Source organism: Diadema antillarum, unplaced genomic scaffold, assembly GCF_040938485.1.
Source record: "Diadema antillarum isolate AM-2024a unplaced genomic scaffold, OU_Dant_1.0 seq00000684_RagTag, whole genome shotgun sequence".
Classification (NCBI taxonomy): domain Eukaryota; kingdom Metazoa; phylum Echinodermata; class Echinoidea; order Diadematoida; family Diadematidae; genus Diadema; species Diadema antillarum.
In genome coordinates, this window is record NW_027271589.1 from 287,929 (window position 1) to 415,775 (window position 127,847).

Genomic DNA, 127,847 nt, shown 5'->3' on the forward strand with positions numbered 1-127,847 from the left:
TGCAGCTGAGGGTTTATGACGTAACAAAGGCTTCTATATTGGGATTCGGGCGGCTCTGCACACAGTGCAGTACGTATGGGTGGAAATAATAGAAGAACAAGATCAGTGGTGGAAATGAGCTGCATGCTTGGCGGAGATCTGCGCTCTCAGAGTGCTTTTCTAGTTGTGATTTGTTATAAATTTTGAAAACACTCCTATTCCTCATCCCAATCACTACAAATTCTGAAACTTACTACCCAGTACAACTAATTTATAGCTATCCATATACTGAAAATCGTCCGGAGGTCTCCTTTAATGTTGAATGATTCTTTTGTTTTAGAAGAAAAGCGGAAGCATCTCTTCGTAAAGTTTTGATTAACTTTTGGTGTTGTAGAGCAGGTGTATTGTCGATGGAAATATAATTTCATTAATTATTCTTTTGTTCACTTGCCTTGTCAGCCATTCATTTTATTGGACGTGAATATTGTAAGTCTTTAATCCATTAACTAACCTCTTTCAACAGATTTGGTATCCCTGACCGTTGGTCTCTGCTTGTGCTGGATACATTTCTGAAATTGATTTTTAGTTATTAATGACTCTTGTTTCACTTGATCACTGAAAAGAGTAGAGCGTTGGGTCATCAGAACGACCGTTTCCATGACAACACTCAATTGATGAGACACAGACAGAATAAAAAAAAACACACACACAACCGACTTCATCAGATTGTAAGGTGGTACACTGTATATCTCTACCTGCTAATCACACGCTCTCATTGTTGGACGGGGCGTGTAACCCCATCTTCTATCACGTGTATACTATACTGTTTTATGTTGTTGCTGTTGTTGTTGTTGTTTTAGTTTAAAGGCGTGTATCATTCAGTTATGAATAGTTACTTGTATTGAGCACTAGTCTGGCTTCCAGACCCTCTGCTCGTATTATTTTGCTATACAGGATGTTGACGCCCTCAACGTCGAAAACTAGAGTAGGTTTAGGTGGATTTGTTGCCGCGGAGTGAGTCCAGTTGGCAAAGGGTTTGGAAACCAGACTAATTGAACACTCACAAGGATCCATGAAGACAGATTTATGTTGAATTCATGTGCTAAGATATAACAGAAATTAAGGGATCACAATGATCAGCTAGTATTCACTGCTGTGTGCGTTTAACGAGACCTTCACCCCCTTGCTTCAACACTTTCTCATCTGACACACAGTCACACAAACCACACAGTCGCACACACACACACACACACAGACATACACACAATATATGTATTTGCAATGTAAATTATGTATATATATATATATATATGCGTGTGTGTGTGTGTGTGTGTGTGTGTGTGTGTTTATCTATATATTCATTTCTTTATTTGCCGGTTATTCAGCACAGATTATTACCACATCAGTGTTTATTGGCATATAGTGCATCTTAATCTTGACAAGTATAGGGCTTAGTACTAGAGTAAAGCCACCTTTGGATAAACTTTGTCTTGACTGGGCTATCTGGCCATCAAAAATTGACAATAGACTGAAATTCGTTCTGTGGCGAGGGAGATTTAGGAAACCAGATAGCAGCAATATTTGAGAATGGATTTGATCGTAAACATCCTAAATAAACAAGTAGTTTGGCCGCCAGCGGTATTACACGACCGTCGTGATTCGATAAAATGCACTGCATGGCGTGACATCCGGAAATTACTTTTCGGCCAGTTCGGACGAAGGTGCCCATTAAAACCTATCTATTATATATTATTAACAAATATTGCCACAGGTTGTTGGGTTCTTTTCTCTTCTCTGTTCCTATCGATCACTTCGCTAAATGAATTTATGGAAGCAGAAACAACAGCAGGAGCATTACAGCAGCAGAAGCAGCAGCAGCAACAACAACAACTACAAGAACCCAAACACGGAGCTAATCCGCATATAATTAGCCTATATTCAAGAACAAACTGGCCATGCTCTCTTCTCGTAGCAATCTAGCAGTGTTTTCATTTATCCATGGAGCTACATAGGAGATCTTGTAGCTCCGTGATTTAGGCTATAGAATAGAGGGTGTTAAGTACATCTCATTTTGGTTTTTTTTTCTGATGGTAAATCAGCGTCATAATGAGAACGATAAAAGGCTGTAGATACATGCTGTCAAGCTTAACCTTCAGCTCAGCTCAGCTCAGCTCAGTTTTTCTTCTTCATTCCACTGTCAATGCAGTATTAAGAATTTAACAATTTTGAGTACACTGTCTCATATCAAATATGTTCGTTTTGTTTTTGGTTCTGATTATACACACTTTGTAAAATATGTTGACACGGGGCTCCCTTGCAAGAGTACGCCTTTGTGGCTCTTACTGGAACTACCCTACTTATAAAGAATACATAGATAAATACACATTTTAAATCGTCGACATGATTTTATGGATTATATGTATCAATGTGCATAATACGTATACAGTGTGTGCAATGCAATTATTATACATGTAGTTTATAGTGCTAGAAAAAAGCATGAAAAGTACACGAAGTAAAGATATAAAGCAATTTCAGATTGAAGGTACGCTATTCGAGGAAATACAATGTACTTCGACTAAAGTTTCTGAGAAAATGATTTGAAATGCAATGGAAATTGTTAATAACCATATGAGCTTGACTAGGAGGGTGCCTAATAAGTAATTTTGCACATAATCTATTAAAAAGTAGGCCTACATTTGTAAGTTTTGCCACTCACTGAGTCAACAGAGAGAGGGTATGCGATTTAGTGATGTGTGCGTTGTGCCCCGATGATGTTGATCTGTATATTAAAGGACAAGTCCACCGTCTTATACATGTGGATTGTATGGGTGAATGCAGCAATACTAGTAGAACACACCAAAGAGTGATAGCTTGGAGAAAAATCACACAAACCGTTCAAATTAGTTAGGAATTTTTTAAGTATTTGCATGGGCAGTCACTGATGGATGAGAAGACCAATACAGTGTATGATATCACATGCGTGTATAGAACGATATAAAGAAAATAAATAGAGGATTTCACAAAATTTTATTTTTTGAAAAAAGTGTTCATTTCTTTGAACTGTCACTGACGCATGTAAGGGTAATATTGTCCCCTTATACCTTCTGAAAGAGGCAAGTTAAGTGTTCTTTATTATGCGAGAAAAGTGGAAATATGTTGAATTTTCTTTATATTTTCTTTATATCATTCTACACATGTGATATCACAAGCCGTAGTATAGTCTCCTCATCCAGCAGTGACTGAGTAGAAACTTCAAAAATTCATAACTTTGGAACGAATGTCCAATTTTCCTCAGACTTTCTCTGATGTATTCTATTGCTGCATTCACTCAATCCACATGTCTATGAAGGTGAACTTATCCTTTAACATCAAGTTCAATCGTAATGGTTAAATAGCTCTTGGATGCCCAGAAGCTACAAAATTTTGTATGCACAACACCAGACCGGTCCGGAAATTTCTTCTCACAACATTACTCATTGTACATCAATTCAAATTTGAGAAGTTATTAGACATTTCATTATTATGAGTCTTCGAGGCAGTAAACAGTGGGCCAATAGCAAATGCATTGGTCACTTATACGTTATCAGCTCCGTCTGATAAAAAGCTCTATCAACAAAATGAGATATTTCGTGCTATTCAAACAAGAAAAAAAAAAGAAGACATCCTTGAATTGGGTTCCGAACAACATGAAAACGATCACACTAACAAACAAACAACTGCATCACTCCATGACTCTACTTCTGCATGCATTCAGTCTTTGACTTTGCTTAATCTCGCATTGCATTTTACACACTTGTCCTGCACCATTATAGCGCCCTCTGAAATGGAACAAATTATCTTTTTGCCCATTAATAGTGAGTAAGGTTAAGACGCCATTGATAGTTCTCTATGCCGCTACTTCAGGGACAAATAAAACGTAAGAAATGAAAAATAAGTAATTTGCAAGAAGAATTACAGAGTGCAAGCACAACAACTAATATTTTCATCAAAATCGGATTAAAGTATAAAAGTTTTGAAATGCTGAAGATGGATTTTTTTTTTGATACATAAGAAGAAAAAAATCGCTTGCCTGGACAACTATATGCTCCGGATCTCTTAAAACATTGAGATCGTAATAATTTCTTTCCACTGCACATTAAATCATCTTCTTTCATATCCCATGAATGAAGTTGAAATTGCTGCTAATGATCATGAAATTGTAAGTGACACGTTAGCTGTATCTGAATTGTGAATGAATAATACATAACGTTTGGCCAACTCTGCTCCGGTGGTTCCCAATATGACGTTATCATGCTTTGTTAGGTAAGCATTCAAAAAGAATATATATTATGTTGTACCCCACTGAAACCAAGTCAGTCATATTCTTGCGCATGCATGGATCTGGCACTTCTAATATTTTGGGACTACCAATTAAGGTATAGCATTTACTAAGGCTCTGCTGTACTGCGCCCTCTATTTCCCACAGCGAGCGTCGCTTGACAAGTCATGCAAAAGAAAAGTGCAAGAATCTGATGGGATAGGAGGACTCACATGACCATAGCAGGCTGCTCGTCGCCTTGACGACAGCACATCTGCTATTGAAATAATGATTGCATCTGATTATTTAAACACCATTCACTTCATTAAGGCAGGTCGCTCATTTCTTCGGGAAACCTTTTAGCCCTTACTGTCAAATGGTAACCGTATATCAGAGTTTATGCTTAGGTAGCTCTCTTTATAAACAGGCGTAACGCTTGATATAGTGTATGAATATTTTTTTTTTCTGCCCTGCCGATTTTTTTGAACCAGAGCAGACTCCAGGCCATCTCTTGAAGGAGGACCACCCATTAATTCTGTCAGTTACAAGAAAAAAACAAGAACTATATGATATTCATATGAACACTGTATATAGTATTTTTTTTTCTTTGACACAATGATACAGTTATAGTAATGTTCCCTATTCTGTAATTTTACATCAGTGTGTGTGCGTTTTATTTAAATACTTCATATCATTTTGGGTTGACCTCTGATATTAGTAAGTGTGTGCGTGGTTGGAGATGTATGTGTGTAAGTATATGTGCACATGGGTGAGTTAATGTGCGGTACACGCGCGCGTGTATTTTGAGTTTGCTTAACTAAAGAATTTGAGGTATTCATAAATATATGAGCTCCCTCATGGAGACCTAATTAGCTCCTTTGTGGAGACAATATGAGCTCCCCCGTGGAGACTTAATGAGCTCCTTTGTGGAGACAATAATATGAGCTCCCTCGTGGAGACGATATGAGCTTTCTCGCGGAGACTTGGTACATACATATATATTTGATAATCTTGTTTATATTTTTCTAAGATTTATAATGTCTGTTTTATGTTAAGTGCTGTCTGGGGCAAATTATTTGTATAGGGCCCCATTTTTCTCTCTCTTTTTTCTTTCTATAAAACAACAACAACAACAACTATACAGGGGACAGTCACTCAAGTCAAGGGAGACAGTATGCAGACTAGCAGTATAAGTTTCCACAAAACAGTTCACATTTTGAAAATCTCCGGATGCTTTTTGCACTGAGCGGGAAAGATTATTACACATGTTTCAATTTACCTCTTAGTAAGAGAAAGGGCATGATGATAACAACTTCTGTTGTTGACTTTGCTTTGTCCCATTATAGTAGCGATAATGTGGATATCGATTCTGGTGTCGTGTTCTTGCTTTTGTTTTCGCCCTTTGTTGGAGGGGGAGCGAGGAGGGAGATACAATGGGATGGGGAAGAATGCTTCCATGTAAGGTCGATAATCATTAATTTAGACCTTCATTCTGTCTCTATACTCCCTGATCACAACATGCGTAACAAGGTTGTACGACACCGGCTGTAACTTTGCTGGGTGGCCCCTCTGTCGTTAGCTAAGCGTTTCTTTTAACTGCTATATATCCTGTATTCTGCTCATCTCTTTTACTGTACACGTGATATAGTGCACACGTTTTAGGGCCCTATAAAGTCTCAAATTTCATCATCATTCGTCAATTGTTCGTGTAAAAGTAACCATAGTACACAGTCATGTGTCTTGAAATTAACTTTTATATCCCCTCATGATTTTAACGATGCTTGTATTATGTTTTATTATGTCTGGCTTGTGTTTTATTCGTTGTTATATCCGAAGAAACTGCATATATATATATATATATATATGTGCAGTTTTTTCGGGTATAACAACGAATATATATATATATATATATATATATATATAATCATTAAAATGAGTTCGAATCAAACTAGGTTATGAACAAAGGGGGTGGTGGTGGGGCAGGTGGCTTCAATTCTATTTTGAATAACTCTTGAATTTCAGACTTAAGTGGTTGTTCTTGGAGTATATGACAACATATCAAGACATTGATGGGCATAATGAATATTATTTTATAGTCTCTGCATGGGATTGAAAAACAATACACTTCGAGCGAATATAATATACATGTACATGTACTTCACAACAGCAAGACGTAGTATTCTGGCTCATCCTTTATACCTCCGTGCATGTAGATAACGATGAAGGGGGGGGGGGGGGGCTGGCTTTAGATACCTCTGTCCCTTAGGCCATGCAGCAAATTTTCAGCCTAACGTGAATTTCACCCACCCATAACACCAGCAGAGTCAAATTCGTGTAGAAGGTCGTTCTTGACCTTTGGAGATGTCCAAGTATAGTCTCACGCCATAGACTATCATATAAATCCATTGATGCGTGCAACGTACTTGATTGAAATGACCGCTGAGTGTCCAGAAAACAGGTGCATGGACACAACTTTGATTTCCATCAATTTACCTAAAGACAACAGTCTTTGGTCTGCCTCAATTCACCTAGATCATAAAACCTATCCTCGTCCAATAATTTATATATTACCGGGGCAGCCTCTATTTCCTTGTATTGTTATGTTTTGATTTGTTTTAGTGTTATTTGGCAGGGTCCGTTTGCCAACACAAGATGTACTCCAGGCGTATTAATATCCGATTCGTCAATATTGCATGTATTTTGCGCGTATTGCTATGGGCGGGTCATTCCAGACACGCTTGGACAACGAACGCAGAGTTATCGTCTGGATATGAACACAGACCTATTAATTTTCATTACGACTGATTGGAGATATGGACTTGATTCGTGACCTGTCGCTACTGGTTATACATTCTATTCAAGCGGACTGTTGTTCAGTCATTTTTTTACTCTGCCAAATCTGAACAAACTCTTGTACGAATTGCACGAAGAACACCTACAGTCCAGTTTCGGTGTTGTAATATGTCTTACACATTTTTACTTCTTCGTAGCACAAGGCAGTTTTATCAGACCGGATTGAAACATTCTCTGTAGTTCATTATACATGTATTTCGTTTAAAATCAAATCAGTAACATCCACTTGAATGAGTCTATATTTACATCGATTGTCCACCCTTACTGCCCCCTCAAACAATTACAAAACCACAACACCCTTAACAAGTAATTGGCATTATTACACAGAGGTAATATCTCAGAAGTGTGCACGTGACTTATTCTTCATTGTACAGCCATGGCCATGACCACGTCTCAATAGTTTTCAGACATTATGTTTATATTACGTGGACTCCATTTCCAGAGCTTAGTGTAAGTGGCATCAAGAAAGCTTACTGAAGGTCAGTCAAAAATATCTATAAACTTATAAATATTATTATGAATGTATAAGGTGCATTCGCGGAATAGACGCTGCACGCAGTCGAGGATGATGAATTCCTAGGTTATTGAATTAAACAAAAGGTATAAATATGCACGTATTCCGAAATTGAAAGTGAAGTTTTGAGCCTGGCCCAAATGTTGTTTTCTTTGAGGCTTTTTCAGCCCATACAACTGGCAGTTGTTTTAAGTCTCTTCGTAGGATATTGAGGATGACTAAATCAATATACAGGAATCGTACGGTGCTGGATCATGAAAACAAAGAAAATATTGTTTTCTTCTGGATTGCGATGGTGATATTTTCGTTCTTTCTGTTAAAGGTCAAACGGTATTTGTTTCTTAACTATGTGCACTGGGTCCATGACCGTAACAAGCTACTGGTTGTGTGTGTGTGTGTGTGTGTGTGTGTGTGTGTGTGTGTGTGTCTGTGTGTGTGTGTGCGTGTGTGTATATGTCTGAGTAGGTACCCTATGTGTCTGTGTGTGTCTGTTTGCTAATCCTGAGGAAGCGTTCGTTATATACACATCATTATTTCATTTTTGAACTCAGATTTAAGAACTTTACATAATTATCATCTAAAATGTCCATTGTTACAACCTGCATTTTAATGAGTCCGAATACCACGCAGGATATGTTATTTTGTGCTATTTTCTGAGTTTCTGTCTATTGTGTGCGGCTGAATTCTACGAGTTCCGGTCCATTTGTGATTGTGATTCCACCACTATCATTTGTAGGTGCGATAATATGTAGGACCAATGGTATTTTTCTTTTTGTTATACCTGACAATTTGCCTGATGAGGAAATAAATTCAATTCGATTCAATTCAACTTCTGGCAACTCCAATTATGATGCAGGTAAAGTGTAATTTGACATTTTTACAACCATTTCCAATATATGTCACTGTGCGAAATTCAGTCAAACAATGCATAAGCAAAGTCTTTTGATGTAGATCTCGCGAACACACTGTTTCCATGTACAAAATGACCAATGTCAACACAAGGATTTACAGTGTACACATACAATTCTTACCTTTGGTATGGAGGGCATTATGTAAAAGAATCATTGAGAGTTCTTTGCATTGTATACGTCCCCTTTGACACGTGGCATCCCTTGTATCGAACTCGAAACCAAGGATCCACGTGTATAGTTGTTGTTTGTTTGTTTTTATTTTCGTCTTGTGCAGATGTGAACTCATTATTTTCATACAACGCTTCACACAGTGTGTTTAGTCCACACTGAGATCAGTGACGTATGTTACCTCCTTACCTGCTGGGATGGGACCGCAATACACCGCGTTTTAATAACACAATGGTGTCGTTATACACAGTGTATTATGACATAATGGCGTGTCATTATACACCGTGTATAATGACATAACGGTATATCATGATCATGAAATGCGAAGAGACTATTTTTACAGGCTGGCACTCATTTTTTTTTTTCCATTCAAGATTGTATTGTAAATGACCACACTCTCCACTTTGACGTGTTCTTTGCAGTTCGAGCATTAGATATAGACCAAAATACAAACAAGCAAACAAACAAACACGCAAAAGAAAAAAAGAAAAACACCTTAACCTGACGTGCCGGATCAGCCTGTCCACTCAGGATGTCTAAAATGCATATTCAATCCATATGCAATAAGTGAATGACCATAAACTGGAGAAAACCGGAAAACGCAATCAAATTTCTCGGTACTCCTCCACTCAGGTAAGTCAATTGCGATGACCTTGTCAGGTAAACCTTCACGTAAACCTGACCCTAATGCCGATGCCCCATTGATATAGGCCCTATCAATTAGCCATTAGCCGCGTTTATCGAATCAACCAGTTACGTTTGCGTTCTTGACATGCTTTGTTCGGGGCATTTTAGAAAGGGGAGTGTATAGCGCATTTAAAGATAGATTGATTGAGGTTTATTCAGCACTTCCATAAAAATCAACAAAACAGAAACAGACAGCATCACAAACAATAAAGACATATAAAGATTAGAGGTACAACAACATTTGTGAGAAATACAAGAAAACAAAATAATTTGAGAAGACACAGCCTTATATGTTTAAGTCTGTCTCCGAAAAACAACTTTTTTTTATCATGAATCATGTAATTGAAATATCGTTTATATAAGAAACATAAAACATCTCAAATTCAGCAAATTAAAACAAGATTATACACACCTATATACCCTACATACACATGCATACACATAGATACAAAAACCTACACATAAACAACCTTACAATCACAAAATTCATTGTATCAATCTAAAAGGTATGACTTGTATCTCCTTCGAAATAATCGTAAAAATTTGCTTCTTCGAATATCTGGATGAATTCCGTTCTATACTTTGTAGGTCCGATGACAAAAATTGATTTTGGGACGGCAAGGTTCTGGAAAAAGGAAAAGCATAACCATTTCAAATATTTCATATACAATGACTATATAACTTGAAATGATACACTCTTAAAACATCTGAGTCAGAACTGACCCGGAACTGGGTCCGTTGGGGTCACACACCTTTCCAGGTCAGATATGACCCATTCAGAGTCATAAATTGGGTCAGGGTGACCCCATTTGGGGTCTTCATGACCAATTTCCGAGTCATTTTTTACTCAGAACGGTGTGTAACCCCAACGGACCCAGTTCCGGGTCAGTTCTGACTCGAATGTTTTAAGAGTGTATAATAAACTGTTAAGAATCACGTTGCTAAAACAAAAATTCACAAATAATGCACACTGGTAAATGTAAATATCTGGAAAGCTCAAAAGTTTAAAGTGGTAAAATATTGGAGAAGTGCGGACATAATAAACATTGTCACACTGTGTGTAATCGAACGAATAACCTTTTTCCCCCTAAAGCAGCAATACTCTATTTGCATTTCACATACTATAGAATTAGACCATATTACAGAACAATAATTCAATAATGAAAGCATTCCTTCTTTTTGGCAGGGGAGGGGTCAAATTCAGTTTGTTAAAAACTCCACTCTTTTTGGCTAATTTGTTGCAAATGACACGGTTGTGCTTATTTAAATTCAGCTTATTGTGACTCCAAGAAAGGGAAAGTCTTTTCCATTTCGAATGTTATCGTTCTCCCCCTAAATGTTAATGCGTGAAAAGTGTTTGTTTTCAACAATTTGACATCCATAACATGTCAACGTGAATACTACCTTACCACCCAACCAGCATAGGGGTGATAGTTTGAACCGCACAGATACACTGCTTTGTTATACTCCAGGAAATACAGGTGTATGTGCAAGACAGCGTATATTGGAGACTAATAAAGTTGTGGCATCGTCAACTCAATCGTTTCAACCCCCCCAAAAAAAAATAACAACAAAAACAACCAAAAACAAACTATTTTAGGACACCCTAATATACAATAACTGCATGACTTGCTTAACATCCGGTTATGAATAGTTAAATGAATCTTAATCGAATGATTGGCTGAGAACAGTCACGTGAGCAGTCTTTTATTTTTACCTGACATGCCCAGCGGGCGTAAGTTTTTACCATATAGACCACGTACTAATGATCGCTCAGAGATACGCGTGTGACTGGCTTGCCGTATACTAGCAATCACACTAAATGACGTCATGATTGCTTAGTTTAGTAATGGGCCCTCACTCAGGTAGAAACTCACACACAATCACCTATTTGTATGAACCGTAAAACAAGTTTGTGTTCAGTACCAGTGGTGTGTTTGGAATGGTTCCATGACACTTGCTCCTGCGACGCTTGCTCCCATGAAATAGCTGCACGCTAATCCAAACACAAATTCTACACTGACCCGCAAGCATAACCCTAACCCTCATCCTAATCCTCACATCAAACTTAACATAAAATCCTATCACAGCCCTAACCATTAATAACCCTAGGACCTTGGAAAAATAGACCGGAGCATTGTCGCGGGAGCAAATGCCGTGTCAAAGTTTGGAATACTATCTTCCGACATCTTAGCTTTTTCAAAAGACTGAAGTTGTATACGTAGCTGACTGGTATATACCCATGAAGGTAAATAGAGATAATTCATAGAACCTTTTTATAAAGCAAATTAAGCACAGGTTTAAGTTTGGGACGCTAGTGGAGATGCACCTCACTCTCGGGTATTCAAAATTTTGTGGAACGTGCACTCGGCTGCTCCTCATGAATGCACGTTACACCATTGTAAAATACCCGCCCGTGCCCTACGTCTAGACTCACATGACTAGCGCCATTTTGCCAATGCGTTATTTGCATAATTTCGCGTAAAGCGTAGTACTCTCTCTATTACAATAAATTGTATTTCCACGTCAACGTGACTATGAAGGACACTTCCTTTTGAATAATCTAGGTAAAACATGAATGATTACTCATTGACATTCATTATGACCTTCATCGATCACTCTCTTTACTTGAATAATCAAATATTATGATTATATATCATGAATCTAGTTGTTTTAGCGAGCATTTTGAACATCCGGCAAGGTTGCAATTCACCATTGACACGCAAAGTGGGGGGTGGGGGGGGGGGAGCCCCTCTTATGTGAATGAGTGAGTGGCGATGAATGTGTGCGTGAGTGAAGGTACGTGTGTGTGTATGTGTGTGTGTGTGTGTGTGTGTGTGTGTGTTTGTGTGTGTGTTCTCCATTGCACACGCATGGTACAGCGCACATTCTGCATGCATAATCATCTAAGAGCAATTTTACGGAAAGTGGTATATCTGGTAATGTTCTCTTTTCCCTACTCCCCTGATACTGTTCAAAGAAGTGAGTCAGGATGTTGAGTCGATGGGAGAAGAATATTATCACATCACTTCGTTTTATTTTCATTAGGTGGGGAGTAGCGGTTTTCTTTCAATGATAATAATAATAACGATTAACTATTATAATAATAATGATAATAACAAATATATTCATACAACATTTTTTTTTCTATACAGACTCAAAGCAATTCAACAGTTTTAACAAAATACAATAAATGAACAATATTTACATAACAAAACAAAGGAAGGACAAAACAATAAATAAACAATGATTTTGTTCTTGTCAGATCACTATTATAGCAGTAGAATAAAGTATAAGAGCTATAAAGAGGTATGACTTTTGGAACAAATAGGTTTTCAACATTTTTTAAAATGATCTGTGTTAACTGCTAAATCGTATCATGTTATTACTCAGTGGTTTCACAAGAAAGGCCATTAGGCTTTCGAGGTCACGTGACTTCAAATGACGTAATGTTGTCATCGTTTCCATGTCATTGCTTTCCACACAAACCTGCACATTTTTTTTTAATCTTGACCTTGAATGACTTCACAGAGTTTCTATATTGTCAGATATCTTGAACCATCATCACCAATATGAGAATTATGAAGCGCTGATACTTCCTTCATTATTAGGTTAAAACGTGTCTTTGAATGATGTCGACAGGTAGAAAGTGTCACGAAAAAAGAAAGATGTATGACTCTATAGACGTTGCTATAGAATTTCAGGTTTTTTTCCCGACCTCTTTAAACTTGAAAGGTTAAGCCTTTGCTTCACATGAAACGATTATTCTTTTTAATCTAAATGAACTTTAAAATGTCAAGTTAATTCTCATAGATTCACAATCACAATAACGTTGTCTTTTATTTCGTCTTCATTTATCTTTATTTATCATGATTATGTGTACGTTACAATGTATTATACACGCAAAAAATATGTACCGTGCCCTTGAGCGCAGTTAGTATAGTAAAGAGCACTACTCTGTAACTGTCTCTCAAAATTAGGCAAGGATTTCTCCTTAACACAAAAAAAAAGATATCAAGCAGAAAATCATAAGAAGATACAAATGCGCTTACCGAGGTTTTGTTTGTTTGTTTGTTTGCTTGTTTGCTTTTTTCTCCTCATGGTAGCTCCTGGTCTATTGAGCAATGTTTATGATAATACATTTTTTGTACGTTTTATACTGTACCAACTTTTGTGACATAAAACCGAGCGTAAACACATTGGACTATCAACAGACTGATCATTTATTTCTTATCTTCCACCATTAAGAGGAGGGGTGGGATGGAAGCGTTGTTTCTTCGTATTGTCTGTCCCACTGTCAGTCCGTCTGTTAGTCCTTCTATCATTGTGCCTTATTATCTCTCAATATCGCGATTTGAGCAAATACATTGGTTAGATTTTGTTAGTGTGGTATTGTCACAAAGTTTAGTTACATATTTTTGCTGCTGTGATTATAGTTCAGGGCTAATCTGATCGAGGATGATCTGGGCCCCAGCATTTCGTAGAAGATTTCATAAAAAATGGGCTACCCCCCCCCCCCCGTCTGTTTTTTTCTTTTCTTGACCTTTATGTATGGGATATGTTGATCTTTAGTACGGAAATAAAACAAACAAACAAACAATGTAAGGATGGCAACTCTTGCTAGAATGGCAATTCCCCATAGCAACAGCCAATCAGGATCAGGAAGCTGGATTCTTGTCGTTGCCATGACGATTGTCATTCCACTCAACATGCTCAATCATTGGAATAAGACTGGAATAAGACTGGAATAACAGCGCATATCTTTCTCATGTCACCAAATTCTCTTCAAAGTATATATCATCTAAAATACACCATCAGTATAGGTATTGGTGTCTTTTCAACCTGCAGGCTTTGATTTTGTTTTCTTATAATTTCATAGAGTGCCCTGTTCATCATTCATCTCCTTTGACATGTTTGATTAAATGGCTGCCCAAAATTTATGGTATCGTGTTAGATTTAAATTAGAGTGAGTGCATTAAGCTCATCATTCTGTTGATTCTGCACGGAAGCTGGGAGTGTGGTTTGATTCTCGCCTAGCTTTTGACAGACATATCTCTGAAGTATGTAAAAATTCATATTATCATTTGTTTAATATTGCACATATTCGGAAGCATTTGACACGGGAAGTACTGAAAAAATCATCCATGCGTTTGTCACAAGCAGATTGGATTATTGTAACAGTTTATTTTATGGCTTACCTGATAATCAATTAGGTAAACTACAAAGGGTGCAAAATGCATGTGTTAGATTAGTTTGTAATTCTCCTCGTTTTTCTCATTGTAGTTCATTACTACGTGCATTACATTGGTTGCCTGTAAAGCAGAGAATCATATTTAAACTCTGCTAATTGTATATAGAGCTATTCATGGTACAGCACCAGTGTACATACAGGAACTTGTAGAGTTAAAAACATCATTTCAAATATTTATCATCTTCGAAGTTCACGGGATCGAACATTATTGAAATATCCATCGGGGAAATCAAAAGTTACTCTTGGTGACAGGGCATTTTTGTACGCTGCACCATAATTATGGAATAATATCCCTTTGTTTGTAAGACAAGCAGTTACAATTAATGAGTTTAAGGCCAGGTTAAAAAGTCATCTCTTGAAGTAATGTATTTTCTGTTTGAATCTCTTGTATGCATGTCATTTTGTAATGCGCAGTAGAATATATTATTGTAGTAGCTGCGCAACATAAATGTACTTTATTATTATTATTATTATCATGCCTATAGATACCATCGCATTGCCTTTATTCTTTATGGCAGGAACAAAAATGAAACAGACTGATAGAACAATAGAAATACATGGACACTGACAAACCCATAATCACAGATATAGTCATATATGATTTATAGACACACAAGAGCACACGCACACGTACACGCACACGCACACACACACATACACACACACACACACACACACACACACACACATATATATATATATATATATATATATATATATGTTCATCTTGGAATTTTCCACGTGTTGGACTTCGAATGTTATAATTATAAGAAGAATGAGTCTCAAATACGCCATCTGTAGATCCAACAAGAAGGATTTTATTCACAAAATGTTCAACCCGCCTCGGGCCTTTGTCAGTGTAGTGTATACTAGGACTAAATACTAGATCTTGTTGGATCTGCAGATGGCGTATTTGAGACTCATTCTTGTATATACGATATGTCATAATCATACAGTGTATAAGGTAAAAACCTAAAATGCTATAAAAAAGCTTCATCCTACTGGGGAAGCGCAAGTATAAGTAATATGTATATTCATAATGTGTGTGTGTGTGTGTGTGTGTGTGCGTCTGTGTGTGTGCGTCTGTGTGTGTGGATGGATGGGAGTGTGTGTATGGATGTGTGGTGTGTGTGTGTTTGTGTGTAATGTGTGCATTCGTATGACTGGTGGGTGAATGTAACAGTCAAACATGTGGGTCCACTCACGCATATTGGCCAAATGCCACAACACACATCGACACACACACGAATACACATTGGTTACATACAGTGTAACATCATCATCAACAACAACAATCAATCAATCAATCAATTAGCTGTTCCAGAAACAACCAGCTCGTATTTAAGAATGTCTCTTTTGAACGGTTTTCAATCTCAATTATTGGGGCAAGTGATTCGGCTCAGTCGGTAGCGCGTCTGCATGCTCCTATAAATCAGTGACTCGGGCCTATTCCTGCTGAGTCTATAGCTGAGAAATATTGTATAAAATAATGTCGTCCCGTTTAGTAAACGGGAAAAACATACTGTCTCTCAGATATTATAGGGTATTTAATGGAGGTCCCGAGTTTGAGCTATACTCACGACCCATACACTTAAATGATATCCCACTTCATCCATTCATCGTATACAAAAAGCAATATTGCTAAACCGGTGCAGTGATCCAGCTACGTGCCCTCCCCCCCCCCCCCTTACCCGAGGGAAAACTGGAGAATGATGCTGACCCATCGTGCGTCACCCCATAGGTGACTGAAAATAAAGTCAGCAAAACGGCATCAACCAGGCATATTATTATGCGTTACGAAGACTTGAACTAATCAATTATTGTCAAGATTTTTTAAGCGTTGTTACTGTATCATGATAGACTTATCATCGGCATTGTTGTTTTCAAAGCAAACAATAAGTATATATATTTGTGTGTGTATATGTATATATATATATGTATATAATTATCTATATTTTTGTATACAAACATACATTAGATACTCTACAGTAATCACAGAATAGAGCAGACGTACTCTCTAAAAAAAATCGAGTGAAAATACTCACTCTTAAAAGAGTGAATACAAAAAAGAGTGAATTTAGAGTGAAATTGGAGTGAATTTTGAGTGAAAATGTTCATTTTCAGTCATTTTGGAGTGACCTCAGGGATCACTCGAAGATTTTGGAGTGATCCCTGAGGTCACTCCAAAACGAGTGAAAATGAACATTTTCACTCTAAATTCACTCCAATTTCACTCTAAATGCACTCTTTTTTTTTGTATTCACTCTTTTAAGAGTGAATATTTTCACTCGATTTTTTTAGAGAGTAGAGACTCATTATTCCTAATTTTTCAATTTCATTTCATTTCAATTTATTTTCATATTTCTCACATACAGAGACTCCAACTCTCCCGTTTTCGACGGGAGATCTCCCGCCGCAAACCCATTTTTGCAAAATCTCCCGTTCTCCCGCTTGAGATGCAATTTCTCCCGCCCTGGCTCTTTGTCTCCCGTTGGAAAGGATTTCTTACTTATTTCTATCGTATGTTGAAAAAATAAACCTTAGATAGCATCAGAAAGCATCTAGAACCCTAGGAACTTCGCGCTTCGCACACATCAAGTTGGAGTCTCCCGTTTGCTAGGGGTTTCAGGCGGGAGAATCTCCAGATCAGAAGGTGCTTTGGGTTGGAGTCTCTGCACATATATCACAATATAAAGTAAATTGATACGAAATCTATACAGAACATAATTCAAAATAGAACTTCACCGGAATGTTCAAAAGTTTTTCTTGGTATACACAAGGTCTGTATACATGCGAGTTAAACTGAGATCATAATGCGAAAAATATGATGGGGCCTGCGTAAAAGCAAGCTTGTATAGAGCCGCAGGTCCCGTGGTAATATCAGATTAGGGGAAGCATAAGTACAGATATTTTTAGACCATACTATAATTGGGGGATCCGATTAAAACGAACAAGATCAAATAAAATGTTGCTATATAAAATACAGAATAAAACACTGAAAGGTCACATGTTGCAACTATAACCTACTACAAGTAATAGTCTGGGTGCCAAAGCCACTTTTTGGGCCTTACCTTGTTTTACCGTCCACCCAATGTTTTTTGATGATTTTACCCTATTTCGGGGGTGCTGAATCCGAATCTGGATGATGCAACTCTTGCATCCTTGAGGGTTTTCAGATATTCAAGATGGTCGCCAAAATGGCCGCCAAAACCGGAAATTCCCACGTATTTCCTTGTAAATGGTGAGATATTGAAAACATTTGATGGATTTACCCTATTTCGAGGGTGCTGAATCCGAATCCGGATGATGCAACTCTTGCATCCTTTAGAATTTTGAGATATTCAAGATGGCCGCCAAAATGGCCACCAAAACCGAAAATTCCCACGTATTTCCTTCTAAATGGTGTGAAATTGAAAATAATTGATGATTCTCCCTATTTGTAAGGTGCTGAATCCGAATCTGGATGATGCAACTCATGCATCCATGAAGTTTTTGAGATATTCAAGATGGCCGCCAAAATGGCTGTCAAAATGGCCGCCAATTAAAACCGGGAATTCCCATGTATTTCCTTCTGAATGGTGAGAAATTGAAAACAATTGATGGATTTACCCTATTTCTATGGTGTTGAATCCGAGTTTGGATGATGCAAACCTTGCATCCTTGTGGGTATTGAGATATTCAAGATGGTCGCCAAAATGGCCGCCAAAATGGCCGCCGATCAAAACCGGAAATTTCTATGTATTAGCTTTTAAATGGTGAGAAATAGAAAACAGTTGATGGTTTTACCCTATTTCGAGAGTGCTGAATCCGAATCTGCATGATGCACCTCGAGATAGTCAAGATGGCCGCCAAAATGGCCGCCGAAACGGAAACTCCAATGTATTTCCTTCTTATAAATGGTGAGAAATTGATAACAATTGGTGGTTTTCGTCATACACAGTGAAACCAGCTCTACTGGATATTTTTGAGTTGGTACGATACAAGTGTGCCAGAAATTAACCCTTCAAGACTACAGATGCGGTTGAATAATTGCAAGATTACACTGTTTCCTCTACATAATGGATAAGTTTTGAACACTAACAATTAATGGACAAGACATGTTCATCTAAATCATATTGTGATAGTGATGTAGAGAAGTGTACTGAAATTACCCAACATTACCTGCCTTAATCCATGAGCAGTTTTAATCTCTTTATCCATGAACACTCAAATTGGTTATTCGGTGGTCTTGATGACATTGTTGAAGACACGAGTGGGACATTTTTATTGTTATGCTTTAATTTTTTCTTCAATATGATGTAACATTATGTATGTGTATATGTATATATGTACATATAATCTATTACAAACACACACGAGGGGACGGACAAATTACAGGTAACGCGCCGTGAAAAAAAAAAACTAAATAAAAATCAAACGACAACATGGAAGGTAATAGTTGATAATCCAGTATTTACGAATATCATAATCGCGCAGAGTGTTTTTGAAATTACCCTTATTGATATCTACTATAGTGGTCGTGGATGCAACCATTTCCAATGACCTAATCAGAATATGCGACAAGTTTCACAAGAATACGAGGCGAGACTCGTCAGAATACAAGACAAGTTTCAACACCAAATACCAACATGCCATTATTTGATTTTACTCTATTGGTAGCCGAAAAGGATTAACTTTACATCTATGGAGCCATATTATTGGCGACCACAAGCATTATTTCATAACAATTATGCATAAAGACATTTTCAGTCGTATCTTTCTTTGCGTTAGTACGTTTCAGTATGATGTAAATATCACTTCTTTTTTTCCCAGTAGGTGTTAAAGTTCCGTTTGAAACATATCGGAATATCTCAGTATATTACAATACCATTGTGACAGTCATTTTGACTGTCAATAAATTTTAGCTGATTTGACAAATTCGCTCAACTGAGTTGAATTGAAGAATACGAATTATTGCTTTTCACCCTGCATGGGTTTAATCTCCCGCTTCGCGTTGGAGCACAATACTTGTTAAGGACAAAACATGTTAAGGAGTTTCCGTTCATACAGGACATTTATAGATGTCCGAAAACCTTCAAAGACCTTCAGCACCCTCGAAATAGGGTAAGACCATCAATCTAGTTTAAAATTTTTACCATTACGAAAAAAATATATTAACATTGGAATTTCTGCCACTTATTTTGGCTGTCATCTTGGACGTCTAAAAACCCTAAAAAATGGACGAATTTCAACAACCAAGTTTCGAGGGTGCTGAATAGGGCCTAAAATTTTCCAATTTTTGACAGTTATTTTGGCGGTCATCTTGGACATCTCAAAACCCTTAAAAAAGAACACGAAAGTTGCATCAACCAGGTTCGGATTCAGCTCCCTCGAAATAGAGTAAAACCGCAAATTGTTTTTAATTTTACACCATTTAGAAGGTAATATAGGGCTTACATGGAAATTTTCGTTTTTGACGGCCATTCAGGGGCCATTCTGGCTGCCATCTTTATTATCTCAAAACCCTCAAGGAAGTAAGAGCTGTATACTGGAGCTTCAAATTCAGCAAACTCAAAATAGTGTAAAGGCACCAACTGTTTTATATTTTACACCATTTAAAAGGAAATAGGGGGTGTACATATGAATTTCCGTTTTTCGCGGTCATTTTTGGCGACCATCTTTATTATCTCAAAACCCTTAAGGATGCAAGAGTTGTATCCTGAGCTTCGGATTCAGCACACTCAAAATAAGATAAAAACCACCAATTGCTTTCAAATTGTCACCATTTAGAAGGAAATACATGGGAACTTCCGTTTTGGGCGGCCATTTTAACGGCCATATTGAATATCTCAAAATCTTCAACAATGCAGGAGTTGCACCATCTAGATTCTGATTCAGCACCCTCGAAATAGGGTAAAACCATCAATTGTTTTCAATTTCTCACCGTTTAGAAGGAAATACGTGGGAATTTTCGGTTTTGGTGGCCATTTTGGCGGCCATATTAAACATCTCAAAATCTTCAAGGATGCAAGAGTTGCATCATCCAGATTCGGATTCAGCACCCTCGAAATAGGGTAAAACCATCAATTGTTTTCAACATCTCACCATTTAGAAGAAAATACGTGGGAATTTCCGGTTTTAATTGGCGGCCATTTTGGCGGCCATCTTGTATATCTCTAAAACTTCATGGATGCAAGAGTTGCATCATCCAGATTCGAATTCAGCACCCTCGAAAAAGGGTAAAACCATCAATTGTTTTCAACATCTCACCATTTAGAAGAAAATACGTGGGAATTTCAGGTTTTAATTGGCGGCCATTTTGGCGGCCATCTTGAATATCTCTAAAACTTCATGGATGCAAGAGTTGCATCATCCAGATTCGGATTCAGCACCCTCGAATAGGGTAGAACCATCAATTGTTTTTAATTTCTCAACATTTAGAAGGAAATACATGGGAATTTCCGGTTTTAATTGGCGGCCATTTTGGCGGCCATCTTAAATATCTCAAAAACTTCATGGATGCAAGAGTTGCATCATCCAGATTCGGATTCAGCACCTTCCAAATAGGGAGAATCATCAATTCTTTTCAATTTCACACCATTTAGAAAGAAATACGTGGGAATTTTCGGTTTTGGCGGCCATTTTGGCAGCCATCTTGAATATCTCAAAACCCTCAAGGATGCAAGAGTTGCATCATCCGGATTCGGATTCAGCACCCTCGAAATAGGGTAAAACCATCACTTGTTTTCAATATCTCACCATTTAGAAGGAAATACGTGGGAATTTCCGATTTTGGCGGCCATTTTGGCGGCCATCTTGAATATCTCAAAACCCTCAAGGATGCAAGAGTTGCATCATCCGGATTCGGATTCAGCACCCCCGAAATAGGGTAAAACCATCAAAAAACATTGGGTGGACGGTAAAACAAGGTTCAGCCTCTGGCACCCAGACTATAAGGACATTGAGAGAACAACGACTGAGATTGTAAGGATTTAAGTGGGTGTGGAGGTATAGATGATGACGTAACAGTTTGGCATAAATACATAAATGAAAGGTGGGCTAAAAGAATTTTGTCGTGAATATAAAATATACACACAAGGACAATGGAGCTCAGGTGTCAAATTCCAGCGGGGTCCTAAACCATGCAGGCCGTGTGACCATGGTAACAGACAGCTGCCACGCGCAAGAATTCCAACAATCGAGTGTAACAATAAAAACTTAGAGAGCGCAACAGGCAGACTGATCGAAGAATAATAATGTACATGGTTAGGATCCCGTCGGACTACTACTAGAAGATAAATAAGATAGACAAGGGAGGAAATACTGAGCAACAAGTACTATACAATATGCATGCCGTAGCTGCTCAAAAGATATTGCTTTAATTTTCGTTTGAATGAGGTTAAAGTGGTGCAGCTTGTAAGTTCCGTGGGGAGTTCATTCCAGTACTTAGGTCCAGTGAACATGATAGTTTTTTTCGCAAAAATTGTTCGGGTACGTGGAAGGTGATACGCATAACGTTGGCGGGTTGGATAATCATGAACTGTATAGTTTCTTGTGAACATTTTGGAAAATGCATCTGGTAATTGGCCAGTTGAGAATTGAAACATAAACAGGCAAACGTTGTAAGAAAATAACTCAGGAATTTTCAAAATTTTATTGCTCATAAAAAGTTCATTCGTATGCGATAAGTATCCAGCGTGGTTTACAATTCTAATAGCGCGTTTTTGCACAATAAATAACAAATCGATAAGATTTTTAGAAGCATTTCCCCACGCCAGAATCCAATAATTAAGATAGGGAGATATCAAAGTTGAATATATACTCTGTAGAATATTATATGGAAAATAATAACTAATAATTTCTTTTCTCTCTCCACACTTTTCTACCCAGGTCACTCAGGTTACCTTTCCTTCCTTCCGTGTTCTTCTATACCCCCCACCCCCTTTCTCTTTTTTTATCTTTTCAAATAACTTTCAAGATGTCTGTTCAGGTGTCCAGTTGCATTTCAATACTGAGATTTATTCCGTGCACCGACGTCTTTTTTATTTACTTGTATTTTCGACTAATAATCCTTACCCCCACTCCACCGCATCAGACTAATCCGCAACGGAATTCTAACATTTTGTAACCTTGGGATTTGTTCTGTCAAGTACGGATTAAATTTGCGGATATCGCAAGCCATGCGTGCTAGAAAAAAACATACCTTGAATGATACAATGACAGGAGGGACGGAGGACACTCCAAACAATCTCAACCCATTGGTTGAGGCGAGGTCTTGTCATCTGCCTATTCATTTTGTAGGCTAAAAATGCCTCAGGATATCTGCGGTCCCATACACCTTTATTGATTTTCTTCTGTCTTGCATGTGAGGGATACTAGCTGTGCCATGTAAGTTTGTTTGTTATACGACATGATGTCAACGTGTGTCCCAGCTATGTAACAACACTGTAATCCCTAGCTCCTCCCCTATATGAACTTTGCGTAGACTGAAAAATATTTTTTGTAGTAAATTTGGTATTCTTTGTCCCCTATACTCCAATTAGGCATTATGAGTGCTTTAAAAAATCAGTATATGTATGTATGTATATGTATAATATATATATATATATGCATATGTGTGTGTTCATATATTTATTTGTTGAGATAGTAATGCGCACGTACACCATGTGCATGTTTATTTTACAGCATATGGGACCTACGCTCGACAAGCTTGCTTTTAGGTAGGTTCCTTCATATTCATTAAGCATTCATTTTCAGATTCCAACTTTCATAGATCGACCACCATGTTTTATGATATCATGTTTGCAATATTCTATGTAGGTATGTCTCCTTGCTTGATATCATGTATTATTTGATTTAGTTGTATTTGGTGTATTTATTCATCGAAAAATATGAAAATAAAATTGAAATTGAAATATGGTGACGTATGTAATGATTCTTTTTACATTGTTTGTTTTGACACTGCTGCTGGTATTTGTGTACGTGGACGTAATCAAACGTATTAAATTCTACTCCGCAATAGTATTTCTTATTCACTATTAGACAAGCTTGTAAAACATATTTGAGCAACAAGTACAACCTACATTAGGAAGATGAATTATATAGGTCTGTTGATACGGTTAACTTTGCAGAACTTTCAAACATGGCATTGTGTCGCACCAGGAAGATTTGACAAAAGGATGTAGTGAGTTTTTAATCCTTTACACTGGTGCCTAAAGGTTACGAATGGCATTATGCGCTGGCGGTCGATTGCAAAAAACAGTGACGTAGACAGTGATTGGTGTCAGTCTTTCATACATAGCCACAACAAAGCGCCATCTCTGTTGGCCTTCACGCTCGAGGTCCACGAATCAGTGCACAATTTGAAAGGGTTCACCAGCAGCCCGCAGCGAGCAGCACGCGCCACGCCGGGAAGTCCGTCAGTATTCTCGTCAATCTCTGGAAGTATGTATCGGGGTCGCGCGCTTTCTTCAACCACATTTGGAAAGAAGTGCGTCTGCTAAGTGGTGGTAGTGGAGTGGTACGCGTGACTACCCATTACAGACAGAGTCATGTATCGGCAGGGATTTGTTTACTACTGTTTACTACTTGTTGGGTCTCTCACCCTGTGTGCTTTTCGCCATGGCGCTGGACAATCCACCCCAGCTAACACGAGTGAGTATAAACAGTGCAACTGCTGTTAATTATTTTGAAGGATTAACGTTAATCACCAGCATGGATATCAGACAATTCTTCGATGCTGTCTCTATGACTCATTTGATTTTCAAATCACGATCTCAGCTTGTTAAACTTGCACCGGAAGAAAAAACAAAAAACAAAAACACACACATTGTGCTTTTTTGATATTTCGATGCTCTTTGGAGAGTTCCAGACATATCCGACCCCATATCTATTTCGCGGTGCCCCTGCTTTTTGAAATTTCTGTGCGATCCGCAGTATTGAAGTGCGTGCATGAAACTTTACTTTACTTTTTCATGAACTTCATCTGTGCTTTGCTAGAATGTGTTCACAAGATAGTACACCTGATATCCATATACCACATTGGGGTAACGAAGAATTTGTAAGCTGCTTGGTCAATTTTGGTGTGATCAAAGTGCACTGAAGTGAAACCCCCCCCCCCAAAAAAAAAACAAAAAAACCAAAAAAAAAACCAAAAAAAAAACCAAAAAAAAAAAACCAAATAAATGTGTAGGAGGAACTAAACCTGGAAATCATAAAGAATAACAAGCAAGAAAGAAGGCGTTGTCTTTGTGTATATACGTATATGACGAATAGCATAAAAAAGAGAAATACGGAGACGAAATTACAAGTCTGCGTTGAAACAAAAATGACATTTAGATTTCGATATCATTCCTAAAACGGTTTGATATGCAGCTGAATTCTACTATAGCGATAGAGGTGAACGAACTCCAGGGAGTTACGGCGATTCAAGTATTTCAGCTTGAAACAAACAAACAAATAAACAAACAAACACACGAAATGAAAGCTTCTGGGATATCTATAGTTGCAGCTTAAGTAAACGTTCCTTTTAAAAATTGATCAATGTCCCATTCAGCGTTAGAGAATCTTTGGATGTGCAGCAAAAGGAAAAAAAGGGACACGATTTCTGGTTAAGTTTTCATATTCTTCAACTTAATAATTATACGCATGCACACATAAACACACGCATTCATAGATACTATATACGTGTATATATATATATATATATAATATATATATATATTTATATATTATATACATGTATGCATATATTTAAATGTACTTATGATATCATATGAGTATTGAAAAATATGCTGAGAGTTATTACTTTTTAGGGGTCCAAATAAATCTTGACCTTGTCCAAACCATCGTACCTCCTAAAAGGCACATGATTGTCCTTGTTTTCTTTGGTGATGTTCAGCAGTGTGCTATCATAGCTTCATGCAAGTTCACCTATTATGTCTCTCTCTCTCTCTGCCTAATGCCTCCCAGAGAGGTATACTCTCTAAAAAAGAAAGAGTGAAAATGTTCACTCTTGAAGGAGTGAATTACAGAAAAGAGTGAGTTTTGAGTGAAATTGGAGTGAATTTTGAGTGAAAATATGTATCTATTTATTATTACTCGAAAATCTTGGAGTGATCCCTGAGGTCACTCCAAAATGAGTGAAAATGAACATTTTCAGTCCAAAATCACTCTAATTTCACTTGAAACTCACTCTTTTCTGTTATTCACTTCTTCAAGAGTGAACATTTTCACTCGTTCTTTTTTAGAGAGTATGTGGTAGTACTCACAGGAAGAGAAAAAAAAGAGAGAAAGAGAAAGAGATAGAAGAAAGGAATTGCAATGTCCGGTCTACTTCCGCACCACGGACTCGCGTGTAGTTATGGAGTTTAATTTAGTATAGTTCAGTTTTGTTTTGTTTTGTTTTATTTGGCGTTGATTTGGCTGGCCTCGTTTTGGTGGGAGTTTAAAACAATACAAAAATCTTTGTCCAAGAGAACTCGAATTAAATGGTCAATGTCTAAGGGAGAGACAGACTCGTTATTCCAAGAAAATACGGTTAGCATCCCAAGACAGTTCGATCAAATATTTACGTTTTTTAGTCAACATTGATAAAAAAAGAATAGCCATTTTTTTTTTTTTTGCGGGGGGGGGGTGGTCGAAACAATCATACAAAGACCATAAAAAAACAGCTGCCATCAATGACAACAGTATTTAAGGAATAACCTATTACATAAAAAACGTAGTATAAGCTTTAACCTTTACTACATTAGATATTGTGAGCCTCAATAAAGGTCATAATTTCATGATATCAGGCTTGAATGTGTGGTCGGAATCGGGGTCGAGGGTCGGGTTTATGTGTGTCAAAGCAGATTCACAACCACTCCCACGTATAATGGTTGTCTGCCCTAGCACAAAAATGGTTTGGTAATTACAAACTGAATTTGGCCCCGAGTTTGCTTTTGCTTTGAAAAGGGTCCACATTGTCAAGGTGCATCGAACCTTGAATAAGATAATAAGAAAGTATGCGTATCAGAGTCTCATTGTTTACAACGCAGTTCGACACGCCTAAATTACTTTAGGTCGTATTTGTGTGTTTGTTTTCAAATAAGGACGTACAAGCGGTGGCGCGTCTGCCTCCAGATCCAAAGGACCTGGGTTCGATTCCGGAGTCTTACTGAGCAATGCTGGGTGTAACCATACCGTCAGCTCTATAATAGTAAGAGGCAAAAACACTCTGTCTCAAAATGGACACAAAATGGAGTTCCCGTGTGTAAGAGAGTCACAACTCATGCACGTAAAAGATTCCACTTAATTCATTCATCGTAAAGGGCAGGGTGCTAACCCTTAAAGTGCATGACCACCAACCTATACCTATACCCACACAAAAATAATTCGTCTATCTTAAAGTATAAAGACTGCACTTTAACGGAAGAAGAAGAACCAATCAGAACCCAGCATTACTTTCCTGTGGTGAAGTGCTGTATCCGTTTACTGTAATTTCCTTTACAATATTCATTTCTAGTGTCTCACTCATGAGGAAGAGGGAAAAAAGTCTTTCCTTGAACCTTTTTATTGTTGTTGTTGTTATATAGCGGTTTGTTGTGACAGAATTTTCAAAATCCTCTAACTCTTTGACTGATTCGTAAATTGGAAACTCATTTTAGAAGATTAAAGTTCGTGTTTCGATCTCAGATTGAAATAAAATGTCCTTCTGGTTTTGTGCAGGGGCCCGTTACATAAATAGTGATCGTGAAATTTATCATGTGATTGACGCTATCCCCAAAACTTACGCTCAATCTGCTATCAAATCTATGTTTTAAATCAAGCGTAGGAATCTTTATGAAACAGACTTGCGATCAGTATTGATCTTACGCTCGATATACTGAGTTACGCTCAATAAATCGAGCGTAAGATCAATCGTAAGTTTTTGTCAAACAGGCCCCGGATTTTATAAAGTGAACTATTTCTATTATCTATGTGCAGTGAAATTAAGAATTTCCAATTGAATGAAGACAGGATAATGATTTCCGAAGAGCTATATGTCCTAAGTTTGTTTAGGACCGTTTGCACCTGTAGTAGTAATAGGATGCCAACCACGAGCATTAGGTTTATCCTGCCAGTGTTAAAAGAAAATAAGAACAGAAAGACCAAAAAAAAGTACCAAGGTAAAGAAAAAGATTGGAAATGGGGAAGGAAGAAGAAACCACGTCCCTTGAGTTTCTGTCCAGGTGTTATTAATATGCGTGCCTCGACAATGATGCAGGTACAACTTCCTTTAAAAAGGCTGTGCGTGTCTTCCTGTAGCAACGCACAGGTTACGGTCCAAATCTGGCACAAAGATTTAGTACTACGTTCTGCCCCTGATAAAGTCGTTATACCTGTGCAGCGGGAAAGAATCTAAACAGCATTAACCCCTCCCCCCCCCCTAAAAAAAAGGCAAAAGAAAAAAAATCAACAAAACAACAATCTCAGATCTTTTAGATCGTGAAAGGTTACCCAGACAGTTCATTTAATGTGGTTGCGTTCTTGTCTGCCATGTCTGCAGACAGTAATATAAAAAGATAGCCCTCTGAGTTCTCGGTATAGCCTTATACATCAGTATAGAAAATATACATTTTGAAGGTCGCTGCTATGATTATGATTTGTGCACATCCAATGGGACGCGCTTTGCTTTGTACGCGTAATGAACCCACAAGATTTCTTTGTCCCGTTGTCACTGCCTTACGAAAGATCAAATTACGGAAACTCAACCTCAACATTTAATATACAAGTGTCATAGATAATACCAGCATGTATACCAGCATATAGTGTCGAGATAACCACCTGAAGAAAGTACGACCGCGATCTCCCCTAATGTGCGCTTACAGTGTGTATATCATGGGTTCAACAACTTTGCTAACCTTTAAGGGGTATACGAGTTTGATTGAGTGTTCGGCATTAATCTTAATGTAAAGGTAAGCTGCGTGCACCTATCAATTTGATCTACTCGGGACGCGCAAGATTTATAATTATGTTTATTTATTTATTTGAAAGTCAAAACAAAATATAATTACATTGTTATAAAGATCAAACAAACCACAACTAAAAGCCAGAAGCCATCCCCTGATCACATGTACTACCACAACATAATTGTTATAAGATATTTATGGTTGAATAAATCATAAAAAGCAGTAGGCCTTCATGCTATTTTAGAATCAACTGGCCCGCCTAAAATTTACACTATTCATAGTGGTGGGCCGAAGTCGGTGCTGTTGCGGCTGGGCTCAAAGATAATAATGATGTTGAATTCGGCAATAAACCCTGTAATATACGCTATACTGTTCATGCAGTCTTTCATGTCGTGTAGTTTCCATGGAAGGTGAAATAAGTTTGATACCCATAAGGACGTTTTATCGTGTATTCTTTGAACTTTGCTTCTTTCAGTAACGTGAATATATACATAGTTCTATTTGTGTGAATAACTTTTAAAAAGTGGAACACGTTTACTCGCTGTCTTTACTCCGTAAACACGTAACAGTAAAACGTGTCAGGGAAATGCTGTCTAGATATATATTGTCAGGTTTCATTGCTGTTTGATTTTACAAATGTTTGATTTGTCTGTCTGTATATATATATATATATATATGTATATATATTATATCACTTACAAAATAACCCCCGGATAAGATGGTATCGATTGTATCTTAAACTATATTTGAAATGTTTTGTTATGAAATATAGTCTTGAAAGCACGGTGATCATTTCTTCAAAAACTTGCTGAAAATCTAGATCACACTATAACTAGCCTCAAGGAGTGTGAAAGAAGAGTAGTGTAGCCGGGGGGGGGGGGGGGGGGGGGGGGTCGGGGTGCGGTGAATGGTTACCCCCCCCCTTGCAGCCCCAACCCTGTAACGCTGAGTAGGTGAGTAAGATGGTTGGTTCCCGTTAAAAAAAGTTGGCGTCCAAGCAGGACATACCGACTTTAATATAGCTCAATTGTAGTCAAATATACGTACATCAAAAAAAAAAAAAGGCCTGTTTTATTTGAACCATAGGTCGGTCATATACCTTTGTTATAAAATGAAAAAAAAAACACAACTTGTTCAAATAGATCAATATATTTGCATTTGATCCTTAACTTGGAGGCACATAATTATTAGATGATTACAGCTAAAGATTTCCCCCACTAAAAAGGCAAAATTTTGTTTTTTCTGATTTTGTGGAGATTTGAATTCTATTATCAAGTCATATTAAACAATAGGCAGTAAAGCTTTTATTTGGCTCTTTACTTAGGACATGATGATGACAATTTTTGTAGAAAATCACACGAGAACTTGATAGGAAGGATAGCTGGGGACGGTTGACATTTGACCCTGCAAGGGGCATGAAAAGGGACATTCCCCGTGGGTCGGTCAGCCAACCGCCCCCCCCCCCCCGCAATTATAATCATAATAATACATTTCGTTCCTCGGCTCCTGCAGTATAGAGAATTCATAGCACAGGCTGGATTCCTTTAATGAGCGTTTACATGAGACAAAACGTAATAATGGGAATAGAAGACAAAACACAAGCATTGTGTTGGCAAAAATCTAAGCTATCCAAACAGTATAATTTTGTTATTCTTTCTTTTTTATGTGTATAGAATGAGATCACATATTGACTACCAATTTAGCGCACTTATGAAAATAAGGAAGAGAAACATACGGAGATGAAGTAGAATTAATCAATCTGTCGTTCTCGTGACAACAGCGTTTAATTTCAAACCTGTTTACAATGATCCTGTCGACAGAGAGACTTGACATCGCATCAGTCAGTGTCAAAGTTTTGACGCTTTTAGGCTTTCATCCCCTGTTTGGTCACAGCCTCGTGTAAAGTCAAGAAGTCGTCAGACTTTTCTCTGAAGATGTTTACATCCATGTCCCGATCTGATGTATGGAATGTCTACAAAGCCCTCACGATTAAATCTTCCGCCCCAGATCCCGTTTTGGGGCCTTCTTTGAACTCCATAAACTGCCTGATTCGTCCACTTATGAACATCATCTGTCCGTCTGAGTAGATCTGTATCTTTCCTTTATCTCATAGACTTGGGGGCATATTTTCATCTGGTGTTTTGTCAGATGATTTTTTTTTTCTGACAAGCTATTTTGAGCTATTGAAATCTTTGTATGTGATTTTGCGAAGAGCAAATTTGTCAGAGTGAGAGAGAGAGATAAAAAACCTCTGATAAAACGCTTGATGGAATACCCCCTCCTCCAACTGATCTAGATCAAATGACGATTCAGAATTTGCTCCTGAAATAACGAAACGTAAAGAAATCAAGTGATTAATTACGACCTCAAATTGTTACTGTTTTCATGAAAATGACCTTTGAATTAATTCTATCTAAAGTTATACTTTTACAGGCCACGCTGGTTATCTCTGTTGAAAAAAAGAACAACAACAAACAAACTAAACAGCAACACCGGTGTCAACTACTACAGTTTCATCCAAAACAATGACACAGAAAAGATGTTGTTATTATCGATTGGTAATTTTACTGTGTGATTACCCTTTTGCCATATTGATTTCTCGATCCAAGAGGTGACCGTGAACTAATGAAAGGGAGACACGTCTTTTAATTCTTTTCATCTCTCCTTCATATCTTAAGATAGAATGTGACGCTGAATTCAATTAAAAGAAGAATATGTAAATCTCATGTCCGCATTAGCTGTGCTCACGTTAGCGTATTCCCAATATTGAAATGATGACTCGATTGCTCTTAATACCCTAATTACCAATATGTCGTCATTATGCTAACTATTATTTTATTTGTGATTAAGTTTACTACAATGATAGCGCAACCTAATTGACCCCATCAACATGATCAAGGCAAATGTATGAAAATACCAGTCAAACGTTTTGACTTCCCCTTGAATAAAAGAGAATATGGCTTTAAGAAATTCTCGCGTATGAGCTCCGACATGAACTTTTAAAAATATATAGATCACGTTCCTGTTTGTGTGCCAATCAGCCAATAGGCAGCGATACTATCAATCCAACCTGGGGTGTTTTTTCATAAAGCTGTTCGTAAAGTTACGAACAACTTACGAGCGACTGGTGATCAGTTGTGATGTGCCATACTTACCAGAATGTCAATAATTCAGCTCAAGAACTGATCACCAGTCGCTCGTAAGTCGTTCGTAACTTTACGAACAGCTTTACGAAACAGGGCCCTGGTATCCCAGAATATGTAAGGCGAATCCCTGCCGGAAAGAGAACAGGGTCCCACAGTGTGAAACACAGTGTGAAATCTCTTCATACTATTGAATTCGAGTGTTTTAACATTGAAACACATTGTAAATCATCGATTTCACTGTGTGACATATGAACTGTTCCTTATCGTACATTTTGCATTCAATCTGGCATTGTTGTATATTATTTACTCCCCATATGTATTCTTTTTACAATCGTATCCCAAATTATGCATTAATGCGATGGAATCGTTCATATGATTCGTGGTATATGGCCAAATTTTGTTTTACATTGCATTTAAAACGGAATGCAGAAATAAACTGAACTGATCTCTGAACTGAAACTGAACATAACTACGTATGTGAACAGTATTTGTGACAAACCACACCACAGTGTGAAATCATCTTCATTTCATACTGTTAAACTCGAGCGTATTCGCCGTATTTACACAGCCGACTATGTGACACACTGTGAGTGAACACACTGTGGGACATTGTGGTCTTTCCAGCAGGGATAATATTCGTCTGAGAAGGATCTTTATCAAGATTTCGGTCTGATAATCTATTCTAAAACTTAATCATTTACTTAATTTCGCAAAGTTTACAAATTAAAAAAGGAAATTATTTTGTACTAATCTGGCCATGACAACTTCCGCTGTCGCCCCGCCCAAAAAGAATATGATAACATTGAAAGTTCTCACTATGTGCCAAAAACAAAGCTGGAGGTCATTAATCAAAATCATGCAACCGGCAGAGAAATTTTTATGGCAAACGCAATTAAGCTGAGGTGCATTATTGCCACCGCGAAATCGTAATTTGCCTCCCGTATTATAGGCACATTTTTTTCTTTTTCTTTAACGAAGAATTTTAGTTCGATTTTATCGCTCTATCCTCGTGAATCTTGCAAAGACAGTTTAGCCTTGTGAATAGAGGAAGAGGCTAGAGAAAAGTAATTTGCTGAAGGAGAAATAATTAATACCCTTCACCGAAGACTTATAGGATATCCTCGTATTATAATCAGTTAATAGGGCTCTCCGCAGTCACCCGACTGGAGCGGACATATTATTACACTGGCTGCAACACAAGAGCTGAAAAGAAATAAAGATATAATCCGAGCCGACAATATCACAGTTTTTTTTTTCTTGACTTTCAATAGTGTATGGAATAGATTGATTCTATCACTTTGTGTCTGCGAGGGAGCGGGCGGGGTTTTTGGAAGATGGAGTGAGTTGCAACTTTAATACATCAATCTACTGATAACCATAATGGCATAAAGATGAAAGTAAAAGTGAAAATGATAGTTGTGATAATTATGACAATATCTCGTGTATATTGGTTATCACGAACACAGTGATAACTTTTTATTTAGGCTAATAACAGTATGATATTCTTTACCAAAGTAGCCTCTTTAAAGTGATCGCTGTTTAACCCAGATATCTCCGCCCATTTTAAGTGTATACCACCAACACCTATCCGCCTGCGTGGGTCAAAAGGGACACAGCGGCCAATTGTTTGTTGATTTAAAGAAAGGAAGAAGAGAATGAGAGAGAAAATATCCTGCCTGTGGATATATAGGATTGGTAATCTCAGGGCAGGACTCGAATCCGCAGTTTCTTATGTGTGTGCCCAGTTCAGAGGCTCATCCAAACTACAAAGCAGTTCTTCTGTAGTTATGAGAAACAAACCATTCCGTGAAGTTGTGACACTTCGTATCTGCAGTAAATCTGGAGGCTGTTTCTCAAAGAATTTAAATCAATCTTAAATTACTAGTTTAAAAACAACTTAGAATTATGGTATGCCATTGGTTTTCCTATTTGGTCTAATTTAACATTTTCATGATTCACTTCAAATTGTGCTAAAAATTTACAGAAAAAATGCTTTGTTCTTGATTTTATTTTGTACACCTATACCTGCATGACAAAGTTTCCACAACTTTCGTCTTCATTTGGAAGTTAGAAATAATTGAAGTCACACACAGCATACCATAATTTAAGTCGATCTTAGAATTTCAACTTAAATTCTTCGTGAAACATGCACTCTCCTGAGTATATTCTTCATGCTTCGTCTTTGATCATCCACGATCTGGGCTATAGTATTATGCTTCTTCCCTTCCCCCTCCTTATTTATTTTTTAATTTTTTAACTATGTTCCTTTTTTTTTGTCAAGGCCCATCATGGAACGGGTATGAAGCAACCTCTCTTCCCTTACATATATACACTGTACTGCTGTTTATACTTTGCTTACCTATAGTATGTTGTATACTTACGTGATATATATATATATATATATATATATATATATATATACATATATATGAGTGTGTGTGTGTGTGTGTGTGTGTGTTATGTGTGCATAATCTGGCTAATATCGTATTAGTTAGGTTCATATTTTAACTATATAGTTTATCTGCAAGTCTGCTTGAATTACGCTAACTGCAAGCCCAAGTGAACTTAAACTTTGAAGGCATTAATTACCATTTGCAGATGAAACAAACACTCTGCTTTAGTGATTTAAAATAGTTCTAAAAATGTGAGTTAGGAATAGAAACAACCAATGGAAAAATTTGAATCTGTATAATAGAGGCTAGATATTGTTGAATGTACAAAATGTGAACAATTACAGTTAAAAAAAAATGTTAGAATAAACCGTCTATACAGTTATGGTTTATTGAGGAAAATAGTGACATCTCCTTATATCTTGGGCTTTATTGCAAAATTTTTATATGGTAGGATGTTTGCGCTACAACTGACCTATATACACATATGCATCAACAACTAATGTGATATCTCGAACATTTTTGTAAATCACTGCGCTCTCAATGGTAATAAGTACCTTTAATCGTTTGGGTCCGTGCAAATGCCAAAGTAGTTGCTACTGAGTTACCAATGAATTTTACTCGACGCTTTCGACCACAAGATTTCACGTAGTAAAGTCGTGGGTAGACCGACGGTACATTTCCAGAGCGTCATATAGTTAACAAAATGTGAAGGCAGTTATCGAAGAAGGAACATATCATTTTGCATAATAATGTAATGCGAAACGTACAAGAGACAAAAACACAGTCTTGACTGCAAGAGGTTATCTTTTGGGGCAAACTCCACTTGAAAGTGGATACTTTTTTTCTTTAAAGGGATTGTATAGTTTTGGTTGAGACCTAATATCAGGTTTCTAATATTTTTGGTGAGATAATGAGAAACCTCTTATAAAATATGAAAGAGCATGTAATTCCATGAGGAATTCAACGTTGCAACTGATTGACAAATTGCCCTACATCGACGTAAATAAGCACTGAATTGATCAGTGTTATAGTAGTAGCCATGATGAAAAAATCATGGGCGTACATACTCGAGGAGGATTCGAACCTACGACCTCCTGATTCGAATCCTGTTCGAGTATGTACGCCCATGATTTTTTATCATGGCTACTACTATAACACTGATCAATTCAGTGCTTATTTACGTCGATGTAGGGCAATTTGTCAATCAGTTGCAATGAAGACATCTCGACGGAAGAATTTGTTGAATTTGAAGAATTCAACGTTTATTTGATGAAAACTGGTTTTGAAATGGCTATAGATATCAAAAACAGAGCGATTCTAATAAGGTGTGGGACCCTCCTTTTATTACGATCGCTTTGTTTTACTTTGTTTTTGGATTTTTCAGTCATTCCAAACGCGATTTTCATCACGTAAACTTTGAATACCTCTTAAAATGGTATGCTCTGTACTATTTCATAAGTGTTTTCTTGGTATCTCGCCAAAAGTTAAAGGTCCTATTCTCATCTCCACCAATACTGTACCACCCCTTTAAAGGCAATGGTCTTCTTATAGTTTTTATGGGTTTCTTCACTTAAGCCACGTTGCATATTTTAATGGTAAACAACATAAGGCTGATTTTTCCCCTATCACTTCACTCCCTAACTACCAGCGACGTAAATTGAACAAACAAACAAATCGTTGCTATACATAAAAGCGATACATTTTTGGCAAAAGTTTTCGTTCAACACTGAAAGGAAAGTATATATGTACCCGCTATGGGATTATCCCTAATTACCTAGTAGTCCCCTTTACGGATAGAATGATTTCTAAAGATCACAAATTGATGTGCTTTTTCAGTCGCGTTATAATCATGGACCACTGTTATTGTTACATGAACAGAGTTAGTTACGCGTTGCATCAATTTACATTTCCGGTGGCTACTCACGCAAGTGTAATTTATTGTTCTCGAAATTGGTGGTAATAATCAATATTGGTCGATGACATTTTGGGAAAAGGTGACTCCGACAGAGCGGAATATTTAACTAATGGTCAGGGAGACAAAGGAACCGCATTTAATGGTCACTTCGGTGTGTGTTTGTTGGGGGGGGGGGGGTGAGGGAGGGTTGTACGTAGTGTCGACTGCGCGCACTTAAAATCGCTCCATTAAACTGCTTCTGTACGCCATCGTTAATAGGGTATACATTTCATGTCGCCGCGTAGATACCAGGCTAACGACAAAGGGAAGTTAGTGTATCCTTTTACATCGAAGCTTCATCTCGTGAACTCCTTCACTCGCCGCCCTGGATTCAGTTGTAGCTACTGATACCAGTAGAGAGCCGCACGAGTACCACTTGTGTCGTGCAAGGCATCTTTGTCGGTTAGATCCGGTCACACTCGCTATTTTTTTTTTCTAATATGAGAATTTCCGCACGTACTCAAAAACAGAAATATTGATAAAAGTATTCATGGAACAGGCATGTGTTAAAGAAGCACCGTAATGCTTGTAGAAAAATGGTCCATGTATTTTAGTGCCTGCTTAGTTGGTGCTAGTGATTTCAGCACTTATTTCATCATAGATGCTCATCATTATGTAAGAACGATCCTATGACATAATAGTTATTATTATAGTAACTAATGGGAATTAGGTCAAATGTGATCGCGCATCATAAACCATAAAGTCACCAGACATAGATTTTTAGTAAATGGTTTATTCTGAAAGAGCAGAGTCTAAGCTTTAAAAGGACATATAATTCAATGACAAGTGGACTTTCCAAACACATGTCAATAACGGAAAGAAAGTTATACACACACTGGAAAAGTGTGTTCTTAAGGCCCCCATCTCACTAGGAAGGCGACCATGGCGACCATGGCGATCTGTGACGATTTAACAAATCGTGGCGCGATCGCCGTCCGTCTCAATGTTTTGGCCTCCGAGGCGATTACACTACAGTTTCTCCACGCTCAACCTGCGCTGTATATAGGCGATAGCACCACGATGATAATACGACTCTGCCACGTTGTTGCCGCATTTCCAGGCCGACGAGACTCGCTGCTTCTGCAATCGAACCGACTGTGTTTCGACATTCGTACGCTTATCAAGACCTCGCTACAACAGTGATACGATCGGAGCGACAGTGATACGTTTACGTCGGGCTCATGCTACGATCTCAAGCGATCGGGGTATAAAATGGATTTCATGATTGAATTCCTTCAGGCAGATGTCAGTGTCAAACCAACATCGATATGCAGAATATGGTTTTACCCTTGTATCTTAGCATTCTAGAACACACCAGTTAGAACCTGATGTGAAATTGCACTATCAGTTAAGTCATCCATTCAATTAAAAGGGTAAAATGAGTATAATATTAAAGAACCGGCTTACGAGCAAACTACAAAACGTATCCTACAATGAGACAATTTTATGAAGATATATTTCAAAATATTACGATTGATTCTTACTTTCATTGACTTGCAATGGTATATGACAAACAAACAATTTAATAAACAAAGTGGATAAGTACTGAGTGTACGTTGAAAAATTAATTCTATACGTTTTTCTCCATGTCCACCTTCCTGGTCTGTGCATCACTTTCTGTCGTTCATGGTTGGTTCCTGTTTCGTAATACTGTAAAAAGTGGTAATTTTCATGGGCGATGGGAGCCGCTTTTGATGCGCTTGAGTTACGCTTTGCGCGATGCTTCCCCGTCAAAGCTACGAATGTGGCACTTTTAATGCGCTCGTGAGGCGATGGTGATACGCTCTAAAACCACGGCGATCGGTCGCGACCTCGCTACAGAAGTTTTGGACATGTTCAAAGCTTCCGTAGCGAGGTTGCCGACCATGGCGATGGTGGCGATCCTCCTCGCTTCTGAACCGCTCAAGATACGATGGAGAAGATTTAAAAGCGATCAAGCCACGATCCACCGCGCTTTGTCGATTTTTGATGATCGTAGCGGAATCGCCGTCTATAGATGGGGGTATAAGCTACGGTCACAAAGGTTCGTACGAACGATGCGTTCGTACGAATGTCACTGTTCATGCGAATACTGGAGTTCGGAGAGATTCGTAGATGGGGCACAGATTCTTACGGCCTCTTTACGAATTTCGTACGAACGCTATTTAATTCGCAAGAACAACTCAAAGGTATTAGCCCACATTTGTAAACCTGCAGCAATTGGTCTCATAGTTAGCATGGAGTTTGGGTATGATTGCAGTAACACCTGTGCAAAATTTCGTTCCAATTAGTCCATTACTTTCATAAAAATAAATGAAAATGCACCGTATGCATGCGTATAACGCTCGCTAGCTCCGGTCCACGTACGTACTACATGCATGCGATACATGTGTAAGTTACATGTACGTAGCTAGCCCGCGCTCGTAATTCGATTTTGGGTCGGGTTGACCCGGTTTGAAAATTGATTTGAAAACGATGATTTTCTCTCTTTTATCGAATGGTATAGACAAAGAGCAACAGGTGAGGTATGTTACTGTTATAACTTGTACTTGGAGTCATATTGGACCTGTTTTATGCAGTTTTGATTTTCGTGGGTTTGCAAATGTGGGCTAGTACCTTTAAGACCTTTCAGAGAAACAAAATGATTGTCAGGTATACAATGACCCTAGACTTCGTACGTTTTTCGTAAGAAAGCCTTAAGTTATTCTTTCGTCAGACTTACGGCTATCTTACGATTTCTTTTTGTCGCAAGATGGTCTTACGTGCAACTCACGGCACTCTCAAGTCATTCATAAGAAGATGATATCTTTTTGGTATGTTTTGTAGGGTTGTTAAAAAGACGCTGCCGTGACCTGTCGAAAATTATGTAACAGTTGAAAGTTTTATACTTCAAGATGGCAGTAGTGCCAAGGAGACTACAACTGCAGCTGCAGCTGCAAGTAGCTTTTCCGCTCTATCACTCCTTCCTCCTCATCTCCCTCCTTTCTATTCTTCCCCTTCCCCCTTTTCCCTTTGCTTGCCTTCCCTTTTGGTCCCATGTTTAACAGAGGTGCTTTCTGGTCGAACACCGAGAACAGATTGAGGATTTGAACTTCTCGTGTTTGGCTTTATAGTCCCTAAACTCAACAGTTGCACAAAATTGTATACCTACGCCTTACGAGTCCCTTACGAACGCCTTGCAAACTCGAAGAGTTGATGTTAGTAAGAATGGCGTTCGAATCTCCCTTCGTAAAGCATTCTTACGAAAGACGTAAGAGCCCTCTATAAACGACTTACAATCATCGTAAGAATTTAAGGCTTCTAGAATTGTCTCTCAAACCTACAAATTCTGGCGTTGTTCTTACCATGTTCGCACGACGTTCGTACGGACGCCTTACGAAGAGAGGGTTTCGTACGAAGTTAAAAAAAAATATTGGACAAGACCATTGACCAGGCTACGAACTACGAACGCTGGTTTCGTATGGCCTTCTCAAGAAGATCTTACGAAATTGTCTAAATCGTTCGTACAGCGTTTGTAGCAGTTCTAAATGGTATTTGTGATCAGGCCATAAGAAAAGAGGCTTTAACGTTTAGGGTCCAGTCAAGTACGTAACTTCACCACGCTGTGCTGATATAAATCTCCATGGCTATACCACTGTGAAGAGAATTTATTATTAGACTAAACTGAAAGTTTGCACCTCATTCTATCCGTGACCGATACTATAACTTCCAACTCAATAGCATCGTCTTTGCAGAAGACATTAGAGGTGAAAGTAAAGAGTGTTTGAAGGGTTTCATTGCTCCGAATTCTTAAGCCTGATAAGAATGCCTACGTCAGAAAGAAATAAGTTTTTCTGAAAAAAAAAACGTAAAAAAGAACGTTTCCATTCGTTTTGTCAATGATCCCAAACTTTTGCCTGCGACCATAGGGGCCTATTACACTTTCCACAGTAAGGAAACATAAAATTGGTGATACTAGTGAAAAATGCAGCATCCTTTAAGTTTAAACACACGTTCTTCTTTACTAGTATTCCCATCTGTAGCGATTTTCTCTGTCTTTGCTGGGTAGTCTCTAGGTTCATGCTTTTTACGTTTCCGTTGTTGTGACATCCCGACATCAGGCTCGATATGACGGTGGGTTCACGCGGGTAGTGATCTGGGTAGGCGGACCTTACACTTAAACAATGACCTCTCTCCACCTGATATTCGCAATGCGTCCGGATCATTCTTCCGCAGCGGTTGTATAATAGCGAGCTTTAGATCTGTGACGCGACGCGAACGCTAAGACGACGCATCTTCCCGGGTTAGACAATGGAAACAGCTGTCTCGCGCATGTGCACAATGTCTTTTCTTAGCCAAATAGCGTCGTCTTAGCATTCGATTTGCTAAAGCTCGCTATTGTTCTGGCGTATCGTCCAGCCGTAATTTCGTAATCAAATGTGATGGACACTCATTTTGTTATGTTTATCTTCGTAAGTATTTTCCCGCTTCATATATGTCGTCATTCTTTAACAATTGTAAATTTCATGTAAGCATTCCTCTTGTATTAACTTCTGCTGGGAATCTCTGAAAATCTCAATTATTGGAAATGCTTCTTTGAAATTTTTTTCTTATCTCACATGTATTTGTTGTAGCCGACAATAAATAAGTATTATTGACGCATTCAGTTCTTGATGTTCATGATTTTACTTGTAAAATGTGGAATATAGAACAGTAAAACCATTGAATAAACAAACAAACAAACCAGGTGTCTTACCCCGGCTTCAAAGTTGCCATGTGGACACAATTATTCTAACAACGTATGAAGTAACTCTGGACATCATGTGCTTTGTGGTTTATATGTACTAAAATACCGACCACTTAAAAAAAAAAAATCTGGGATAAGGCAGGAAACCAACAGGAAACCGATTGATCGGACGCACGAAATTATCACCGCAGGCTTGAGGTGTTTACTGGGATGCGTGAAATTTTGGCTGAGCGCATTAACAGAAGTTTGGTTGGGAAAAATAAAGCCACTGCTCAAACTGATTTCCCTCCTGACAAATAATCTCGCTGGGAGTATCTTTGTAGCTTTACTTGTTAAATACAATACAGACGTATAGGTTGTCATGGGCGACCACTCCAAATGATTTAATTCCTAGAGCAGCTCGCACGTAACTCGGACAGGTTCTTATCGTGACTGTACTATTATTACTTTTCAAGCAGGTGGGGGCTTAGACTTAGCAAAGGAATTAGTCAGTAATGCTGTGATATTCTTCTGGTGCGAGTATTCCCCAATAAACCGAATTAAAAGCGATAGGCGCTTCATAATAGTGCGTAGATTTTGATAATCCCAACGTTAATTATGCATGTGTAATTCCCTTACTTTTATGGCATTCCATCCAAAGAGCGTATTCCGTCTGTCTATTTATAATGATTAAATTTCTTGCGCAATTCGCGTACCGGCATATGCTAGTCAGACTCCTTTCCTTATTAAAGATAAGGGCACCAGGCCACAAAGGTTTTCACGCAGCTCTGGCTTGTTTATAGGTTGTTAAAAGATTGAGACAGAGATTATAGTATACGCGCTTCTGTCGCGGAGTATACTGTAGCGCATGATATACATAATCTTGCTTTTAAATCCACAGAATCGACATGAGCGAAGCGTGCGTTTATAGGGCTTGCTAGCTGTAAAGGCAAACCCAAATACATTTTGAATTTCACGTGCAGAGCTCGCTCTCACAATACGATGTACCAACTCTTATTTTGCAAATTACCCAGCGCACCGTGAGATGTGCAGAGTAAACAAATAAGCATTGTGACATGATGACGAAGTTCAATGCCTCATATAGACAGCGTGGTCACAATCTCCAATATTAAATGCGTTAGTCAAATACCGGTTAGTGATTGGCTAAACACAGTCACGTGATGGAGGCACATTGGTTATGTTCGCCCATGGGCAGAACATTTTTGTAATGTTCTCCCATGGGAAAACATTTTCACGTAACAAATGACAAACGATAGCACACGATTGAACGATCATAGTTTTTCACGCAATCGATAGGATAAATTTGCCTATTCCATACAATGTGAAAAAGCAGATGACCGATTATTGTAATGCGTACGATTTGACTAACCCATAAATATTATGATATAACACAGATGATGACTTTTGTTGTCGGGAACATGTACCAAACGTTCCACCATCAGGGTTTGAAATACTATTTCGGGAGGCTATAAGTCCCTCAATTACATTTCAAACCCTCCGGGTGGAACATTCAGTATTTTCCCTCCCCCGCCAGTCATCATCTATTATATTGTGAAATGGGTACAACACAAATCAAATAATGATTCTATGACTGTCGCTGTTACGTGTCACCGCATGGGTTGAATAGTTCACACACACACACACACACACGCAAACACACACACACACACACACACACACACACACACAAAAATCGTCTGTACCCTTATTCCTTTGCCGATCTCATCGGTCCATTGAGTTGCGGACAAACAGACTTTTGAAAATGTCAGTTCTTGCCTAGCACTGTGTCATAGTTAGGTGATCCGAGAATCCTCTCGGATCACCTTCTGTATCTGTACTGATTCTTTGTTCTTCTTCTTCTTCTTCTTCTTCTTCTTTATTTCTCCGCAAAAGTTGTGTAGAGACTAGCTCAGAAAGTGCATTGCCTATGAATGTCAAACTTATACCATATGTGTATCATGTCCCAAAGACGACATGTCAAGTAAAATCGTAGTGATCAGTCGACCGTGACGTCACTATGACGTCATTATATGAAAACACATTTTCAATCATATCTCATTAATGGAGTGGAATTTCTCAATGAAATTTACGTCACATAAATTTCAATTCAAGGGAATTCTACCCATATTTTCAGAATTCCTCGCATCGTAAAGACGTGCGCGTACGCGCGCGTTGAAATATTTGTATGCTCCAATCAAGCTCAAATTTTTTTTGCATACGTTTCAGACCATTTGGAGCATTTTTTGAAAAATTGAAAAAATTGGACGGACGCGTACGCGCGCGCACATATACGCACGTACAGCTCATATGCAACAGAAATTTCCCGATTTTTTACATTTATCGGATGTCTGAAAAGTCAAGGAATATTTCTAGCAAGTTTCAAGTCAATCCGACTCAATATGACGTCATACGGGACTGTCAAAGTTGAAATTCCGCGCGCGCGTCAATGGCGATATACAGTACAACAATGCCCCAAAACCGCCAATTTTAAATCCGATTTTACTCGTCAGGATGGACGGTGACCCCCAATTTTCTTTACATATTCTGAAAGCTGATGAGTTGTACATGTCAGTTTATGGGTTGGCGATACTGAAAAAGTGATTCAAAGATATCAAATTTCTTAATAAAGTAAAAAAAGTAAATTTTCAAAATGACGTCATCAATTTTCAAGTTTACTTGGGCGTATCTCACTTATCCTTTGCCAATTTTCACCCAGATTTCAGTATGTTGTAGCTTATTAAATGTTCTTTCATTAATATAATTACAACATTTTGATTGGATGGCGGCATCACCTCGTAAAAATGGATTAAATGTAATCTTGTCAAATTTGACCAGTTTACGTGTTATCTCTATGGGAGAGCAGTTTTTCTGGCAGTGAAAATTGACATGACTATCTTTTTCGAGCATTAGCTCACTTATGCTTCGGTGAATTTTTCCCAGATTTTAGTATGTTGTAGCTGAGACTTTGGGCTATCGTTAATGTGCCCTCCATTTTTTCATACGAGGCCGGCATCACGTCGAAAAACTTGGTTGAAAATGGCACGTGGCTTCGATGCAGCGTCATTTTGCTTAATACACAGGGCCTATGGAGCATGAAATAGGTCATTGCATAGCGCATCCGACTCGTAATCCTAAGGTCCCTGGTTCGAGCCTCACCCTTGCCAATATTTTTTTTTTCAAACTCTTTTTTTCTTCTTTTTCTTTATTTAGTCTTAATCTCCCTTCCTATTTTTATCTTTTTCTGATTTTTTAATGCTTCTCCTTCAAATTTCTATAAAATAACATAATTTTTTCTTTATTTTTCTTTCTTTCTACTACATTCTGTGCAATAGATGAAGAACAACAATGGTTATCAATCCCATATTTTGCACATGTTTAGTTCATGTCACCTACATTATTTCATAAAATAACAACTTCTTGATCAGACACCATCTTGGGTATGTAAATTAGGGTCAAAGGTCATAAATGTTTCATCCTGTATCTTGGTGAATACATGTCCTATCTTTCCAATATTTTGCACACACAAAGATCACGTTACCAGGATCATTTCACAAAATAACCATTTCTTTCTCAGATGCCATCTTGGCTGTGCAAAGTGGGGTCAATGGTCAAATATACTTTATTCTGTATCTTCGTTATAGTGTATACGGAATATGGTACCAAAGATGGCAAACCCGACTCCCTTTTTTTTAAATGAGAATCCAAACATCACACGGCCAATGTCCATAACCACAGATGAACCTTTACGGTCATGCCTATTGGGATCAGGACTCAAATCATTGACTTTCGAAGAGATCGGATCACCTAATTTGTCAGTGTTGACAAATTCCGAGTCTAGTTCCAATATGTTGTTGCTTCAAGTGCAGCTTTCAAGTTATTGTAAACAGTATTGTCATTTGCCACTTTGGTTGAGATTTGAGGGAGCATCAACATGGACCAATTCTGTGCCCGTAGTCGAGAGAGCATAGTGCATGACTTGAGTTTTTAGTTATAAATGATCTGCACAATTGGGCATACTGAATTGTGGAAATACCGTTGATGGTGGAATGCGGAAACCTATCCCGCAACTTCTGTTGCAGACCGCACAGTTATGATTTTGAATGCCCTTTCTTTTTACGTCATGGATCTTACGTCAAATTGGTCTTTGCTGTAAGCAACAGCAACAACAATAAACAGTCAAACAAAACGCTCCAGGTGTTTTAGTGTGTGAGTGTGTGTGTTGTGTGTGTGTGGGTGTGTGTGTGCGTGATTGTCTGTGTGTGTCTGTTGTGTGCCCTGCTAACCAATGACGTCTAAAATTAACTTGGATGAGGCGCTATACATCACCGAATCCTTGCAGACTTTAAAGGAGAACTCCGGGTGATTCTCAGATTTTTACATTTGTACAAATATAAATTAGTTATACTGAGGACAGAGTTTCAGAATTTGTGATAATTGGGAAGAAGAATAAGAATATTTTCAAAAAATAGAACAAATTGCAATGAACAGGGATGATGACATGGCAGAGTCACCATAAGAATGCATGAGTTGGGGCTCAAGGAAGCAGAACAAAAGAAGAAGGCATGCATAGATTATAGACAGGTGAACTCGCAAGCAAGCGGTAGTGTTATGGAATATTACACTGCTATCATTTCTGAAATATGTGAACCTTCTATGTCATCATCCTTGTTCAGTGTAATTTGTTTAAGGTTTTTCAAAGTATTGTTTCTCTGCTCTAGAACCACAATAAATTCCACCAATCTATACAGGGAGTTGTCGATATAATTTGTACTACATGATGTGAAATTATGAAAATCGTCTTGAATGTCCCTTTAATTCACTTGAAATGGATCAGTGTATGTAGCCACGCGTTTACAGCCAGTCAGAAGGCTTTTTAAAAGCTACATGTCGATGTAGCAGCAAATTGTGCAAACTGGACTGAAACTGCTAAAATGCTGGATGTGAGCGTAAAGTGAGTCGACCATTTTATTCTCATAATATTCGAATTTCATGCGTAACAGCGATTGCTTCCGACAACTGGAAAGTTACTTCAACCTTGCCAGAGAACTCACACATGCAAACTATTATACAGGTCTCCAATATGAATGTAGGAAGAACAATATTGTTCTATAAAATGGACTGTGTAGACACGCACAATTTGTTACCTTGTATAACATGCACGAGATAAGAATTACTGTCAATGATTTATGTGGGATTGCGCAAGATAGCTACTTGCATTAAATTTGCAGATTATTATGCATCGTCAATTTTCAATGCACTACAGTGACTGTATGTTGATAACAACCACCAAAGCCCCACGCCAGCAATTATAGTCAGCAGGACGGATTGAGGCCCACAGAATCGGGAGTATAGGGCTATCGGATTCTGTGCTGCAGAGAAAATAGCTTATGTAATATTCAATCGTGTTTTTCCAGCAACCATAGTGATGACACCGTCTAAATTCTTTATGGAAGTAATAATTCGCAGTGGTATGTGCACTGTGATTTATACGGCACAAGCCTCCTAGCCGGAAGAATTTGAATTCGCATCTTGTCGAGGCGAACATGTATTGGACAAAATGTTTTTGCCAACATCCCCCTCCCCCCCCCCCCAAAAAAAAAAAAAAAAAATCCGTCATGCCCCATGTACGGTGTGTAGTTATCAGAAAAGGCTAGAGCATTAAAGATGACAGGGATCTCTATGTTTTAAGAGAACGAGATGTATTATTATTCTCTCCATTGTTGTCATTATTATCATAATCATTGTTACAACTATTACCTTTATTATGTCATAAGTCCAATTATTGTCATTATAATTATTATTATTATTATCATCATCATCATCATTATCGTCGTTACTTATCATAATTATCATAATTGCAATGAAATTATTTTCATTGCAATGTTTATCATCTCTGGTGCTACAATAATCAACACAGAGGTAATGATTTGATTATTGTGATGGAAAAGATCTGAGATTGTATAGTACGAATAGGAGCTTTACCTGAGACATGAACATAACCCATCGTATGCTGATGGATGCCAAATTCGGTAGAAGTACATTTAGATAGCTTGGGGCGAGGGGTAATTAAAGCAGCTTTTAAGCACTAAAAATATTTGTATCTTTTAAACAATCTTGATGAATCCATTTAATGACCTCCTAAAAGACCCCAACGAGACTATAATATTCTTTCTTGTTTTTTTCTTTCGTCAGAGTATTAAGTGCCTCTTAGGTTTTGAAACAGGTAGTATCAAGAAGCGTACTCGTGACAAGTGTCATTTTCGTGCCCTTATTTGACCGAATGAATACATAAATGTTTCGATAAAAAAAGACCCAAATATGTCACGTTAGCTGTATAAGTATAGTCACAATTTCTGTACATGATATATAAAATGATAATGTCGCATTTGTGCTTGATCCCCCACAAGCAATGACAAGAAAGTTTCCTAGTATAAAGTTCGTTTAGATGAGTGCACCCAAGGATTCATATATGTCAGAGTTGTGATGGTGTGTTTTTTTATATACATCTACCTCCGTCTTTCTTTGTATCACTGTTTTCAACGAAGTTACAGCCTTTAACAGAGGAAATATCTAAAAGTTTACGCTCAGCTTTACCGTTGTATTGAGAGTTTGACACTTATTTTCACTATTTGAGTCTCATTTTGTTTACAGACGTCTCGGGTATAGAAACACAACAACAATCGAATGAGAATGAGAGCAACGAACTGACTATGTAAAGTTGTTCCTTCATCTGTCCTTTGCAATTAAAAAGTGCTTTATTGAAAGCTGTTCAAGTTCGTTTTGAATCAAATGGAATGATTCCGGTCATACAAAATTCTGTCTTGCCAAAAGATTCATAGTAAGGGCTTGATTTCTATATCAGTGCCAACTCGATATTTCGCACTTGAAACATTTCTCTGCCATTTTACTCCAAATTCGGCCACACCATACTGCTTTATATTTCATAAATGAATGTGTCAATATTGACGTTTTAAACCTCTCTGATCGCAAAAAGAATAATATATAGGCCTAGCTGTCATGTCACAGCCCCAGTTGTCGTACAACGCCAAAATCACCTTGGTCACACCGGTCAAAAAAGTGCTTTATTGAATGATTCCAGTGATACTAACTTCTGTCTTGCAAAAAGAGTTAGAGTAATGTCACTGCCAACTCGATATTTTGAATGAAAGTATTTTACTTTAAATCAATCGACATCTGACACGGTCACCCGATGCATTTTCTCCCCTTTTTACTCAGAATTCAGCCACACGATTCTGCTTATACAATATTATAGAAATTAGTCAACGTTGACTTTTAAAACCTCTCCGCTCGCAAAAGAAAATAGTCGTCGTGTCACAATCACAGAGTTGTCATTTACAGCCCCAAGTCGCACTGGAAATGATCTTTTAATGCTTTTCTGGTATGGCGTGTTTATATGCACGTTCTTTACAAACTTACATGACGCGTATTAATATCCTTGATCGAGATACGTGCTCGGTCAGCACTCAATGACCGTAGCAACGCGGTGCTCCTATCCATCAGAGTTCGTTATGAATTTTTTCTCCTCCATGTGGAACTCTGTAAACTCTCAGTTTGGCCATGTACGTTCTTCCAATATCTTCATATGCTTTTTGACACTCATCGATTTGAGCCCACAAAATAAACAGCATGAATAACTAAATTATATTGCTATGATAATCGCAAATAAGGAAGAATCATTTTAAGTGTTTTCATATCATATCGTTATGCCCTTCAGCAAATGTGGGGATTAAGCTGGTAATTCATGTATTGACATAAAATCCCCACTCGATCTTCAAATATGCCGTCTGTTCAATTTACAATATCTCTTAGAAATTATATAAGAAATGATACCAAAATATTATTACGTGGATTGAGTGAATGCAGGAATATCAGTAGAACGCATCAGTGAAGTTTGAGGAAAATAGAATAATCCGTTCAAAAGTTATAAGTTTTTGTATTTTCGATCCCATCACCACCCGATGAGAAGATTGCGAAGTTCTTGCAGTCACCGCATGAATACACTCTTGAGAAAAATATAAAGAGAATTCAACAAAACTTAATTCTTCAATCAAGTCAGTAACGTAATGAAAGAGCGATTAACTTACTCCTTTAAGAAAACAGGAAGAATGATGTTACTCATAACATGATTATGATATATGAGTAACAAGCAGAGGTAATTTGAAAGAGAGAGAGAGAGAGAGAGAGAGAGAGAGAAACGAAAGTGGAATTTTCTTACATTTTCTTTACATCAAGCCCTTTGAAAAATTTTGTTTTTTCTACCAAAGCATGGTAGCAACATTTGGTAAATGTACGGCAAAATGTAATAGCCTTGCGATTTACAATCTGGCACACTTAGGTACATACAACATACAACACAAACACACACACACACACACACACACACACACACAAACAAGCACACTTATACGCAAATACGCACACAAACACCGACAGACCGAAGATGGAAGGTTTCATTTTAGAAAAAAAAAAAATAATTTCACAATCAAACAGTTTGATAAATCGCAGTTTGATTATTAGAGAGATGATTGCTCATTATGTCAGTTCCGTGTTCTTTGATTTTTTTTTTTTATGTCTGAAAATTGTCTTGATGAGGTTTTCACTTTCATTGTGTTTGCACTGTTTCTGAGTCTTTGACGTTTGCCCTTGTGGTATAATAGTTGCGTCTTTTCGAATAAAGAGGCGGGATTGATTACCGGTATGCATGTGACCACCAAGACTCTAACTGTTGACTCTAACTGTTGACAAAGTGGCTCTGGGGAATTTTAAGAGAGTACGATTTTTCAAATTTGTTGACATCTCGTAGCATAGGCGCTCCAGGACCAACGAAAGAGAGACGAGGGTACCGCAGCGTCGTGTTTTGACGGGGTCATGATTGACTGGCAGCCTGTTTGATGGCTTACATATAGTTGACATTATATCCTGTAACCGCTTAATGTTTGCTGTTATGTGCGTGCGGGAAAGTCGATGTACAATGTCAATCCTATACATGAAAACAGCTTTCATTGCTGTAGATTCCTTCAGAAATCTTTGAAACAAGCAGGAAACGGTCATCTAATATATTTAGGTATAGATGATGCGAAACTGATGTAAAATGATGCGAACTGGTGTCGTCATAGACGTTTTTGTCGGTCCATGAATACTTGATAACGGACCGAAGGAAACTTTTAATGGTATGCAGAAATCACAATCGTTAATGACAATCGCAATGAATAATAATATTATGAAGACTTTTTTTGATCACTGAACAGTGACTCCACAGAAAAATGACCTTGCCACCTTCACTTGTTGCTGGTTCTAACTGCTACATGCACGTGCAGTCCACATCTGAATTAAAAAACAAAAAAACATGAAGACAGAAGTGAAATACGTAGCATTGTCTTGCAGTGGTAACCACCGTGTGCAATAAGTACTCTGGAGAAGAAATATTATTTTAATCCACGTTTCAAGCACCCATTCTTATGTATGAAACGGAAACTGTTATTCAAACAGACTGTATACACTAGACTAGAATTCATGAAATTTTGGATTACAGGTAACATTGCGATCGCCCTGAAATCAAACGAAACAATGAATAGCCCTAACCCCCCCCCCCCAAAAAAAAAAAAATAATAATAAAAATAAATAATAAATAAATAAATAAAAAATAAATAAAAAAATAAAAAATAAAAATAAATAAATAAATAAACAAATATGTTCCTCATTGATCATTACCCATTCATTTCTTCCTTACAGCTGACGTAATGCAGATGACGTCAACAATCCCGGAGCGCGCCGCTACATGCACCTCTAGCGACCTTTCATATGGACCAAACGATCTGTGTGATGGTACCCGTACCTGCCCGCATGGAGATGACGAATTCCTATGCGGTGAGTTAAGCTCCATTTGATATAGTTTCAACTAATGAAGAGCGAAAGTGCCCTAATCGAAGGGCAGAACTGTAAAGAGCCCTGCTAGACTGATGTAATCAACACTGGCGGATCCAGAGGGGGTGCACCAGGCGCGCGCCCCCTCTTTATTTTTGTTAAAACATAATGAATAAAAAGAAAAAAATGTGGGGGGGGGGATGGGTTTGCGCCCCCTTTAATTTTGTTAAGGCGCCTCTCCTTTCTGGCGAAATTCCTGGGTCTGCCCCTGATCAATTACCACGGATCCTGCTATGATAACGCCATCATCGCTCCATACTCCACTCTAACGTTATGTCAAGGATATTATCACCATCTCATTCGTGAGGCGAACTTTGCTTGTTATTGACCTGCTGATTTTGAATCATTAATTAATCTGATATTAGTCTGCATTTTACGGGGGGAAATCACTGCAGAAAAGATTTATTGTGTATGATAAGATATTGAACTTTGATACGGGAACTATCTTCAGTCCTTTGTCATCTGACAAAATGCAAAGTTACAAATTGAGGTGTAAGTATCATATGAACGTTATTCGGAAATTTCTCGTTACAGAACATGACAGATAGCCACAGATATTTACTTATCCAATCATGGAAACATGTCATATTTACATTTTGAATAGAAAATTTAGTCTATGATGGAATCTCTGTCGATGTAAATGGAAAACTCTGATGCTGAAATACCCCTGCATCAGCAACCAAGAATTGTACCTTCCTCGCCACTGATCCCTATAAGCACAGCGAATTAATTCTCTCCATGCTTCATTTGAAACTGGTCTCCATAATCACATAACATACGATTGACAAGGGATAATATGGGAAGCAGGGGCGTCACCAGCTTTTTTCAAGGGGGGGTGCGTTTTGACACTAAATGTTTACGAGATTTTTTGGACAGACATTTGAAATATAGGAAGCTCTCAATCCCATAACTTTTACTGTTTTTTGAGGGAAAAACAAGCGGGGAAAGGGCACCGGCGCGCCGGTAGCTAGGATTTCATCTTTGGGGGGGGGGGGGGGGGGGGGGGGGGGGTAGTATGCGAGCGAGCGGAACGAGCGAGCTTGAAAATTTTGACATTTTACAGTCCAAAAACTGCCGTTTGTATCCATATTTTTTTGCGTTGTAAATTAAGGGGGGGGGGGCGCACCGGGTGCAACTGCTGGCAATTACTGGCAGCAACATCAGGTGAATGGCATAATAATTAAATGCGAGCGAGCAAAGAGAGCGAGCTTGGAAATTTTGACATTTTACAGTCCAAAAACTGCCATTTGGAGCCATATCTTTTCGCTTTGGAAATAAAGGAGGGGTGGGGGCGCAACGGGCGCAACTGCCAGTAATTACTGGCAGCAACATCAGGAGAATTGCATAACAATTAAATGCGAGCGAGCGAGCGAGCGAGCTTGAAAATTTTGACATTTTACATCAGTCCCCAAACTGCCGTTTGTAGCCATATTTTTTTGCTTTGGAAATTAAGGGGGGGGGGGCGCACCGGGCCCAACTGCTGGCAATTACTGGCAGCAACATCAGGTGAATGGCATAACGATTAAATGCGAGCGAGCGGAGAGAGCTAGCTTGAAAATTTTGACATTTTACAGTCCCAAAACTGCCATTTGGAGCCATATTTTTTCGCTTTGAAAATAAAGGAGGTGGGGGGGGGGCACCGGGCGCAACTGCCGGCAATTACTGGCAGCAACATCAGGAAAATTGCGTAACAATTAAATGCGAGCAAGCGAGCTTGAAAATTTTGACATTTTACAGTAAAAAACAAACAAACTGCCGTTTGTAGCTATATTTCTTCGCTTTAGAATTTAAGGGGGCGCATCGGGCGCAACTGCTGGCAAATACTGGCAGCAATATCAGGAGAGCATAATGATTACATTCGAGCGAGCGGAACGAGCGAGCTTGAAAATATTACATTTTACAGTCCAAAACTGCCGTTCTTTTCTTAGCCATATTTTTTCGCTTTGGAAATTAAGGGGGGGGGGGGGCACCGGGCGGAACTGCTGACAATTACTGGCAGCAACATCAGGTGAATTGTATAACGATTAAATGCGAGCGAGCGAAGAGAGCGAGCTTGAAAATTTTACATTTTACAGTCCCCAAACTGCCGTTCTTAGCCATATTTTTTCGCTTTGGAAATTAAGGGGGGGGGGGCGCACCGGGCGCAACTGTAGGCAATTACTGGCAGCAACATCAGAAGAATTGCATAAAGATTGAATGCGAGCGAACGGAGCGAGCGAGCTTGAAAATTTTGACATTTTGCAGTCCCCAAATTGCCGTTTGTAGCTATATTTTCTTGCTTTGGAATTTAAAGGGGGGGGGGGGTGGCGCACCAGGCGCAACTGCTGGCAATTACTGGCAGCAACTTCATGAGAATGGCATTACGACTAAATGCGAGCGAGAGGAGCGAGCGAGCTTGAAAATTTTGACATTTTACTGTCCAAAAACTGCTATTTGAAGCTATATTATTTTGGGTTTTTTTTCCGCTGTGGAAATTAAAGGGGGGGGGGGGGGACGCCCGGTGCGCCCGGTGCGCCCGGTGCGCCCCTCTCCCTGGATCCGCCACTGGTAGTCAAGGGTGTGGGTTTATGTTCATGACTGGGGGAGGTATGACCAGCGAGGTGACGTCGAAGTGACCAAGCAGATTTTGGACCAAGCGGGGAAAGGATGTCCAAAATCTGCACTTTAGAGCATCCCCTAAACTAATTGTGCGTGTTTGTGTGTATGTGTGTGTACTATATGTACATGGAAAAGTTAGGAATTAGCCCAGGTCAAGTCTTTTTATTGGCAATGCAAGACATTTTTACATAGACTAGTATGTAAAGCAACACTGCAAAATCAATGATCTAGCTTTGATACAACGAAGCGTAAGGTACAAAGGTGTACATTCTACATCACAAAAGTCATTGCGCAACATTGTAGCGACTCTTCGTTCGGATGTACTGAGTACACTGCGCACATCCTGCTTATATGCAGAATGCAAACCAGGAATCACGCTGAATCACAATCTTTTGTCCGGTCCGGGCTTTTTGAACAATGTTTCACACTATATACCTATCTAATTATGGTTAAAAGAAATCATAAGATAGAAAAATATCTTATTTCTTGATCACCCTTTCATTCAAAAGCAGTTTACTAACACTTGAATTACTATTTCGGTAAGTCTTTTTTTTTTTACCAGCGGATTGGGAGGGGGCGCACCCCCCCCCCCCTCCGTATAGTAACGCCACTGCTTTTGGGTGAAATAATTGGACAGATTTCATGAATTCTAACAAAAAAGCAAGAAAATCTTCTCATTTTGGTAATTATTAATTATGGGTGGTGCAAAATGAAAATATGCTTGCCCCTCCAATATTTTTATGGGGGTAACTTTTTGTTTTTCTGTCAAAAAAAAAGATAAGAAAATCTTTTCGTCTCTGGAATTATGGAGGGGGGGGGGGGGATGGGCAAAATGATATGCTAGCCCCTCCATTTTTTTTCAGCTTTTTTTAATGAGGCTAAGGCTCGCTCTTGGGCTGGCAATATGGATTGGTCAGAAGTAACGTACATAGACCCTACATACTTGTAAGTATATAGCACACGTACATGCAAACGTGTATAAGTGCTCTGTATCGTACGGATGTACAGTACGGTCGATAAATAGTAAACACTGTAGAATACTAATAGATATGTATAAAATCAGTGCTGCCAGAACCAGGGGTGCGAATTGATTTTGTGTGTGTGTGTGTTAGTGTGTTAGTGTGTGTGTGTGTGTGTGTGTGTGTGTGTGTCCCTGGTGCAAAATACCAAAAAAAAAAAATATAGAAAAGAGTAATTATTTAGCGTCCGGCGTTGAGGTCGCTCGCAGACTGATTTTTTTTTTTTTTTTTTTTAAGGATCTGAAGGGGGGTGCGTTCGCACCCAACGCACCCCCCCTGGTGACGCCCATGGGGAAGTCACATGGTTTTGAGCAGTGCATTTTAAAGGATGTAAGGTAACGAAATATATGAAAAATTGTATATTGAATGCATGTTAAGTGTGTGATGAGCAGTAATTGCACATTGTGCAATCTAATATTATCACTTTATAAAAAGAGAGTGGTGTCCAGAAAATCGAGTGAAATCAACTTCAAGACATAAAGATTGACTCTCTTATCTTGGTGTTTATTTATGTTGATGAAGGGCAATTTGTCAACCAGTTGCAATAAAAGAAAACAGCTCGACTCAAGACATCAATTTCAATAATTTACTTGCGCAATATCCGCAATATGCTATAAGGATGAGAGTCAGGACGAGTTGTTGAACGGAAGCCCGGTGGTCCAGTGGACACGAAGCCTGTCCGGTGATCAGGAGATCCTTAGTTCGAATCCAGCAAGAATATGATTGTATGGCCATGATTTTTTTTTTTTGTTATCATGGCTACTAGTAAAACGCCGATTTGTCGGTGCTTATTTACGTCGTCAATCACTTTCAATATCAAAAGATTAAGTCTTTCTCTTAGAAAAAAGTCTTAAAAATTGTCAAGACGTAGAATATGTAAGAATAAACTTTACTACTGGTTCTTCATGTTCTTTAGTTTCGAAAGCTAGCACTAAAAGGGAGACTTCATGTGATACAGTTTGTAGGGGCGTCAACCTTGTTCAACATACCCAACCAAAACATGTAAAAGCAACAAAATGAATCAAATAAAATCGCTTGCATGATTGAAGCTAGACAGGGTCCAATGAAAAATTTAGCAAAAAAATAAAAAATAAAAAATGAGGCGACTGTAATGAAGGGTGGCATATATATACACGTATATATATTTAGTATATACATACATGTCTGTATCTATTCATTTATTTATCTATCGTAGAGTGACTTCACGTTGATTCGAGGTCAGGCAATTCTAACCACAAAAGCACAAAAGTTTATTGGCTGAACCCACACGTTCGGCTGTGGCTGACCGATTATAGAAGGCCAAATCAAATTAAAGACCTGAAAATGTCAGTTACCGCGTTTTGCGATTGACAGTCGTGCAGAAAGGAAACCATACATCCGGCTCAATCTCTTATTGAAGAGTGACAGCCCCTTTGATTATATATATATTTTTTGTGTGGGTCACGAAGGCAGAACTCTGCCCAAGTGCACACTTTTGGGGATTAATAACCGGAAAATGAATACGCATAACTTCAACAATTATGACGCGCTGATTTCGTGAAATTATGACAATGACAAATTCATTGACCGATTGACACGTCACTTAACCAATAGTAACCAAAATGTTACCGGCGAATATCAGCTTGAATTTAATTGATTTTTTTTTAATGAATGCAGTTGCTGTTGGCCAAAGTACTTTTAGATATCATATGTACACAAAATGTTGCAAAAGAGGGTAGCTATTTGCATACCAAAATAAATGATGAAAACAAGATACTTTGCTTAGTCCCTGTAAATGATTATTCAAACATTTATTCATCACACATATTTCAATTAACATATTTTATGATAAAAGGTGTACATTTTCAAGAATGCCTCAGATGAAATTCCAAAGCATTTTACTCAGCACGGTAACAGCCGAAAGAAACATTAATGGTGTGCAGCTGTAAAATGATAATGATGAAAAATCTTATAAACATGAAATCTGTATCTGGTGCGATCCAATACTATCGCCTATATTGTCAATGTTTTAAATATTGTACCTATCTTCCCTCCGAAAATTACATTTCCCAAAAGTTAACGTCGATGTGAAATATTGAAATCAGCCTAGTTCTACTGACATTCAGACTGACTATGAATCCATTCATGTTTATAGTTTGAATAACAGTCAAGACTGAGACTGTCCCTGTATATCTTTTGCGCTAAAGGAACTAAAATAAAGCAATTTTAATTATGAAATTAGTAACAGGTAAAAAGGTCATGCATTTCATCGTGTAAAGTCAAAACGGCACTTTTAGTATCTCGCCTGTTTGAGGAAGGAAATAGGAAGAACCGATTAAGTAATCTGAAAATATCATCTTTACCATCAGCCGCTTAGGATTTGAAGTGAAGAAGCGCTATTCGTATATGACATTATAAAGGAGATAGTGTAGGTGTTATTAAACATCAAAATGTAAGTGTGCAACGTAAAAAAAAAAAGTGTGTTGTTTGCAATATCCCAAGCAACACTGACATTTTGGGGAAACGGGTTGTAAATCTTTCTATCAAATACATTTCTGTTCTGAGTTTTATCTTAAAAAAATGGAAGAATTGAAATTTCATAACATCATCACTTCAGCTAATATTCCCATATCATGTGGTTTCGAACAATATCGCTAGTTTGCATAGAAACGTAAGTTTTTATAATTCCATAACTTTCTAGTTTAATATTCTACTTTGACAAATCTTCCACCATTTTTAAAGCTAATCTAATTCTATAAGTGACTAAACTTAATGTGAACTTGTGTGGAATTGCATATTGAGACATAATTCCACCAGCACAAATGCAAACAAATGTCAGTCCTAATGATGACGTAATCTGTAGTTACATATTTGTAATTACAAGTGTTTTTTTTTCTTCTCATTTGCTTTCCCCAGATGATAAAGGGACCTGTAAAACACCAGACAATGGTCGTTGTTTGAACACAACGGGGACATGTTTTCCTCTGTCTTCACTCTGTGATGGGACTGCCGAATGTGCCGACTCAACTGATCAGCGATTTTGTGGTGAGTAGGATCAGTGTTCCCTACATCGTACAGTGTGCCTTGAGTTTGACATCGTTTGATTTTTTTTCTTTTTTTCCCTTTATAATCATTATAATTCATTACATATCATTGTCAATTTTTTGTTATATATTGTCCTGAAAACGGATTGCAGGAAAAAAACTGGAACTGAAATGAATTCAACAGCATTACATATGTGTTTGCAAACATATTCATAATTGTATTCATTCCATGGTATCAAGATCCATTGTAAACCCATTTATATATATATAGATATGTACGTATATATATATATATATATGTATATATATATATATATACATATATATATATATATACATATAATATATATATATATATATATATAATATATATATATTTGCAAACTTATTCATCTATTCATCCTTATAGATTATCAATATCCATGGTCAGCCCAATTTTGACACTGCTGTATATTTCTGTATCTATGCAGCAGAGCAAGCAAAACACAAAACAAACGAAAAATCAATCAAATAATTAACAGCAACAAACGTAGGGCAGCGTGATGTCCAATTGAATAAATCCCATGAATAAAACGAAAAGAATGTTCCTCAAGTCAAACGCTCTAAAATCTGACTTAAGTACATTTAATTGTACCTCATCAAAGCCGTGACTCTGTGCAAGCAAAGCTTGAGTAAGAGTTCGATTAATATATTGTTACTATTATCATTATCATTATCATTATCATCATTATTATTATTATGATTATCTATATTACTATTATTTTGCTCTCTCTTTCTGAAAGAACTGGGAAAATGCGACGATTCCTGCACTCCTTGCTGGGCGAGTGGCGCCGTGTGTGATATCGGGACGCGGGACAACTCGAGGGTACTGCAGCTACCATCAACCGTGCGATTTTTGTACGTATACTTCTTTGTTTATTCATAACTCTAAAGAATCCAAACCCGATAGTGACACATATTCCATCTCGTAATCACACAATTCTTATCGTTTATGTCACATTTCTGGGGAGAATATTTTTAAATGCGTGTGTATGAGTGATCCCCGATGATGGATTAATGACGGTGTGTGACTTGAACGCCTAAGTCTGATAGAGATAAAGGGCTCCGAACAAACGCTATCAAGTTGAAGATATTTGAGGTAAACACCTAACCACTTTGCAAAATAAATCATCGACCCCGGGAACTCATTAGTGCATTTTCTTACTATACATAGCCTTAGATATTTCAACTATAAGAAGCCTCACAGTCTTTTTTTTTACATTTCTCATTAAAAGGTCCTGTCGAATTTGATTGATTTCGCGCTAATGGGTCGATCAAGACAAGCAGAAAGATTAAATCATAGCCATCGCTTAATGTTATCTGAATATCAATCGTAATACTTCTCCGAGCACTAGTCAGTTCGAGTATTTGCATTTCGAAGATCACGTGTGCTATCTGTAGAGCTCGCTAAGTAGAAGTTATCTCTTATCTGTAGAGTAAACGGTTAGTCGGCATTTTATGATAATATACCAGTCGCTATACATAATTCTTTACGTCCAAATGAGTTGCGTATAATAAACACACATGACATGTATCTATATATTCAGCTAAAGTTACATATATACATATATACATATATATATATAAATATATATAAGTATATATATATATACAAATATATATATTTGTATGTGTGTGTGTGTGTGTGTTTGTACATGTACATGTACATATCATAAACGTGTCTTGTGTTGTTTAAAACACAACATCTTCATAAGATGTGGAAGTAGTAATTGTAATGGGACTTTACACCCGCTTGCACCACTTTGTGTATACTACAATGAAACATTGAATATAAGGGTGTGTGTAAAACCAAAATAAGCGTGTAACTTCCCTCACATGGGATTTCTACAGTTGTCATATACGATACTGATATTTCTTTTGCTTATATTTCATAATCCAGGAAGCTGTTTAACGCAAAAAACCTTTCTGCAGGCATGCCAGCTTCTTCGCACGCGTGTCAGTTCCTGTCTAGGCTGTGAGTATATTTTCATTTACCTTTTCCCTCTTTTTTGTTGGGGTGGGATTTGGTGTGTTCCTCTCGCATTCCAAGTCCATTTACAAACAGGGTGCAAAGTATCCAAATATAATAAAAGACATCTAAAATGTAGAATTGCAAATCCTTGAACAGCTCATGGCAGATGTCACGTGAAAGGCAGCAGCATGTTATACACTGATCACGTGTTCTGCGAACGTGTGTTTGTGTGTGTGTGTGTGTGTGTGTTTGTTTGTTTGTGTGTGTGTGTGTGTGTGTGGAGGAGGGGGGGGGGGGGGGAACTTAACACAAATGTAAACTCACCGGCCACGCGTCTGGCTGCCCAGCGCTTCATTAAATATCAAATTCATCGTATAAATTGAACTCGAATAATTCATAGTGTCAGTCCTCCAAATGTGGTGTGTACTAATGCGAAACTAGCATAGTGCCGTTATGATTTTGATTTTTGTTCTTTTATGTTAATTGCTCATGGCTTGTGTCAATACATGTACATTTGAAACATATGGGTGTGTATTTATGGGTGAACTGGCATTTTAAATAGTAATCAACGTGAAAATAAATTGAGAGTGATAGCATTACCATTTCGAGATTTGACAGAATAATAATGATAATGATAATAATAATAATAAGGGCTTAATAATACCTAGGGTATGGCCTTTTCTGTGTTGACACCGCTCTACCAGAGGGAATGCCATTATCATTGCCAGGTACCCATTAGTACACCTGGGTAGAGAGGGACATGGTGGGTTAAAAACATCTCTTCTAAGGACGTATAAACGCTGGGCGGGATTTGAACTCAGGTCCTCCGATCGGGAGTCGAGAGTCTTATCCAGCACTATGCCAAAGCGCCCATATAAACAAACATAGCTTGTTAGAACGAACAATAGTGCCATGAATTAGTGTTTGTTTTAGGCTGCAAAAAAGACGGAGAAAGAATTTAAAAAAAAAAATACGTTGACTGCAAGTCACAAAGAGGCCAACCCAAGAGTACAGATCAGACCAAAGGGATAGAACAGTTTTTAGTTGCAATGGGGTTTCAAGTTACCAACGTTTTTTGATGATATTTTTTTTCTTTAGATAATGAGATACCTTTTATGAAATATTGAAAAGCATATAATTCCTAGAGGAATTAAAAGTTTATTTGAGGAAATGTGGTTTTGAAATGGCTGAGATATCCCAAACAAAGTGATCCTAATATAGAAGGTGTGACCCATCTTTTATTATAGGATCGCTTTGTTTTGCTCTGTCTAAAAATATCTCAGCCATTTCAAAACTGATTTTTATCAAATAAACTTAAGTTCCCTTAGAATTGTACGCTTTTTAACGTTTCGCAAAAAAAGGCTGAATCCTCACCTCAGCCAATACTCTGCCACCCTTTAAGGCATTGAAACATATGTGTTTTTATTCGTTAATTTGTTCAATTAAATGTGCCAACTTGGAATTATGCTGCATTATGTACCATTCTCTTTTCAATCAAGAAAAAGTTATCTGTCAAATCTGTCTAGTTTCAGCTGAGCTTTTTCTGTAGTTTTCTGCACTCTAAGCAACATCAAATGGCATTTCATGTATACATAATTTGCAATATCGCGGAGGGTTAAACCGGATCGAAATTACCGAGACTACAAAGTTACCGCCTTACACGGCAGCCTCTGTAGAAAAGATGGACGCGAACGCCCATGCTCGTCACAGTCTCCCCTTTTTTGTTCTGTCTTTCCATCTGAATAATCGAATGAACTTTTTGGATCATCTGCTGTTGTGTCATAAATGTCCGCATGTAGGCTGTAATCAGAATCTCTTCTTAAGTTAATCAAATCGCAATAATAACGTGAAATCGTTGTTCACTCACATCCACCCAACTTCAATATTGGTTTTTATACAAGCATTAGGCAGAGTATATAGTAGTATATCAACAGTTTATTGTCGGTTTCATTATGTGGGTATTAAAACCAAAATGCACTTTCCATGAATATGATTGGAACAAAATGTGTTTGTATTTTGTATTTTGTGTTTTTTACATGTTTCAGTGAGATTGACTTTTCATTACAAACCTTGGAACAAAGTCATAAACTTGGTGGAGTTTCATTTTAAATAACAAGCCTCCGCGTCATGCCTAATCGGTAACATTGGCGGATAGTCACATCCAACTTAATAATAATCCGTGCCATCCATCGCAGCTCTAACAATGTCTGGCAGCCTCAGAAAAAGAAATAAATTAGCTGATATTCGGTATTAAATTTTGATATTTCGATCGTTGTCTCAATAGAGAACACATTTCTGAGAGGCCATTTTGTCGCGATGTGTGTGATAAAAAGAAAGAAAAGAAAAAGCAAAAGCGGACTGAGAACAATGCTTATAATTTGTTTCAGTGGTAATTCCAAAGGAAAATTCTCGCATTTGAAAGCTTTTATAATATTGCACTACCATGATTTACATTTTGACTTTAAGCAGTTTTTGCCCATTTATTGTGTGTATGTGTGTATGTGTGTGTGTGTGTGTGTGTGTGTTTGTGTGTGTGTGCGTGCGTGTGTGTGTGCGCCCTCGGTGGAAATGCAAATATTTATCAAGGGAAAGAGTCCTGCGTCCCGTGCTCTTTGCTCAACAAGTGCTGATGGGGATGGAAGTGAGAATGTCACGAAACCACCACAATTGCTGGACGAACAAATTGTCTTAATTATTCACACCATAAGCTGCGACCTTCAGCTCCCTAATTGCCTTCTAAACAAAAGTGGTGATAATATCTTTTTATTTTCTTAAAGTGTTTCCGGTTGCCAAAGGCAAATCCATTTTCATCAACTCCTTACGACAAAGACCTATCATGTGCAGTCGTTTTCCATTGCATTCGTTGGCGTGACATCGTTTTACTTATAAAGTTCTATAATATCGCGAGTTCGTTTTATATCACATTTTGATTTTGTTTCATTTGTTTGATTCTATGTCTTTCCCCGTGTATAATATCTTTACAGACTGCTGTCATCTAATAACATTTCTGACGTGGGATTATTCACCTTCATCAATTTGACTTCCCTACGAACTCTGTAAGCTCAATACTTTGTTATCGATGTGTTTTTCATACTTATGAATGTAAATACTTCAACTTGCACGGACATATTGTAGTTGCTTTTGCTACTGTTGTTCTGTAATTTTGCTCCACAAGGAAGATCATTTGTGCCATATAAGCAAGTACAAAAAAAAATGCTATTTACCAATGCTATGTACATATGAGTGTATAAGTATTTGTAATTTGATGAAATTGCACGCAACATATCCGATTGATATCTAATATCACACCCCTCCTTAAATCGCCACCTCCTGTAGGAATTTTGGTTTAAGAAATGTCGTCCTTTCATCAGAAGATTCATATCTCTGGATTTCACTGTATGCACATGTCTCGCGCTGGAGAAAGGTGGAACTCGTTAGCTTCATTCCGTCTGCAAGGTTTCAGAAAGAACGTGAGAAAGAGTTAGGAACTTTTATCCTCTACAATGTGTTGCCAATTTAGGAATGAGGTGAAAATGTTGCAATTTAGAGGCTTAAGAAATCGAAGAAAGAGAGAGAGAGATAGAGAGAGAGAGAGAGAGAAAGAGAGAGAAAACCCATTTGTTAAGAGAAATTCTTCCTTCTAAACATAACCAAGAAGTAGTAAATAATTCTGAGAATTGAAGCACCAAACCGCTGGAATCATTTCCTGGAGCTAGATGGTTTGATAAGCTTATCTTCATGTATAAGAATGTAGCAATCTCAAAGTCTGTTAATGAAAGACCCCCCCCCCAAAAAAAAAAAAAAAAAATGAAATGAAATGAAATGCATTTCATTGCGTCATGAATAATAAGAATAGCTCGATCACGACTTGAGCAATCGCATAACCTTGAAATGCCTGTTTGTCAAGCCAGCCAAATGTCCCCACATTAATACTCGAAAACATAATTTTATGAACGAGTCTTGAACTAACTGATATCCGATTTGTCCCAGATACGCTCCACGTGGGAGATAAGATCTTATACATCTCATTTTGTATATATCACTTGGAGTCAGTCACTGTTGTTTGGGATGGTTATAGACATTATTATGATCAATGAAAGTTATATAAGTAGAGAAAGTATGATGCGCTTTTAAGTATTTCTTTTAAAAAGTACATTGAGTATGATGATATCGACGCATAGAGACCTGTACTTACGACTGCATTGGAGGGAGCGATAGAAATCTGACCAATAGCGCCATAATAGAAAACCACTTCAAAGATTGACAAGATATCTTTCAGATAGTATGAGGAGACGCGAATGAGATGAAGGCTTGAGATAAACCAGGAAAATATCAGAAACATAAAATTTTTAATGATGATTAATATAAGGAAAAGAAAACACAATTCTCTGTGATCAACTCAGGACTCTATACATTTTAAGAAGTAGTAGAATAGATGTTATCAAGAAAGTAACTGCATGCCGCCACGAAATGAAAACAAAATCGCATGGTTTGTGTGTATAAGCGCACATCTTCATGTAAATCTTGTGCAAATTTACAGTACCTTCTTAATTGGCCGAGTCCCCGGTCAAATTAATACTACAGCTTCGTCTGTACACACAAACGTACAGATTCCTGTCCCAGCGTTTTGTGCGTATTGTCATGTGTTGCTAGAGACATTATCGTTTTTGCATACTTTATTTCTTTCACAGGGATTTGTCCTACAATCGCATCAATCGAATCGAACGTGACAGCTTTGCTGGGCTTGGAAACCTGCTCAGACTGTGAGTGAAAAAGAAGCGAAGTTGCTTGACATCAATTCAAGATGAGAAGTTGCTTGATATCAATTCAAGATTGCTTTTTGAAATATTTAAACACAATAGAATACTGTCCAGGAGCCCCATTAACTTTTCAAATGAATAGAATTATAACGTCTTTAGGTTGATTCTTTTTTTATTTGCTTCTGGCGGTATTTTTCCCCACTATAGGCACGATAGGACTGAGAAGAATTTATTTTCAATGGAGATTGTCCATTAGGCACTCGACATTGTTCGACAAAGTTTCCTTCACATTCTAAAGTCTTCCTCTTTAGACTTAATTTCAATTAAAATCATAAATAGAACTGTCATAATATACACAATTCTCCATTTCCCGAGACTGATATAGATTTTTTTTTTTAGATATATGAATTACTTTTTACACGAAGGCTTAATGACGTGAAATCATCATCGTCAATTATCCTCGGACAAGTGAAAAATCACTTAAGGGGTTTTTCCTCCAGCCAATTTTCTGCCTCAAAAACCCTTCTCTGCATTGATTGTAGAGGTCGGTATTGTGATCTTATGACTCTTTTCAGTTTTTTCAGATTTCACTGTTTTTTTTGTTTTTTTGCTAGTTCTCACAAATCGTACTTCTAGTATAGCTATGCATTCATCGATGGAAAGTTTGAGTTTGTCAGTTTGAATAACATATATGAAGTTAGACATCTATATCGTTTTTTAATATATTATGAGACCTTCTGATTTAGTTTTAAGGTATAACTAGAGAAGAGCATATGAACAGACAATAATGGTGTTTTCGCCATAAAATGTATTCAGATATTTCTTCCTGGGAATGACTTTTGATTTCAATTCATTTTTAAGGTTAATATTTGCGCTCTCATTTAACATTATCATTGGTTGATTGGGGGAGGGGGGATTTTATTCCACTTTTGCTCTATTACTCTTCTGGTGCTCAAAGAATCTACGTTATTTTTGTACTCAAAAGAATATGTACATTATTAAACTTGATAAAATGAATTCACAGCAACAATATCAAATGTAGATAACGAGATATTGTTGAAGACGCTTTCTCTGAATAGTTCGAGAGTTTTGCTTCCCTTTTCTATTTCCAGGGCACTATCGTACAACGATATATACACGCTTCCAGAGAAAGTATTTTTGCATTTGACTTCGCTCCGGAACTTGTAAGTTCAGTAAAAAAAAAGTGTTTGTGTATATATATATATATATATATATATATATACATATATATTCTGTTTTCTGTTTTCTGTATTTTTATTTAGTGACATATATTTAATTGGATTTTTTGTTTTGTTTGTTTAAATCGGTTTCCTCAGATATAGTTGGTCTTAAAAAACATCCGTACTTTAAACTTCCCCTAATCTGATTACTCACGGGACCTGTGGCTGTACAAGCTAATGCTTTTACGCAGGCCCCATCATATTTTTTCGCATTCGATGACTAGTTTAATTCGCATGCATACAGACCTCGTGTTTATACCAAATCAAACTTTTGTACATTCTGATGAAGTCTCATCTAAATTATGTTTTGTATAATTTTCGTATTTATATACTTTATTGTGATATATGTGAGATATATGTGAAAATAAATTGAAATGAAATGAAATGAAAATGAAATATATATATATATATATATATATATACATGTACAAGTAATATGTGTAAAGTTTGTATACTATAATTTGTAAAAGCATACCAATGAATATGAAAGGTTCCTCATACATTTCTTATTTCATGAATTCGTGATTGCACAAAATATACTGCTTGTATTTATTGTATGCAATGTAATGTTGAGTATTTCTGTAATGCGGTGCGAATTTGAGCACGAAAGGTTACCTTATAATGATTACTTTTTTAATGTTTAGACGCGGAATAAATACAATTTAGTAAACAATGGTGTGTTTTTACGTAACACAAACATTGTCGCGTCACAACTAGTCCTGGCGAAATAGTCAAGTACTCAAATAGTAAATAACGTGATGAATGCCAACTAATCGATGCTTAAATGTATACATCATGACATCGTGGTGGCAGTAAATTTCTGGTATGGAATAGATTCCTTACTTTTATTTTTTTTTTGTTAACACAATGTAAACAACGCTAACTACATAATGTAGGCCTACCTGGAAACCTTGGAACCCTATCTTAAGAGGAAGAATTCAATTTATTTACTTTAAATACATATGCATGTATATATTCATATATACAATAATTCTTTCTTTGGCTGAGACCGACGTGGTTAACAATGACGAAGAGTCTTAGGATGTGAAACTATTCAGTCAACAAGCTAATTGCTTGGCACCAAGAACAAAAGTTCAACAGTTTATCCATTTCCCTGAGATTTTTACAACAATTGTGGATGGAGGCTTGTTTGAGACTTTAGGGATAGAGTATATTTGGTATAGTACCCCACTATATACTCTAAAGCTACATTTTGTATCATATTAATTATTATTAATGATTATATTACTATAAACATATCATACAAGAGGTTTACTACTTGTTACTGTACAGTTGGACCGCTTGAATTTCAAACTCTTAAGAGGAAAACAAAGCGCTGTTTAACTTTATCTATGTTTGTTATGTTATTCTATCTCTTTCTTTGCAGAGATTTGAACAACAATCACCTAACAGCAGTTCAGGCCCATGTGTACACCGCTCTGCCAAGATTACAAATTTTGTAAGCGTTTCATATTATATGCACAGACACCGTCCATCAAGACAGAGGATAACTTGTTAGAAATATGGTACATGGGGACGTTAGCGTTGTTTTTGAAATAAAATTACATTGCAAATTTCTTCCATCAGGTGAGAAATTTTACCAGAGAGATTGTAACTTTTCTATTTGATTTTACAATTTTCCCATTAACTGTTTGAGGTGTGAATCACTGTACGTACAGTATGTTCCATGCTTCATGTTCCTTAGTATCTATATCTCTAATACATAGTATATGCATACTTCTATTTACACTGAATACTAGCTGAATGATTTGCTGCTATTGAGTACATAGCTTCGAATAGTAAGCTGACACGTTATACCACATGAATGAACACTTCCCGGCATATATATACCACCCTCGTCGCATGCTATGCATGTGAGACACAAACAAACAAACAAACAAAACAAAAGATCAAAAAACAAAAACAAAGATCGATTCACAGTTGCAATAAAGTAAGCATCGATTGTTTCCTATTAGGACCCTTAAACGCAACTACATCGCTGCCATAGAGCCGGGTGCCCTGAACGGATTGCACGAACTAGCAGAACTGTAAGTAAAGTTAAATGGTCGGTATATCAAAATCCATCAAATGCATGTCTCAGGTCAAGTTACATTAGATAAGTGAAATATATATCTTTGTGATGCTGTTCAAGTATTTCGCGTAGATTTCATGCTACTGAATGAAAGTTTGATAGAGAAGACTGACAATATCTTAGCTTCTCATGAGAAACCGTTTCTGTGCAGTGATTAGATTCGATCTACATTTTGCTATTAAAATGTACCGCCTGTTTGACATGTGTGCTTTCCTTGTTTTGTACAACTTCCCTAGATAGTATACCAATTTGTGTAACAAATATCTACTGACATCTTAACGTTAGATAGCTCTGGTATTTGGTAGAACATTTTTGTTTGATTTACCATACAACATTCTTGTCTTTACGATGTACGAAATATATCATTCATCATTTGTATTCATCTCTATCTCTTTCATGAACTGCCTTCATACCTTGCATATATACAACAAAAAAAAAAATGAATGAAACCAATTATCTTTCTTCCAGAGGGTGAGCACTTATGCTGCATATTGATTTATGTTTTTGTTTATTTTTTCTGGTTTTGAAACGATGGAAAAAAAATTATTTCATTAATGGCCTGCATATTCAGTCCTTTAACTTTACTGCATCCATTTTTCTTCCTTTAAAATTTCATTCGGGGTTTATCTGTTTCTCTGATTAGAGTGTCCTCTCGTATCACTTCCTGTTTCTGTTTTTAGATATTTGGACTTTAATATCATCGAAGATGTGAACAGACCTATGTTCTCCGATTTGCCCAATCTCGTGTGGCTGTAAGTTTGGACCTTCACTTTGAGCGCACATTATATGACATCACGTTTTAGACATGGTGACACTGAATTGCACTCTCTTAATATACGCCGGTCATTGCCTAGCGCTGATATATAGTAATTACGTTCGGCTGTCAAATTAGCATGCTGGCATATAGCGAGGTCTCGGCTCATTCATGAACATTAGTCATGTGACTCATGTCTGATATTAAACATCGCGAAAGGATACCCCATAGTTAACAAACACACACACATACACACACACACACACACACACACACACACACACACACAAGCACTTAAACAAACGCAACCTCACATAGATGACTGTTGATCATCCCTATACTTTACTAATTTTGAATGCTTTTCATTCTAAGTGGTCGGTTATTTGACAAAACCCTGCCAGGCAATATTCCATCAGCCGCAGCTCAGCAAGACAATATACGTTTAAATCACCACTAGTCGGAGGCTTATGCTGAAATGAAATTCATTCTTCAGTGAGCATGTAATCAGATATTGACCACCATATTAAGCTGCTGCCGAGCCTAATTTAAATTGAAATGGCACGTTTGCATTGATCACTCTCATAGGGCTTCCTTTTGTCCACACCTTAAAACAAATTTGTAAAGACGTTGACTGCTGAAGTTAATTGATACCTTTACTTTTTGTTGTTTAAGTCTCTTTCTCTAGTTCCGGATTATACCATTTTGTATATAACATATATAGAATGCATGAAGACTTCATACTGCATGTTTTACCCCTGCCATAATGGACCATTGCTTATAGACATGATAAGACGTTTAGATGTTGTTTAGAATGTTAGCTGTCATCATTGTCGTCAACGTTATGATTGTCAGCAATATTACTTTTTTCCCCGTGGTAAGTACAGTGACTTGTTGATAAAATTACTCTCGTTTCAGTTAGACATTCTGAATAGCTTTTATTATCTATAATCACAAATTTCACTCTTTGCTATAGGCGAATTTGTGTTCAAAATTGTTTTGTGATGCATATGGAAAGTAAAATGCATGCGAAAATTGATTGGGGAAATAAATAAATGTATAGATTGAATTTTAAAGTGGGTCCTATACAATGGTTGATGTATAACATAGGAAATTTCTTGCTCTGTTGATGTGTGTAATGCGTTATGTATATATATATATATATATATATATATATATATATATATCCTATAATTAGTAGATCGATGGCATGCTTATACTTTAATTTGCTATACCTCTGCTGTCGATAGGAGCTTAACGTTTTCCACCTTCGATAGGAGGTATAGGATTCTATAGCTCTACAAGGACAAGTATAGACTCTTTTTTTTTTCGTTCTTGAGCAACACTTCAGCGCCATATCACTTCAACGTGCCCAACCGGTCCTTATCTTATGAAGAGATGTAATCAGACATAAGGCAGGTATCGACCAATCAGAATTGAGCATTCACAGACTTATGTTTGATTTTTTTTTTACTTATGTTTGATCTCGACATTTTTGCGATAGGGCCCAGATGTGTACAAGAGCACCATTTTATATAGGCATTTGAATAAAGACAGCGTACATTGTATAATTGTGGGGACTTCACATGGGCGGAATGCTCCCCAGAAAAGGAGCGCCAGTGCACAGCTGGTGTATAGCTGTTCCCTCCCATTTAGTTATTCTTTTGTTTGTTTTTGTTTTTATTTCATGCGCTATCTTATAGGGGCCTTGATTCCAACAACATTGAGATCCTTCGGAATGGAACCTTTCAGGACCTGATAAGCCTAACTGATCTGTAAGTAAATGGAAAGAGAGGAAATATAATACTGACGATAAGTTAATGATTGAGGGATATCTTTCGGTTCCAAAACACGCGACAAGATCTTTCTGCTATTCACATGTAACTTGACGTCAAAAGTGTCACCCATTTAGAATTTTTGCTAAACATATTACTAACAACAACAACCACCACAACAAAAACAACAACAGCAGCAACAACAACAAAGAAACAGTATACTTCATTTGAATCAATGGCTGTGAAAGCATACTCCAAATTTACAATTTCAAGTATTGTATGTATACGTAAGCCCCCCCCCCCCCCCCCCCATACTGGAAAAAAATCCACCGTGCCCTACAGTGTAATAACAGTGTATTCACAGTGTGTTTATATAGTCGACCATGTGAAAACGCTCGAATTTAAGTGTGAAGATGATCTCATACTGTGGTGTGGTTTAATTTCACAGAGTGTTCACATAGTAATGCTTTGTTTCACACTGTGAATTGATGACTCACATAGTGTTCACTGTTAAAACGCTCAAATTTAATGGTGTGAAGAGATTTCACACTGTGTTCACATTGTGTTTCACACTGTGCTTCTGACAATGTGGGACACTGTGTTCTGTCCAATAGCCCCCCCCCCCCAAAAAAAAATATATATATATATATACACACAACACAAAACAATAAGGACAGTTAAAAATGTGAGATCACGTAATTTTAGAAAAGACAACAAAAACTTGAAGCTAGAGAATGTGACTATACATGCTGGAAAGAACACAGTGTGAGAAACACATTGTGATCACTCTGTGAAATCTCTTCACACTGTTAAATTCGAGCGTTTTAACAGTGTGAAACAAAGTTTTACTATGTGAACACTCTGTGACAACCACACCACAGTGTGAATTCATCTTCACATTGTTAAATTCGAGCGTTTTCACACAGTCGACTATGTGAACACACTGTGAGACACTGTGTTGTTTCCAGCAGGGCAGATAGCATAGCACACATTATTTGTCGCAAGTAATGAAGAGTTTGTTTGCAAAAACCGATAGGTCCATTTTTGAAGATTTTGAAGTACGGTCTCTGTCATGAAGTACAAAATAATACCTTTTAAATGATATATTGGTTACTACATATAAAGGTACATTTTTGAAGTTATGGTCAAAAGAAGCAAAAAATGATGTTATTATTCTCTTTATTTTTCTTGACCTTTAATCGCAAATATCTCCATTTGGCAAATATGGACTTATCGGTTTTTGCAAACAAACTCTTGTATCATAGTTATTGTAAGTTGAACACAATGTCTGTTCTGTGAGTGCAAAAAGAAAGCAGCAGGTATTATTGTATACAGAAACTTGAATATTTTATAACAGTAAATTGATGATGGGTATTGGCCTGTATCATTTCGCGGCAACAAAACATTGATGATGTTGGTGTTTGTAATACTGATGGTAGAATAGATAACAATTATCAGTTGTATCGTGGTATAAGTAATTAGTATCGCCCGATACAAATTAGATATTACCAGTGAAAGTAGAGCCTAGTTCCAGAAAATGTAGTTCCGGGATAGGTGTTACATTTTTTTTTATATCTTTATTCTTTTCTGTGTTATAATGTTCAATAACAAATAACGTAGAATAAACAATATCTTTAATTCATTTGGGCCCTTTTACGTTCATACGAATCGTTTTCGCTTTGGTTGCAGAATTTCTAAAAGCCTCAAAAGCGTTAAAACATCAACTGGACATTTTTGCAATTTTCCACTAATAAATTGTATTCATTTCTGGTCAGTTTTCTTTTGTTTACGTTGAAATCACTAACTGATTTGAAATTGGCAACACGTTAAAGAAGGCCGATGTTTTTGTTTGTATCTCAAAGCGTGATGCTTTTTTTTTAAACTCTCCATTTGTACATGTGTACTAAGGTTTCTTGTTATCTCTCTCCAATAATATTCATAGGCAGTACATTGCAGGGCGGATCTAGGAATTCCGTAAAGGAAGGGGGGGGGGGGGGAGAGGCGCAGACAATATTCTGGTGGTGCTTCCGGGTTTCATCACATTTTCTTTTTGTTTCTTTTGTTTTAACAACAAATAAAGAGTTGGCGCGCGCCCGGTGAACTCCCTTCTGGATCCGCCACTGCATTGAAATCAGAGGTGCCATGTCATGGTGACAAATAAATTCTGCATTTTCTAATAACTTCTCCAGGATGATGATGGGTCACAGTTTGACATTTCTGCAGCACTTTGGAATGAAACACAATTCTACCTCTTATTTTTTCCATATAGAATCCTTCGAAGGAACCGCATTAGTCACATCGAGGCTGGAGCAATGCGAGGGCTAGACAAGATAATAGGGGTGTAAGTATTAATGCTCTGTGGTATCTTTTTTCCCTTTGATATTTTACATCACATATTTTATTCTCACAGTCACCAAGAAGTTTAACTATATGTGACAAACACTCCTTGAGCTTCATTGGCTGCCTGTGCAACGCAGAGTGCAGTGTAAAATCTTCCTGCTTACTTATAAGGCTCTCCATAACTTGTCTCCTGGCTACGTGTCTGCACTTACCAGTGTACGACAGCGATGACCAGGACTACGTTGTACATGGACTGACTCTCCATGTTCCCAATACCCGCCTAAAAATGTATTGGGATAGAGCCTTCTCTTCTGTTGCGCCACGTCTGTGGAACTCTCTGCCAGTTCCGTTTCGGAATTGCAACAGCCTCAATACCTTCAAATCTGAACTGAAGACATTTTTTTTTTCCAAACAACTTTGTAAATGATGTGTGACACATTGTTAAAGCCGGGCGCCTTTTATTTTTCTTTTTTTGTATAGATAAATGGCGCCATGTAAATGCTGTTCTATCATCATCATCATCGTCATCATCATCATCATTTTTTCATACTCTGTTTCATGGGTACTTACGTGAATTGCAATAAGTAGCAGTAGTTTATGCAAGGCATATATCGAAGTTGAATACTCATTTGACCTTCAACGTCACTGGACCTGTCATCACAGAAATTTTCTTTAAACGTTTTGCCTGTAAACATGACCTGTCTATACGCTCAAAGAGATATCACACACCTGTGTGACGCTTCCTTGGTATGCCTTTATATGCATCAGTTCAAAAATTTTAACTTGATAGGTAATGCACGTCGAATCTTTGTGAAATACATCGTGTGTCTGTACTTAACTTTTTAGAGCTTGCGAGTAGACGCGACTTGTTACACATGGTGAGCAAGTATGTTTCCTCGAAAATGTTGAGATACATTTTTCCTGCAATTACAGTTATATCAGTGTCCGCTCTTTAAGGTGAAATTTTATATGGGGATGACACACGATGTTCGAAAGTCGCATACTACTGGTAAGCCTGAGTATGCCAACAGACGTGAGTTTTCATTATTGTACCACCGAATGGAGTGAATAATAAAACCCAAACCATTAAATCATTCCGACGCTAATGTCCTTTTAAAGTAGGCCCGCATAAAGAATCGCCCTCTCTCGGACAACTCGGGGCAGGCACCAGACACGGAGCGAGTCGATCTGGAAAAGGCTGTGAATGTGACGTCACCGTATCGAGCCTGCACGCGCACGCTGCAGCTAGCTAGCTGCATGCATGTGATATGCATTGCTATACTGTAGATCTATGTTTTTCTGCTCGCGATCGCCTCATCGTCAGGAAACTCGGAAGTTTAGTAAAATCAAATCTGTCACTGTAAAGTTCTGATTTAAAACTACGGGATTATCAAAGTAATATAACATTTCCGTGGAAATTCAAGCTTTTTGATATCAGTAAGTCATTATTTTTTAGTTCGAAACCGTTGAACGATCGACGATTGTTTACTACAAGTTGCACGCACTCTGACTCGGACGCAATTCGGCGAGCTGATGATCAAGTTGGAATGTTAGGCTACTTTTCTTCGTGCCAGTGAAGCTTGGAATCTAATTCTTTGCCTTTGGGCATTGTTTACTACTGAATACTAAGTATAATAACCTTCGTTTTAAATATGTAAACGATGTTTATTAGCTGGGCCATTTTGTTGGAGAGTGACCGTGAATAGTCGATACAACTCTGGGTCTCTTGGGTCTCTTGGAAGGTTGCGAAAATCCTTCCCCATACAGCCATGGCCCATACTTTAGTTTTAGCCTAGATATAATATCTGCAGCGCAGCCCCGGCGCCGCCCCGACTGGTCGCGACCGTACCCGCGCCCAGGCCCAGCGCCGGCGGAATACATGTAAGTTTGAGTCTAGTAGATCTACCTGGTCAATGCAATGAGCCTAGTAGTGAAAACTCTCGGTGACGGGCGAAACCGGCCTATACTATCTGTAAGATTTTTATTCTCTAGTGTCGATTCGCCTAATTCTTCTTCCCGATTCTTTCAAAGATATTCAAGAATTGTCTAGTTTTTGTGCAAAAAAAGTTGAGCACTTTGTGATATGATATGATTTCAATGACCAGAAAAAAAGAAACCAAAGAAAAGAAATCAAATAACGGAGGTCAGCAAGTGTGTAATCTCTAATTTACAGAGACTGGAGTCCACTCCTGGTTGGCGGGGGCGGTTCTTCGTTGTTTTTACCATAGAATTCTAGACTAGGTGGCAATCTCATCAATTAAGACACCAGGGACCAATTTTTGTTAGGGTCAGTATTAGGGTTTAATACTTAGTATAACCCTAATACTGACCCTAACAAATCAAAAATGCATTTTGAGGCCGGATATCTTGATTCAACAACAAAACTACCTTTGCTAATTTCCCCATTTTGGCATAGTCTAAAAAGTTAGGCCCTAGCTCAGACAAAGTCATGCTAATTGAATTGCTAACAGTTAGGCCCTTGCTCTCATTCCAAACTCAAAATCTCACAATCGAACTTCTTGAATCTTGTTCTAGTTCTATTGAACTGAAACTGAAAGGTCTCTATACTCTGATACTTTCCCAAATTCATGTTGATGGCCTGTGGCTGGGCTAATACATACTCACATTTCACATTATTCAATTTGATATGAAATCTGCTACAAATGGTGCTAAAACTTACCAATTTTGAACATTAGCTGGGTCAAGTCTACTGCGGAGATCGATTTCACCCGCGCCTTCGTCGCCATCTCTCTCCCGCTCCACTACCCGGCCAGCCACGGCGGGATTGCGAGGAAGAGGCTCGTTTTGTTACGGTACAGGCTGGCGTTCAACTGCACCTGCACTGCCTGATGATCCTTCGACGTCACTTTCATCTTCGTCGTACTCGCCTATCTCCCCATGGTCGTTATCGTAAGAGTCCGAATCATCAAACGAATCCTCCGAATCTGGATCACATTCCAAAATGAGGTCCTCGATATCCAAGTCAGAGGTACCTTTTGCCATTTTCAACAAGAAAGTCTAGTCGGCTTCGCATCCTACACGTATTAGCTTGGCTTTGTATACAGCTAGCTATACGCTAGCTAGCGCTAGCTCGCGCTCGCTCTCTCGAATAAGATCGAGGCCTCATCACGGTGACGTCATCTCCCCGCTGAGAGTACAAACGAGCTGTTCTCTGGCTTTATTAAAACTAGTTATTCGTTTTATTGAGAAGGGCCTATCATTGGTAAGCGTTTCTAGGTGAATTCGAAACATGGTTAGGTGGAATCTATGGTACTTTCTCGTTATAAGGAGGTCGACCCTGGTTTATGCATAATTTAGATTTCTATGCGGGCCTACTTTAACTATATATCTAATTGACTTGCAGCCAGTTATAAACTCACAGCGTGCACTTATGGCCCAAAAGGGTACGTGAACCGGCAATAATCGTTACAATTCAAAATGTTTAATGAAAGTGGTTTTCACTGTAACAATATATAAGGGTAACGATCTTGAGCTTTAATATCTTCGGAATATTTTCGCGAGTCATGTGAAAAGATGTGTATGCGTCGCAGTGGAGGCAATTTTATTTAACGAAGACAGGGGTAGGGGGACGGTAATACCGTATAATAGGCGAAACGATTATACCCTCGCGGGTGAAAATAGCGCCCGAAGCTTCACATGTTTGCATTTATGGTCGTATACATAGTCATATTTATTTTTCCGTGTCAGCGGGTGGGGGAGACACAAGCGAGAGAGTGCAATGACCGAGCGAGGGTATAGAGTGAGGGGGTATCTCTAAGCCGCACGAAGAAGCTTCCACATTATCTTTTGAATAAGATCTCAGGGCCCACTTGAAAATAAAAGAAGAAAAAAAAAACAGTGTTAATGGCTAAACCGTAAAATCCGTTACCTTTTGGTCTGCGTGTGCATCTTCTCTGTGTACTAGTAGCTTGTGGTTTGTCGAGCAGAGGGGGATGATGTGGAGCATAATATGGAAATTTTCCAGTCGAAAAGTAAAGAAAAAAATACTAAGGGACGATTTGAATGGTTAAATCGTGGTATCTGTCATCTGTTGTTTTGCGGGCGGGGGGGGGGGGGGGGGGGGAGGGGATGATGTTCTTCTGTTTTTCTGTATATTCTAGACCTGAAATTCAACGACCTGGTGCACACCTTCGGTGTACTACATGGACATTTTTCAATTAACAAAAAAAAAAGATCAACCACATTTGTTGAGTAGATTCGTGGGATTGGGGACACATCCCTGTAACGCCCCCTCTCACCACCCCCGCCCCCCATCGCCGCTAATGTCTACACTAATGACTCGTAGACAGAAAACAATATTTCAGATGGATGTCATTAGCCATGATTGTGAACTTTTGCTCGATGTGAAAATTTTCCTTTAAACCGTTATTTTTCCTGCAGTTCTTTCACCGGGAATGCGATCACTGAACTCCGTAGAGGCATGCTCGACGGACTGTCGGCAGTTGCCTGGATGTAAGCACAACGTATGAATTAGTGTGTGTATGTGTGTGTGGGCGTCTCTGTGTGTGCTTGTTACAGTAATGTATAACTTGATTCTAAACGAATATGAAATGAATGTTCATAATTATACACACACAAGCACTTTTTGTCACTAGTCATTCAATTGCTATACTCTCTTGAGGAGTCTGCGCCATTGAATGTTTCTACTACAAATTTTATGGCGCTATAAAAATGCTGTGGATCATCGTTATCATGACAAACACACAAACACACACACACACACACACACATACATATATGAATAAATATATGCATATTTACATATATGTGCATATAGTTATCTGTTAAGAGTTAAGTTTAAAAACTGACATATCTATTTTTATCAACTTGGGATATTTGAGATTGAAATCGCTAAAGAAATGTTTAGAATATAAATGTGATAATCTTTGATAATTCAAATTATTTCTGTTACAGAGCGAGTGAAGTATCATCGAAAAGATGTAATTTTCAGTATATTTGGCGACCATTCTTCAAAACTTTGAAAACGGGGTTGTACGTATCTCTTTTGTTCGTTTTTTTTTTTTGCGTTCAAAGTCTTTATGTGTGTTTATATCTTACTGTAAATGTATATTTGTTTATATAGACATATATATGTATATATTATATTATATTATATATGTATATGATTATTGATATACTTACATACATAATATACGCTTTATTTTATGAGAGCTTGTGTCAGTGGATAAAGCGGGAGTGCAGTAAACCATCAGTGTATTGTTTTTGCCATGCATGCTTGTGTATTATGTTAACAACATGATGGTTATACGCTATACAGTCAGTATGCTTGGTTAGCTGAATTTAAAGAAAAAAAAGAGAAAGTTTGATATACTTGAATGTTGATCGATGGTTAACCGAGTAATAAAATAATAAGGAGAAACACGGAATGCAACACTGCCACTGTAAAACAGAAGAGAGAAATACACATGGTGAAAAAGGTCCAGTGTCAGTTTAATGCAAGTCAATGAAACATTTTCTCTTGTCTGTTCAATAGTTCATTCCAGAGGAATCCACTCTCCTACATCGAGCCGGGGACCTTCGATAATACACCGGAAATAACACACCTGTAAGTTCTGTCGGAGCACATGACTGAACAACTTTGTGAATTCATTTAAGGGAATTTGTCTGTAGAACTGTGTTTAGCAGGATAATAATATATAAAAAACAACAACAACAACAGGTAGCTAGAATACATTGATTATGTTAAAGGCACTATACTATGGAAGACAAACAAAACGGGACATTGATAGTTTGGAAACAAAAAAGAGTTTTTGTTTTGTTTTTGTTTTTTTTTAAATTGCCGGTGAACTTCTCAGAAAAACAATTACAAAAGAAACAGTATTTTCCCGGAAGGCAGCGTGACTATGGGCATATCATATCAGCAATTAAACTTTTGCGCCTAAGCACATTATAAATCCGGAGATGTTATTGATGCTTTTAGTATTTTATAGCCCTTTTCTCATCCAAAGATCTACAGATCATTGTTTGTGCAATATTTTTGATATCAATTGGCCTATCGTTAATCTACGCTAAGTTCCACTAATCTTTCTCGACGGCAACAGAATACATTGTTTGCAGACTTTTTGTTTCTACAACACATAAAAATCTGAGCCGAGCTACAGCATTATTTGCTCCGGGTTCTTTATAAATCATGAGAAGACGTTGACAATGTGCTTGATTTGTAATGTGGTTGAATATGATTCTCTCACATGACTGTTCACTCGCGTTTGGCCTCTAAAGCATGCAGGGAATGACATTAACCCGTTAGCAACTGAAGATTGTAAACATAACGGCCTTTTGTTCCCTGGAAGGTTCAGCAAAATAATTACTCTCATTTCGTCATCTTTCTAAATTATGCAAAATAGATCACTGCGTTTTTACTTTTGTCTATTATAAGTGCTGTTTACTTGAAAGCCTTTTAAGACTTTACCAAGAGAATTGTGTTTCACAGAAATAATTCTGATCTACTTTTGATGATCTTTGACCACTTTAAAATCATGTAATTATGATTATCTTATATGAAAACAATGAAAATGCAAATGCATTAAAAAAAAAGCGGACAAGCGGTTTCGGGCGGTTCAGTTACGAATGGGTTAAGCCCCTGTTGCCTTGAACCACGATAATCAATGCGTGACTATACCGTATGTCCAAAAAAAAAAAATACAACGGAATCCTCCGCGATGATAACTTTAAAATGAAGTGAATCAATCCAAGTATGATTTTAGTGTGTGAAACTATAACTCATTGCCCACATCATACAGAAAACCCAATCCGATTTGCTTCAGTGGTCGAAGAGAAATGAAGTATTTGTAGAGCGTGTCAGGAATCTCTTCCCTCGAAATTCCGGCTGCTGTGTTCACACATTAACATGCAGTTCCAAGAGCATCCAAGTGCTAAACTTGGAAGAATCAGACTAATGACATGCTTTACAACAATCAACATTTCTCTGTGACTGGATGGGGTTTTCTGCAAAATAGAGCTAAGATGTTATGTTTGAAGACGCTGAAGTAGCATTTAGACAGTTTAAGTCATATTGGGAGTTATTAATGCGAAAATCCCATTGTATTTTTGGGACATACTATACATCACGTGACTCTCTTGTTATTCCTCACTCCAGGAGTCTGATCGAGACGGAGTTGGACCACCTGGAACCCGACATGTTCAGAGGAATAACAAAACTCAAAACGCTGTGAGCACAATCTTTTCTTCTTTTTTCTTTGCCTCAGTAGTTCAGAGCCGATCAGAGGATGTACGACTTACCAAAATGAGAGTGTGAGGTGCTTGCAGTTAATAATCTCCAAAGCACTAAAATAAAGGTAAAATGACACATTGAGTGTGAGGAGAAGGACAAAAGAAGATGCCAGTGAAGGAATATACAAATCGGGCGAGTATTAATGACCTATGTTCAAAAGAAGAAGACAGTGTTGTCTACCTTGTCACTCATAAATCAAAATAGTTATGTGTATATTCGGGTCACTTCATTCATTCTAATGATTAGCTTTCCCCTTTCTTTCTTTACGTTTATCTGTCTGTCTTTCAGTCTCCCTCCCCCTCCCCCTCTCTTTGTTTGAATAATGTGCGAGACATTTCAGATATAAGCAACTTGTTATCAATTCTTGAGTCTACTATGAAAATGGATGATAAATGTAATATTGCTCCTATTTGACAGTCTATTACAATCATTGGAGTTGGAAAAATCTGAACCGAAAATATTCGAGTTACATCTCAAAACTTTACATATTAGTCTTAATTTTTTGCAAGATTCAATGATGACAAATATCCAGTTCCTGCTGTCGAAAGTCCACACTCAGCACTGCTCAGGACTTGCTTTTACAGAGTCAGTGGCAATTTATTTGTTCTTTTCCCAAATAAAGTTGAAGGGAATTGCATGCTTTGTCACAATCACCGAACCAGAGCAACAAACGAAGCGCCCTCTCTGCTTCATACAACACAGGTCGACAGACGACTACCGTCTTTGCTGCCTATTCAGTAACACCACCAAGTGCTCTGCCGGGAGCCGTTCGGCCCTGGATTCCTGCCACAGGCTCATGCCCAACACTGTCTTACGGATTGCTATGTGGATACTGGGTTTTAGCGCCCTCATTGGTAACTCGATGGTGCTATTCATCAGATGCAACAACAGAAGAGATAAACGGCAGCACGAGCAGCCGTTCTTCATCACAAACCTCGCCATTGCCGATTGGATGATGGGTGTCTTCATGATCATTGTAGCTTCAGCTGACTTGTACTACGGACACTACTATTACCTCGGGGCTACGGCATGGCGAGAGTCCGGTCTCTGTGCATTCGCCAGCTTTTTGGCAGTCCTGTCGAGCGAGAGTTCCGTGTTCCTGCTCGCAATAATCACCTTCGACCGGTTTGTTAGTGTCGTCTTTCCCTTTGGAAGACTTAGATTCCACGGTTCGTCAGCTCGCGTGTGCGTCACCGTCACGTGGGTAATCACCCTCATTCTCAGCACAGTGCCAATCATTGTAGGGGTCTTTCTCCCGAACTTCTACGGCTTGTCGGATGTCTGCATCGGACTGCCACTCAGTACCGACGAATCTCGGGAAGGGACTTTGGTGTGGTCACGTGAACAAGGCCTCACCATCTACGTGCCTTCTGAGGGAGGGAGCATGCAACCAGCGTGGATCTACTCCATTGTTCTATTCCTTGGGATCAACCTTATCCTGTTCCTCTTCATCCTGGTGTGTTACATCATCATATTCGTCAACGTCCGTAGATCTACCAAGGCCATGGGCACCTCGCGTCACGCGAGTTCCGCGCGGGATCAGGAGATCAAACTGGCGGCAAAGATGGCCGTGATCGTCGGGACGGACTTCTGTTGCTGGATGCCGGTCATCATCATGGGGATCCTAAGCCAGACTAGCCTCGTCGAGTTGCCTGTCTCCCTCTACGCCTGGTGCGCCGTCTTTATCCTCCCAATCAACGCCTCTTTGAATCCTTACCTCTACACTTTCGTGGAATACTTTGGAAAGAACAAGTCGAAGACGCAGCAGTCGTCGATTACCACCTGTTCAACCATCGACCATGAGACGCGGCACTACAAAAGTACAAAAATGTGAAGACTGTATGAAGGGGATCCGGTGATGACTAAACTTCACTTAGTATTTTTAACCACTTCACCAAGATATCCTAACTTTTCTCACTACCCCCTCCCCTCCCTTTACAAAACAAACAAAACAAAACGAATACAAAAGAGATAGGCACTGCTAATGCCTTGTGTATATCTTTTTAGCAAATGATAACCTTGTACAGGAAATCTAGGAGTATGAAAAGACCGAGAAGGCCGAAGTTCTGACCCTTTGAAGACTTTCAAGCACTTGTTATTAAATTGTAAAAGTGTCCTCATAAGCAATTTATTACATCCGTCCTTTTATTGAATGCATTACAACTAACAAACGCCTTGAAACAAGATGAATAACATAAATGTGATACGTAGCTTATAGTGCCCAAACACTTTTCTTTTTCCTGGCTGTGATAAAATGACTATATCCAGATAGGATGGAAAGGGAGCGTTACTTCTGGCTTTTAGGATATACATTCCGATTCTCAAACAGAGAGAAAACACACTTTAAATCATCTAGGCTTTATAGTGGCTTATTTTATGTGTTATTGCAACTAATTAACAAATTGTCCTACACCAAGGTCAATGTTGGTCAATTCGTCAATCAGTTGCAATAAAACCCACTGCACGTAAGAATTTCATTGATTTGAATAAGTTATATTTTGTTTGATTGTAAATGCATTTCCTCTGAAACATCAGTATACTGTTACGAAGTTCTTTCTGAATATTCCGATTGATTGGTGTTTGATGTATGGAAAATGTCTTATGTTCTCAACCTGTTTATTACATCATGCTTGACTGATGCATCGTGGACTCTACTTCGTTATTTCCCTATAAAACTAACTGCAGTTGCAGGGACTGAGAGAGTATGTCCATTTGGTAATATTTAAAGAAATCATTTCACGTCCGAATAAATATAGTTTTCGATCCATCGCTGCATTATGCCCTTACAAATTATGTAAAGTGTGCTGTATATTATGTGTGTATGATCCTAACAATACCTGTGTATAGCCACAACTTATCTTTGTATGTAGGTGCAAAGTATATTATCTCTTAACGGGTTAAATGTATAATAACAGATGAAAGGATATTGTAATGTGGCCTTGAGGTAGTTTGCACGAAAGCTACACTGATGAAATGATGTGCAATGTCGCTGTTCCTCACACTTTTTTTTTTCAATAAAACTCCAAATTGATCGATTATTTTGTGCGATGGTTTGAGGTGAATATACAGAGATGGCTTGCAACTACAGCGTATATAAATAGATTAATATGATGTCGATGATCATCAATTCATAATACCGGCAGATCCTGTTGGAGACAGCTCAAAACTTCTTGGGCACTAAATATACTGGTTAAAAATATTAGTCTTGCTTGAAAACCTCTATAATGTTTCATCAAATCAATATTGTGCACAAATCAAATTGAGCTCTCTTGCTGTATGCTAAGGAATACGTTTTTGCGTTTATTCGTTAATCATCATTTTATGCAAGTGTGTTAACCACCTTGCACAAATCTAGGGTCTTGTTTCATTACGCGGTTTAGAAGAACTTCGACTTTCAATGATTACAGTTTTAAAAACCATCAGCCATCAGACATATACAATTTGTTCAGATGTTACTGTGGAAAACTGTAAGTATTGTAAATTGTATTGTCTGCAAACCTTTGACTGCTGCATCGGGTGTGCAGCAACATACCACGTTATTGTGTCACGTGATCGTGGAAAATGTATGCATTATATATTGCATGAATTTATCAGTAAAGAATTGGGCACTGATCCACTCTTGTAATGCTCCTCATTTCCATGTCTGGCCTAAGAGTGTATGCTACCATATGTAAGCTTTTATACGTGTACGTGTGGATGTGTGTGTGTGCGTGTGTGTGTGCGTGAGTTCTTAAAGTTGATAGTTTGTCGCTCATGAGAGTAACGTTACAGCCACAGGAACTCAAACTGATAAAAAAAAACCAAGCATGATAAAATCTAATGTGATCTCATTTACACATTCGAAGATGTACAAGCTTCAATCTGGAGTCATAGACTGTCATGCGCATGCGTAGTGTCACTCTTATTCTTGGCTCAATATGTAAAGCCAAATTAAAGACAAATTGTGTCGTGTATTTCATTGTGGTCATTACCTCTCCTCCTTCAAAAACATAGGAAATTTGCTAATATTTCTCTTTGCTGCAATTCGTTGTAAAGTACGTAATAAAAGTCCTTTCACACTTATGGTACGTGCTGTAGTGGTGGTCAAAAATTCTGGAGTGACACCACCGTAGATGATGACAGTTACATGATTCATCCAATCTTAACACCACCAGAGCTACAAATCAGAGTACAAGTATCAGAGCCGTATTTTACATTGATTTAGAGAGCGTTTAATTCAGAGAGTAGTTTCTTATTTTGACAACATGAGCATGTAATATAACACAGTGCTGCTCTGCCAATACAGTAGCCAAGACTATACAACGAAAAATGGAAGTTCACCATACTGCAGATGACTACTTATTTACAAGTGCGAAAAATACAGAAAGTGTATATATGTTCAGACGCATCATCATCACAAACTAAATCATAAAGAGTGCTGCTTGCAAGCAACTAATTAGAAAAAAGAATACGCTTACGATATGAACCGTTTGCCATAGCAATACATGTTATCTCTTCTGTCAGTGTTCAACATCTTGAAGTATGAATACGAGTATCAATGGCAATTATACAAAATGGGGGATATATACGTTCAGAGTATTGCATCCATTGTAATCATACAGAACCCATCAAGCTTAGCAGAGAGAGTATGTTTAGCTGAAAACAGAGACTAATCAGTCATTATGGTGCATATAGCAGGAATATAAAATTAGCTGTGTTCAATTAACCATCAACAATAATTTTTGAAAGATAAGTGAAACATGAAGACATTTTGAACTTAATGAGAAAGACAGAAAAAAAGATGACATCAAAGCAAAAATATGTACACATGCTGGTTATTCTACTTTATCCATATACAGTACTTTGTTTCAATATTTCTTATAACATTTACAACGATTTTTTTTTTCATTTGTACATTACATACAACATGCTAAGAACACATCTTCGAAAGTCCTTACTGAAATGAAACTTGCAAGACTTGATATCATGTCAAACTGAAAATTCCCTGTGTAATTGCATGGGCATCCAAAAAGTTCTCCTTGCATACACACCGTGTATTCGGCATTGTGGTTGGCTAGCAAGGTATATACGGTCAAAATCAAAAGAGGACTGAATCATGCTTGTGCAGGCCCTTGTGAATTTTTCCCAAGCTCGAAATAGTAGCTGACAAGTTGCATTCGGCATTCATGCCTCGACGTTAAACATAAAGGAAACCACGTGTCAGTTTAGTGATGGCAAATGCACAACTCTTTTTTTAATACCACCACACTATCGTAAATGATATGCATTTGCTATAAGTGCATCTTATTTTAAGATAATATTTAAGTACATCTTTTATTTATTTTTTTTTTTTTTTACAGGGAGCAACTGCTATTCGATCCACTCCAATACCTTACAAATGTGGGCTTACGTCTCAATCAAGTCGCAGACAGTTTTTTTTTCGCACATTGCCTCTGTTTTTGTTTGTTCACAACACTTACCCACTTGGAGCTTTGCCCATTGATATCGTATGAGACACACTGTACTGTATATCAATTCAATGCAAAGTAGAATTATAGCATGGAGGGACGCCATAATTCATTAGCCAGAAATGACACATATGTTTACTTCTGCAGAGAAATATCGCTATAGATTGCTTTTTTTTAAAACATAAGTAGATACTCTACAGAGCGATTCATGACAAATTATAGAAAGACCTTCTTGTGCATTCCAATATAGTGGATTTCAATATATGTGGCGTCCACAGATTCTGCATATGTGTAAAAGTCATAAAAACGACACCGGTACACGTATCATAAAATGCACTTTTTGGAAAAAGGTATAGATAGGAAGCACTTAACCAATTCCTTCACCAGGTATTATGCTAAACGACAAAAATCTGTCAAATAGATGCAAACCACTTAATTATTACGTCCAATAGGTATTATACTAAACAACTGAAATATGTCTACATTCATCTCATGCTGTTCTCAAAGATACCAGAGAGTCGATTCTTTTTGGAAATCAAATCGTCAAGAAGTATTCGAAACTTGGCACGAATTTGGTCATTGACCGAGTCAGCAGGAGGCATCTGCTCAGCTCCGTCGAAAGACCACTCCTCCACAAAGTCGTTGAGCATCTCGTTAAGACTAGTCAGATCCTCGTTTGACTGGTCAGAGGATAGGCCTACTGGTTCTGGGAAAGCATCGTCGGTGAACCACTCTTCGTTCATATCACCGTACATTTCAGCCAGCGCATCAACACTGCTATTTCTTCCTTGGTTCGACCGAGAATTGACGACTTCCCTTCCAGATTCCGCGCGTTTCTTCTTCCTCTTCCGCGGGCTGAGACTTCGAGCAATACTGCTTAACAGCGATGTAGACGAAGATGACTTTGGTGTCCGGGCCCCTGATCTATCGCTTTCGGCAGATTCACTTCCGGTGCTGTACCGTGCTACTGATGAATCTGACTTCCGTTTCCCCACGCGTTTTAGACTATCATGCTCTACATCGCTGACAGAACCTCGACTTGACTTACGATTCGTTGATGCAAAAAATGATCGAAGTGATTTTGCTCTATGTATGAGATGCTTCATACGAGAAACGTCACTGTATGAAGCTGCGGAAATAGAAAAGCCCTCTGTAATGTCTTCCAGCATACTCAATACAGCTCTCGCTTCGTCCGATGCACACTGTTTGTCAGCTTTACATTCAGTACCGGACAGTGATCTACTTACTTTATCCCCTGTCTCTGCTCTCACTGTCTCCGCACTTTTCTTTGGTGTTAGCTTCTTTATCAGTTTTGATACTGATCTTTTGCTCTTGGTTGAAATGCTCATAGGGGGATCATTAGGTTTAGGATGATCCTCATTCTTTTTCAAATCTTTCCCGCACTTCTGCTGACAAGCAAGGGTCCGGCTCCCATGTTCGTCCGTCAGTTCCGCTTCATCGGTGAAGTCACCCGAGTTCTGTGCATTCACACTCAATTTCTGGATCTTTGCGCTGGTTTCACTTGAAGATGTTGTGGGTACGAAATTAGGAGATTTAACATCTGATACAGGCTGGTTATCAAACATCGGGCCACCTCTCTTGAATCCAATTTGAGGTAGCTTAGGAGATGTTTCTCTCTGTTTGTAAAAAATCCGCTTTCTTCTTCTTCTCGGTGAAATTTTGACTTCCACGCAAATCTGATTAACTGTTTCCTTGCTTCCGTTGATCACTGCTGCTGGGCTGTGGGCAGTAGCACTATCCTTCAGGGAACTGAAAGTTGAATTTACCGTTATCGTCTCCCCTGATAAATGACACGTAACATCTGCTCTTCCTTGTTCAGCTTTTATCCTCACCTGCCTACTTGTTGAATCGTCGATGGCCTCAAAGGATGCGCCACTCGTCTCCGGAATCGATGAAGAGTAGGAAATATCGGATTCATTAGATGTGGAATTGTGTGCCATGGTAGGCAGTTTTCTCTTTGTGATCACTTGCCTTCTTCCAGGGGACAGACGTGAAAAGGGAGAATTGACGCGATCCATTACCATTTCTTCCTCACAGTACAAAGCTGTCATCTCCCGTGTGATTACCCCACCACCAGAAGTATTTTCCTTTGGGACATCATTTGTGCTTAAGGGCACACTCCCTTGAAATGAATTTGAATTCCCTGTTGGTTTCGGAAGTGCACAAGACACAAACCCCGTTCCTGAAGAGAATTTGACAGGTGTATGATTAGCATGAGTAAGAGGACCAGTGTCGTCTTCGCTCTGTGGTTTTGTGGTTTCGTCATTTACTCGGGGGAAATTTGTCAGGGTATCGGAACTCGTTCTCGCGTTACGATTAGTGTTTTCATGACTAGCTGGTTGTATGTCCTGGTGTAAGACAGAACTGCCGTCTGTTTCATTTTCTGATCTATGCACTAAAGCTGTGTGCATCACTTCATGTCCGCAATGGTCGGCGAAATTCTGTTCGCGGAGGACAGCAGCATATTCGATTTGGGAAAATGGCGAGATTCCACCTCTATTATCGATATTACCTGCGTTGGAGGCGGACTCTCGAAGAGTCTCTTGAGACGGGGACGACACGTTACCATTGGACGCTGCATCAAGCAGCAGTTGACTACTCCTTCTAGACACTGCTGACCTTTCTTCTGCAAAAGATGTACAATCACTAACAATGGAGTCTGCCAGGTTTTTGATGCTGGCCAGTTGCTCTCGAATATAACTAATACCAGACATGGGAATGTCAGACAAGCTCAGCCCAGACGTACTTGTTGAATCGGAATGGCACTCTTGGTCATCGTTGTCACTTCCATCAGCTATGCTGTCTGTTAGGCTAAGCGTTTTCTTGTGCTCAGTTGAAATCGCGTCAAGTTTTCTATTTGCAGTGACTGCAATGTCATCAGTGGCGGAAAATCGGTGTGAATGCAAATCATTGCTACCTCCGTCACGTGAATTCACTTCAGAATCTGGTTTCGCTCTTATACTGTCTTCCACTGCGTCGATATTTTCAAGAGCGATATCTTCTGCAATACGCTTTTCTTTTCCGTAATCTTTTGATAGATTATCACTCTCACTCGTCACATCGATGTCAGAGTAACTGACTCTACTTAACAATTCGGTATTTGTGTCCATGTTATCAGTGTCCTTGTCTGTAGGACTCTCCACTCCATTAACTGTTAGGAATTCCGTGCATTCGCTTGATGAAACATGAGCGTCGTTTGGACTTCTTGCATCTGTACTTTCCTCATCGTTTACCACGTCTTTTACATGAAGGGCAGAAGAGGTAGGTCTTGGAAGGTCACTGTCTTTTCTCTCTGACGGATTTTCTCCCAATGTTTTGACAATGTCTCGGAGATCGGTAAGATTTCTTCGCATGAAGCTGATGCTTGAGAGTGGTATATCACTAAGGCTTAACGTTACTGAAGAACTATCTTCATCTTCCTTGCAAGACGCGCTGTTCACATCACTCCATTTCGACTCTGTGTTGTCAGAATCCCTAAGGTCCATGTCAGAAGTATCCTCCTCTGGGGACATGCTAAAATCAGGCACAGTGTTCATGTCACACAGAGAGTTTGCCACTCTTTGTACTCCAGAACTGTGTCTGGTAAAAAGTGACGAAGTTGTAGATGTCATAGCAGAATGAACATCGAGCGCCTTTGATACGGCGTCATGGACAACGCTAGCAGCAACATCTTTGAAGCTTTGCTCGCAGGGTTCCTCCTTATTACACGCGATATCAACTACAGATTCAGAGAGCGCATAGTTTCCGTGATACTGAATTTTCATGAATGAAACTGCATTTTGCCACATGCCTTCTGTAACTGCGCGAGCGACAATTCGCGAGGCAACAATATGGTGACTGATATCAGAGTCCACTTCTTCACTGACATGCCGCCCATCAGGTACATCAACTCGACGACTTGCGTAAACGCCTCCTTCAGAAGGACCGAAAGCTGTCAGTTGTGATTGTACACCAATGTTCGCTGTTGGGGGTGACGGACGATTCGGGAACACAGCATACATAGTTCTCGAAAGAAACTCCAGCAGTGTGTTACAGTAAAATAAGCCCGCACAGATACTCCTCATATACTTCAAAGATTCAAGACAGCGCGATAAGACTGAAATCCCTGCAATTTGCATGCTGGAATAGAAGTCACAAGCAGTTCTAGATGAAAGGATATGAGTTTGTGTCTGCCGAAGTCGAGAAAGCCATCGAGTTACAAATTCTTCATTATGTTTTTCATCATGGTCTGGAAACATTGCGTCTTCCATTCGATGTGACAGTCCATCTCCAAGGGCGGATTTTTCTTCATTAAAACCGCAAAGGGTCTCCCAAGGCAACGTGAATATGCTTAGCACCAGATTAACTGATTCGATAAATTTTGTGTTTGTCCAGCCGTGATACTGAAGTGATTCTTCACTCAAACTTGGAAATAAGGCCCTCTCTAACTCTACGGATAGGTTCATCTCATCGAAACTCACAGTCTCCAAGGCGAGATTAATGACAATGCTTATGTACATAATACTAACTGCCCTTGTTAGCACGCCCAACACGAAATCTTCAACCTTCGCACTGATGTCAGAAGTGTCTCCAACTTGTTCAGATTTTGCTTCGGAGGCAGGGTTGGTATTGGGTGTTTGATTCAACTCGGACAGAATGGGCTTTGATACAGCTTCGTCTTCGCTGTTGTGTTCATTGTTCATCAGCGGTCCGAAGCTAGCGGTTAGCACATCATTGCTGGCTTCCAGATCTACAAAAACCAGAGAATCCGATGCATCCTTGGTATTCAAAAACTGCGCACTTTCCTCGTTGAAGAATTCCTGCTCATTGGATGAGGTTGGCTGAGGTGAAGACGTCTGGTCAATTTCAGACGGCATTGTGCCCACGTCCTGTCCTTCATCTACGCCCGTATTTTCTTCGCCTATTTTGACAAAAGTTGAAGAGTATGCGTCCGAGATTTCACTAGTTATAAATGAGTCACGTGCTCCGTCATCGTCGTGTTCGTGGCTTACTACCTCACCATATTCAAAGGCTCTCATCTCTTCTCTCAAATACTCCTGAGCAATATCAACTCTGCTCAAAGTCTCTTTGGAAGTTTCGTCGGAAAGACCGAAATCTTTTTGATTGGTATCTGTACAACTTTGGTCAGCTTCAAATGTACCTGTGCTCCCAGACTCCTCAGTAGAGTCAGTCTCGACCTCAAGGAGATTTGTGGACGTTGAGTAAGAATTTGCATCAGAGACCATCGATGAGCTGGTTTCGACGGAGGACGTGAACCGACTGCTCTCTACGTCAGAAGACGGAAGGAAGCTCTGCTGTATGTGTGATGAACCATCTGTATCTGCGCTTGCGCGCATATGAGTTGACGCGTTGGAGGAAGTGTTGGCTGCAATGCTGGCCATTGAAAAGAGAGAATTTCGTATGACGTTCGCTATTGACATCCTGCTTGTAAAGTTCCCTTTACTACTCGAACTGCTCTCGTACGTACTGTTTGTACCGTCACTTGACTGTAGCTGGCTTGAATTTGATGGTGCTTGCTCTTGAGGGTAATCTACTCGATTTTCATTCGAACTTGGTTCGGTCGGGCTGAAGTCGGAGGCGGAAACTCTCTTTTCCGTAATCAGAGAATTAGAAGTTGAAACAGACGATGTTCCTTGGTATGAAGTGTTTTCTTCACCTTCAGGTGAGAACACTGTTGACGAAACATCTTCATCTGAAATCAATTCCGCTGACCTTTCTGCACGAGAGCTAAATAATGATGATTCTGTATTCCTTGACCAGGAAGATTCACCTTCTGAGGTAACGGTGTCATATTCCCTGGTGATCTTTCTTTGAGCATAAGGTAAACTATCGACGTCCTCATTCACATCTGATGTAGTGATTAAAGATGATGACTCTGAGTTCTTCTTATAGGACAATGTTCCGCTCTGCACCAAGTTCAACTTTGGTTTTGTGTCACTGTCAGCGCTCTCTGCCAGCTCAAAAGACGTTGACGGTAAACTATCGACGTCGTCATTCACATCTGATGAAGTGATTAAAGATGATGACTTTGAGGTCTTCTTAAAAAACAATGTTCCGCTCTGCACCAAGTTCAACTTTCGTCTGGTATCACTGTCAGCGCTCTCTGCCAGGTCAACAGATGCTGAAGAAGTTTCAAGATCTTGCTTGCCGTTTTCACTCGGACTTAGATCGCTTGGACTGTATTTTGAGGCAGGATCTCTGTTTTCCTTAAATAGTGAACGAGAAATCGAGACAGAGGATATTCCTTGGACGGAAACGTTTTCCTCATCTTCATGCGAGAAAACTGTTGTCGAAACATCTTCATCAGAAGTCAATTTTGCTGACCTTCGTGCAGACGAACTGGACAATGATGATCCTGTATTCATTGAGCGGGATGATTTACGTTCTGGGGAAGCAGCGTCATGTACCCCGTTGATCTTTTTTTGTACATTAGAAACCATTTCCACATCGTCATTCACGGCTGATCTAGATATTAGAAATGATGATTCTGAGTCGTTCTTGCCAGTAGACATCAACGAACTTCCAGAGTCTGGTTCAGAAACGCCGTCTGTTTCGTTAAATATTTGACGAAATAAAAGAGATTTTCCTCGCTCGTTTTGTTTGAATGGTTGCACAGGTCCTACTCTTGAAACTTGTGCTTGCTCAGAATTTTCCGTGGTAGAGGTAGAAGGTAGTATGTTCCCATTGTATGGCATCTCTTGATTTGCTAGCCTGCTTCTACCAGACTCGTCAGATCCTGCAGAAAGATTTTTCGAGGCCGAAGTTGTCACATGAAATGAACTTTGGCCATCAACCTGAGATGATGCACCAGACCCATCTATGCAGCATTCATCTCCGCGCATATTCTGCCTTTCTTCTGTTGACGTCGAGTGGGAAATTGCCTTGCGCGTATCTTCGGACGGTGTATTGGAATAGTCCTTCATCGGCGAAGAATTATCAGTTGAATGGCTGATGTTACCCGATGTGACATAATCGGAAATCCCGTCTTTACTCCTGTGGACAGATGTATTTTTGCTGTCGTCTTCAGGCAAAATTTCTTTGGTTCCTTCGGACATCGTGTCAGAGAGATGTCTTTCAGGTATGGTGCCGTTGAAGGAAAATTGCGATCCTTTTTCATGTGGAGAGTCATTCCGAATTTCATCCTGGTCTTGCTTGTCACTATCAGTTTCATGGTTGTACACTGAGGACGAATTGAGCGGAACTCTGACGCTTTTAGTCGCACTGCTTTGGCCCTCTGAAGACATTTCCGAAGCAACTTCAAAGTCTGACGAGTCAACAGGGACCGACCGTGAGTTCTTCCTTTGTTTCTTTCTTCGTTTTACCAAACTCTTCGATCTCTTGACATCTTCCGGCTCCGTTTGATTTGAGGTTCTCCTTGAATCAGTATCGGTGTAGTCACATCCCCAGTCATCAGGTGAGATGCTTGCACTCGAATCCTCAAAAGACTCCTGTTTTTCGGTCTCAACCACCGTGGTTTGCTTATCTTGACCAGAATTGGCTAGTGTTGGCGTAGTAGCTCCTCGCTCATTGTGCTTGAGCCTCCGATGGAAGTCTTCCGCTGTAGCTGCCTCGTAGTTAGGCGAATCATGGCTTACGGAAGCTGGTATAGACGCGAGCCTGTCGGTCATAGTGCTGGGTTCTCCGTTTGGCTGTTCAAACTTTCGTTTAAGGCTTACGGGAGAATGTTGCACACCTTGCATTGGCACCGTGGATTTTTGTTCACTCTCGTCACGTACAGAGTTACGTGTATCATATTCAAAGTGACGATCTACGAGGTTGTTGTGAAGAATTACCTTCGCTGAAACTTCATCAGCTTCTGTGGCAAAATCAAAATTAAACGTACAGTGCATTAGAGGCTGATGAATTTAATTTCGAAGAAGTACATATATCTTGAAGATTACACTAACTTGATATGAGTCACATGTACTGAAAAACTGTTTACTTTTCACACCCACTTTTGTATGAACGTTGTATCACTTCATCACGACATATTATATATTAAAATGCATTAATAGATACAGTATACAGTAGGCAATGGCAGTGGTGCCTGTCGTAATAGCAGATTAAGCAGCAAAGAAACATGGCCGATGAATAGGATAAAATGCACATCGTAGCATGCACAAAATTAACACTTTTACTGCAAGCAGTTTCGTGGGCAGTCTACTATTTTATAAGATCACGAGGAGCTATTAAACTTCTATGCAGGAGTGACTATTACATTGCACGTAATTCTCACTTCAGGGAATGTTATAGCAGTGGTTGAGGTGAGGATTCAGCTTTTATTATTATTTTTTGCAAGATATTTAGAAACCGCTTCATTAAATGTTGAAGAGCACACAATTCTTAGAGGATATACAAAACCAGGTTAAAACAAAAGTAGCCTAATAAAGGTGGGTCCAACCTTTCAGAAATTAGGATTGTTTTGTTTAGACTATCTCTGCCATCTCAACACCAATCTTTCTCAAATTAACTCTGAATTCCTCTTGGAATTATAGGTTTTCATATTTCTCATCATCTGAAAAAAAAAAAATTGTCACTAAAATCTTGGAAACCTGAACCCCACTTCAACCGAAATTGTACGTTTTCTTTCACAAAATGTAGGCAGATCAGGGAAATGAACACCTGTAATCCTTCAAGTGTACGTTTTCTAAAGCCGTCATCCACATAGCTATGTGTGAAATTTCGTGTAGAGCTACGCTTAATCAGTCGTTTTTGTACGTACCGAAGCTAATCATTACAACTAAATGGTCTTCGTTAGTTTGACAAACGAAGGAACAAACTCACGTGATTTCGGAGCAGACGCATCAGGGCGGAGTGTACCGTTAACGTCTTCATCTCGATTGATTCTCCGTTTGATAATGACATCATACTGGAAGGGGGATTAGTTAAGAAATAAAGATAACAAAATCATTATACACACAGAGATAGCAATTCACTCATCATGCATAACACACTTGTGTCTCACCACTCCTCAACAAGTCCACCAATATCGAAATGATTTTCTTTTTCCTGTGTGATATAAGCATATGAATCATGCATGTTTCTGCGTGATAAAGCTTTGAGATATTCAAGGTTTGACGTCTCGTTTAGTTCCTCAATTTGGAAATTCAGGAAAAACGTCTATTTCCCTTTGATTATGACAAGAATTATGTTCGACAACATCTTTGTTACCCCAATAGTGTGGAGTTTGCAGAGGACAACTCGTCATTTTTCATATTTCAGAAGGCACTAAGATATATTGTAGGAAATGCAAGTTTGGAATATCAATCTTACATATCGTCGCTGGGGTGACAAGATCTTGGACCTGAAATTTTGGTGAAAATGACTTTTTTTGTTGTTGTTTAAGGGTCAGATAATCAGTTAAGTGATATCCTGACCAAATCCTAGCAGTCTTATCCCCAAAATGAAGCTACCACTGCATATTAAAGGAAAGGCTATCCCATTTGATATAGTGTTTTGGCTGCCATTTTTTATACTATCCTGAACATTTGACATTTTGTAGATACGAGGTCTTGTTACCCCAGCAACGATATAAGAAAATACCTTTGCAATCGTTATCAAACCTCTTCCCCGCAATAGCGTGGAATTGTCAAGTATTGTCCACGCATTTCGTTAAATAGATATTTTCTAGTTTGAACTGACATTGCGAATTTTGCGAAAATGGTGAACGTGGCGAACTGTGTGAATATACAACATGAATAGTTCTATTTCAAATATCACCCTTTCAGGAACCATGCATTTCATTATTAAGCAACACTAGTGTGGACTGATGTAGGTTGATTGATTACCGCCTGCCTTATACGAGAAGACCTTGCTCATTCGAGGTAAAAGACCCTGCCTCAACCCTTTCACCGCCCCTTTTTATTATTATTATCATTATCATTATCATTATCATTATTATTATCATCATCATTTTTATATAGCGCGTAATACCTTTGGCCTTTTTAGAAAGAGAAAGAGAGAGTACTTCAAGGCAATTTAATTTTCTAGCAATTTACCGCAGCTAGAAGACCACCAATATCGCTGTCATCGCTTGTGACGAGTGGACTGCTGGTTGACGAGACTACGGGTCTACTCCCCTCGTCCCTTCCGATTTCAGCTCCCCGGGTGTAACCATGGTACTCAGCGTCAAGCGCGTCATCTTCCTCCTCGGTCTCCTCGATGGTGTGAAGGTTTCTTGGGGGAGGGAGGCGGATTGGTTGTGCGTCGTTTTGCTCCCACAGGCTCATCGCCAGCTCCTCGTTAGATACTCTGCATTCCTCTCGCTTTTCTTTCACCTTTGTGCAGAAAGACGACAGCACAGCCTACGTGTTTGCTTTTGTTTTTGTTTTTTGCTCATGCTGTCTGACCCTTGCCTTTGTGATTGCACCCCCCCCCCTTGTACATTAATGAACTTCGTTAGTTAGCGGCACACTTGTGAAATATTTCATTAACCTTTAGTAGGGAAATATTGCTTCGGCTGACAAATTCCAGCAGACATTACTTTACAGAAATAAGAAAGAATTCAACCCTACAGCTATCCTATTCAATTTGTAAGGTGCAATATATGTATGATAATATCTTTTCTTTGGTCCATTGTGAAAAGAAACTTAACAACCAATGTGTCCTTTCCCGTTGTAAATCTGTTTAAATATTGAGTAGGGTCTACAAAGTACTTGAATAATTTCGTATATTGTATGAGAAACATCTAACAACTGTTGTCTAATGTACTGCATGACTTGTTGGCAGGCTAATCACTAATTTATGTCAACCTTGATTGCTCTACCAAGTTTGACTATTAATTTCCACTACTGCTCTGTACAGTTGCTGCATAAGAGGGCTTACTGAAATTCATACTTGACCTCTTACCTTAGTAGAAAACGTCAACAAAATGTTACAATGTTTTACCTGACACACGAATCAATCTGAGGGAAGAGACCTAGAATAATTGCATAAATACAGGCAGATCCAAGATATAATTACTTTAGACAGAATACCTTCTAAGTGCCCCGTCGGATTTCAAACGTTTGCTAAATGTGATTACCAGTGTTGCATCTAATGCATTAAATTAGTACAGGATGTTCGAATAAAAAGGGTTATCACTTTTAAAGCTCCATAATATCATTCGAACACTGTAATTATCTTCGTAAAACAGCACATTGCTCATGTTGAGTAGAAAGATGTAGTGTGTCTTGTACTGTGAGTGCACTTGTCAATATTTGTGAGAGTGTGTTTGACGCTATCTGTCAATTGCTATTCTGTCAATTAGTACCAAAAAAAAAATTATGGCCAAAATAATCACTAACACTGAATCTTTGGCTCAATCAAAGAGATTTTCCCCAGTTGAGGAGAAAATCTCTTTGGGCTCAATAAGCTTCCATAACGAAAAAATATATATAATAATAATAATAATAAATACAGAAGGTGATCCGAGAGGATACTCGGATCATCTAATACTCAGCTAAATTACAAGCGAAGACAGTGGCGACATAAAAGGCAATTCTCTGTGAGTTTATCAGTGTTAATTGCATTTAGTTGTGGAACTAGTCAATCGACTCAAGCCTACCGGTGTCTCGTAAAGACCAGTTTCTCGCATCGGCAGTGAAGACGATTTGTCACACGAATGCTCAGTGCTGTCGGCACAAGTTCGACGATTGCGGCAGGGGGCCGGAAATACGTCCTCTGCTGAAGATGGGCCTGACGAGTCCTCTTCGATGGCCCGAAGTATGCCCATGAGGACGGTGGCCAGAACTGGGTGTCTCTCTTCGTCTCCAGCCACAGCCATAGTCTTTAGCACTATGCAGACAATCAGAGTGACAAACAGTTGATAAAGGTCATTTTATAATGCGCAATGCTATGTAGTGACCACAGTATAGTACAATGTACTAGTATTCGTAATTGTGTGCATGACCGGCGGAACGGGGGGGGGGGGGGGCTCGGGGCCCCACACGTTTTATGCACCATACAAAGGAATACATAAGGGTTAAGGTGTCATCACTTTTGCCCCCCCCCCTTTTTTTTCAACCCGAAAGTACATTAGTGGCACTAAAAAGAAATATTTGCTTGTCGCTGAAGAAACCCGGAAGTGGAAGGGGAGAGATGAGCTGATGACATTTTTTTTTTTTTTTTTTTGCTTGATAGCTCATGAAACGTCGGAAGTGGGCCCCAACACTTTTGAATACGCTCCGCCGGCCCTGGTATAGTCTACTGTATATACAGTACTCTAGTCTAGACATTAGATAGGCCTAAGGAGGTGGAGATTACTTTTAGCACATAGAGCTAGGTTTAGCTAGATCTAGAACTATTTTTTTTTTTTAATCTAGACCTAGGCCTAACGTTAGAACAGTAGTAGTAGAACACCGTAGCAGATGTAGGACCTAAATGTGTTCTACAATAACTTCTAGGAGAACTTGACTATTAAAGGCCTGGACTAGTGATGGTAGAACAAAGAACAGTTTTACTTTTAGACGAGACTGAATACTAAAAAAAAAAAAAAAAAAAAAAAAAAAAAAACCTCGTCAAACTGGTTACTAAATAGACTGGTCTAGATCTAGGTCTAGATCGTCGCCAAACAATGAATAGTGTAGGCCTACATTTTCAACAAAAGTCAAAACATTCTTTGCCAATCTTTAATCGTCCATGTATACAAATGTACATTGCAGATCGCACATTTCCACAGTAAAACTGTACTTTTCAGGGATATTTCCGTTGCATTGGGGGTATATTACCCCATTACAATATAAATCATGGGCGTAAATCGGGGGGGGGGGGATGGGGGATATATCCCCCCCCCCCCCGAAATGGAGGAGGGGGGATGGCCTGTACAATCATCCCCCCCCCCCTGAAATTTGAGAAAAATGGAGGAAACAGAAATGTGATTGTATCAATTTTGGCATATTGCATGACGTTCGTACGCCCTCCTTCAGACAGGTAACAGAGCTGAACAGTATTCTATCTTGTAGGATAATGTATAATTTTCTCAAGCGCTCGCTTCGCTCGCTCGCAAAAAAAGTAATATCGACATAAGGTATGGTCCAGACGTTGACAACGTCAAATAGCATATAGGCTTACATGTAAACATGCTATGACGCTAGCAACTCGGGACTATCTGCAAATTATGTACGAAAACAAACAAACAAACAATGACAAAAACTATACCGCCATAATTAAACCCCCTCCATTTCCTGAACCATTCCTGAAACGATGATGACTCTGATACTGTATCTATGGGCATACCAAGGGATGATCAGGGTCGTCGAATCTATCTCGGGGGGAGTTGGGGGAAGGGGCATGTGCCCCACCCCTATACGGAAATGTTGGGGGGCAGACAAATCATTTGTTCCCCTAGCAATTCCCGAGATGAGGACAACTCTCTTTATGGAAAATTGTCCAACAATCGCCAGAACTATGCACCGGATCGTTGAATTTCAATCAAAAATATACAAAAGCTCCGCTACTGGGTCCCTTTCGATAGACTTTGTACACTTTTGAGATCGACATATTTCCTTTATCAAAGAGTGTGCAGCAAATCTTTCACTTACATTAATGTTCCCTCATTTAATGCAGAGGCGTCGATTGAGAGGGTGGGGGATGGTGGCCCATAAACTTGTATTGGGGACAAACATGTCATTTTACTCCTCCTCGTAACTCCCGAGATGTGGAGATATTTTTACGTTTTTGATAGAAAACTTTCTAAATTTAATCACCCAAAGATGGCTGAATTTCAATTCTGAAAATACAAAACCTCCCTCGCGTAAGAGGGGGATAGGCCTAACCCCTTCCATATCCTCCCCTTTCAGTCCTTTCTACTTAATACGCTTTAGATTGACAGATTTTAAAACGTTTCATCTAAAGTTTGCACCAGGTCTGTTACCCACAGTTTAAAAAGATGCAAATGTTCCGTTGGTGTGAGGAGATATCTAGATACTTTCAATTAACGGAGGGTTCCCCCTCCCCTAAAAAAATAGTATACATTTCTGGGATTGAAATTTTCCCAGATTACATCATTAATGTGTTTACGAGATATTTTCATCTGAATTCTAAAAATGCAAAAGCACCCTCGTATGCAGGGGCGTCGATCCTGGAGGACAGGGAGCGCGGACGGGGGAAGAAGGGAGGGGCAAACATATCATTATAATCCCCGATGATTCCCGAAATGAGGAAAATTTTCTTGCCGCGTTTTTTGATAGAAAACTGGAAGGGTGGTGTTAGCACTCGCCCACGCCTTCTCCCTGCTCGTACGTCCCCTCCCCTCCCCCCGCCCCTATGCATAAAAGTAGACTGTGGTTACACTTCGAACATGAACAGTTTTCCAAATATGCCACAAAATGTATGTACCAAAACGTTTAAATGCAATCAGCATGATCAGAAAATACAGAATCTCCCTCGTGTAGGAAGGGGGAATAGAGAATAGGGCTTCTCCCTTCCAATCTTCTCTGATTGACAATTTTCCAGATATTCCAACAAAAGTGTGCACCAGATTGTTGAATTGAATATGGGAGACGTATCTTGCCACCCTCCCATTGCTTGGTCCCCTCCATAGACTTAGTATACTTTGGGGAATGACAATTTCCGAACTTCCCACAAAAAAGTGTGCTTCAGATCGCTCTATTTCAATTCTATATAACGCAAAAGCTCCGTCTTGTGTTCCTCCTCCCACACCCTCCCCCCCAAGTTCTACCTCATTAGACTTTTTACATATAACACAAAGATGGTGCACACTCGGAATAAGAGGTAAATTCCATGATTTTAACACTATCCTGAAAAAGCCCTATTTATTTCTTCAATTGTTTTTTTTTGGGGGGGGGGCGCTGGAAAAAATTCCAAGTATTGCAGTAAAAGTTTGCACCAGATCGCTGAATTTCAGGTCTGAAAATGCAAAATCTCCTTCGTGAGGGAGGAGAAATTCCCCTTATCTACACCTTCGTGTGCTTGTTTTTCCTGTTTGAATTGCTTAACAGACAGCGTTCATGATAATTATTCATCGTAAAAATTAATACAATGAGTTTATTCAAATAATACCATTTTATAGGCAAAATTGTTCATTGTAATCTACATCAAATTATTCTGCTACCTTAAACAATTGGACTGTTTCAAAACAATAAAAGACCCAAACGTGATTGGCAATTGCACCATTTACAACATCAAAATGCAAAAAGTTCTCACGTGGGAGGGGGGACACCCCCCTCCGACTTACGTCAAATTGCAACATTTACAACATCAAAATGCAAAAACTTGTCACCATGGAAGAAGTTTTATGGGATACATAGACCACAACCACTCCCCCTCCCACACCCTCCCCTCCCACCCCCCCACCCCCCCCCCCCCTTGCTCTCTCTCCGCTCGCTCGGGTTCAGTCGCGGTCATGATCAAGTGTAAGAATTAACGTTAATACAAGAAGTTAATTCACATGATACCATTTTATAGCCAAATTGTTTTAAAATAATCGACATTAAAATATATTACTGACCGAGATCTAACACTGCTACTACCTTAAACAAGTGAGACTGTTTCAAGTCGACAAAGCGCGCAAAAACATGTAACATCTGAATCCTAACGTTTAAATACTCTTAATGATAAAAATTAAACCCGCTGTGGATAGGCATACCGTTAGATCCTACGAGATACCCGACACACTAACCAAACGTTCTTAAAGGCCTACCTTCTTCAGAATCAGAGGTCGTCATTCTTTTCGGAAATCGACGAATGTGGTGTTGTGTGGCAACAGCAAATGCAGCATTGTCGTGAGTCACTCGAGTGTTACTGTTGAACCGTCAGAAACTGCTCTCTTGTTCCCTTTCGCTACACTGCTCACAGTGACGGAGACCTGATTAGTGATAGTAGAACCATGAGCAATTCCGTCTTGTTCTGCGTGGCATACTTATTACATATTCTGCTGTTACACCTCCATACAAGTGACATGCAGAAGAAAACCACGAATGCGAATCAATTTGAACTTTGAAAGTTGGTCTGTCATCGCCAAAGCATTGTGTAGACACCCATACCCACATAGTTAGTAATGAATGAATCGGATACCCAAGCAACAACAACATTGATACTGCACTGTTATGCTAGCTAGCGCTAGCATAGCAACACGTTTATGTGTACGTGTCGTAAAGGTCTCCCCCATAAAACGTATGTGGTCGTCGTCCATGAAATAACCAAAATACGCGCAATGAGATGCGCGCACCTTTCGTCATATAGCAACGGACGTTTCGCAACAACTAAGAGCGCTCAAACGTCACAATTAACCAAACTTTTCTCTATCACGTGATGTAAACAAAACAAGATTTGACCCATAACCTACTTTACACAGTTCTGATATGATACGCGTGTAAAGATTGTCAAATTTCACTCCAAACGTGATGCCTAAGAAATGTGAAGAATAACGCTGTAATAACAATATATTCGTTGGGTAACGACGAAAATGCGAAATATTAACCAAAAGGTTTGCCGGAATCGCAATACGCCATCTAAGAATTTACCCGATCAAGGTGAGGCTTTGATTTTATTGGAGCATTTTTAAATTGTTATAATGTAATATGCCTGAGTGAACGTGTCTTCCTTTTGATGTAATTTCTTCTTCTTCTTCTGATTAAGTCTGCCTCCTTCAATAGACTGAAGATTCTTGCAGACTGGTGCTATTTACATTATAATACAATTTATTTACAGATATTTACAAGCACATAGAAAATTTGACGAAAATACTAGCCACTGTGATCAACCGTTAGACGGTTTCGAAATGATCCCACAGATGGCGCTGAAACAATTTCTGACGACAGGGAATTCCAGTTCCTTACAGTTCTTGGGAAGAACGAATGGCGATGCGATTCAGTTCTCGAATATGGTACCAGGAGTGTGGTTGCGAGGCTCTCGTTAACTGAGTAGCCTGTTTGATGATATAGTCCTGTGCTGAAATAGGAGTGAGATTATTGTGTATTTTGTACATCATAATTAGCCTGTCATTTTCTCTGCGCTGTTCCAGAGTGGTCCAATTAAGTTCTTGTAGCATTTTGGTGACACTCGAGGTGTTATGGTAGCGATTTAAAGTGAATCGCGCAGCTCTTCTCTGGACCATTTCCATTTTCAGGACACTCGGACTCGAGGACAACTCGCGTTTTTTATTTTCTACGGCACTGGACGCTGACAACGCCGTATACTATAAAGACAGACTATAGGATGCCACCTACGCCTTTCTATGGCGTATGAATGAATAACGGGCGATCAACATAAGGGATGGTATAATTTTAATTGAGATGGGGATTCAGAGAATGAGAAGCCATTTGTTTGAAATATTAAAGAGCATACAATTCTAAGAGGAATTTAAGTTTTTATTTGATGAAATTTTGTTTTGAAATGACCGAGATTTATTATCCAAAAACAAAGATGTCATAATAAAGATAGGACCCATCTTTTGGTAGGATTCCTTTGTTGTGGTTGTTGTTGTTGTTTTTTAAATACACCATGAAAATCGGTTTGGGTAAAAAGAAGCAGAAGAATTGCAGGAACAAAACAGGAAAATTTGTTACAATTCTGATGAAACTGAGAAGGCTATGAGTTTCTGAAGTTGTGATCAATCAAGACAAATTCGAATTGTGTGATATCACTTGCCGCCGGCTCAATCCCCATTAAAAATTTGCTCTGTTGTGTTATAATCAGAAATGTTCATTTCCCCATCGAATAGATTTCCAATAGTAAATGTGCCCTCAATGTGCTCACTGTTCTGTTTTGTTTTTGTTTTGTTTTTGTTTTGCTTTTTGTTTGATTGTTTGTTTGTTTGTTTGTTTGTTTGTTTTTACAATCACTGAATCCCGTTAGGTTTATCCATGTTAAGACCTATATATTCATGTAATTCCGTCACTGATAACACAAGAGATTTTATGAAATTCATGCTCAGGGCAATTATAATGTAAGTTCACAAATCATTAACTTTCTTTATTTATAAAAACGAAAGATTGCTGAAACTTTCTTGGTTTCTCTCATTATTTTGATTTGATTTGCATAAGCTAACTTTCAGGAAATATATTATTCCCCTTTAATACATATGCATTCTGAAATGCAGTTTCAGTGACAGCTCGTAGAATTCCTACAGCCGATTACTGTTGCTATGGTAGTTTATGTTGCCGAACATTGGCATAGTCGCATCATAACAGTAGCTTAAAAACTGCTGTGTAGCATCACACATAATACAACATGGAACTGAACACCATACATTGCGCATTTCCATTTATCGACATTTATTAAAGAACAATTTACTCAAGAATCACAAAATGGAACACATGGGAAAGCACAAACAAGATTAGCCGGATGTCAAGTCTTCTAAAATAATCTTCCTTAGTTGTTGTTGTTGTTGTAGTTGTCGTTGTTGTTTATTGTTCCAAATTCTCATTTTAGCGAGCACTTTGGAATACTTTGAATTCGTGTAGAAAACAGAGAAGATAACGAAAGGTAATGGTTAATGAACAAAAGGGAATAATTCAATAGTAGGCCCTATATACACATTGTAGGTCAATACATTGCATCTGCAGCAGATATAGATATAGACGCCTATAATAGGGAAGTAACTATACATATAAAACCACATTTCATTCTTCAGATTTTGCCCCTCAACTGGATTCATACAGAGTTACTGCAGATATGTTATGACTAGCGCCACCTTTTGTTCTGGATAAGAAACGCATACTGGCCAAAATATGCTGGTATGTACAGCAGAAGGCAGAAGGTAAAAAGAGCTTGAGCTGCTGACGGGAAGATAGAGGGATATGTAGAACCCGGAGGAGAAATACAACTTTCCTTTGCTCCAGCTAACTGTTCCAGCCAAAACATATTCTTCACCACAGCTATGCACACTGTATTTTTTCTCCAGGTTAGAAAGTCGCGCAGTGTGTCATTTGGTGATGGAAATGATCCAATGGATGAGGATGTCTCGTTACAAGTTTACAAGTATTGGAATCGGAAGACGAATTTCATGCAGCCAAGTACAAGTAGCGTGATTACAAAAATAGTAGGCCTATGTATATACAACGTAGTAATTGTAAGCCATTATAGGCTTTTTAGCACGGTACGGGATTGATTATTTCAGTGACTACGTATTATACGTTTCGCAATAGGCATCGCAAATCGTAAAGGAAGAAGGCATATTGCAATGAAATGCTACAATTGCAGACAAAATCCACGAAGGCCTATAGCACGCGACGTGTGAATAAGATTCAATGAACAACATGATGCGTCAGTTATTTTGCAGGACAAAAAATAAAAGTCCCCTCATAGTCGATTTAAATAAACCAGAAGGCGGACACAACAAGACAAAGAAATTTTTCCTTATACACTTGTACATATAAAAATATTGTTCAAAAATTAACAAATAGATAAGGATATTGGTATTTATTGTTCTCCATACAGGCCAGTTTCCTCAAGAACTCAACTTCATAGACGTTGTATCCTGCAGGACCTGATTACGAGCTATTCAATTCATCTTTTCCTTGTTACTAAACTTTCAAGTTTGCATCAGCAAAATCATCTGTTACATGACAGTTTATGAAGGTATGCATATCCGTGAAAATGTCTCTAATTTCACCACTTTTGTCATTCTTTACGATGTCGATGTTTGTAAGGCGGGACCACTTTACTGGGTTAAACACCCTGCTCTTGGCGATGAATAAATGAAGCGGGATCTTCTGCGAGCATGAGTTGTGACTCTATCACACACGGAACCTCCATTAAGGGTGGTATGTCTTATCCGAGGAACAGGGTGTTTTGCCTCTTACTTTTAGAGGGGACGGTGTGATTAAACACAACATTGCTCAGTGAGACCTGGGAATCGAACCGGGGTCCTTTGGATAGTGAGGAGGACGCGCTACCGACTGATCTAACTCACCACTGAACACGATCGCTTTGTGACAGTCTACAAAAGTGTTGTACATCAATGTGATACATTAATGAATCACCTTTGAAAGAACTCTATGCGATATTTCGACAGTGGCATTCAATCAAGTTATTGAGATTATCTCAAGAATTAAAAAGAAAAAGATTCTCGGAATTTAGTCACATAGTTCTCGCAGCCGTCCGAAGCACTCACACAACGGCAGGATGTAATGATGAACTTGCATAGATAAATTCTGATGATTTTCATCACACACAGCTTGATGAGAATGCACTATCCGTTCTATACGACGCAGGTTCGTCGAAGCAATTTTAGGCAAATGGTGAGCCTTGGCAAAAGGAAATGTCCATGTCGAATCTGACGCAAACATGATTCATTCCAGCTGCTTTAGTCGCTGGACCCGAAGCCACCTGGGAGCGTCTCGTTATCAATGAGAAGAAAATCGTTGTTCCGTTTGATCCTAGGCAACGTCAGAAACCTTGCGACAGGGAAAACGAAAACCGGTGAAGTTGGCTTGTGTGTCGCGTCGGGTGTCTCTTCTTGATCGTCTCCGCATATTCCCGAGTCGCGACTCGAGAGCGACAACGACGTAGGTTCTTTCGATGATAAACTTTGTGGGCACGGAGATAGCGAGAGATGGGATAATGGGGACCATGAGGTGGACGATGGCCCGTTAGACACAGGCGAACAGGTGTGCGTGGTCCCGCTTATCGTGGGAATGACGGTTAATGGTAAGTTGGGCGCACTGTGCTCTGACACGGACAGTGGTATCGATGTAAATGCAGTGTTTGAAGGTGGTGTGGATAAATCCGGTGATGCCTGACTGGATAACCGATCCGGTAGATACGTTGATGATGATGGCAGCCTCGAACTGTTTCTACTCGTCTCGCTGGATCCCATTCTTCTTCTCTTAGGCGGTGGAAGTCGAAGGCGAATTCGTTTCAAGGCCCATGCGTCTAGCCCGACCTGGCTTCTCTGCCGCCATCTTAGACAGGTCAGATTCTGCACGATGTATTCGATCATGTTCAGAGTGCGATCGTTCCGATCGACAACACGACGATCGAATTCGAAATCACGGTAGACGAGAGGTATGATTTGGTGCTGGTGCGTGCACATGCGATCGAAGGCATACTCGAGCTCCTTCGTGGCCCACATTGATCCGACGTCCGGCTCCGAAGCTGACGCCGACAGGGAATACGATGAATGGGACGTCGATGACGAAGACAGCGATAACGATCGACACAGATCGGACGAGAGTACGACAATGCACCTGTGGCTCTTCTCCATCGCCTCAACAATGTCCTCACACGTCACTATGGAGGCAAGCACAACGATAGAGAAAACGTAAATGACCTCCATGACCTCAAACTGACCTCTAGTCGAAAGATATTACTTGCTTTTTTTAATCCTCGGAGACAATTAAACATAAAGTGTGTTTTTTTTCTCTCAAACAGATCATAAGAGTTATATCTTTCTTGGAGAATGTTACCACTAAGTAAAATCAGCTCGGTATTCTTTGCTTGTTGGTACAGTGTATCCTAGTGAAGAATTGTTTCTGAGGTTGTGATTAAAGTCGTACATGCTGGCATACGACATTCTTTCAAATATCGCACCCCACCCCAACAAACCGACCAACCAACAAAACAACAACAACAACCAGATTAACAGACAAATGACGATGTGTCCGTATCCCATCAAAGTATGGATCGTCTGGTCTGGGTTTACACCGTTACTGCTATACAACTGGTCTGCATTTTGATTGGTATGTTTTTCTTCACAATAATCTACATGATCTGGGCCTCACAGCACAGCCCAGCACAAACTGGAATAGTAATGACTTACCCAAAATTGAAACCTTCATAAAACTTGCACATTGAAATCTGCATTATGGAAACCCGACGTTCTACTAGAGTCATAGCAGATTTGGGACCTAGCAATCCGGAGGAACTGCGATTGTCTAGATTTAAATATAAGTCAATTGAAGAAGCCCAGCCCGGCCTTTTCTGAATTACTGTGAAAAAAAGAACATGAAAACACAAAGTGAACCTACCCGACCCGGGCAAAGCGTCCCTGTCCCGCAGGTACAGCCGATAATCACCCTGGAGACTCGGGCATAGAATGTTATACACGAAGGCCCTGTCCTCTCCCACACAGCTGGATACGATGTAAGCGTCATAGAGTTTTTCCGCTGAACTGCTGCTGCCGCTGCCGTCAGCAAAAGGACCTGCGACATGGCGGGAAAAAGGGGGAGGTTATTGAAATTAAGTTGTAAAAAGTATATTCAGCCCAGTTGAATATTGTACGATCGATCCAAACAAATCAATCTTAATCCAGTCAATAAAGAGAGATGCAAATAAAACTTTGGCTCTTCGAGGTTTTTGCAACTGATTTCACAACTTAAGTACCAAAAAAGGGAAGGGGATGTTGCTCGATGGTTAGCATTTCCGTGTATGGGTCCGCTTGATTTTCACTTTTTTTTAAAAAATGCTGACAACGAGCTTCGTCTGCTATAGGATGTTCAAAAGCAAACGAAACAGTATAAAACGTCTCCTACTGTTTCAAGCTCTTACCCTAACACATTTGACTGGCCATATGATTGCAACCATTCCACTGCAGTCGTAATATAGCCTGCTCTCTACGCTAAATGGTATTTGCTCCATGCAGTTTACGTATTTGGAATGAAAAACAAAATTGAAAACTCACTATCACTCTCTGGGTCGGCGAGATAACTGTGATGCAACAACTTGATGTCCACTCCGTGGCGTTTCCATATCAACACGCATGTGAGGAAAAAGGCGGTGAGAATGCACGCAACCAGCCAAATAGTTTTTGTGTCTGTGATGGTATCCTCAGGCTTTTCTACAAGACCAATGATTACAAGGAAAAGAAGGAAAGACTTAGCTTTAGAGCAACTGATTAATTAGACGCATTTCATTGCTATGACGTAAATAAACACTGATATACAGTGTTTAAGCAATAGCAATGATGAGCATATACGTACTCAATTTGGACTCAAACCAATGGTGCACGTCACGAGACCGACACCCACGAGTCATACTGCCCAAGAGTCATACCGCTCGCGAGTCTATACAGCCCATAAGTTCTGCGCTATAAAGCTAACATGGCCCACGAGACCGACACATTAAGGGCCGTGTTGTATATTTGTCGAACTCGTGGGCTGTTTTTACCTAGTGTCGGACTCATGGGCTTTATTTGCCTTGTGTCGAACTCATAGACTGTATGACTGGGGAGCTGTATGACTCATGTACCTGTTTTCAATGTCGAACTCGTGGGGTGTATGACTCGTGGGTGTGGGTCTAGCGGGATGACCCCAAACCAACGACCTCCTGATTACAAGACCAGGCGTCATCACGATTAGAAAGACTAAGCTTCGCTTATAGCTGCAACCCACAGTATAGTAACCACAATTAAGTTACACTTTTGCGTACTGAAATATAATCGCTTTGTATGGTTACTGGACAGTGAAAATGTAACAACTTGCAAGAAAACAAAAGTCTGCTGACATTTGCGTGTGCGTTTTTTGTGCATATTTTGTGCTTTAGTGTAGAGTAAATCGAGAATCTGAACTGCAAGCGAGTAATACCTGCTTAAATGCAAAGAAAATGAAAAGGCCATGTGCAAGTTTTTGTAGATAGAAATACTATTAGTAGGGCCTAGTTTTCGCAAGCATGGATCACAAACGAAATTGACTCTAGTGTTTAAAATGTCCTTGATAATCAATGATGTGTCGAGGAATTCGATTTGATCCGTCGGACACCAACATATCTAATGATAAAATTTACACACATACATCCCACCCATGTTGAAATCGATGTTAAAAGGTCAAGTGTAAATTATGTAATCCTCGAGCCCTGTCTACGACCGAGATAGCAGTGCAGTATGGGTCGCCAAGGTCGCATGGTCTATTTCACGAAATAGACCATGCGACACTTGGCGCCCCATAGAGCAGTTCGCCCTAAAGACAACAAAAATAGCATTAACGACAACTGTCTCTTGTACTGTGCTTTTCTCGGTGAATTCAAACACCAAAATGCCCTGTTGGTACGTATGACCCTTTTCTCTGCTCATGCGCAAAGTGGAACCCGGAAATAGATTGTTGTTTTCTGCAATGACACTCACGATAGGACAGCGTCAGATTCACAGCCATGAAGAAAGATGAGATCCAACATCGCACCATGTACACGCCCAGTGCTTCGTCTGTCACGTGACTTATATTCAACGTCAGTGTGATGTATGAAGTCCTGTATGGGGGGAGGGGAGGAATAATTCGAGTATATAGTCGCGTGTATAATGCAATCTCAGCATATCTTCTTTGTAGAATGGTGTTACTACACACAGTACACTAATACAGCATGCATACATAGTCTGCTTTCGTACCTGGTATTTAACTTTTCTAAAGCAACAAAGAGAAAAAAACACACGCAACTATATGCGAAAGAAATAATCATACGCACAAAATATTTCAGCGAAATAAATTTCTTTGTAGCCAAATTAAAGGGGAAAAAGATAATAACTAGCGAATGAAAAGAAGAATGAACATAATCTCAAAACTTAAAAAAAACACACGCATACACACATATGAATAAGTAAATAAATATGTTAATAATATTGTATATGATTATGAATTCATATAAAAACATTTAAGTCATAACGCAATCTTACGCATGCGCGCAGGGAGTCTCGGGATTCATTTCTGTCTTGCTGACGTCACTCTGTTCGTAGCCCGAGTTATGCCATTGGATGAAGTCGACGGAAAAGAAGGTGTCCAGGGTGGCGTTGTACTTGTACCAGTCGTGTGAGATGACCCAAGACGGGTTCTTCACGTAAAACGTGCATGAGAACACGGCGTCCCCGCCCGGAGCAACGGCGAGGTTATTGCAGCGCGACGAGTCCTCCTCGTGGATGGCGATCGGACTTACGGGGGAAATAGGGTCTGCAATAATGACGATCCACAGATAAACAATGTGTGACAAAAACGTCGCAATCTATAGTAAATCTTGTACTTAAAACAATCGCTCACACGTGGGCCTCCTATAGTACCTTAGAACATCACTTTCCCCATAGTAACAACTACATTTAGTTCAAGCATACGACTTGTTGTTCCTTTACAAGATAATTCAAAACTGCGTGATTCTTTTATCACCGTCTCCGTAATAGTGCCAAAGAGAAGAAAATAATTTCCACACCATATGGAAAAACTTTATTCCTGCATACTTACCACACTACACTGCAAGAAATAAGAACAAAAATGATATCAAATAGGCCTACACTTCTGCAACCATCAGTACACAAAGACTGTGCTGACAAATGTTTAAGTTAATTACTTCTTAATTACGTGTCTCAATTTGACGAGTTTCAACGTAAACCGATTAATTCCACTGCTGTTTATTTGAGATACTAACGATTAAACCTGCTTTAAAAGAAAAAAACTTTAGAAATTAAGAAGAAAATAAAGGATACTTTTTTACTAAAAAAATCAAGAATATTCATTGTTGGAAACAAGTGAGGTATTATTGGGAAAATATATTTTACTCCATCTGGTGATGGACTTACTTACGTTTTCAAAGGCACTTAAACTGTTTTGCGAGCAAACACTTTATTTTGCATCGTTCTCACTGTAGTAACACGATACGCGCTCCGGTCTCAATTTCTCCAAGGACTTGTAGGTTTAGGATAAGGGCTATGTTAGAGTTTTAGGTTTAGTTCGACGTGGTAATTATAGGATTAGAACTGGGGTAACATTTTTGTGGGAAAAATTATGTTTGGTTTAGCGTGCCAGACATTTCATGAGAGCTATGTCACAAGAATATCATGGAACATCTGGCTGTACCTGATACCGTCAAAGTCATGCTGCGTGAGATGGTCGACTCCCCGTTGGACGCCACACAGGTGTACCTCCCTTCGTCGCCGCAGCCAACCGATTTGATAGTCAGGGACTGGTTACTTTTCTGCAGCACGTACGCGCTTGCAGCGGGGCCGGCGCTGGAGGGCGCCAACTCGAGTGGTTTGCCCTCGAAGTACCAGTGAATGGTGCAGAAATTGTCGCTTACTTGGCATTTCAACTCTCGCGCTTTGTCGCGGTCTGCGTAGACAATATCTGCATATGCCTCGTAGAGGAATGATATAGGGAAAGTGCCCGAAGTTTCTGGGAAAGAAGAAGAAGGAGAAGAAGAAAAAGAAGAACATCAAAAACAAGGTAATGAAAGAGACTTTTAAATGTTAACTTCGTCGACGAGATGATCATTTTGTTTACGAAATGGTCATTTCGTCTACGAAATGACTGATTCCGTAACGAAATAGGCCATGTAACACTTGGCGCCCCATACAAAACTATACGGTCCTTGTCCATGGTTCAAAGGGGATGGCTAGTAACTGATCAGTGGGAATGCTGGGGGATGATTGTTCCAATCATTGTGGGCTTCATTTAAGAGCACATTATTTACCTATTGTGTGAAAATTATTTGCTTCAGAACGGTCTCATATTCAAGTAATGTGCAGTTTAATGCCCCATCACTGTACAGGCATGCTAGCCTGGAAACATTAAATGTAATGGGGGGGGGGGGGAGCGAGAAAACAACAGGGAAAGCATTTAAAGGCTTACCATTTCGCTTCTTGGATTGCAAGCAGTCTCCTTCTTGGCTGGCTGCACCCCAAAAGACGAATGACGTAAACAGGGAGATAAAACAAAGAGTCTTGGTCATGCAGTGACTTCCCATTGTCAGTGATTGTCCAAATCGTCGTCCGTCAGCCAGTCAGTTCGGACGACAGAAAGCAGCATCCGGTGCACTGGAAATGCAGTAATCGAAGAACCTTTTATGATTATCATACGAACCCTAAAAGGACAGGTTCACCTTCATAGACATGTGGATTGAATGAATGCAGCAATATTGGTAGAACACATCAACTAGTGAACGTTTGAGGAAAATCAGACAATCTGTTCAAAAGTTACGAACTTTTGTAGTTTCTGCTTAGTCACTGCTGGAAGCGAAGATTACAACAGCTTGTGATGTCATTATGTGTACAACGATATAAAGAAAATATAAAGAAATTTCAACATATTTTCACTTTTCTCGAAAAAAAATAAAATAACGCATGACTTCTCTTCTTCAGAAGGTAGGGGGAATGATATTACCCTTTGACAGATTATGTTGTTGATAAGTTGAGGAAATGTGCACTTTTAAAAAAAAAATTGAATTTGTAAAATTGTCTTTATATTTTCTTCACATCGTTCTACGCACATGACATTATACATTGTAACAGTCTTCTTATCTAGCAGTGACTGCGCAGATACTTAAAAAATTCATAACTTTTGAATGGATTGCCCCATTTCCCCCAAACTTTCCCTGATGTGTTCTACTAATATTGCTCTATTCACCCAATCCACGTGTGTATGAAGGTAAATTTGCCCTTTGTGAAGATAAAAGTGAATTTAACAAAGAAGAGAATATATTGCACGAAATACACAGAGGCACCTTCTTTAAGTCTCTCTGGGCCACAATAATCTCCTGTCCACAAGTTTATGTGTGAAATTTGTGCACGTTTGATTCATTGACAGAAGAAAGAATTAATATGGATTCATTGAGCCACACAAACGTCTGCGATGGCGCAGGAGTTATACAGCAGCTCGCCAAGTGAATAATCCACTCCTATATTCTTCTACAAGTGACGAAAATACAATGCAGTATCACGCCACACGAGCAATATATAAGTTCAACAACATGGATACGATGTATGAAAATGGGTGGGAAATTATTATCCTGAAAATAATATATGACTGCCGGCTACAGGAGTTAAATGTCTAAAGATGATACGAAAAGTGTGAAAAAATAAGGGAACATCACATTTTTAATGCCTACTATCTGATGACCGCTGATCAACTTCATTCTTTCATTCATTCATGTTTTTTTTTTCATTTCAAATCAATATACATAGGTAATACAAATGTCAAATGATAACATATCTTGTATAACGTATAATACATATAAATTTCTAAGACGCAATGGGATTTATAGGAATATAATAGAGAATGGAACTCTTAATATGGGTGAAAATGAGTTGTTTGGTGGAGGTCTGCGCGCTCTTCAGCTTGTTTTTCTGGGAATTATGTTTACAGTTTATGACACGCTGTCGCACATTGTACCCACTTTATACACCGCTGTGTACTCCTGAGTGACGTCTATTCTATTACGACTGTACCGCCCGATAATGTCAACTGCATTTGTGTTTATTCTATTTTCACGAGTTGGTACTCTCTTTTCTTTTCATTTTCTTTTTTCAGGATGACAGAAACAGGGACAGGGGATGGTCTCTTCCATCGTATAGATCGTTAACCCCGTAACCTGACCCATAGAAGGTCAAAGTTCGTGTTCCATTGTGGACAGGTATTTCTTGTCATTTTACAGCACCATTGTCGCACCCCAAGGCACAGATTCGGCATTCAAATAGGGAAAATACCATGAAATAAATGAACAATGCCATCAAAGACTGTAACCTAAATTCTTTAGATAGAGGAAATACCTGTGCATTTTAGTTCAATTTGATCTTCTCTGAAGCGTGTCATCAAGATAAAATGCCTCTAGTGTCACACCAAACCGTTTTCAACTCAGTCACTTCTATTCTTGATTTGCGAAATGCATGCATTTCTACTCTGCAATGCACTTTTGGTTCTCAGAACTCGTGTTTTTTAAGCAATCAATAAAATGAAAAAAAAATAAAAAATAAATCTATCTAGATCTCGATGCATGCCTCCACAAAAACCTGTTATCATTTAATGGAGTCTTCTCATAAGGTTAATCCTATAAATTTCAAATATTACTAGCCGTTTTGTTCTGGAGAAACAAATTAAGTGACAACGCGAGGAGAAAATGCGACTTTTTGAACAAGTCCGAAATTCTATACGGCCTATGCATTGTGAATCCATTCCCCACCCAACCCCGACCACCCCCCAAAATAAAAAAAAGAAGAAGTATACAAACTGCATCATCAGATCTAACACAAATCATGAATTGCATGATTGTAGTTCGTCCCTCTGATTTTCACATCGATACGGAAACGCGCACAATTATCGCTCTGGTTTTACCAACAGGTACATGATATCGAAGCACATACAGCCGATGTAGGCACCTATTTCTTCCACTGCCATTATTTAGGGAGATAAATATCTTACCACAGTTACTCCTATACTGTATGCATTATAGTATCGTGACTATGATAGACCATGGAGTTGGTTGCCCCATGGATAGACAGACACCACATCGCAGTAATGTATACGCCCATTTTGTATGTCAACAGTGTATTTTTCAAAGTGTTATTTACCCTTTCCTTGTGAAGTAATTATGATATTGACCATGACGAGGTTTGGCTATTTTCCGTACATTCAAACTGAAAACATACTAACTTGTTTATCATTTTCTGTTTTATTCGAAGATTCAAAAAGAATCATAATATTTACAAATGACTTGCCAGATTAAAATAACAAAATCACAAATCATAAAAAGGGAAGTTATAGGAGGTAACAAATTAAGAAATAAAATAAGGAAAACAGTTTAACTAAATTTACTTCGTCTTGAGTATTGATACCCACTGTATTTTCAAGTGCATGGAGTGTTTGTGTCGATTGATCTGTGCATCCTAAAGAATTATATTCTCAAATATTTGATCAGCATGTTGAATATCTTGAATTCACATGGGTTCTTAGAATCGGTCTGCTCGGATCATTGCCAAGCCCCGCCCACAAAAACTAAAGACCGTAAAACGTCAGTTTGCTTTATCACCACCCCACTGTACAGCGGTATCTACCGTCACAATATAGCTATGTGGTATTTTTGCTTGTTTTTGTACGACTTAACACACATTTCGCGATACAAAAGATAAAGTGCAGTGAGTGATGTCGTTGTAACAGCAGGGGAGTGTTCACCATTTCAAAGGAAAAGGGTCAAGAGGTGGTACGGGATAGAATGTCAGAGCTTATAGTTCTAAACAAGTGATCCTATCTTTAAAGGAACCAAAACCCGAAGAGAAATGTGGATTGAGTGGAAGCAGCAACATTAGTAGAACACATCAATAAAAGTTTGAGGAAAATCGCACAATCGATGCAACAGTTATGAATTTTTAAAAGTTTTGGTGTTGGAACCGCTGGATGAGGAGACTACTAGAAGTTATGATGTCATGTGTGGACAACAATAAAAATAAAATATAAAAGGAATTCCACAAAAATCCACTTTTCTAGCATAATGAAAGAGCACTTGACTAACCGCTTTCAGAAAGCAGGAGGAATAATTTCTACTCTTAACATAATAATATTATGTCAGTATCAAACTGATGGAACGTGTAATCTTCATGGAAAACGAATTTTCGTGGAATTCCCTTTATATTTTCTTTATATTATCTTTCTCTGATGTGTTCTACTAATGTTGCTGCTTTCACTCAATCCACATTTCTCTTCGGTTTTTGGTTTCCTTTAAAAGCTTCGTATATTCTTTCTACGTACAGCTATACCAGGAGCAATGGAAGATGGAACTGAGCTGTGACCTTATTCACCTCTGCGTTTTAGTATTGATCGTGTAATAACAAACGTCGGTTTCAGCTGACTGCTGCTGGGAGAAAAGAATGAACAAGACGAACAATTTGAGGTATATGGCTCTGCCGATTGTGAGAACTGAAAAGAAAATATATCAAACTAAATTTTCGATTTAGACAGAAAGCATATTTGCAGTGATGACAAACGTATAAATAGATCAATGACTGAAGGAAGTTATATTGCTATAGGTTCTTACCATGCGAACCTGAACAATAAGTGCGAGATAAGAATCAAGTATTGATGCCATAAGTCGTTCAATTTACTGTGCTCACTCCTCTACAAATTATCGCACTACAATGTACCACGAAGAGTTCAAGGTGACAACGAACAGAATGGCATGCCAGTAGCTAAACAAATTTTGCTATGCGACGACTGAACAAGTCTATCCCGGCGAAACCATATTATTTGAAGCTATACGTAATGGGATGGGGGGGGGGAACAAACGTTTTACATTTATGACTGTTTTTACCCCCTCCTGATCCCTCCCCTGTCCCGTTTTTAACCTTCTGCGTGCCAGATTAATTCTCTGCCCATAGGAATATGTTTGCAATTTGTGCGTATTTGACTCATTGAGTTAGCAAGATCACTATTATGGAGGGGTGACTGTAGGCATACCCGTAAGAATGAGATTTTAGTTGTTTTTTTTTCTTTCGATCCCTCTCTTACAGTGATAGCAGAGTGACCGTGCAAAGCAGACAATATAGTATAATCTTTTTTCTTTAATCGAGTAAAGCCAAGCTCACATATCAAAGGAAAGAAGCGTTCTTTCAATATCATCGGCACTGTCATGAAATGAACCCGTTTTAGGCATGTCGGGTTATGCACACGGTTTCATATGAAACGCATTTTTATTCGTCATATTTATTATTGTTGATATAGTCCTTTGAACTGGGCTAACAATGCAAATTCACTCCATTTTAGAATTGGCGTAGAAATGACTTTGTAAACTTCTGAACATAAAGAGAATAGGAACACAGTACTTTGATCCTTTGTAATCAGACAAAAAACAGGAAAGGTGTGTGGAAAGCATAAAAGTACGGTTCCATGACATTAGATTTGCTCCTGCGACAATGCTCCCATACACCATGAAATATCTGCACGCTATGACCCGATTATAAATCCTACCCAAAACACATAAACCAATAGCCCTAATCCTAATTCTCACATCAAACTTAACCTAAAACTCTATTATATCACAACCCTTACCCTAACCCCAAGTCCTAATTGGAGAAATTGAGACCGGAGCAATATTGTCGCAGGAGCAAATGTCGTGACACCAAAAGTACTTATACATACCTGACACGTGTATCTAAAAATTATGCCACAGTTTGTGTCTTCTTCAGCGGCTCGTAGGTGAATTGAAGCATGTCCTTCGTCTCAAGACCGGGCCTCTGTCCCATCAACAAAGCAGCGAATCCGGGGAATGGGCCAACAACCTCCTCAAGTTCTTGATTCTCAAATTAATTCGTAGAAGAAAGAGAGTTGGGGATTGGTTCACAACTATTTGCTGAAGAGCGCGTCAGGGGGAGTTACAAAGTGGAGTAGCTGTCGTGTTATATACTCAGTAGTACGTTCTACCAGGACTTCCATATACTTGAGTACTCCGGAACTTAACAACCGGTGCACGACCCCCTACTCATGGCCGCCGACGGCACACTTAGTGATCAACTAGGGAACAGATCTCCACGTTTATGCCCATACTACACACACAAGGAAGTATTTATGTAGTCATGGAGCTACTCAATTTAGCTCGATCCATGATGTAGTCAATAGAGTCTGCATTTTGTAAAGACAGACGAACGTCATTTAGTGCCAGGAACATTACTGGATCGCCGGTGCGCGCGTCATTCCTGCGTGTTTCTCTTTTGTGTTAATGTGCGTTCTGGCTGTGGTTATGTTTATGGGTCGAATTCTTTTGTCTCCATTTTTAAATAGTTTTTGTCTCCATTTTCAGATGTTTTTTGTCGCCTTTTAACACTATTTTTAGCGACACAACACACACCCACCCATCCATGAACGCCCATCGGCGCTTTGATGCCGTTCTTGGTAATTCATAACAATGATCATTGTTTACGTCATTGCGTTGCTATTTTGAACTCTAAGATGTCGCGTCCCAGGGGTAAGGAATGTAATAAGTTGTCCCAATTAGGGGGAGGGGCAGTGCAGTATTATGCTGTTCTCAATTGGTAAGGAACCTCCACTTTTATTAGTAAGAGGCCGTTACTGGAGTTCAAAGGAAATTTTGCCTCTTGAACATCACATTATATTTCTTATGTTATTTTACCCACCAACAGAGAGATGGAAGTTGATCTATTCATCTCGCTGTGCGATATTAAACGTAATTAAAGTGAAACTTAAAAATGTGAACCTCAAGTGAATCCAAAATGTTACGATCGAATAATTGTAGTAATGTAATAATAGTAACGATGATAACAGTAAAATGACGATAACGATGATAAAAACGATAACAATTGTGATTATCATAACTATAATGTCATTAATCACCATAAATCTTATGATAACAACTATATGCCTAAAGGCATGTCATCGTGAATGGGTCACGTCCGTTCATGCACGTTCACATTAATAAGGCGATATGGAGATTGCATTGATATTATTTACAAGGTTGACGGATCGCGGACAATTCTACTCTTTGGTTGTCCGCAAGCACGGGTGATTGCCGTTGAATGTCATTCACTCGTTATATCCTAGAACTGCATGTGTGTCAAACAGATCACTTTGCTGTTGTGGTTGCGAGGGGCGTCACTGACATTTCGAATATTTGCGCTTTTATCGTAAGATATCATTAATATTTAACTTATAACTTTTAAAAGATAAATATATACAAGTACTTTGCAGGTTAATTTTCTCGCGGGAAGCAGTCCGTTTATTATGGTTGAGGCAGATAAAGCCCCAGTCCATGATGGTTGAAGGCAAAATCTGGTCAACCCATTTGATATTGCATGCCTGCGTAGTGAATAAATGTATTGCACCTCCCTGTTGATCAGTAAAAGAACAAAAGAAATGCATTCAATAATAATAATAATGATAATAATAATAATACAGTATATTTATAAGGCGCTTAATACGGATGTTTCTAATCTGATGTTCGAGGGGCATAATTTTCTACATAATCTTCGGTATAGGCCACTATATAGCTCAGCAACAAAAGTGGAAATTCCTTACCATGCAATTGAGAGCAGCAACTACCCCACTATCCACCCCATTTTGGTCCAACAACTGATTACATTTCTTATCAAGACGCGACATGAGAGTTCGAAATGGCAACACAATGACGTAAATGATAATCATGAATTGCCGAAAATGGCATCAAAGTTCCGATCGTTGTTCACGAATGAGTGGGTATGTGTTTTATTCAAAAAGGAAAAGAAAATGGAGACAAAAAAGTACAAACAAAAACCAAACCACAGCCACAACGCACACAAACACAAAAGAGAAAGACGGTGAGCGCACCGCACATTTAAAGATCCGAATTTTGCCTGTTATACTTAAGCCCAGATTCAGAACTTTACCGATTATGTATATCCCCATTCCACAAGTATATTTTCTGATCAGTAACTCGTCGGAGGTAAAGCTATTTGTTTTCTGGCCACCAACCAAAGTGTTTCTGATCGCAGTCTGATGATGCGACTTGAGTATGTCCACTATCAGGTCAGTGTTTCAGATATTATGTTGCATCTGATCCTCATCGAACGATCTTGCCTCATCGGATCGCGAACGCCCGACATGTCTGACACTGACGTGACTGTCGGGCAGCAAATTCAGACTGCGATCCGATACACTTCGGTTGGTGGTCGGAAGCAAATGACTCTGCTTCCGACGAGTGACCGATCACAAAATATCTCTGTGGAATGAAGGAATTATTTATCGATACACTGGCACTCGCCCGCTTGTCCTGGCAAGTGAAATGTAGATCGTGAATAATGAGGGGAAAATAGAGACAGAGACATTATCCCGTAATGCTAGACAATCATGACCATGTAGAATTTGTAGAACTAAGCTTTTTAGCTGTTTGAATAACTTAATGTGCAATTATTATTTATAATCTTTTTTTTATTCTTACTCTCGGGCAGACGAAATAAAAAAGTTAGGGTGGAGTCCTGGGCCCCGCCAATTTCATTAAAAAGGTTGATATGATAGCAACTTTTGCTGGAATGGCAAATGTCATAGTAACGACAAGAATCTAGCTTCCTGATTGGCTGTCGCAATGGGAAGTTGCCATTCCGGGAAGAGTTGGCACGCACTCCATAATAACATCTTTTCATTAAACGGCCGGGGCCCTGATATAACACATATTCAAGCATATGGGATATTTTGGGTTGATTGATGGTTTGTATTCATTTTACGTAGATAGTTCCGCCGTCATACTGTGACAGCTTGAAGCGTGACGTGCATATTGTGCTTTTACGACGGGAGTAAAAAAAGAATATTTCACAGTCCTGAATCATGATTGCATTTTATACATTCAGTTCTTTAATCATAGATTTGAAAAAAAAAATCTTTGCTTGTTTGTTTGTGTGTAAATTAACTCAAGAAGTATACTACAGATTTGCATGAAACGTGCAGGAAGATTTGATAATGACCAAAGGAACAGATGATTGAATTTTGGTAGTGATCCAGGAACTTTTGTGGATTTTTGAACGACTTGGTCATCTTTTTGCATATACCAGGGTGGTCCAAAACGTGAAATTTGAGCATGTTGCAAGCTGAGACGTGTGTGTGTGGAGCGTACATCACGATCAACCTAAGCAATATTTCGCAATTTATCTCTCTTTGTGCTGTTTACATTCAGTGTTCTCTCTCATGTTTTGCACACAAATATTTAAGTACATATGCACAAGGTAATTTGACGTTCCATTTGTTTTGCACATGTTTTACACAATCATGTTTGAATACATTTTATTTTGAGCTTGTTGCAAATTCTTGAGGATGTTGCACAACATGTTGCTGGCTTTTGAGGATGTCGCACAAGATTTGAGCATGTTGCAGCGACATGCTAAAACCCCTCGTGGACCACCCTCAAATAAGGTCCATGAACTTGAGACTCCGTTTAGCTGCAGCTGAAAGCTGATGTCTTAACCAAAGCGTCTATACCTGGAAATTTGGCAATTTTCAGCGTGTATTTTTGGAAATAAGCTGCTCGACGGAGGTTTGCTCTTACCCAAGTGCTTTTCTACTTTTCGTGGGTTTTTTTTCCCCTTCTTCTTTGAAGTACATGTATTAATAATTGCAGGACTGGAACTGTTTTCTGTGATGCCTATTGTGATGCACAGTACTTCTTTTGCACGATCACAATCGGGAGTGAATCATGGGAGTGTCTGGCATACACCCTGCATACACAATCGACTCAATATAACAATTATTGTTTTCTGCCTGGGTAAGGATATAAGTGGTTGATGACTTCATTGGTTGCACGATGATTCCGGTATGATGCACATAGCGTGATAGACCTATACATGCTACGCTGGTCTCACATGGCCTGGAACGAACCCTCGATGTTGGCCTATTGTGCGCAAGGTGGTCTCACACGGTCTATAGGAATGCAGGCACGCTATTTTATAATACATGTATACTGAATTTTATACCATATGCACACGTCACCTTTTATACCGAGTGGCCAACAGCAGTAAGTATGCTACCAATAATGAAGATTAAGTTTTTAACTTTTTGCGAGATACGTAACTAACATGACTAAGAAACCACTTAATGTTACAGCGCATATACTATTCTAAGAGGAAATGAAAGGTTAATTTTGATGAAAATCGGTTTTAAATGGCTAAGATATAAAAAAAGTAAAACAAATTGCTCCTAATAAAAGGTGATAGTCCTACCTTTTATTGGTAATATTTTTTTTTTTTTGGTATTGCTTTGTTAAGGATATTATATACCTCAGCCATTTCAAAACCAATTTTCATCAAATAAACGTCGAATTCCTCTTGGAATTACATGCTCTTACATATTTCATAGGTTTCTTATCATCTTAAAAAAAAAAAAAAAAAAAACCGTTAAAGAAACGTGAAGTCAGGTCTCAACCAAAACGCGTACCATGCAAATAAACGCCTAGCTGCCGGGTAACAGGCTCTGTATATACTATATTAAATCAAAATGTACTATCCAACGTGTTTTAAGTTGACTTTTATAACAAAACAAAAATGAAACAAAAACAAACAAACAAACAAAAAGAATGGTTGAAATTCCATAAGGAATGACACACCAATGGATATCATGGACGTTTATGATCGATGTTTTCACAAGAGTGACATCGATCACAATCGGATATGCAAGATGAGCGTAGGTGACTGATCTCCAAAGATGATAGAGCGCCGCTAAGCGGCGGGCTCCCCATCTCGCGCCTTCCGCTCACATGTCTGATTACTATATTTTTACCATGCAGATTTCCATGTTTGAAGTGGAATATGAAAGCATGAATGACATCTTCGGCATCAAGTTACTTTCGAGTTGTCAGAATTACACCTACGGTATGTGTGTGTGGAGGTGGGGTGGGGAGGGGGCTATCGTTCCTCAACCATCAATATCCAACATAGACCTATTTATAACACCAACCAATGGGAAGACTGTGGGACGGTGACATCATCGTTTCGTCTAATTTGCATACATGATATCATGACGATTGTCACTGATACTAGGGAGTTTTGTGTGTGTGTGTGCGTGTGCGTGTGTGTTTTCGAAAAAATGACACTTTATAACAGTATATATGACTTTGTTTCATGTCAGATTTTGTCAAAACTTTAACCATTCTATTTGCTTCAATCTAATCTAGTTTCAATCACCTTGATCATGAAGTGGTGTACTTTCAGCCGCAGCTTTAGGGCCTATAATTAAATGATATTTACGGAAATAAACAAATAATGCAGGTCTAATGGCTTTCCTTTATATGGCTAAGTAGTTCACTATGCTGATATCAGACAGGTCATTACATACCAAAATCCATCAGTGAACCAGGGCCCTGTTTCATAAGGCTGTTCGTAAAGTTACGAACAACTTACGAGCGACTGGTGATCAGTTCTGATGTGCTATACTTATCAGAATTTCCATAATTCAGCACAAGAACTGATCACCAGTCGCTCGTAAGTCACTCGTAACTTTACGAGCAGCTTTATGAAACACCCCCCAGGTTCGCGCGCAAATGCGGAAGCTTTTATAAACACTGCTCTTTTTATGACGTCATTCAAAAACACGATGAACTGAATGCACGATATTTCTGGAATAGTTTCTTCGAACTCTATACATTGTAGTTCTATAGGAAGAGGAACGCCGCCATTATTACAACCTATCGTGACGTAAAAGTCAGCAAAGACAAAAAGAAAGAATTCCAAACTTACGTTGGGCAGCCAGTTAAATATAGAGAACCTTGACTTGTTTAGCAGGAAGGACGTAAGTCTCCGATCAGGTCCGGTGGAAATAAAAGACAAGACATATGAAAATAAACCTCAATATATATATATATATATATATATATATATATATATATATATACCCGGAGAGAGGGGAAAAAAAGACGGAAGGAAAAAAATCTGGAATAGAGACTCCGAGAACACGGTTGTGTGTAAAATTAACTCACGTTAAAGGACGATTCCACATCATTTTCAAGTTTGCCTCAACAGACAGAGCAAAATCAGACAAGCAGAATGGTAACGGATTCATCCAAACGAATGATGAAAGTTATGGAATTTTATAAAGAATGATTTTAGTAGCATATACAAAATGAAATGACATGGCCTAATAAATTCATCCCAGATGTTGGCACACTTTTCTTTAAAGATATACGCGGTAACTCACCAACTGAAATAAAGACAAATTATCACGTGTTTCTCATCAAGGCATTTATTTGTACATCTGTACAATAATATACATTGTATACACTAATGACGCGAAGTGTATGACAAAAGAATTATTCACACATACAGAACATTTATAGACAATACAAATTATGCCAATAACTGGACCAATCAACGTGACATTTGGAAACTGCTTTAGTATGGTAATGATAATTATTATTCATAGCTATAAGGCAGCACAATTTAGAATCTGTGTTCGCACATTACACAATACTTCATGTATTATCTCAGTCAGCAACGTTCAACAATTTCGTTTAAATTCCGTACCAGTTGAAAGTTAATCACAAAAAAAAAGAATAGTATTTTACACACAGTTATTTGATCGAAAACGGACTGAATGTAAGAGGATTATGCAATTTTAAATATTCGAACATGAATTATGATTCAAAATATTCGATATGAAAATGCAAATGAGAGTGCCAATGATGTCATCACCTCACAAATTTCCGTTAATTGTATGAAAATTAAGTGAAAATTCACCTGCTATAAAAGTGTAGAACATAATGTTCCTGGCCATGCAACTTCAAAATCACGATCAGTCATATATCTTGGGATCTTACACTGGATACAAAACACCCTAATTGTGTTTGACTTTGTGGTAAGTTGTGAGGTGATGACATCATCAACTCACAATAAAATATTTGACTGTAAAAGAACTGTTTTGTCAAAAAAAAAAAGTTATTCACAGTTTCATAACTACTTTTCAGATTTTGATCAAATTTTCCACTGTCAAATAAGTGCAAGAAAAAGTGTTACCTTTTCTTCTCAGAATAACTTTAACTGGTCCGGAATTCCCCTTTCAGCCACCACAGTTAGACAGTGTAATAGTGTCTTCAAGATTTTTGGCGAAAGTCCACAAACAGCGGGGAATCTAAAGCCCTCCCCCCCCCCCCCCCCCCCCCCCCTAATGAAAGAGGACGCGTGATACCATAGACATGAACACTGGCTGCATGCGCACCTGTATAAACAACTTTATTTGCTTCCTGTCCTCGCAAACGCGGCAAGATAAAAGTATATTGTATTTCCCAGATTGGAAAAGTGAGCCAACGGGCGAGTGCTTTTCAGTTCCCCTCTTTCTATCAATTCAGGTAGAAGTTTGGAGGTGGGCGGGGGAAACGATGGGAGATCCAAAAGTGAAACTTCACAACTTTTTCTTGGAACATGAGAGCAATCAGGCACTATACATGTACTAAAAAATCAACATACCTATCTATACCGACGACAAATAAAATATTCCGATCACTGAAAAACGAAGGATAAAGATTGAGGTATAACGCTCCTACAACCTGCTCCATGCCAAATCAAACTTAGTACGCTCAATGCAAATCGCCCACACCATCATATGATTGCTATAGTGTCTGAATACCAAAGATATAACGTTGTGGAGTATAATGACTCATTTTCGCGACCTGGTGAATTGCATGGCAAAGAAACACGAAAACAATCAAGCCATTGGACGAACGAATGAACGTTTTACTACCACTCTCAGCATCCGGTGGGGACTTGTCTTTCAGTCCCTGCTTCCGGTTGTCTTATCAAAGACCCAGCAAATTCTTGTCGTCCAGAATAGGAAATCAATTCGAGAGAAATTCGGTGTTTCGAATTTACGTGGATGAATGCGCACACTCTCATCATCGTATTCTTAAAAGCGGGGAAAATCCAATTAAAAACATGCGGCAATTGTACAAAAGAGTTGTTGAAATCATCTCATACAAGTGTAGTTTGTAAAGAACCAAAGAGGTAAAGAAGGTATATAGTAAGAAGGAAAAGAAAAGGAAAAAAAAAGATACGAAATATGGTAGGAGAAAATGGATGGAATCACGCCAAGTGTGATTAATATTTCTTTGCTTGACGAAGTACGAAAAAAAAAAATAATAGATCTGCTGTCTAGCAAAATGATGGGAAAGAATCAGTTTTGTTGTCCAACTCGAACTTGCAGACAGGTTATGAGATATCTTGCAATTAAGAGTCTTGTTGCTTTCTACAGATTTTTTAATCGCTAAAAGACCCGATACATTGAACTGAGTTTACACGAAGAATATTCGATGACACGTTTGTCAAACACTGCAGTTCATAATACCAGTTAACTGCAGCGGGACCACCTCCGGTTGAAGTTAATGAACACTTAAACATACACGCACAAATACAGCCAAACCTGTCTATAGCGGCCACCAGAGGGAGACGGAAGAAGCGGCCGCTGTAGACAGGTGGACGCTATAGACAGGGTCATTAACATGAATTTTCTCTTCCGGGGAAAACTGTGTTCAGTGGTCGCATGCGGCAGATGGTTGCTATAGACGGTGGTCGCTATAGACAGGTTTGACTATGTTAATTCACTAAAGTGTCAAATTCACTAAAATTGCTAATTCACTGAAATGTGGCAAAAGAATTCACACAGTGAGGACTGGAACAAGTAAAGCATTTGTTGTTGTTGTTGCTTTTTTCCTCTGTCGTTCTCACCTTCACATCAACTGAGAATGGAAAACTAGCTTATCAATATTTTCAGCGTTATAATTAATGTATGTCACACAATTATTGTTGTATGCAAAAGACAGAGCGGGCAGAATATGTATTTCTATCAAGAGACATCCCAGTATCACAATTCTTCATCACTTATAATATTGGATTTCAGAATGGAAAAACTGTTGAGTCATGATTTGAAAGCAAGGGATGGCAATTACTGAAGCACAACATATGAAGCAAAACAGTAAACAAGACAATAAAAAAAACCGCCATTTACGGTCATTTCCCGTTTTTATATCAAGGGGAAGTGATCGTGACTGTGTGGGTGTCAAAGTTCAAGGGCATTTTATCGCAAACATATGTACTCGAACTGAAGGCCCTGTAGATTTTTTTTTTTGGGGGGGGGGGGGGGGAGGGGAGAAAGTCAAGAAATAATTTTCTGGTTTCATTTTTACTTTCAAACACAAATGTTGCCGGTTCTAGCTCTCGTGTGTGTATAACAGAGGACAGGATTGACATAAAAAAGTCACATGTGAACAATGATTTATGAGGAAAGGAGTGACTTCATAGAGTCATGTTAACCACAAACAAACAAAAAAGGGCAGTTTGTTCACCTTATGGAAAACAGCTAGAGACCTTGTTTTTGTTTGTATTTATAAGCAAGTTGGTGCTGTGTCTGTACTTGTTTTCCCTTTCAGCTTTTTACATATTTCTGTATCCTCCCTGGTGTGGACAAAAGTCATAATTATACATGCAAACTTTCATTCACTCTGTAATAAAACAAATAATGAATACAATTCCCTTTAATTCTGGTCTGATGAGTGATCACAAGTCTTTTTCTCATCTGAAAAATTCCTCCCTTTGCATGCATCTTGACATCCCATGATTGAAAAGAAAATCTAATGACCGACAACCGTTTCATTTATATGAATCTCTTGAATGGATTCAGGGAATCCTGACTCGCTACTTTAATTCACAGAAGACAAAACATCTGCGATATGGTCAACATTTAAATTACCCCCTAGTCAGATACTCAGGGGGTACTATTACTTCGCTTTCAAGATAAAAAAAAAACCCAACAACGTCAAAGGGTGCTGAAATAAGATTCACAGCATAGACATAAACATCCAAGATCCAATGAACTAACAGAAACCCTGGAATCTTTTCCCCGGCTGTCACCTCTCAACATCCAATCTGCCATAAAGTTGGGGGACAAACATGGATTTTGGACACTCATAACAAATTTACTCATGTTGCCCTTTTTCACATACATGATGATGATTACAGCCTGGTATGGAGCATGTAGTTCCCCATGCGTATTCAGCCAAAAACATCAAAGCATAATTATGCTCAGGGTAACTGGCGGAGATATGCCATTATGTCACAAGTCTGAGATTGAATGGAGAGAGTTAGCACATTCAAAAAAGGAGACATTACTAACCATGAAAGAGTGAAATACATGTATCATGGTATAGGCAACTCCTGTTATAACAAAGTTTTCAGGATCAGCAGTTTTCTTTCATTACGATCAAAATTATGTTATAACCCAAGAAAATTCTGCACCACAGACATTAATGATGATAAAATTTTGGGCCTGAATTTTTACTTAGTTGCAACAAAATTTGTAACAACCATGTTTGTTGTAATGGGAGTACCCTGTAGTGTAATACAGAACTTGAAACAACTCCTGACTGAGTAATAGATAACTTGACAAAGTAGTGGTGTGAACTTGATACAGTTGAGGTGTGAAACTGAACCAGAATGTTCTTACCCATCATTGTCACTTCTGCCATTTTCCAACCTGTTTCATTATCACGGCATGGTTTTTACATCAACACTGTCATATTCTCAGCGCAAATATACCCAGTACAATCCTGTTCTTTCACTTCAGCTGCACCTGCCTAGCATTATGTCATCACCATCTTCCAGTCATCTTAGCCAACTTTACTTTCCCGTCTCCATGTTACCACAGCCTATCC

General features: G+C 38.7%; 2 protein-coding genes across 2 annotated transcripts; one reads left to right on the forward strand and one right to left on the reverse strand.

Moving 5' to 3' along the window:
- The first annotated feature begins 24,181 nt into the window (after positions 1-24,181).
- LOC139737157 (uncharacterized) lies at positions 24,182-81,437 on the forward strand. The gene is made up of 13 exons (XM_071647834.1): positions 24,182-24,293; positions 50,522-50,656; positions 57,226-57,354; positions 58,136-58,250; positions 62,349-62,420; positions 64,056-64,127; positions 68,138-68,209; positions 69,912-69,983; positions 72,253-72,324; positions 76,725-76,796; positions 77,839-77,910; positions 79,462-79,533; positions 80,299-81,437. The coding sequence occupies exons 1-13, from the start codon at positions 24,191-24,193 to the stop codon at positions 81,428-81,430; spliced, it is 2,190 nt and encodes a 729-aa protein (XP_071503935.1). The 5' UTR covers positions 24,182-24,190; the 3' UTR covers positions 81,431-81,437.
- A 23,875-nt stretch (positions 81,438-105,312) lies between these two features.
- On the reverse strand, positions 105,313-117,066 carry LOC139737158 (uncharacterized). The gene is made up of 8 exons (XM_071647835.1): positions 116,822-117,066; positions 111,548-111,732; positions 110,777-111,091; positions 109,609-109,879; positions 109,066-109,187; positions 107,629-107,784; positions 106,976-107,149; positions 105,313-106,238 (listed from the first exon to the last, which is right to left on the reverse strand). The coding sequence occupies exons 2-8, from the start codon at positions 111,660-111,662 to the stop codon at positions 105,313-105,315; spliced, it is 2,079 nt and encodes a 692-aa protein (XP_071503936.1). The 5' UTR covers positions 111,663-111,732; positions 116,822-117,066.
- Between the last annotated feature and the right edge of the window lie 10,781 nt (positions 117,067-127,847).

Coding starts and splice junctions, on each gene's coding strand:
- LOC139737157 (XM_071647834.1), top strand. CDS start 24,191: ATGTATCGGCAGGGATTTGTTTACTACTGTTTACTACTTGTTGGGTCT. Junction 58,251..62,348: donor CCATCAACCGTGCGATTTTT/GTACGTATACTT, acceptor ATATCTTTACAG/ACTGCTGTCATCTAATAACA. Junction 76,797..77,838: donor CTGTCGGCAGTTGCCTGGAT/GTAAGCACAACG, acceptor TCTGTTCAATAG/TTCATTCCAGAGGAATCCAC.
- LOC139737158 (XM_071647835.1), bottom strand. CDS start 111,662: ATGGGAAGTCACTGCATGACCAAGACTCTTTGTTTTATCTCCCTGTTT. Junction 109,188..109,608: donor GAGACTCCCTGCGCGCATGC/GTAAGATTGCGT, acceptor CCCCCCATACAG/GACTTCATACATCACACTGA. Junction 106,239..106,975: donor GGACGCTTTGCCCGGGTCGG/GTAGGTTCACTT, acceptor TTGCCTCCATAG/TGACGTGTGAGGACATTGTT.